The 144,179-nt window shown below is 41.1% G+C and overlaps 2 protein-coding genes across 4 annotated transcripts in view; both read right to left on the reverse strand.

Moving 5' to 3' along the window:
* Nucleotides 1-1,058: 1,058 nt before the first annotated feature.
* Nucleotides 1,059-117,910, reverse strand: RAD18 (RAD18 E3 ubiquitin protein ligase). The gene is made up of 13 exons (XM_024740676.1): nt 117,794-117,910; nt 113,712-113,793; nt 86,425-86,486; nt 85,167-85,237; nt 74,785-75,122; nt 70,646-70,745; nt 65,729-65,913; nt 55,069-55,145; nt 53,699-53,759; nt 40,570-40,707; nt 35,755-35,929; nt 12,566-12,628; nt 1,059-1,988 (listed from the first exon to the last, which is right to left on the reverse strand). The coding sequence occupies exons 1-13, from the start codon at nt 117,842-117,844 to the stop codon at nt 1,886-1,888; spliced, it is 1,506 nt and encodes a 501-aa protein (XP_024596444.1). The 5' UTR covers nt 117,845-117,910; the 3' UTR covers nt 1,059-1,885.
* Nucleotides 117,911-128,754: 10,844 nt separating this feature from the next.
* The window catches only part of SRGAP3 (SLIT-ROBO Rho GTPase activating protein 3), a 262,192-nt gene continuing 246,767 nt past the window's right edge, over nt 128,755-144,179 (reverse strand). Inside the window, exons 19-22 of one of the 3 annotated variants that reach the window (XM_024740673.1) lie at nt 141,419-141,599; nt 140,080-140,229; nt 137,572-137,899; nt 128,755-133,697 (exon numbers count right to left, since the gene is read on the reverse strand). In XM_024740673.1, coding sequence (XP_024596441.1) covers nt 133,284-133,697; nt 137,572-137,899; nt 140,080-140,229; nt 141,419-141,599 — 1,073 coding nt within the window. In that variant the 3' untranslated portion in view covers nt 128,755-133,283. Of the gene's footprint in view, nt 133,698-137,571; nt 137,900-140,037; nt 140,230-141,418; nt 141,600-144,179 lie in introns of all 3 variants that reach the window. The other 2 variants (XM_024740674.1, XM_024740675.1) reach the window with 2 other exon arrangements.

Below are 144,179 nucleotides of genomic sequence, written 5' to 3' on the forward strand. Positions count from 1 at the left end.
TACATGAATCTACATGAAGCCATGGATGAGACCCAGTTGATGTTTCCTCCCCTTTCAACCTCTCCATCCCTCCTGTTCCCTCCATTACAAGTCTCAGAAGCCTAGATATTAGTAACTCACCACCTGAGCCCTCAGGAAGGTAGGTGGCAGCTTCAGATCATCCTCAGCACAGTGCCTCCAAGGAACTTGCTGGCAGGCCCTCACAGAGCAGGAGCCACTTCAGTTCAGCCACAAAGCAGGACTCTCAGAGGCTGGGCAAGGCAATTGCACACTTCTTTCCCACAGGTCAGTGGTCTGGAGGGTGAGCCGTGCTGGCTGCCAAGCCAAGATTACAGGGAAGGACGCCTGCTTCCACCCCACCAAATACAGTGGAGCATGTCTGCCCCAGCCTGACCCATGGCTGACTGGGAGAGGGTGGGAGTGGGACATCACGGGATGGAGGCGGGGGTGGGGTGTTGCCTCCAACATGCTGGGACCAGAGAGGGGAGCCCATGGCGCCTGCAAGAGTTGCAAAGGTGGCACACGAGAGGGGTGGCATTCTAACAACTTCTTGAAGCTAGAGCAGGCTGCCCCACTTACCTGCATGGCTGCCCAGAATCCTTCCCAGGCAAAAGCCTTGCCTCTTCGGTAAGCAAAGAAGAAATCGAGAAATGCCAGGCCATCTGGGAGCCAATGGGAGAGCACCTGCCTGGGTACTCCTTCCGAATTCTAGGTGCTGTTTTACACAGCAGGGTTCCAGCCACCTCCTCCTTCCAGGAGCTCAGAGGGAGCAGGGATGGCTACCCTGAGGTGCTGGGACACTTGGCCCAGGGCAGGATCAGGCCCTCCACCCCCAAACCAACACCAGGGTCTTCCTGGACTCTGGTGAAGTAGCCCTGCTGTAACCAGGACACAGGCAGCCCCAGAGTTGCTGGCACCGGTGGCAGGGGACTGGCTCTGAAATGCCAAACACAGGCATTAGGAACACTGGAAGGAACTGGGAACTGGGGGAAATTTTGCACAGAGAGAACAATTTTTTTTTTTTTTTAAGAGAACAATTTCTGATCAACCCTTTCCAGTGATTTGTAGCTTGTACTCAACCATTCACAGGAGACTGTTTCAAAGACTTTATTTTAAATTGATATAGAGTCTATTCAGTGACAAAATTCATTTATTGCATTCTTTCCATTTAATAGCTGGGATTCAAAGTGTTAAAGATTTGATTTACCCAAGTGAAAAAAAGACGAAGGAATCATTTGTAAGCGCGATTTCTGAAGAATATGCCTAATGTTTCAAAGTTCCTGTTTTGTGCCTTTAGGTTACAGTACTAACATCCTACTCCAAGTAAAGTGTGAGACACAGGTCTAACTAACAACCACATGAAACTCGGGCAACAACCATCCTGAAACAGCTGTAACACGCGTATCAGCCTCCAGGCCTCACGTGCTCACGCTCACGAGGACTTGAGTTAGGACATTCTACCTTTCCAGAAACACAGTGGCTCTGAATGCCTCAACCACTCCTTGTGGTAGAGGGGTTAAAGGATCCTTTTCTGAAGTTGGCTTCTCCATGGAAGAGGAGAATGGCTTAAGGACATTCTGAAATTTAGAAACAAAATCAAACAAAACCCTTTTGCCAAAAAGTCTGTCCTCTGCAAAGCTGGTGAATGTGTGGATGCCAGTATTTTTAGAGAGAGATGTTTTAGGGGCAGGAGGTAACTGACCAAGTGAGGATGCTTTCTAAGGTTTTTTTTTTTTTTCCTAATAAGGCAGAAAAGAATAAAGATCAGTTAAACATAACATTTAGAATGTAACATCTTCCCTTGGGCAATTATGAATATGAAATCACCATGGCAACAAAAGTACCATCTTCTCATGACTGCACTGGGAAAGTCAACAAACCCACACTAATTCCTGTTCCGCTTATTTCTTGGCTCGAGCTCAGCACTTTCAGCTGACCTCATGCGACGATTCTGTCTGGGACTTATTTCTGTGTCTTGAAGATCATATCTGAAAATGGAAGAAACAAAATGGCAGCTTAGAAAATGATGATCACTATTATTCCACAGCAGTTTCTAGTTTACAAGCCCCTTCCCGTGTGTTTTTATGTGATCCTCCAAATAGCCTTCTACTCCACTGACAAGTCTGCTATGATAATTATTATGACTTTTATTATTTCCACTGCACAACTGAGAAAACAGGTGACTTAGCAAAGATCACAGATCATAAGTGACAGAGTTAGGAATTGAACTCCTTTCTTCTGAATCAGAATCGAGCAGCTTTACACTTCTGCTTCAGAGGCAGAAAGCTGCAGAAAGTGTGCTTCCATGCTAACAACAAGACGAAGCCAGAGAGACGAACAAAATCATAACTTACCATGATCCTGTCAGACAGCTGAGGTTGTAAGGGAACCAAGGAAACAAAATCCCCTCCCAAGAGACATGAGCCACACGCATCCTTTCACTTCGGGCAGAGCACTGGGGAAAGGGGCGGCTGCCGCACAAGCAGGTGGGAAGACGGAAGTTGACGTTTTCTGGATTTTGCAGCACAGCCTGGTGCTGCGGGCCCCTGACACTGGAGCCTCGGCAGCGCTCCTTGAGACACTGACAGAGGGCAGGACACTGAAGAGGGCCCACGTGGGGCACAGGGGTAAAGCAGGGGATGGGGAGTGGCAGGGGTCAGGCTCTGCCTGATTTCCCAGGTTTGTCAGTGGAGTAGAAGGCTATTTGGAGGATTAAATGAAAACGCATGGGAAGGCACTTATAAACTAGAAAATGATGTAGAGAATAATAAGAGGTGATTTAAAGTATATGGGAGGGGCTTCCCTGGTGGCGCAGCGGTTAAGAATCTGCCTGCCAATGCAGGGGACACGGGTTTGAGCCCTGGTCTGGGAAGATCCCACATGCCATGGAGCAACTAAGCCCATGTGCCACAACTACTGACCCTGCACTCTAAAGCCCACGAGCCTCAAGTACTGAGCCTGTGTGCCACAACTACTGAAGCCTGCACGCCTAGAGCCCGTGCCCCACGAGAAGAGAAGACACTGCAATGAGAAGCACCGCAACGAAGAGTAGCCCCCACTCACTGCAACCAGAGAAAGCCTGTGCGCAGCAACAAAGACCCAATGCAGCCAAAAATAAATAAATAAATAAAAATTAAAATAAATAAAGTGTACGGGAAGATGTGCATAGGTTAAATGCAAATATTACACCATTTTATATATGGGACTTGAGTATCTATGGATTTTGGTAACTGCAGCAGTGCGGGGCAGGGTCCTGGAACCAACCCTCATGGATTCTGAGGGATAACTGTAATCTCAATATTGAGTCTTCCTTACACCTGCTCAAATTTGTTGTTGAGCCTCTTAGTGAAATTTTCATTTCAGCTATTTTGTTTTTCAACTCCAGAATTTCTATTTTTAAAAAATAATTTCTGGGCTTCCCTGGTGGTGCAGTGGTTGAGAGTCCGCCTGCCGATGAGGGGGACACGGGTTCGTGCCCCAGTCCGGGAGGATCCCACATGCCGCGGAGTGGCTGGGCCCGTGAGCCATGGCCGCTGTGCCTGCGCGTCCGGAGCCTGTGCTCCGCAATGGGAGAGGCCACAGCAGTGAGAGGCCCGCGTACCGCAAAATAAATAATTTCTATTTCTTTACTGGTATCCTCTATTTGGTGAGACACTGTTCTCATACATCCCTTTAGTCCTTTGATCAGAGTCAGAACAGCTGATTTCATTGGTTGCTTCTCCCCCGCCCCGGTGTGTATAGGCCACAGTTTCTTGTTTCTTTGTTTATGTCTAATATTTTGTTGAAAACTGGACACTTTTACCAATATACTGTGGCAACTATGGGAATTAGATTTTCCTCCTTCCTCAGCGTCTGTTCATGTTGGTGTCTGCTGCTGTTTGTTAAGTGACTTTCTGAGCTCCTGTAAATATACATTCTTTGCTGTGTGAGACCACTGACGTGTCTGCTACATGAGCTTAGTGGTCAGCTAATGATTAGACAGAACTTTCCCTAATTGCCTGGAACCAATATAACACAGAAGCCCTTGTCACAATCAGTCTTTGCCAAGGGACTCTGTGTGTTGGGGCATGCATTCAGCACTTGGGGGACAACTCCGCCTTAGCCTCTCCTTTCAGCTTGCATGGAGCCTCATAGTCAGCTCAAGGTGAGAGATTAGGATCCTCTCAGGTCTCTCCTGCGCACACACAGAGCCCTAAGCATGCGTGTGACCTTCCAGAGCCACAGGAATACATAAGAGCTGGTCAAAGCCCCAATGGAAATCTTATTTTCCAGCCTTTCCTTTAAGCTTTTTGCTTAACATATTGTTTGCCCCAACTGTTATCTACCTCACATGGCTATGAAGTTAATCAATTGTCTCTAATTGTTTTAAACAAACACCTCGGGGAAAAAGAGGCTTTTTGTACTGGGTGAGCTCCAAGTCAGGTAGACAGTCTTGCAAGTGGGAGTCCTCCAGGAAACCACCAGACAGATCAAATAATAATTCTCTGGGAATGAGGCTGTGAAGGCGCTCCAACTCCGTTCTGCCCTTTCTGCGGGCTGCCAGGCTGCTGGTCCTCATCACGACAGCACACTACTGGCTCCCAAGGCCGCTGCCGGGCTAGAGAGAGGGGGGTGGGAACAGGGGAAGTCAAATCACCACAAAGCTCACTGTTCTAACTAAAATTCAGATATTTTTCTTGAAGAAATGCTCCTTGGATTGTTGCTTTCTTTGGTTAATTTTCAGTTTTGAAAAAGTTGATTCTGCCAAGTTTTGTCAATTTTGTCATTGCTTTTACGGAGAGAATTTCCAGACGTCCTTATTTCACAACGTCTCCTGAATGTTTTCTCCTTTATCTTTTTAATTCTTTTCCCCCAGCTTTTAACTCATGGTCTTAATATCTCTAAATTTTCACAAGTCAAATTTCTCATCTTTTTTTTCCCTAAATAAATAAATTTATTTATTTACTTATTTTTGCCTGCGTTGGGTCTTCGTTGCTGCGCACGGGCTTTCTCTAGTTGCAGCGAGCAGAGGCTACCCTTCGTTGCGGTACGCGGGCTTCTCATTGCGGTGGCTCCTCTTTGTTGCAGAGCACGGGCTCTAGGCGCGTGGGCTCAGTAGTTGTGGCTCGCGGGCTTAGTTGCTCCGCGGCATGTGGGATCTGCCCGGACCAGGGCTTGAACCCGTGTCCCCTGCATCGGCAAGCGGATTCTTAACCACTGCGCCATCAGGGAAGTCCCAAATTTCTCATCTTAATATTTTATTGCCATTTATTTATTTGGCTTCTGGGTTTTTTTTTTTTTAATGGGATGTTCCCCCTTATATTTAACTTTATAAAATTACTGTTTCTTTGCTCTCTTACCTTGTTTTTAATTTCCTTCTAAAATTTTAAGTAATGTGTTTCTCCCATATTTCCCCTCTTTGATTTGCCTTCACAATAGCTGGCAACAAACATGGTTATAGTGTTAGTGGAAGAAGCAGCCTCTACCATAAGCATGGGCTTGAAGCAGAGTCCCTAGCAAGCAAGGATCTCAAGGTTCTCCAAGAGTAATTCTCTAAAATGCCTCATCCTCAAAGATGCAGGGATCCTAATAGGATAAACCACCTCAAGATTTTTTTCCAAGCATGTAACACACTTATTTACTAGAATGATAACACTTAATAACATAGCCCAAACACAACAGGCTTTTAAATTCTTAGCCTCTGGAAGGTATAATCAATGGATTTTTGAGCAAACTTTGCCAACTGAATGCTGTTAGCCAATTGGGGATACTCCTGTGGCGGACCATGGTGAGAGGCATCAGGAAGCCCTGAATCTACTGAACACAGAAGCCATACCTGGGAGATGTGGCCATCTATGACCAGCCTGCTTCCAGTATACACTATTACCAGGATTTACCTGGGCAGAATAAGGGCCATTTAAAGAGGGAAGAGGTTTCTGATTCTTCTTCTTTTGTTTTTGGTTCTTTTTTTTTGGAGACACTAGATTGGTTGTTTCCCTGCTGTAAGTACTTTCAATTTTTTAAGCACCGTATGGGGCAAAGGGCCCGTCCAGAATACTAGTGCATAAGCTTGAAGAAGGACCCAAAACGGACAAGTATTACATGGAAGGCAAGTTACAGGCCAGTTTCTCAACATAACAACAAAACATCTTAAACAAAATATTGAGAAACCAAGTCTAGCAACATACAAAAGAGTTAATACACCATCAACAAATTAGGTTTATTTCAAGAATGCAATCTTGATTTAACATGCAAAAGATCAATGTAATTCACCACATTAACAAAATAAAGGAGAAAAATCACATACTCTTCTCAATATATTCAATATAAAACATAAAACACTTGAAAATATTCATCATCCATTTATGTTAAAAACTAGGAATATAAGGTAAAAATATTGAATGCTTTCCCACTAAGATTGGGAATAAGAAGAGGATATCCTTATTACCACTTCTAGTTAACATCTAAATAGCAGTCCTAAACTGTTCAATTAAGCATTAACAAAGACTTTAGAAAAGGTATTATATTGAGATGACATGGTTATAGATGTTGAAAAAATACACAACCCTATAGGGTATCAGAATTATTAAGTAAATTTATCAAAACTCGTGAATATTGGGTTAATGTAAAAATTTAATTTGCTTCATATATTAGCAACAAGCAATTAGAAAATAGTAAACAAACAACAAAAGAATACTATTTTTAATAACATAGTTATCAGAGGAATGCAAATTTAAATCACAATGAGACGCCACCAGACCCTATGAAGGAGAATGACTAAAATGAAAAAACTAAGAATGCCCATCATTGATGAGGAAATGGAACTTCTGGACCGCCCACTGTGGATGGGAGTTTAAACTGGCGTGAGCACTTTGGAAAAATGTCTGGGCGAAGCTACTGGATACATGCACATCCTAACACCCAGCTATACCACTCCGCAGTATATACTCAAAAGAAACAAAAGCACATGCACCAAAGGACATTGAACAGTTACGTTCCTGACATCCTTATTCATGACAGCCAAAAACTCGAAAAAATATATCTAGCAAAAGTAGTATGGGTAGAAAAATGGTGACTTATTCATACAGTGGAGTATTACAGAGCAGAGGTTCTCAAACTTTGGCCTGCAGCAGGATCACCTGAGGGCCTCTTAAAACACAGGTTGATGGGCCCCATCCCCAGAGTCTCTCATTCAGAAGGTCTGGTGTGGGGCTCAAGAATTTCCCTTTCTAATATATTCCCAGGTGATACAAATGCTGCTGGTCAGGAAACCACACTTTGAAAGCCACCGCTCTAGACAAAGCAGTGAAAAATAACAAACTACCATGATATGCAACCATGGAAAAATCTCACACCTGTAATGTTGTCTCCAAGAGTGCACACTATACGATTCCATTTATAAGCAATTTAAAACCAGGCAAAATTAACCCATGGTGATGGAAGCCAGAACCGTGCTTACCTCTGGGAGGAGACACGAGTCGGCTCTTAGAATGCCAGGAATGTTCCACATCCACATCTGGGTGGTGACCTTGGTGGCCCCCCATGATCCACACCTCCTGCCTTTGTGCAATCCCCTTCCCTAGCGTCTGGGGCTGGCCTTGTGACTTACTTTAACCAACAGGATGTGGCCGAAGTGATACAGCACAAGTTTCAGGCCTAAGTCTTAAGAAGGCTAAGAGATTTTTGTATTTGCACCTCTTGGGAGCTGTATCAGTCTGGGTCCAATCAGGACCATGATAACTTGAACGGAAAAGTTTAGTATAAAGAATTACTAACTGTAACAGAGGACTGGAGTAACGAGGGGTTGGCTAGTAAGAAGGAAAGAGAATCCTGAAGAATATATTATAGAAAGAGTAGAAATAAGGAACAGCTGCTACTCAGGGTTGAGATGCAGCACCCCAGGAAGAGCCCTCTCCCCAGACAGATCCAGACACCTGCATGGAGAGGGCATGGCTGTGGCTAACTGAGTCAGAGCAATGAGCTGCTGGCCAGGGTACACTGTAGGACCAGGCACTGGGGAAGGCCTGCAACCAAGAGGCAAAATCCCTTCTTCCTGCAATGTCTCTCCAGTGCCCTTACTGATAAAACTTAACATCAGGAGAGCCGGCAAAGGAAAACTATTTAAAGGGCCCAATTCAGTTTTCACAGAGCAGGCAAAAAGGATGAATTTGGAGCTGAGGCAGTAAACTGATAACTGGCACAGGGGCCCTGAGCCTCCACATACAAAATCCCAGCTATCCTGCTGGAAAGACCACATGGAGAGACCACGCGGAGAAACCACATGGAGAAGAACAGGCTCCCAGACTACATGGAAAGACAGAGAAGTCCAGACACCTCAGCGGAACATCACCTCCGGCCGCCCTGCCAGTTGGCTACATGCCACATAAATAACCACCAGCAGCCTGAGGCCAGCCCAGACTGAAGAATCATAAGCAAATGAAGTGGCTGCGGCTTAAGCTCCTAAATTTCCGGGTGACTTGTTACATGGCAATTAAAAACTGAACAGAAACTTTCTGTTCAATTGGTTTTGGTAATCTACTGCTACATTCTCATGAAATAGCACAATCCCTCATTTGGTCATGATTCTAGATCTGGGCAGGGCTCAGAATAGACAGCTTAACTGGGTCTGGAGGATCCACTGTGAGGAAGGCTCACTCGCACGGTGGCAAGTTGGAGCTGGCTGCTGACTGGGAGCTCGGCTGGAGGGAGGGCTGGGCCTCCGTTCTCCTCCAGCTGTCCTCTCTCCATGCCCGGGGTGGGCTTCTCAAAGCAGAGGGGCTGGGTCCAAGAAGCATCGTCCTAAAAGTGAGTGTTTGGAAAGGACAAGCCCCGCTGTGCAAACGCTTACCAAACTTCTTCTCACATCACATGGCCAAACCCAGAATCAACGTGGGCCTCGGGAGTGTGAACACTGGAGGCGCGTGATTCACCGGGGCCACCAAAGTGACCCTAACCTCAGGGGTATTCAGTTGTAAAGATTCATCAAGCTGTACACTTAAGATGTGCATACATTAATAATAGTTATTAATAAGTAGTAGTTAATAAAGTTCACTCCTCCAAAGAAAGAGCCAAACTATTAACAGTCCTCCCTCAGAAAATGCGACGGGCTCATTAGCACACTGCAAACGACTCCTCATGGGGTTAGGATGAAAGGCAGATCATCAAGAGAGAAAATGAGTCTTCCTTTTCTGGTTTTATAATACTAGAAAAAGCTATTTCCTAAAAAAAGATTTTTAAGGCACTAAGAGAGAAAGGATTAAAAAATATCTGTAAGTGGCAATCCTCATCCATTCACAGATTCCTGAAGCCACGTAAGCCGTGTCACTAACAGCTAGAATCCCCCAGGGAGTGTGTTCAGATCCAATGAATACTGACTGACATATTCAATCCCTCATACGCCTACTGAGTGCCCTCCATGGGTCCCCCCAGGCACCATGCGGGACGTGGGGTATAATGAACATCTGCTCTAGGAAGCACGTCGGGTGGTAAGCGCCCACTGTTGCGGAAGCAGGGGAGCAGCCAGGGGCTTCTGGGAAGAGCTGGGAAGGAAGGAATGACAACTGTCGCCCGAAGAAAGGGGAAAAGGCAACTCAGGCGGAAGCAACAGCAGGTACAAGGCAGCATGACTTTGAAGCCAATGTGAGTAGTTCAGCCAGGCTGCAACAAGGCGGGGCGGGGACGGGAGGAAGGACAGTCCAGGAGCCAGCAGGTAGGCTGGGGCCATGGATGGAAGAGCCTTGGATGCTGGTGAGTCCCTGCAGGACTTTACCACAGAGAGAACACAGCATATTTTAGGTCTCATGGGCAGAATGAAGCGTACTGACTAGAGGCAGAGAGGCAGCTGGATGGCTGTGGTAGGAAGCCAGAGAGAAGAGCAAAGGGCCTGCGTGGGCCGTGGCACAGAGGGGCCAACAGAGACAGTTCAGGGGTCGTCCACAGCCCCGCTACTCAACGTGGGGCCCCAGAAGCAGCGTCAGCAACACTGGGGAACATGCTAAAATGTAAACTCCTGAGCCCTAGCCCAAATCTGAATCCTGATCTCAGGACTGAGTGGAGCCCAGTAATCCGTGTTTTAACAAGTCCTCCAAGTGATCTTGATGTAAATTTAAGTCTGAGGACCACTTATCTATAGGACCTCGCAATCGCTGCAGGTGAGAGGTAAGGGACAGTGAGAAGTTGAAGATGATTCTTAGGTTTCTGATGGAACAGTGGGCCAGACGGTGATACCACCATTCACTGAGGGAGGGGACAATGGAAGAGGAGCAGGTCAGGAGAGAAGGGACTCAGACCCTCCGAGGAGACATTCCCCACATTTTATGCATAAGGAAGATGAAATGTGAAAACGTGAAATGATTGACCTGGACCATTTTTCTTCCTATTTTCATTCTGTTCAATGTAAATATATCCTGTAGCTCAAAATGGTAAGAGGAACCAATATTAACAGATATAAGAACCCAAGACCAGTCTGCAGAAAACAGGGTTTTGTATTGGGTTTTGTTTTGGGTTTTTTCGCTGCTTATGAAAATACTGCTTTATATGGGGGCATTGTGTTGCTAATAGAACCTCTCAATCATTTATGGAATTAGGAGAACGTGTTGGGGCTGAAGTAGTATGTTCTAGGACTAATACCTCAAATATGCCACTTGTGGTACCACAAAATGCCTGTAAGCTTAAGATGGGTATTTGTAGAACTATCACATTTTGTTGAAAATAAAGCTGTGCAGCCTTTTCCTGATTCTGCTCCTAAAGCTACACTGTGGCATAAGCTGGTTTAAACTGCTCTACACTTGGCTGAAACCAGGAAGCCTGAATTCTTACCCCAGCACAGGCCAGTAACTAGCTGTGGACCTCAACCTCATCAACTTACCTCTCTGGAGCTCAGCCTCCTTCTCTATAAAATGAAGGGACTGGACTAGATGAGCACTTACATCCTTCCAGCTTTAACATTTATTATCTGTGAGGATCAAGCAATGGGATTTGTTTTCTAAGTGATTTCTTATAATAATGACTTTAAGAGGTCATCATTGCCAAGAATGGGCTTGGACTCAGGAATTTTGGGCTACAGCTTGTCACAGCCATTGACGTCAGGGTTTAGTTTAGCATAAACAGGGGGATTCCTGGTACAAGAGGAAGTAGATAGCTAACGAGTGGCCTCCTCTCCTAGAATTCAAAGTTCAATAATGCTTAGGTGAGACTAATGCAGCCACAATCTCAAACTTTCATAAAACGCTACTGTTTGAGCCGCCAAACATCTCATTGGCCTGAAAAACCTACTCATAATGCTTTCCCTGGATATACCACACTTTTCCATTCTCCCAGTGATTCAGCTACAATACCACAAAATGTCAGCACAGGAAACCTCATTCTTGGGAAAGACAATTTAGCTTTAATGGTCCATAGAGCTGAATTTTGACATAGATTAAAATCTCAGCTCCATCACTTATCACTTATTGCTAAGTGACCTTGGATGGAGATTTACCTCTTTCAGCCTCAGAGAGGCTTTCAGAAAGGTGAAGATGTCAAGAACATCAGATGCTGCTAAGAAGTCAAAGGAGATGAAGTCTAAAAAGTTGTCCTTTGGAGTTAGCCACATAGAGGTCTTCAATGACTTCAATGAAGGCTATTTCAGAAGAAGGATGGGTCTGGCTGAGGATGTTGATGAGTCAGTGGGAGATGAAGAATGGAAACTGCAAGTAGAGGCCACCTACTGAGAAAGGAAGGAGAGACACGAGAGCAGCTTCAGGATGAGACTGAGTGAGGTGGTAGTTAGTCAGTTGGTTTCAAGATGGGAGAGATTCGGGCTTGCTGAAAACCTAACGAGGGAGAGGGAGAGATGCCTAAATGAGAGAAGAGAGAACGCGTAACATTCCTGACAAGAGGGTAGGAATGAGGTAGGAGAAACTAGACTCTATAATAAAGAGGCAGCCCTTTATTATAAAATGAAGAAATTATAAAAGGAGGGATAAAATATGTACAAACACAGGCAGATTTATACATTTGGTGTTGGAAAGATGAGGATTCCCATACAATGGCTTCTATTTTCTCTACAAAGGAAGAGAAAAGGTCTTCAGCTAGGCTGGAGCCACTGAAAAGAATTGAGAAGGGTTCAAGTAATCCTTGTGAAGAACAAAACAAAGAAATAATCACAGAAACAGTAAAAGTGCTAGGCAGTTTTGCGGGCCCACTTGTGGTATGTGAGCTTCATGATATTTTAGTGGAACAAATCTGCCCAGTTGTACTACAGTCTTATGACTGGCAACATTTAGGAAAGGGTTAAAAGTTTTCTAAAGAGTCTAAGCCAGTGTTTAAGGCCTGACTGTTAATTCCTATTAATTGCCCATTGGAACAATTTATCTTTAGAAAAACAACTTCTGACAAGTAACTGGAGCTATTACACTAAGATTCCATTTCTAAGCAGAAATATATAGAAACAAGTAGTGAACTGGAAATCTTTACCTTGATTTTTGTGAATTATTACTTGCTTAAGTCAGTAAGCACAAATATTCTTTGGTTTGAAAATCAACTGTATAGAATTATAATTTATCAGGTCAAAGTACATGCTTATTTCGTGATTATGAGAACTCACTTATGCGATGCTTCCCAGGCTTCCTCTTCTTCTAGAAGATCTCTTATGATGTCCGAACTGGAACTAAAAGGACATGTACATCAATATTACCAGACAATAAAAAGACTGTGGTTCCATTCATATAAAATTCTAGAAAATGCAAGCTAATCTCTAGTGACAGAAAGCAAACCAGCAGACCAGTGGTTACCTGCAGGGGGCAGGGGGTGGGCAAGGAGGGACTACAGAGTGGCTCAAGGAAACTTTGGTGATGGATAGGTGTGATGGATAGGTCGTCACCTTGACTGTGCTGACGACTTCACAGTACACATGTGACAAAAGTCGTCAAATCGTGTGCTTTAAATATCTGCAGTTTATTATACATCAATTTCAATGAAGCTGTAAAAAAAAACTTAATTAATCAGCAATAATAAAGAAAAAAATATCCCTAAAGCTTAAATAAACGCCTCAGTAAAACAAAACCTGGATTCGAATGGAATATAATCGTGAGCCTTTTCAATTTCAATTTATGGCAACCAAAGATCAAATCATGTTTTAAAAACTGCAGTTTAGTAATGAAATTCACAAGAGATATTAAGTTCCTAAGTGTCTGTTAGTCCCTCTGTAACCAAATAAAGTAAAATGTAATTAATTTGAACTGTGCTAATGCTGTAATTTGTTATAATGCAACTTAGCTTAAAGTGCTACGTAATCTTTAGCCTATCTGTGCAGGGCAGGGCGGGAGGCAGGGGAGCAGAGTAAATAAGGATAGAGAGGACAGGTATTACTTCTTTAAAAGAAAAATGTTTTAAGGCTTTTAGCATCTTGTTCTTACCCAACTAAATTCCTTATGTGTGTGTGTGTGTGTGTGTGTGTGTGTGTGTGTGTGTGTATTAGGAAAAAAAGCATTTCTTTAGACATCCAAGACACATAAGACACAGAATGTCATGGGCAGTGTATGGGACAACACAAATAGTCGTCACAACCCCCAGGATAAAGAAGGCTCAAACAAAGGACTAACTCTCTCTCAGGCAAGAGACAACAGGTTTGGAAATGTTAGTGCCAATCTCATTTCTAGTGATATTCTAAGAGATAACAACAGTTTAAAAATTATGAAGACTTAAAGTGTCAGTGAATCATTCTCAAGCACTTCTGAAAAACTACTTTGAAGCAGTGTTTGCCTACAGTGCCTGAACAACAAAAATAAGGGGCAACAGTCAATAAACGTAGTTCTGTACCAAACATTTTACTCAAGGGATGTCCCCAGTTCCCAAGCCCCTCAAGGAGCTACACACGCAGGGCGCCCCTGACTGTATGTAGCTTGTGTGTACAATGGCCTATGTGTAAGCGCTCCATTCGCATTGCAATGTAGTGACCCTCCAGTACAGTGAGCACAATTCAGGATGAGGTTCCTCAAAGGGGAGAAGCAAAACTCCTCGTATTTGTGGATCGAGAAAACATGTAACAACAGTGAAGTATCGTAAATTTAGCAATACTGTTAATTTATATTTTATCCATTAGAGACGCACATAAATACATTTTAAAAAGAGTAGTACATACGCCTGTGAGACACTCTCGATTATGTCCATGGATAATTCTTGATATGCATATGCTTTTGCAGACCAGCTGCAATCATTCTTTCAGGTCCCTGGGACAGGAACCATTGACCTAACCTGTCAGGGTACCTAAGCATCTACTACTCTTACACTGAGGATGGCCCCCTGCTCAAATGCAAGTGTCCCTGAAAATAATAACACGTTAATTTATCATCAGTCGTTTTCACCTTAGTATATACAAGCCTATTCTATGCTTTCCCATTAAACAGCTAGCTAAATATAGTGTTCATTAGGAGAGGAGAGGAAAAAGCAGAAGACCCTCAAGGAGACACAAGGCAGATTTCACCAACTTCATTATTTTCCTAAGAGACAGACCCACCTGGCCACTCGCCGGGGAGGGCTAGCATACACTGCCACCCTTATTCCCATAGAAGAGGTCTAAACCTTTCCGTTCACAAGATCCCAACCTTTGTTAATCCTTACTTTGGTGGTAACTACACCAACTTTATCAAGAAAACTGAAGCTGTTTATGGGAGATTTTCATTTCCTTCTCTCTACGCCAAGTGATACTGATACCATCACCTGCTCTTCCCTACCTGAACAGAGATAGGGCAGTGTCTCTCAACCTTTTTCCATGACTGCCCCCACTCCCCACACCTAAGAAGTCTTTCCAGAGCTTTTTTTTTTCCCTAATTGCCCCTCCATGAAATTTTAATACCACAAACATAATGTATATTTGTTTACATACTATGTGTGTGTATACATGCTTTACACGCAGAGTAAGATTTTCTTTTTAACCATCTAGCCCCCACCCCCGCAATTCCCACCCCTTGGGGGGTGAAATCGCTCCTACTGAGAACCCATGAGCTAGGGGAATGGGAGAAAGGGGCGGTCATATAGCTCTAGGTCCTGGCAGGTATCACATCACTAGAGAAACAGTAAAGTCGGCTTCCTGCTGACACCCTCCAACACACACATACAATTTTTTTTCAACAGGAAGGTTACAAAGCATCCCTACTCTTCCAGCTAAGTAAGCAGGACGGCCAAGCCTGTCAAATAACCTATTAGTCTGTGATCAATTAACCTCCGGGCTTTCAAATCATCAGTACAAATCACCGATTTGTTGAAGGAAAATACTTGCGGAGCATTAAGGACACAAACCTAAGAGGTTTTTGCTACACTACTTCAGTGAAAACAGATGGTACAGGAGGTTTACAAGACACATCTCAGAAGTGGTCTGCAATCTCCTCTTCGTCTGCAACTTCAATACTACCAACTAGCACGACGCACAGTGCCTCGATTTCCTCAGTTCTTATCACCTTTCCCTCTGCTCCAGCTCAGTCACTAACCTGACGATAACCAGATCACTAAACTGAATGACAGAAAGTTTGCGAGGCTTGACGTTTACCTAAAATGAAGTTTCAGCATATTTTGCTATGTCTGCTGCTCCAATTCTAGTCCCCACTAAGAAACTGTGAGTTGATACTGACTAATACAATTAAAATAGCAGACAGAAATGTCCATTCCTTTTTAAGGTAATGTACTTACTATATTCCACTCAAAAGCCACATTCCTGAAATTAAACATACTGTCTCACAAACAGGATTTTACAAAGAGACTACCGGGCAAAACAGGCAGTGTTACTAAAAGTATCACTCTCAGATCTCTTCCTTGTGTGTAGCAGTAATTAGTATTTTTGAAATCTTAATCATTTTAATGTGCCTTGGAGATCAAAAATTCCTTTCACACACTTTCAAGACATCTAAACAATCCTCCACAGGAGAAAATAAATTACTCCCTCCAGTATACCCAGAGTCAGGGCACGCACAAGCCTACACAGCTGTAGCTTTTAATTCTCAGACAAGAAATTTTTTCAGAGTAAACTTCAGGTTCCCTACAATTTGGGTTTGAAACACTCCGGGAGACCATGATTTAAGAAGCCAGATGAGTGGGGAGTCTGGAACTTGAACATTAGAGGTCCCTGTGGGAGGGTGTTCAAATCGTGCTGTCTGATGTCACCATCCAGACCAGGCTAGAATGGATATTATTATACAAATTAAATACATGAGATAAAGGTTTATAGGCAAAAAGAATATGAATCTTTAATTCTATGGAATTCCCAGCCCCTGTACAGGAAGAGTCTAGTAGCTCTATTTGGAACACCCACACTCAATTTTTCATACCATGTAGACTTCATTTTCAGCTCAAACTTTCCGGAGTGTAAGCTCAACTGCTTTCTTCTTTGTTTGCTGGCTGCTGGCTGTTCTTTGTCCTAGTTGATCCTCCTATAATATTTTACTCTTGTCATTCTCTGATCAAAAGTAGTGGCATAACATCTTATCAGGGGAAGGAAAACAGTTTCTTTGCTTATTTCTCTTGCAGCCTTCTATTTCTACCAGTCAAGATTTTACCACCAAAGCTGAAAAGTGACATATACCAAGTTCCTCTGGCAAAGGGATGACTGCTCGTACTACCCAGGGGAAAAAAGTCACAGGTTTCAGTCTTGTTTCGGTCATTTAGTGTACCCTGGGCAAGCTACTTAATCTTTCCAACTCTCAATATCCTCACCTGTAAAGTCAGGATAATAAGACATATAGTTCAAAGGAATATTTTAAAGATTAACCAATATAATACACAGAATGTTTAGCATAGAGCTTGGCACACAGTAAGTGTTCAATAAACGCTGCATCCATTTTCATAAACCAGATTTGGGTCTGAATTACCCAAATAACTGCCTCAGCACCATGCTTCACTTTGCCCTAGGAGACCAGATCACTATGTGCTGTTTTAATCTTTAATCTTTGGTTTCTATGACACCAGGGTGCAAATTCATCAGCACTTTTTATTTATCCAGCATGGCAGGTACACAGGGTACTGTGGGGTAGGTAAAATGCAAACATCTGCTATAAAAATCCTGCGGATTAAAGATTACTTACAAGTGGAATTTTTCTATTATCTACTAGTTACTCTCCACCAATCCCCACCCCACCCCCAAATCTCCCCTCATAATTGTGGCATTAATTTGAGCATGGTTGAGTATATCCAACTTAAAAAAATACCTCTTTAAGGGCTGATCACTGGAAGACTGATGGACAGCATATAAGCCCACTAGACAACGGTACTTAAATAAATGCTACCAGCTCCATGAATCCTTCTTCAGACCCCTGTTTCAAATACTCTGTTCTACAGGGTGAGCAACAACTTATGTGCCAAGTATTTTAGCAGGTGGCTCACAGTAACATTAGAACAATAAACATCCTAAGTTGAAAAAAAAAATCACTCAATGACAAAACAAAAAATTACCATTTTGTTAGCAGTTACTTCTACAAATCACTGTGATGACTAGTTTATATACACTAGCTTTAATTCATATAAGCACCCTAGGTTTTATCCCCAATTGACAGGTAGACAAAAACTCAGAGAAACTAAAGGGAAAAGAGGGATGTTTTCATGCTCTCCACTAGATCTAGAAAAAGATAAAATGAAGAAAGCTCCAGATTCAGATATAAGAAAAATATAATAACAGAACGAACTTATTATCAAGTAATATGTGGAAAATCCTTAATAAGAGCTGAAATGTTCAATTTACAAAGAATTCACAATACATGATCACCTCATTTGCTTTTAGAAGCACCCAGAGAAGTTGGCAGGGCACAGACACTATCATCCTATTTTATCAACGAGGAAACTGAAGCCCAGGGAAATTAATTCAATAATCTACCACGTGCCAGGCACCCTGCTAGAGGCGCAAATCCATGGCTGAGCTGATGAACAAAGATGAACAAAGATGGAAGGCTAGGTACAGGGATCTGATGGACGCATATAAATTTCAAGGACTCGATGTCATAGCATCTTAGGGGAAGATACAATGCCCCATTCATCCAAAGGACTGTAGATCCCAGGTACCACCCAGTTTAAGCTCTTTTGAAAATGCAAAAGATATGGGAACATGACTCCACGTTCCCACATTTTCTCTACAAGCTTTTCAACAATCAAAATTCTCCATCTGAAATAAGATGAACCATTTAGCTTTCAGGGGTATTCTGAAGTCCAGAAATGTTCCCAAAAAAAAAAAAAAAAAAACACAGTCTGTAATAAAATACAAAACAGTAAGGTATATTAGTAGAAAAAGATTTTGTGGCAACTTTAAATTCATTCAATGACACATTCTCAACAGTTAAAAACCAAATGTAATGTGTTAACCTTCCAAAAACAATTAAAAAGATTTTAAAAAATAACAAATCTATCATTGAATTACAGTAAGATACTTACACCTTAGGTTCAGTTACTTTGACAAGGTTTTCTTTAGATACTGTTTTCTCTTAATTTGACCAGAAACATAAACACTTATTCAGCAATTTTCTTAATAATTCCAGTGCCCCTAAATTACAAAACCCCGTTACTATATCTGTCATACCTTACTGCTGCATCACGAACCTTCACGAACCAATTTATATAATATGACACTGACGAAGACGACGACGATTTCCAAAACTTTATTGTAAAGTACCTACTCTATTTTTGGCTAAAGTAAATTCATAATTTTACATGGTTCAAAATCAAAATGACATGAGAAGATGGACACTGAGAGGTCTCACTTCCTCCTCTGTCCGCAGGCAATCCGTTCCCCTCTGACTCCAGCACATAATCGCTTATTAGTTTGTTGTTTATTCTTCTGATGTTTCTTTATGCAAAACCAAACAAATAAAAGTATACTCATTTCCTCCCCTTTTAGAAAAGAAACAGAATGCTATCTATGCTGTTCTGAATTTTGGTCTTTTCACTTGCAAACGTATCCTGGAAATCTCTCCCAGTCAGCATGTAGAGATTTTCCTTTTTGAACAATCACATAGCATCTCATTGTGTGGATGTACCAGAGTTTAATCAACCAGCCCCCAAGGATGAATACGCAAAGTAGTTTCCAACCTTCTGTTATGATAAACAATGACTCGATGAGTAACTCCAAGTATCGTCATTTGTACGGGTGGTGTACCTATAGGACAAATTCATGAGAATACTGGGTAAAAGGCCAAACAGTACTTTTGGTTGGTCTCACCAGCTTCCTCTCCTTAGGGACTGTATTATGTAGCACTCCAACCAGTAATAAATGAGAGTGTGTTTCCTCATACCCTTACTGCAGAGTCTATTAGCAAATGTTAAGATGCTTGCCAACCTAACCGGTGAGAAACAGATGCAATTTGCATTTCTCTCTGGGCAAACCATCTGTTCAGGGCTTTTGCCCATTTTTCTTTTGAGTTTGTGGGTCCTTTCCTTCTCAGTCTCTAGGTGCTCAAAAAGAATATCAAATGTTGAATGTTTTTAAAAAGGTTCTATTAAACCTCTATACATGATAAGAAAATGTATTAGCATGTCTTCTTTCATAGTCAACAACATTTCTAAGTTATATCTGAAAGTTAAACACATTCGAAGTTTTTTCTTAGTGGACGACAAAGAATTCCAAAGCAAGCATCTACCGTATGGGCAATCCTCACTATCAGGTGATCCTACAAAACTTTCCTGGCATGTTCTGTTTCCCATTCTCAAAGGCTCACACCTCAAACTGCCTACCCACCAGCCCACCCCAATCTCAGCTGATGAAACTGCCTTAACTACGTTAAGAAGATAAAAGCAGGGGAGCTCCCTGGTGGCCTAGTGCTTAGGATTCTGGGCTTTCAGTGCCAAGGTCCAGGTTCAACCTCTGGTTGGGGAACTGAGATCCTGCAAGCCACACAGCGCAGTCAAAAATTTAAAAACAAAAAAACCGGCAGGAACTTGCTGCCCCTGCAACTGTGCCTAGGTCCTGCCCTCCTTGCTGCTTCTATAGGTCAGTCAACCCCTCTCCTAACAAAGGCCGACCCTTCCACCTGCTCCCACCTCGCTGCCTCCTCGGGACTTCACTCATGCAGCTGACTCCCCACCCCTCATCAGTGTCCCCTTCTCGACCGCATATTCCCATCAAAGCCCTCCCGCAATCCCGTGTTCCTCCACGTACAGTCCTAACCTCCGCCACCCTTCACAGCAGAAGTTCCTGAGAGCTGGTGGGAGTTGCTCTCTCCTTCGTCCCCTAAGGCTTCCCCTCAGTGCACACCGGTCAGTCTTCCAGGGAACCCCTTCACTCGAAGCCACACCTGCTAAAACCTTCATGTTGCCCAAGTCCACAGTCCCTGCTCCTTAGTCAAACAAGTCTTGTCTCATTTGACTTCTCATCTGTTTTCTTCTGTCAGCTTCCATGGTATCACAATGTCTTAGTTTTCTTCATCCACCACTGGTCTTATTCTTCCTGGATCTCGTTTGCTCTGTCTTTTCTAAATGCTTCTACTTTCTCAATGTTCGAGTGAGAGAGGGTTCAGTCCTAGGTGCCTTTTTCTTCTGCACATCTGCACTATAGGCTCAGAGCCAACACCATGCCTTTAAGTGTATCTCGGGCCCTGATCTCTCTCCTTACTGCCGCCTCCTTGTCTGATATCTCTACTTGGTCATCTCACAGGCCCCAAACAAAACCCCTGATTACCAACACGGCCCACCCCCAACCCTTGGCCAAGCTTTCTACTGCCTCTCTCAGATTTCCCCATCTTACTTAGCAAGTACAACCATGCACCCAGTTGTTAAAGCCAAAATTCAGCCACAGGCTGAGCTTTTCCTGTCCTACCACGTCCAAACCACCTGCACATGCTGTCTATCCTACCTCCAAAATATATCCCCAATCCCACCCATTTCCATCTTTACCATGATGGTCCTAATCTGCTCCACCATGACCCCTCGGACGGACTGGACCAAAGCCTAACTGGTCTCCCTGCTGCCACTCGCTTCACCTCTGACCCCCCGTTCACTCTTCACAGCATCTGGAGTCATCCTTTTAAACCATATAAACCAGACCATACTGTTACCAGATCAACACTGATAAGTCAGCTGGTCCCCAAATTAATCTATAGATTGAATTTAATCTCATCCAAAATTCCAGTAGACCTTTTCTTTCTTTTTTAGCAACTGACAAGTTAATTTTAAATAGAGATGCAAAAGGACCCAGAATAGCCAAAACAATTTTTAAGCCCATGGCAGCACCTCTGGCCTCCAGCATCAATCATCTCTTTGATGGAAGTGTCTGCCACACAAATGCTATCATTTTTTTAGGTGGCAAGGAAAGGGTTAGGAAATATTGTATTCAAGAGAGAATCATACCTTTTAGGTCAATCACTTTAAATTCTTATAAAAAGTGAAGAAAAGTACTGTGTATTTTTTTTCAAGGAAGAGATAAAAGGACATTAGGTTAATTCCGAACACTGGAATCCTCTTGGCCCTCTGGAAAAAACTCAATTTCGAGGTACAATCAAACATCTGTGCTTATGTTTAACTTATAAATTTAAGGGAAAAAAAGAAAAAAAAGAAGACATTAACTCTGAGAGTCTAATGTAAGGGACAAATTTTTTTAATTAGCAAAATTTTCACCACTACAATTAGATACTGAATCAAAATCTCAAGTTAAGTGGGCAGGGGGACAAAATCACAATGCTTCATTTTGTCCTGACTCAACTATTACCAGCATAAATGACCAATACAAAAAAACCCCAATACTAGAAGACAACAAGATCACAGTAACAGGTTACAATATTCAGCCCCGTAAGGAGAAAGGAATTACAAGACAAGCAGCATCTCAAGGTGAAAATTTCCTCTACCGCTGAAGAAGCTTTCATTCGAATACAAGTACCCTTGACAACAAGAGGCAGGGTATGAAGCTCGTGGTGGGAGCAGCATGTCTTCTGCACAGCCAGGCCCACTTCTATATCATCTGCCCAGCTGCCCATGCCGAGGACGCATGTTCAACTGTACAAATGTGGGATGCCTGGCCAATACCAACCACCAAACCACAGAAACCCAGTATCAAGTCAAGGTTCAGGCCATAAAACTCTAGTCTCACAATCTGTTCAAGGAGGAGGAGAATTTTAAAACTGCCTTATACTGCTGGGTTTTAGGCAGTGGACACTGAACCGCCTTGTGACTCAGTTCCCACAAAAATGAGGCCTTAGACCAAATGACCTAGTGTATGAGAATTATCCCTCCAAAACTATATTGACTCCAAATTTTAATGTTGACACATATTTTAAAATTTTTGATCTGTACTATTACCCATACTCCAGTAGCAAGATGCAAAAGGCTCCAACGAAATGTGCTTACTAGGGCAGGGGCGGCGTCGTAAAGCACCTTCCAGGCTTCCCCAAGTGACTTCTGCAGAATTACCCAAAAAATAACAGGCCTCCGCATTTGAGGCCCATCATACTTTAATGCTTGAACCTCTCTAAGATACAAGAACAATGGGTACGACTTACGTGGTAAAATCAATAGGAGTAAGCAAAATCAGCAATTTAAAATGTGCCCATGTTCCGGAACGTGACTATCTGTGTGGGACTAAGAGAACAAAGAAGACGTGAAAATAAACACGGCATGTCCCTCTGACAGGACAACCATATAATCTACCATCTAAACCCAGACACTGGGGAGAGTGATACAGGGTACTACTAATAATGATGCCAAGAGAATAAGTGGGAACCAGCCGATCTCAGAGACACCAGAACATATGGTCATTCTATGTCTAACTGACATTTTAAATAACTCAATTAAAATGCTGTTCTACTCACAAAGGAATCAATGGCACCCAAGATAAAAATTCTGACGCAATTCACGTTATAACGGGGCAAAATCTGGGCTGAGAATTACTGGCTTCAATTCTATTTGGTGAATGATTTGAGAAAAGTCACATCACCTCTCTAGGCCTCCATTTCCTTACCTGTGATATGAAGCTACTACATTCAGTGATTTCTCAAGGTACCTTTGAAATTGAAAATGTTTGTATTCTATCCTAACGTGCCTTCTTCCCAGGTGCTGAAGGTCTCCAAGGAGACCTCAAAACATGTGTTCTTCTGATTTAAAAGCAAAGATAGTATAAATTGAGAGGGCTAGGAAAAAAGCTCTGACTTTAACTTTCAAGTTGACTATAACAAATGATAAACTTGAACAATTCACCGAAAATACAAAATTCCAACAGCATGATGTGCAAGTTACATACCATTTCTAGTTCATCCAATTTCATTCACCAAAACAAGACTAAAGGATTCTGATTCTGACAATTTGTGTTAAACTAGAGAAAGCTCTTAACTGCCTGCCTATGTTTGGGGGTCTGGGAGCGCTGATCCAAAATAACGATTGATCCTCTAACATTTAGAAGGAACTGGTAGTTCCTTCAAGGTCTCATACTTACTCTGCTCCAAGCATTCTGAAAAATACGTTCTCGCCTACTCTTTTTTTTTTTTTTAATGAAGAACTAAACTCTGAACCAGTCAAGATTATATCTGTTTTATGAATCAAGCCAAATATACAAAGAAGCACATCGAAACAAGAATTCCTATATGGTTTACAAAATGTCTGAAAAACTAAAAAGGGAAACACATTTTTAAAAACTTCAAACTTATGCAAATAGCAAGTATTACCGCGTCATGCCAACCCAAACTCTCACAACTACAGTCATCGTACCAAAACCTCTGGTGACAATCAGACACTGCTACAAGCTATGACAATGAAGGTATCATGTGACAAGTGTGGAACCTAGAAGGGACTGCCCATTTCAACAAGCATTTTAGATACACAAGTTAGCAACCACTATGGAATTGTAAAACTCTATCCTGATGCAGAAAATTGAAGGGCGCAAAGTAATTTTACAGAGGGTCTTTATATCATGGCAGTTCATGAATTTGGTGAAAACAAAGAAAAATATCTACCACCTAGGGTTGACTCAGAATGCTGAAAAATCATGAATTTATTATAAAACAAAACCAAAAAAAGCTACTATAAAGAAGCCCATCAGATTACCCAGTGAAAATGCATTAAAAAAAAAATCCCTAAAAGGTGCCAACATGAAGTATGTGAGATTAGAAGAAAACCTCGTTATTTAACAGCAAATACCCTTTGCCGATGAGAACGGGAGAGAAGATACAAACTATCTGTACTTTCACAGTGTTCTGGGAGGATCACTAGGCAAACCACTTTTACAAGTATATATTCACTAATGAAAACACGGTAACTGAAGACGATGAGGCCTATCGTAAACGGTGCATGTTTTCTCTTTTGATGAAACGTAAAGGCCGGGTTAGCTACATCCTCTGAGGTGGAATCAGTCTATAAAGTAAAAACATTAGCACGAGAAAGCAAAACTGATAAAACAAGTAAGACAACCGAGAGGAAAACAGAATTCTTCCTTCACGCTTCATTTATGGATTAAATTTTAACATAGTACAAAATAATGCACTTTATGGAATGTACTACCCAGGGCTTTATTAATTTATATGACTAAATGTAATACGTACTGTTAAATGAAAGAAAAAAAAGAATTCAATAACTAAACTTACTACAACCTAGAAACTGTGCAAGCTACCACTGAAGAAAATGTTTCAATGACTGGCTTTCCAGTATTCAATACATTCTTTGAATACTTTCATGCCACTATGTCTCCTTATTTTGATGTTGTAATGTCCTTAAAAAAAACTTTAATTTTAGAATAGTTTTATATTTACGGAGAAGTTGCAAAGATAGTACAGAAAGTTCCCATATGCCCCACACCCAGTTTCTTCTATTGTTAACATCCTACATTAGGTCTGATACATTAGTTACAACCAATGAAGCAATATTAATACGTTATTATTACTAAGGTTCATACTTGATTTGTATTTCTTTAGTCTTTACTTAATGTCCTTTTTTGGTTCCAGTGTCCCATTCAGGACACCACATTACATTTAGTAGTCATATCTCCTTAGGTGCCTCCAGACAGTGTTGGTTTCTCAGACTTTCCTTGTTTTCGATGACCTTGACAGTTTTGAGGCATGCTGGTCAGGTCATTTTGCAGAATGACCCTCAACTGGAGTTTGTCTGATGTTTTTCACACAGTCTGACTGAGGTTACTGAGTTTGGAGGAGGAAGACCACAGAGGTAATGTGTCATTTCCAGGGCATCACACCAAGAGCACACACGCCATCAACAGAACACTGCTGTTGATGCTGACCTTGATCTCTTGGCTGAGGTATGTCTGTCAGGTTTTTGTTTTCTCTTCTTCTCCCCTTCTTTTCCCTTTCCTTTCCTCTCACCTTCCTCCCCCCCTTTTCTGTCTCTTTCTCTAGCATTTCCCTGCTTCCTGCCCCAGCCCTGGATTCAGCCATTTCTCCAAGAAGCACTGGTTCCTTCTTCTGGAAAATGTTATTAAATACCAAGATCAGGGTACTAGGTGTGCTCCTTGCAGCTGTGCTGCCCTTGCTTCTGGGCCCTGGCAGCTCACAGAAAAAGGAAACACATGTGTAAAATAACTAGCTCACTTACACACACAGATCTATAAATATTTCTGTATGTATCCATCTGACTCTATATTAAGCTAAACATGAGTTCATTTTAAGGTCTCCGATTCTAATCCACTACCACATGGATAGTTTTATCCTTATTTGTCTGTAGTCTCCCCTCCAACAGTCAGAAACCTGACTCCCATTTGCCATCCACTTAAGACAAAGACACACAAGTAACATGAAGAAAAAAAATATTACGCTAAGCTACAGGTGAAAACGCTAAGCTACAGACGAGCAGAATTAGACAAAATCTTCTGAAATAAGTCAGGGAAAAACCCCAGCAAATACATATTAGAGAAATATTTAAGGTTCACACATCAGCGCAAATCAGAGTACAGAGAAGTGTACTTCAAAATACCTTCTAATTCTTAATCATGAAGAAGCAATTCTGTGTAAAAAACAGTTAAAAATAATTGCTATGAAATGTGCCAAACACAAGGTTAGCCTCCTCCCCCGCTTTTTGTCCAAGGAGGATTCAAAGGCACACAATATTGTCACCTTTTAATGAGGTACTTCTAAAGACTTTCCCCAGAAAGACCAGCTGGCTTCTTCTGCCACACCCTGGAGAGTCAGGTCCGAAGCAGAGAGGACATCCACAGACACCACAAGGCCCACTAACAGTGCTCTAACTGCCGCCGAGGAGAAACAAACCAGGATAATGAGGAAATATTCCCGACAATCAAAGAACTCCCACTTCCGTGCTTGTGATTTTTCTGCCTAAGACCCAGAGATTTTTATTTAGTATGTTGGTGAACTTCAGTTTGATAAAAAAAGATTACTTCATACTTCAGTTCATTATCTGTCACACAAGAGGAAAAAGTAAATCGTTTCTCATCAACAAACACATTTTCCTCCAGCAGTTTGTGGACCCATTTTTCTCAGAGCTTTCGAGATTATCTGTCCCTTTCTCTCCCTGGCATCTGCTCGTCTACCACTTATTCAACAGCCCCCAAATACCCTTACGTCTCCCCTTCCTGGCAGCGACGGGCAAGTGAGCTTGGCAAACAGGGGCACAGACAGGCAATGAGCTCTGGGACTCCCCCCACCCCTGCTCCTGCCTTCTCTTGGGCCCGAGATACAGACAGAAGTCTACAGTACTCCATTTGCATTAATAGAGTCTACAGAAAACCAAACCAGTTTCCTGTCTTCAGTTGGAATCACGGCCTGGGCAGATCCCACCGGTGCCCTGCCCCTATCCCCTTGCCCTCATCCCCTGACGTACTTGATCTCCAAACGTAAGCGCCTTTGCCTGACGTGCTAGAGCCAGCTCTGTCGCCAGCATGAAAGGCTAGAAGCGCAGGGAGCAGCCCCCAACCAAACGACATACCTCTGCCCCTTGCCTTGGGTGGGACAACTCAGGTGTGTGTTTTAAACCAGCTCCCAGTTCCCAGGAGGGATAAACCCCCGTCGCTCACAGGGACGTCTGGTTTGATAATATGCCCCTTAAATGCTATCTTCCCTTTCCTGTCGCACTTCCCCACTCCCTACAGTGTGGTTCTTTCACCTTCTAAATTAACCACTTCCACTCAAATCCTTGTCTCGGGGTCTGCTTCTCAGGAAGCCCAAACATTTCAAGCACTGCATGTTTACACTCTTTCAAGAATGTGAAGAGCGAGCCGGCTTGGCCATAAGCATTATCAGTCAGGAAAACTTGGGCTCTGACGTCAACTAGACCTCGGCTCAAGTCCTGGTACTGCCATCTACCATGTGTACAACCCTAAGCTGCTTATGTGACCCCTTAGACCTTTCATTTCCACTTCTCTAAAATGGGCTTGCCTGTGGACTAAGTGATATAACACAGAACACTCCTAGCACTCACATATTGTTGAGTCCAAAAACCTCCTACAAAACCCATCAGCTTTTCAACAGCAAGCATCAAGGGACATACCCCCAAGGACTCTTTGAGCTTCCCTCCTCAGGAATCCTCATCTTGCTGTACTCAGCAGTTCTGAACTATTAGGTTTACCCAATCCTAACCAAGACCCGCACTGAAAGAACCGACTAAACCAAAATCGTAATCTCAACACACAAGTCAGCTCCGCCCCTCTGGCCGAAAGGCCACTTTGATGATAGAGGTACTGTTTCCCATTCCCTTCAACAAGCAATAAACTCAGCGTGGTCTTACCAACAGGCTGAGGGTGCCAGTACTCTACATTCCTCAGATGAGTGTCACAATGGCACTTTTTCTCTTACAATTTCCCCATCATTCTCCAATTGACTCAGAATTTAAGAAAAGCTGAAATTTAACTACTCCTTAAATTTTCGAACAAATTGTAATCAAGATTTCTTCACATATTTTTGTTTTTTGCTCTCTTGCTCTTAAGAAGTCTGGACAGATAGCTCTTGGAAAAATGACTGAAAAGGGAGGAAAAGTTGTACCAAAATATATGAAATGCACGGCCCACAGTTAATACGCCTCTTTGTCAGAGTTTCTGGTGCTCTGTGCCTGTCTGTATTGTAATTCCTACAATGATACTGCTACTGACCTAGCATCAAAAAAGAGGCAATGGTTTTGGCCAGGAAGTGTGAGAAGTTAAAATGCACTCGTTCACACCTCATCTGACCCAGGTTCTTTTATGACCAGCACTTGGCATCTGCAAGAAGGTTCACGCAGGTTACAGGTTACCAAGCAGTGAAGTTAGGTGGTCTCTGTGATACCCTTCATTCCTACTGAAATCAAAGTCCCTGCTTCGTTAGCCCACACTCTCTGACACACCAAAGCTGAGGTAACCATGTTGGGTCAGTCCTGAACAGACTGACTGAAATAAATATGGTTTCAGCGACTGAAAACAATACTCAGCATCCCATGTAGATCCCAGGCTACCACTTTTTTTAGCCAATAAATCGTAACTATAAATCTTTCCTTTAGAAAATCTTCTGGTATAAACAAGCTTCTCTGATTATGGAAAATGACCCTTTCCAAGAATTTTTTTAAATTTTAACAATTTCACACTTACCAAAAAAATGACTCTTAGGCCCTTCACCCAGATTTCCAATTGCTAACATTTTGCCACATTTGCGTTCTCACTCTTTCTTTCTGTGTGTGTACACTCACACACATACACGTTATTTTTTTAAGCACTGAGAGTTTCAGCCATCATGTCCCTTTAACCCTTCAGCGTGCATTTCTTAAGAACAAGTACATTCACTTACACGGCCATAATAAAATTTTTAAAATCAGGAAATTGAATACTGATATAATATTACCTAATCTATGACATTACTCAATATTTTCCAGTTACATAAAAAGTTTCTTTTTAACTTATATTGCCTAGAATTAAAGTGCATAAATACTTTTTTAAAATAATGATCTAAAGGTTCTTCCAAAGAACAGCATGACCACTATTCATCTCTACATGAAGATTAAAGCTTCCTCTCTAGGGTCATAATCAAAAGCATCTTTTCTTATAACTTAGCACTCAATAAAAATGGAGTTTTTTCTGCTTGCCAAAACTCAGGGAACAAAAGCCCTCTCTTCTTAAGAAGAACAATAAGTGAATTTACAGAAATTTGGACAAGTCTCTTGAACTCCCGGAAGTCATCTAGGGGGTGTACAAAAATCTAAAATTATTATCAATTTTTTTATCATCTGTCTTCAAATTGGCAAGAAAGAATCAATATAACATTAGTAATTAAAACTCTAAAAGAGGTACTTATTTACGAGTTAAGAAACAAATTAGCAACAAACAATTTCATCCTAGTAATTATTTGGATTAGATACACCTATTGGATCTTAAAGTAAGATTATTCTTAGTTGTCAATCTGGCATATTACATAAATTTAAATACTGCTCTAACACAAAGAAAACCAACAGTGTAATTCAATAAGATCTATAATCTGTATTACAGCATGACTACATGAATTAAAAAAACAACTCACAATTTATTTTCACTCACATTAGACCTAAAACAGCATGACTTGTCTCTTTAAAAGAGACAAAAAAAGCATAAAAATTTACAAAATAGTATGATGCTTCTGTATTAAAAATGTTCCTCTAAGTATCCACGTACCCATACTGCTGTCTTTAGAAGAATGTACATATGAAAGTGTTAACAGTTCTTTCTGGCTGATAAAATTTTACTGGACTCTTTTTGTTTACCTAAATTTTCTATTTTTCACAATAAGCATGCATAACATCTAAATTAAAAGTTGTTTTGAAAATCTAGGGCTTTACAGTGAAAGCAATAAAACTATCATAAAAAGAAAAAGTGAGAAAATTTTCGTAAAAAATGAACACTTCAATATACAAGGAATAAGCATAATTCTAGTAGGTTGATTCATGGTCTGCAATGGCCAAGCGGTAAAAGAACACAGATAACTTATCGACTATTAACTTGTCAAAAATAACAGGATTACAGAATGTTAGGGTTGGAAAAGATCTGAACAAAGTCACTGAGTGTCACGTCTCATCACCCTTCCATGTGATGTCTGAATTATGGAAAATAAATGTTGGACCAGACAAATAAAGACCACTGATCTCTGAAATGCTTTGATTCCACTAAAGGCATTTGGTTGTGATGGGTCCCTTTTCACTTTGAATTCTTGTCCTGATTTCTAAGGTGTTAATTATCCTAATCAACTGCGTATCTCTCTTGACCATTTAGATTTTAGAGTCACTAAATCGCACTGGCATTAACCAATGGATCACTATACTTTGTGACAGCCTTCTGCCAGGTTACCACCAACTTTATGAGTGTTATGACCAACTTTATTAGTTTCCAACTAGGTGGTAAAATTATGCTTGAAGTGAGTTAGGGACCTTATTCATATTCAGATACTATATTTCAAAAATCTAAGGCAACATTAATGGTAAGAGGAACCATTATTTTTAATGTTTACATATCCAGAGTTCTTTTGAACATATGTAGACAGAGGTTTTTATCTTATACCATTGTTGTACATATATTTTTTAAAAAACTGAAATAAGTTGGTTAAAGTATTCCTAAAATGTATTCAGATTCAGAGCCCTATGCTTCATCGTGGTTTTTTTTTGTTGTTTGTTTGTTTTTGGTGTTTTTTATTGCAGTACACGGGCCTCTCACTGTTGTGGCCTCTCCCATTGCGAAGCACAGGCTCTGGACGCGCAGGCTTAGCGGCCATGGCTCACGGGCCCAGCCGCTCCACGGCACGTGGGATCTTCCCGGACCGGGGCACATACCCGCATCCCCTGTATCGGCAGGCGGACTCTCAACCACTGTGCCACCAGGGAAGCCCTCTTCATCGTGTTTTGACTCAACGTCTACGGTGTCTGTTTCTTCCCTCACAAAGTCATCCTCTGTACCACCAAAAGCACTGGAGATAAAGCATTTCTCCAAATTACCTGACAATTGTCTCCAGGCATTTCATCTAAGGCACTGACACCCATTCTGCAAACTAAACTCATAATTTTGTTTTTCTCAATCACATAACCTGTGACTGGAAGATGAGCAGCTTCTGCTCAAAGACAGCAAGAAATGTCTGACAAATTGATACTTGACACCCAAACAATAGTCTTTGCAACAGATGAATCAGTCAGGCTCACTGTTATTACTTTGAAATTTTTCTCATCTATTCCAAGGGATGTGACCATTTCTCCTGCCTTCAGTAGATCATGTAACAAACAAGCAATCCTTTGCACATAGTTCACTAACAAAACATAACAAGTCTTCAGACACTTGTGGGCATCTTTAGGTCTTGTAAATCATTTGACTGTTTTGCAAGAAAATACAGAAATACAGTCATTCATCCAACAGTGAACACTACCTCACTAACATCAAACTTTCACCCTGCTGTATTTTGTTACTTTCTTCGTACACAACTTTTTTCTCATTATTTTGTTGAAGACATTTTGAATGACAAACCAATGTAATGTTAACAATACATGTAACTCAACTGAAACTCACACACTGGCAAGTATATCACAACTACCACCTGGCTGGCAGCAACTGTAAAACACCATTGATCACTGTACCTATCACAATGTCAGACATTAAAATGTCAAACCGGTCGTGTAGCCCTTAGAATCAAGAAATCCTTCACTTAATAATGGTCGTGTAGTGACCCAAGGCAGGAGATATTTTTTTAAATGAGTGACAGACTCAATTCTTAAGGACTTTGATGAGTAATAATAGGAAAGACAAGGATAGTCAAATAACTATAATACAAGGCAAGATTTGATTTAGACAAACTGCTATGGAATGCAGAGATGCTGCTACAGGAATTCACAGAGGAAGTCAAAATTACTTCCTGCATAGTGGGAAGAATAAGAGAAGAGATCGGAGGAAGGGCCACGAAAAAGGGTCATCTGAGAGCAAACTTAAGACATGAGTGATGGAGCAAAGTCTCAGAGGAGGTGGATGAATTCATCTTAAGAAAGAATATGCCTTTAGAAATGTATTAAGAAATATATCTTTCTCTTACAATCAACAGGAAAGAAGTGGTCAGAAATTACAAGAAACCTTAAAATGGAAAGGAAGATCTGGAGACAGGTCAGATTAGCTGCCTTGGTGAACTGGGAGACAAGGTGTTCATTCAAAGTGAGGAAACAGACACAGGCAACTGGGTAGGAAATGCAATAAGGAGTAAATTAGGTGGTGAGCACCCAGCTGAGGCTGAATTAAATGAATTTTCAATGGAACTAATTAGCCCAGGCTCACAACTTTCTAAAGTTCAGAAAGGAAGTAGGAAAAAAAATAATAAATTGTGGGATTTACTCTATGATATAATAGCTTAAGAATTAGAATGAAGGAATAGAGGACTACAAAAGCATTTATGAAATATCCAGTCCTAGAGACCCAAGTTTTGCAGTATTACTGAAGAAAATTCAATTGATTTGGTCTTTATAAAACGAGAATAATAATCATGTATTTATCAAAGACCCTCACATCTATTATCTCATTTCATCTTCCCAACAGATCTGAGACAGAAGATATTTATACATGCTTTTCATAGCTATGGAAACGGACTTCAAAAGATTGACTCCCAAATCACCCAGCAGATCCTGACCCGAAGCCACTCAAATGTAAGCCTGTACTTTCCTGCTGCACCACGGCTGCTCCCCCTGCACACTTCCTCCTCCACAGTCCACTCGGGAATCGGCTGCCCAGTGGTCCGCCCTGGTATCAAAGCAAATACCACTGTACTCCCACTCTCCCTTTAGCCTGAGTTTCTAGGTCTTATATAAGGAACAGACTCAACATTTTAAATGTAAAAAACCTTAGACTGACAAAATGACAGGGCAAATTAAAAGGAGGGTATAAAAGCATACTTAATTAAATTAAAATTTTAAAGTTTAACATATTTAATGTTTACAATGTGTGTAACACTTCTTTATACTTGAAAAATGAGTACCAGACACTGACCGATTTCTCAAGGCTAGCCACGCAAATCCTCATATTCGGTCTCTAAAGCTAAGCTTCCAAAGTGTGCAAACAAAGTCAATGATTTTTGTCCTTGTTAAAACTACAATTAGAAACAACCCAAACGTCCATCAACTAATAAATGAATAAATAAAATGCATATCCATACAATGGAATATAATTTAGAAAGAAAGAGGAATATAGTACTGAAACATGATACAAAATGGATAAACCTTGCAGACAGTATACTAAGTAAAAGAAGCCAGTTACAAAAGACACATATTGTATGATCCTGTTTATATGAAATATCCAAAACAGGCAAATCAATAGAGACAGAGTAGATCAGTAGTTGCCAGGAGCTAGCAGAGTTGGGAGGAACTGTGGAGTGACTGCTAATGGGGATGAGGTTTCTTTTCGGGGTGATGAAAATGCTCTAAAATTGTGGTGATGGTGGCACAACTTTGGCAACACAGCAAAAACCAATGAATTGTCACTTAAATGAGTGAATTGTATGGTATGTAAATTATATCTCAATAAAGCTGTTAAAAATTTGCAATTAGCAGGTAGTTCCACTGGTCATGGGTGTATCTGTGTGTGTGTGTGTGTGTGTGTGTGTGTGTGTGTAGACATATATACATGCATAACTAATTAAAGTGTGGAAGAATATAAGAGCCTACTTTAAAAGAAATTAAATGGTTTAATAACCCTCTCACAGTTCAGTGATGTCTATAAGTCTGTCTGAGGCGAAGACCTCCAACAAACTCAACCTGTTTCTCACACTCTCACCACAAGATAAAAATACATCTGGCTGCCATGTGCCTCCCCTTTCATTTTCCTCCATTCCACCCTCCACTCCAAATTTATCAAAATGTCCCATTTCATCCTGGCATTCCAGAACATTCGGGCATCTCGTGACTATGCTTAAAAACTCACTCGTATTTCCCTGAACTCTGTTTCTCCTCCGTTTCTACCCTGTACTCTGATAAGTTTTGTGTTTAAAAACACACGCTACCCAATGAACTTACAGGAATGGCCTGTTCCAGAGTAACTGTGCAGCAGAGCCACAGTCTTGCAGAAACTCAGGCTACCGTATGTTCTGCCTTTACCCAACTCGGGATAAAACTGACCCCGATCTGATCTTGAAAATGTTCGGGGCAAAATGAGAAGATTTTCCCTTCCTAATACTTGATTCTGAATAACCTGAAGCTGTTTTCCAAGAACCCTAGGAACGCAGAGGGTCCTTGGGTATATTCTTCTCATAAAAAAATTTCTTCTTAATTTGATATTTTAGACTAGACATTATCATTCTAGAGTACTGTGAACAATTTTTAAATGAACAAATACCAAAGATTAAATAACATGTTGCTGTTAGCATTTAAAATGGTACAATTCATTCAGAAGGCAACAACACCACCTACCAAGGTCAAAATGATGCTAAAGTTAAGGGAGTAATTCGTTAGAAACAAAAGACTTCCTATAGGGAGAGCTCTACCACAGCTTTAGGTGTGTAAGTATAAAAAACACTGGGGAAGATGTAGAAATACAATAGAAATTAAAAAGTTTGGTCAATTATGGTACAGAAACCCAACAGAATGCTGCAGCTACTAAAAAAAAGTTATAAAGATGAGGTAGAAACATGGGTAGCATTTATCATATAAAGTGAATGGCGAGAACACAAAATGGTAACTATAACACAACACTATGTCATCTTTCAAAAACACATCATCTTCTTAAATTGTCTTTTAAAAAATTTGGAAAAATGACTCACCTCCAAATCTCTCATTGTAAAAGGTTCCCCATCCATTCTATTTGCTCAATTAAATTTTTCTTTCTTTTGTCTTTCTGGCCACCTCTACTTTCTAGTATAGCTGTGTTTATCTCCTTCACTCATTCTTTTGATAAAAATTTCACCGCCAGTCAGGCTCTCTTTTCTAACTCTAGGAAAAATATCTATATAAAGGCTACATTTGCAGCAACATGGATGGACCGAGAGATTGTCATACTGAGTGAAGTAAGTCAGACAGAGAAAGACAAATACCGTATGATATTGCTTATATGTGGAATCTAAGAAAAGGGTACAAATGAACTTATCTACAAAAGAGAAACAGAGTTACAGATGCAGAAAATAAACTTATGGTTACCATGGGATAAGGGGGAGGGGGAAGGGATAAAGTTGGAAGACTGGGATTGACATACACACACTACTATATATAAAATAGATAACTAATAAGGACCTACTGTATAGCACAAAGAACTCTACCCAATACTCATAATGGCCTATATGGGAAAAGAATCTAAAAAAAGAGTGCAGATATGTGTAACTGATTCACTTTGCTGTACAGCAGAAACTAACACAACACTGTAAATCAACTATACTCCAGTAAAAATTAAAAATAATTTTTAAAAAAAAGGAAGCCTACAGAGCAGAAGACAAAGTCCCCAGTGACTGCTGCACATATACCCCACATCCTGCCCTGATCCCTCTGTGAACCCTACAAAGCAGCAGGAGACAATGGAAGGAGATGAGGAATGGCACCAGGCCTCAAAGCTATTTTCTGGTTACCTGTGCTGGTCTCTTAGCATGCACAGAAAACAGAAACTTAAAATAATCAACTACTGCAAGTTTCTTACCTATTGCATGAATCTGACTCTGGTGAAGAAAGAGCTTCCTCTTGAATATCAGTACAAGTAAAAATTAAAAATAATTTTTTAAAAAAAGGAAGCCTACAGAGCAGAAGAAGACAAAGTCCCCAGTGACTGCTGCACATACACCCCACATCCTGCCCTGATCCCTCTGTGAACCCTACAAAGCAGCAGGAGACAATGGAAGGAGATGAGGAATGGCACCAGGCCTCAAAGCTATTTTCTGGTTACCTGTGCTGGTCTCTTAGCATGCACAGAAAACAGAAACTTAAAATAATCAACTACTGCAAGTTTCTTACCTATTGCATGAATCTGACTCTGGTGAAGAAAGAGCTTCCTCTTGAATATCAGTACAACTGGAAGAATCATCTGGTCTGTCAGGCTCTAGTTTCCCTGGGGAGTCCAGCTTTGACTGAGGGAAGTGGTTTGTTACTGAGGGTATATCTGAGAATTTCATTTTATTATCTTCCTGTCCTAAAAAGGAAAAAAGAAATGAAAGAAAGAAAGAAAGAAAGAAAGAAAAGAAACATTTAAGAGTACCTTCAAATTTACAACCTCTGTGTATTTATTATTTCCACAACATTTAATATTCCTATTTGGTAAAATAGAAGTTTATGGAACACTGATTCCAAAACTCTAGTGACAGCCAGAGAGTAAGAATTAGCACTACACTGGTGCTATCTGGTTATACTGTCCACCCAATGTATTTCCAGATTAATTAATTCAAAAATAAAATGTTCTTTAAAACCAGGAGCAGGGAGAACTTTATAATTCTAATGAGGCTTTTATTTACAGTATTACTAAAGAATTCCTGAATATTTCACAGATCAGAGAAAAGTGATAAACATAAGAAACATGACAAAAAGGATTAAATTCAATTAATAAGAGAACCACAATATTTGTCACTGACTGCTGAATGGTAGTGAATCCATCTGGACATTTTTCTAAATCTGTTACATAGAATCTAATATTCACTGGGGAAGAGAAAAACTAATCAGACATAACCAATATATCTGTTTGATCCAACACATGTCACATTTCTACACATCCCTTTTCATATTCTCACTTTCCGAGGTCTCTTACTGCAGATAAAGATAAAGGCCCAGGAAAGCTGGGGGGATGCAGACACAGTGTTTGCAGGCAGATGACATGCAGATGTGACCAAACATCTGTGAATATGAGTGCAGAAAATCATCTCTGTGCAGGATTCTTCAGTGTCCAGGCCCGTCCCTCACGATGTGTTTCAGGGCTCTGCTGGGACTTCACTTGTGCTGGCTTTATGATTCAGGGACCGAGTGAGTTCTTGACATGCCTGACACGTGCTACTGGGATAGAGCCCTCTTTCATGGGTTTGCTCACAGAGAAGAAGAGCTTTCACACATCACTCATGCACTTGTGGAGGCAAGTGACCTTTAACAAAGGACACCAACGAGAACTGTCAAGGTTTTGTCATAAAGATAAAGTTTATGGAAAAAGAATAAGACAGATTCTTCAAACAAACAAACAAAAACCTTTCCAACTCCATATGGTCAGGATTTTTCCAGAAACAATTATAAGTTTTTGTTACCCTCGTGAACAGCCTACATCACACAAGAGTACAATTTCTAAAAATAAGCTCCTGATGTTGTCTGGCTTTTGCTAAGCCTGCTCATTACCAAAACAAAACTGTACCCTCTAATGTTTACCTGGGAAAGGGAAACATGCAGTCAACTAAAAGGACCATCCAGGATCTCTAGGATATTCTCTTGTAAACAGACACCTAGGACCAGGTTGAGAGGAATCAATCACGCAGTAAACCTGGTGAACCCAGGCAACTCTATCTCTCAACTGGCTGGGAGAATGCAATCAAGCCGGCAAACCACGGAGCAGGAATTCAACATAAAACTACCTTTTATTTTTGCACCTGATTTATATTCTTCTCTTACTTCTTCCTCTCTTATATAAGCTTCTACAGGATAAATTCCCTCTTGCAGACAAATATCATTCAACAACTGGGGGCAATGGAAGTCAGTTATCCTTCATATCTGCCCGTGGATCTCAGGACGGAACTCCAAATAAAGCCGAAAACATGAGGCCCCGACATTAAACCTCCCTAAAGAAACGTAAAGTAACAAAAACAGATGAAGGTTTTACTTAACAGGACACATACCTTGTTCACTTATATTGGCACTTTAATGAGCAAGTTTACTCTAAAGAGCAAAAGTTACACTGGTTGTATGATGCTATAAAAAGCCCAACCTGGGCTTCCCTGGTGGCGCAATGGTTGAGAGTCTGCCTGCCGATGCAGGGGACACGGGTTCGTGCCCCAGTCCGGGAAGATCCCACATGCCACGGAGCGGCTGGGCCCGTGAGCCATGGCCGCTGAGCCTGCACGTCCGGAGCCTGTGCTCCGCAACGGGAGAGGCCACAACAGAGAGAGGCCCGCGTACCGCAAAAAAATAAAAAGCCCAACCTTTCGGTCTGTGCCAGTCTCTCTGCCTCTCTCTCTCACTCCCCACCCCTCCCAGACACACGCGTTCATGCACAGCTATCTACCAGCAGCACTCATCGCTGAACCCCAGACACAGCAATACTCATGAGCACATACACAAAGAATGCACCACCCGACTACAAGCAATCAATCATTTTCAAAAGAGATTCAGCCAATAAACAAAAATATTCTCTTAATCCGAGATATTAAGCCAGATTTTCTCAGGACCTCAACTACTCTCTGACAATGTCCTTTAACAACTGCATGAACAAATTTAACTTGTTCACAAAGACCATAAAGTATATACTTATACTCAGGCAGCAACCTACTACATGACACCAAAAGAACTGAGGACAAAAATAAAGAATGTAATAGCACTGAAAGAATAAAACACTTAGAAATAAATCTAACCAAGGAGGTGAAAGACTTGCATGCTGAAAACTACAAAACATTGTTGAAAGTAATTTTTAAAAAGACAAAAATGAATGACAGACATCCTGTGTTCATGCAACAGAAGACTTAATATTGTTAAGATGTCAACTAACGAAAGCAACTCATCAATGCAATCCCAATGGCACTTTTTGCAGAAATAGAAAAATCCATTGTAACATTCACATGGACTCTCAAGGGAACCAAATGGCCAAAACAACCTTGAAAAGGAAGAATAAAGTTGGGGGACTCATACCCCAAGAGTTGGAGGACTCCAACTCTTAAATTTGTTACAAAGCTATGGTAATTAAAACAGTATAGCACTGGCGTAAGGATAGACATACAGACCAATTAAATAGAACACAGAGTACAGAAATAAACCCTCACATACATGGTCAACTGATTTTCAACAAGGATGTCAAAAGAATTCAACAGGGAAAGGACAGTCTTTTTAACAAATGGTGCTCAGAAAACTGCATTATCTACATGCAAAAAGATGAAGATGGACCGTTACTTACACCATATACAAAAATTAACTCAAAGTGGACCACAGACCTAAACATAAGAGCTAAAACTATAAAACTCTTCGGAGAAAACACATAGGAAAACCTTCATGACACTGATTTTGCAACAACTTCATGGCTATAACAGCAAAAGCACAAGCAACAAAAGAAAAAAATTGATAAACTGGTTTTCATCAAAATAAAGCACTCTATGCATCAAAAGATACTATCCTGAAAACAAAAAGACAACCCAGAAAAAAGCTGAAAAATATTTGCAAACCATATATATAATGGATTAATATTCAAAACATTTAAAGAACTCTTAAAACTCAACAACAAAAAACCAAACAAGCCAATTTAAAAATGGGCAAAAGACTTGAACAGACATTTCTCCAAAGAAGAAAAACAAATGGCCACTAACCATATAAAAAGATGCTCAACATCATTAGTCATTAGAAAAATACAAATCAAAAAACCACAATGAAGGAAAATAACGAGTGTTGACACACATATAGAGAAATTGGAATCCTCAAGCATTGCTGGTGGGAATGTAAAATGGTGCAGCCACTATGGAAAATAGTTTGGTGGTTTCTGAAAAGGTAAACAAAGAATTACTATGTGAACCAGAAATTCCTTTGCTAGGTACATATCCAAAAGAATGGAAAGCAGAGACTTGAACAGATACATGAACACCAATGCACACAGCAGCATTATTCACAACTACCAAAAGGTGAAAATAACCCATTACAGAAGAATGGATAAACAAAATGTGGTATATAGATACAAAGGAATTCAGCCATAAAAAATAATGAAATTTTTTTTAAAAATTTAAAAAAAAATAATGAAATTTTGATATATGCTACAACATGGGGACCTTGAAAACATTATGCTTAATGAAATAAGCTGACAAAGAAGGACAAATAATATATGATTCCACTTATATGAGGTACCTAGAATAAGCAAATTCATAGACACAGAAAGTAGACCAGAGATTATCAAGAAATGGTGGGGAAAGTGGAAGAGTTATTATTTAATGGGTACAGAGTTTTCACTGGAAATGATGAAAAAGTTTTGGGTGTAATAGTGGTGATGGTGACACAACACCGTGAATGTACTTAATGCCACTGAATTGTACATTTATGAATGGTTAAAATGATAAATATGTTTTGTATATTTTTATCACAATAAAGACAAAATAATAAAGAATTTTCTTGTGCACGTTCCTCCATTATGATTGTTTTTTTGTTCACTGGCCCAAAGTCCTGGCAACATAAATATAATATCAATCTCAAATTTTAAAATGGGTTGAAATTGGAATGTGCTGTGTATTAGCCTTAGATATTTTAGCAGAACATTCCTTCCAAAGTTATTACCAGTGACCTATAATAAAAATAATTTATTCTCTTTGTGGGATACCTAAGGATCTGCAGCAATAAATCCTTTACCTCAAGCTTAAACAACTAAAAAACTTCTGATTTCTCATTAATGGAAAGGAAGACAGATTTTAGAAACTGTGTCTTCAGGACATCTCCACGATCATTCTTCCCAGAGTAATAAACCTAGTTTATATCCAACAACTGCTATATGTCTAAAAACACTTTTGCCCATTTTAAATACCAATTAAGTCCAAAGTAAATTCCTTTGGTTTTTCCCTTTTGATATTAAAAATTATAAAATTCCATATACTTCTGTTTTTAGTTGAAGTCTCTTACCCACGCATACAGATAATAGCTTTTCTGTAGATTCATCTTCTTCTTTTGTCACTTTTTTTTTTGACATTCCAACAGTTTTCTTATATCCTTTTTTGGCTTGATCCACCAGACGCTGAAATTCATTCTGATGTTTTATACCTGAAATTCAAAAGATCTTCTCAGTAAATCAAGGACTATAAAAGTTACATGTCTACAACCGATGGACTGAACACCAAGAATAACACAAGCTTGCCCAAGAACAGCACCCTTTGGACACACTTACAACGGATTTAAAAGGCCTGGGGAGCTGAGGAAGCATCTTTTATATCTTCCCCGTTCCTCAGATACAGACTTGAAACATGATATTCCTAGTTCGCAAATGTAGTTTCTTCCCACATCCCACTCTTTTAAAAAGGCTTTTTTTTTTTTGCCGTACGCGGGCCTCTCACTGTTGTGGCCTCTCCCATTGCGGAGCACAGGCTCCGGACACGCAGGCTCAGCGGCCATGGCTCACGGGCCTAGTCGCTCCGCGGCACGTGGGATCTTCCTGGACCGGGGCAAGAACCCGTGTCCCCTGCATCGGCAGGCAGACTCTCAACCACTGCGCCACCAAGGAAGCCCTAAAAAGGCTTTTTGATAAGAGCATGAAAGATGCTGTTTTCTTAAATATAACCAAAAGACACCATTCTAACTTCCCAGACACAACCGAGTACTAAGAGGAAGAACATTAACTGAGTATAAAAGCAGAAACTTCTAGGAAAGTTGGATAAAAACATAGGATATCTACTTTAATTTCCCCTTTTTCCTTCACATTTCTTGCCTGTTTCCTATCAGAACTCCTTTAATAATCTAAGATCCCCACCACCACCAATCTACCTTATCTTAAGATATTATAATTAACCAATCTTAATTTACTACTACTTTAACACCTCTGAAGATAATTTAAGCCTGACCTCCAGGTCACCATTATTAGTGTACATTAATTTACTCAATAAAGAGTAGCCGTTCGTCATTCGACCATGGACTTGAACACATCTGTTTGTGATTCTGAACCATGGTTCAAACAGCTGAGGCTGTACTTACTTATCTAGCAACCTTAAACACTTAAGTCATGGTCCAAAATGATGTTGTAGATCCTATAAAAATACATTTTAGAAAGATTCATACTGCAAGAAGTTAACACAAAGTTTTGAGACCGTTTTCCTCCAGTAACCATCATATTCCCTGTAGTTATCCCCATGAATAACTGGGTTTAGGGGAAAATTTGTGCTTCGGTTGAAAACTATGCATTTTCTAGAGCCACCCTTCCAGGATTCCAGTCATCCACTGCCCTTGAGCTATGTTACGGTTCTGTAAATTGTAGATAACCGACCACAATGGAAAACAATTCTTGTCTATAGACAAGCAGAATCCTGTCTGGTGAAGGTTCGATTGACTTCCGTCCCCCTCTGGAAAAAGCCAGTTTTCCCTCCATTTGCATATTCATTTCAATATTCCTGATCTATACATGTGACTGTTCTTTGGACATTAGGGACAGAATGCTCCTAATTCCAACATATTTATGTGCACGGTATGTGTATGAAAACTCCCAGCGAAACTAATGTGTTGGGTTAAAATTTACCAAAGTGTCTGGTAAATTTTAAATAAGAGACTGGTTAAAATTTCAGCAAAATATAAGCTGCCCATAAAGATTACTAGAAAAAATTAGCTCTTCAGAAATAGGTGAGATCTCATGTAGAATACAAGCTAGGTGATTTCTTTTAAGTCCTATTTAACTCTATACATTTGAGAACAACTACTTTGTACTTGTTCAGCTCCCCGGAATCAATGGGCTACCACCACTGCCATCCTTATGTAGTTTGTCTTAGGCAAGGGTAACATAGCACTATGGGGTCTACATAATTTAAGCAGATCAGCCTGGGCCATTCTGCTAGTAAGGCTTCTCCTGCTAGTAAGGCTCCTCCGTTGTGTACTTACGGATTGTGGATTTAGAATGACTCAGGAAACTTGCTAAAGTAATCTCATAACAGCTAAGGAGGCTTAATGACTTTATCTTCTAAAGTAATAAAATCCCAGGTTTAGAAGAGATTTTCTTTTTAAATCTAATTACCCCTACAGCTAGGCTGGAAAGCAAAAAGTAAATGGCAACCACAGCTTTGGCTTTGGCCCAAGAAGTCCAATAACCCCTCAAGAAATGAACAATGCCAAGAGATTATCACTAATAAAATTGTTCCCACTCATTTCTCCACCTCATTTTAGGAGTTCTGCCATTTGGCAAGGAGAACTTTAGAGTTTAAAGTCTCTGTTCTGCTGGCTCAATGCCCTGAATTTACCTTTTAAAAGTTTTAAGTGGTTCAGACAGTGGTAGGAGCTGACAAATAAGGCCACATTGAACCAAGTCATACTCTTCAAGGTTTTTAATACTTGAATCATACCACCCTTTCTGCCTCACCAAGTTGAAATACCATAATCTTTTCTAGTGCCAAGTCAAGCCCTTCATGCCCTCACCACCTCACCTGCTCTTTTTTTAGAGCAGCGTTTACAGCCAGACTATCTCTGGGTCTGCCCATGAACCCAGGGGTGCACCAAAACCAGGATCCCAAGAGTGGGACAGCCTCTAGCCTCTAAAGTGATGTCACTGAGATACATACTCATTTACTTTAAATCACAGAGTGAGTCTGAAGTCAGTGTCTCCCAAAGTAAAAGCTCATGTCTTTTTTTCCCCAACTACCTATGACACCCATGCAGCAAACATGGATGAAGAACAGATTAACACTAAAGGCTACCATTCACTCAGGATTCATTCATTTAACCTGAACTGACTAGCCTCACTTTAAATTCATGACCGTAAGTCTCAAACAAGCACTCAGCACTATTGTACAACATTTCTACATTTCTCAAGTAAACTTTGCTTTACAATTCTCCAAAATGTCGACTTCATACTTTCTCCAAACCCCCAACACTCCCTTCTCAGTTGGGCTCACACTACTTTGAAACTACAGAAAACTTCTAACAGGAACTCTGTCGTCTTCCAACTACCACTACTTCATCTGTGCACACATGATCTATCTTCCTGGCAGTTAGCATGAAATGGTGATCCTTGCTGCAATTAAGGGCCAACTGCTAATTTATGCTCTGGATTCCATCACTAAGGCCTTCTCAGTGATACAGTATGTGCAATTATCCTTTACTCTTATCATCTATTTCCCCCTCTCTTGTGAATATTTCCCACTGCATACAAATAAGCCTAGGACGGGACCATGCTTTTGAAACACAGTGTGGGTTGTGAAAACAACTTAGTAGATCCAGACCAGCATTCTTTTCTTAAAACAATAATAAGAATAGATTGGGGTTTCCCTGGTGGTGCAGTGGTTGAGAGTCCGCCTGCCAACGCAGGGGACACGGGTTCGTGCCCCGGTCTGGGAAGATCCCACATGCCACGGAGTGGCTGGGCCCATGAGCCATGGCTGCTGAGCCTGCGCGTCCGGAGCCTGTGTTCCGCAACAGGAGAGGCCACGGCAGTGAAAGGCCCGCGTACTGCAAAAAAAAAGAATAGAATAAAAAGTGCCAGAGTGCATTAAAAATGGAAAGAGGAAACAACCAAGATGTCCTTCGTTAGGTTAATGGATAATAAACTGTGGTACATCCAGAGAGTGGAGTGTCATTCAGCTCTAAAAAGAAGTAAACTATTGGGACTTCCCTAGGGGCTCAGTGGTTAAGAATCTGCCTGCCAGTGCAGGGGTCATGGGTTTGAGCCCTGGTCCGGGAAGATTCCACATGCTGCGGAGCAACTAAGCCCGTGCACCACAACTACTGAGCCCGCGTGCCACAACTACCGAAGCCCATGCGCCTGGAGCCCATGCTCCGCAACGAGAAGCCACCGCAGTGAGAAGCCCACACACTGCAATGAAGAGCAGCCCCCGCTCACCGCAACTAGAGAAAGCCTGCACGCAGCAACAAAGACCCAATGCAGCCAAAAATAAATAAAATAAAATAAATAAATTTATAAAAAAAAATAAATAAAAATCTAGATGTGGACATATGCTTTCACTTCTGCTGGGTAAATATCTAGGAGTAGAATTACTGGTAGGTAGCTTTATGTTTCCATTTATAACAGACTACTAAACTGTTTATCTAAGTGGCTGTATCATATTACATTCTCACCAGCAATGTATAAGAGTTCCATTAGCTCCACATCCTGGCCAGCACTTGGGATTATCCTTTCTTTCTTTCTTTTTTCTTTTTTGCCATTAAAATAACCATATCTTTTCATGTGGTTATTTGGTATTTGAGTATCTCCTTCTCTGAAGATGTTTAAATATCTGCGCTTTTAAAAAATACATCCTAGGACTTACTGAATTTTAATAGTTCTTTATATAATACAGATACTAGCACTTTGTCAAATATAAATTTTACAATATTTTCTCACAATCTGTGACTTGCTTTTTCATTTTCGTCTTTTTTTTTTTTTTTTGCCACACCATGCAGCATGTGGGATCTTAGTTTCCCTACCAGGAATCGAACCCACGCCCCCTGCAGTGGAAACATGGAGTCTTAACAACTGGACCGCCAGGGAAGTCCTTTCATATTTGTCTTCTGAAGTGTAAAAGCTTTTGTTTTAATGAAATATAATTTATCACTTTTTTCTTTTTCTTTTATGATTCATACTACTTGTGAAAGATGATCATGTCAACTGTGAACAAGAAGTCTTATTTCTTCCTTTCAAATCTGAATATTACTTCTCTTTCTTGCCTTATCACACTGGCAAGGACCCACGATACAATGCTGAACAAAAGTGGTAAGAATAGACTTCTCTACCCTGTTCCTAGTCAGAAGAGAAGCATTCAATATTTTACCATTAAATATGATGTTAGTTGTAGGTTTTTCAGATATCCTATACCAGAGCGGTCCCCAACCTTTTTGCACCAGGGACTGATTTCATGGAAGACAAGTTTTCCACCGACCGGGGTTGGGGGATGGTTCAGGCGGTAATGGGAGCAATGGGGAGCAGCAGATGAAGCTTCACTCGCTCGCCCGCCGCTCACCTCCTGCTGTGCGGCCCGGTTCCTAACAGGCCGTGGACTGGTACCGGTCCACAGCCCAGGGGTTGGGGATCCCTGCTATACCAGATTAAAAAAATTCTCATTTAGTGAGAGTTTTTATTACTAATGGGTGTTCAACTTTGACATATACTTATTCTGCATCTACTTATAAAATTATAGTGGTTTTTTTTCCAGTCTGTTAATACACTGATGAATTATATTGATTAATTTTCTAACATTAAATCAATCTTGCATTCTTAGGATAAATTCCACTTGGTTATAATGCATTATCCTTTTTATGTTGTGCTGGATTTGATTTACTAAAATACTGTTAAGAATTTTTGCATCTATGTTCATGAGGAATATTGGTCAGAACTTTTTATTATACTATCCTTGTCTGGTTTTAACTTTCATGGAAACTTTAGCTTCATAAAATGAGGTAGTAAGTATTCCTTCCTTTTCAATTTTTTAGAAAAACTTTTGTAGAATTGGTATTATTTCCTTCCTTATGTGTTTCATAGAATTCACACCAGCGATGCCAACTGGATCTGGAGTTTTCTTCCTGGGGATGCAAATTCAATTCATTTACTAGATATAGGGCTATTCAACCTTATCTATTTCTTCTTGAGTAAGGTTTGGTAATTTGTGTCTTTCAAGAAATTTGTCCGTTTCATGTATGTTTCCATACTGACTGGCATGAAGTTATTCATAATATTCCCTTACTGTTCTTTTAATATCAATAGGATACTTAGTAATTCTCCCTCTTTTATTGCTGATATTGGCAATTTGTGCTTTCTCTCTTTTTGTCCTAATCAGGCTTGCTAGAGGGTTCCCAATTTTGTTGACCTTTACAAACAGCTTGTGGTTTCATAGATTTTCTCTGTTATTTTTCTGTCTTCAATTTCACTGATTTCTGCTCTTCACTGTTACTTTCCATCTGCTTACTTAGGATGGAATTTGCCCTTCTTTTCCTAGTTTCTTAAGATGAAAGCACAGATAACAAATTTAAAACCTCTTCTCTTTTCTAATATAAGCTTTTAATGCTACACATTTCCTTCTAAGCATTGCCTTAGCTGCAACACACATTGCTATGATGTCCTTTCATTCAGTTCAATTTATTCCCTAATCTGCATTTACCTCAGCCAGAATATTTTTCAATTCAAGTATGTATGTCATCTAAGGAATTCCATTTGTTTTTTTTGTTTTTGTTTTCGTTTTTTGGCCACACTGTGCGCCTTCTGGGATCTAGTTCCCCAACCAGGGATCAAACCCGGGTCAGTGAAAGCGAGGACTCCTAACCGCTGGACTGCCAGGGAACTCCCTTTTTGGTCTTTTTTTTAATACTGTCCATTTCTCAACTCAGCATGACCCTTCCTCATTCTTCCTTCTTCTAAAGAACATATTTGTAAATGTTGTTTAAACAGTTTTATCTACTAGTTTCATCGTCTCTGTCATTGCTGGGTCTGGTTCTATTAATTGATTTTTCTCTTTTCTAGGATGTTATTTTTTTTGCTTCTTTGAATTCCTGGTAATTTCAATAGGATATTGTTAATTTGATATTGTTGTACCTATTTAGTGATTATTTTGAGGTTCCCCCACCTGGGACCTTAAAGCTGCCTGCAAGCTGCTGGACCTGTAGAGCTCACCATCTTACTTGTTTTCTTTCTCTCAGGGGAAACAGTCCTGTGCTACCTTTTTCCAATATCTGAAAATCTACTGATTTATATATTTCATCTGGTTTTCTAGCTTTTAAGGGAGAAAAGTAAATACAGTCTGTGATTCCATCTGGGCTAGGAGTAGAAATCTCCATTTACTTTGATTTTTCTGTGCTGGGAAAGTTATCTGTTTACCAAAATATGCCATTTATGATTTATGTTAATATAATGAATTTATTGTTGTTTTTAAATAAGTTAATAAATATTTTTGAAATTTCTCGGTTTTAATTTTTCTTAGACCCATGTGTTATTTGGAAGTGTATTATTTAGTTTCCAAATATTGGTGATCTTCCAGAGGGCTTTGTGAACAGACTTTGTGCACTGAATGAACTCACAAGGTGACCTTCTGCAGATCCCCGGGGTTCTCTCTTCAGTGCAACTTTCTCTTCTCCGCATTCTGTCTTGCAAACTTCAGCTCCTTCAGTTTCTCTGGTCTTTCTTTCCCCTTAACTCAGAGCCCTCCCAGCTCTGCCTAGGATCTCCCTGCCTGACCCGGAGCCTAGAAACTCTATTATAGGGCTCATATAATAAATTTTTCCATCTCTCAGAGATTCCTGTCCTTTGTTACCTAATGTCTAACGTCTTGAAAACTATTTCATATGTTTTGCCCATTTACAGTGGTTGTTTGTTGTTTTTTTGGGGGGGGCGGGGGGGGGTTGTTGTATATCAGGTCCCAATTATTCTGTCTTGGCCAGAAGCAGAAGTCTCCCAAGCTTTAATCTGTAATATGATACATATCAACAACTATAACCCACATAAATGAAAGCTCTTTGGTGCCCTAGACAAATTTTAAGAGTGTACAGAGGCTTAGAGAACTGAGAGTTGTTGCTCTAAAAGTTGGGGTGCCCCAGGGCTTAGCCTTAGGCTCTGTTCCCCACAGAACTCTTCTCCCAGCTAATTGTATCTAAGTATACAATTTTAAAGCACATGTCTTTTTAGTTAGATAGATTCATCCATTCATGCTTAATTCTCTTTTCCACTTGGATATCCACTAAAACCCAAAACTTAACACAGACAAAATAGGAATTTTGATTCCATTTCCCCATCCACAATCCTCACCCTGGTATCCATCTCAGTAAATGGCATCATCACTTCTCCAGGTGCTTGAACCAAAAGTGCAGGGGTCATTCTTGATTCCTCTTTTATTCACCCCCTATATTAAATTCATCAGCAAGTACTACTGGTTCTACTTTGAAAGTTTACCTTGAATTGTGTATTTTACTTCTGCTACCACTCTAGAAATGCCACATCCCTGACCTAATTTACTAAAATGGCCTCACTTCATTCAGGTCTCTTCTCAAACATCACATCACCCTTCTTAAAGGAGCCCTTCTGGTCGAGCAGCTCCATCACTTTCTATCCCTACCTTAAGTCTCTTCATAACATGTATCACTATCTGACACATCTTACTCGTTTGTTTACTGTCTGACTATTCCCAATACAGTGTAAGCTCCATGTGGGCAGAGACTTGGTCTGTTTCTTTAATGTTATATTCCCAATACCTAGAATACTGTCTGGGTGATCCATAAATATTGCCTGAGTGAAGAGCCTTTCGGTTAGTTTTCTTACTATTTCTTGCCACCTTACAATTTATTCTCTATTCAGCAGATGCCATCTTTTTAGACATAAATAAAATCATATTACTTGTCTTTCTAAACTCTCCAATGACTTCCCACTGCAGGAAGAATAAAGCCCAGTACACTCTTACAAGGTCTTTCCTTCCGGGACCTGGCCCTGCCTCCCCGTACACCACTCTTCCGCTTCGCTCACTACACTCTACTTACACCCGCCGACGCTGTGTCTACCTCAGCACCTCTGCCCCTGATGCTCCCTCTGCCTGCAATACTCTTCCTCTGGCTCTGTGAATGGCTGCCATTATTTTCATTTCAATTTTTTTTTTTTTTTTTTGTCTGTGCCTGACCGGGGATCAAACCCAAGCCCCCTGCATTAGGAGCATGGAGTCTTAACCACTGCACCACCAGGGAAGTTCTGCTAGCAATATTGTTCTGTTTTGTTTTGTTTTTTGTAATTTTACGTCATTTTTTATTTATTTAATTTTATTTTTTGGCTGTGTTGGGTCTTCGTTTCTGCACGAGGGCTTTCTCTAGTTACGGCAAGCAGGGGCCACTCTTCATTGCGGTGCGCGGGCCTCTCACTGTCGCGGCCTCTCCTGTTGCAGAGCACAAGCTCCAGATGCGCAGGCTCAGTAGTTGTGGCTCACAGGCCTAGTTGCTCCGTGGCATGTGGGATCTTCCCAGACCAGGGCTCAAACCCGTGTCCCCTGCATTGGCAGGCAGATTCTCAACCACTGTGCCACTAGGGAAGCCCATTTCGATTTTTTTTTTACTTATGACTCATCTCAAATGTCAACTCCTCAAGAAAAACCTTTTCTTGACTACATTATCTAATGTCCCCATAATTTCTATAAATTACTCTGCTTTATTTTCTTTATAGCATCTGCCACCTAAAATTGTTATAATCATCTGCTGATTTACTGTTATCTGTCTGCTATTAGAATATAAGCTCCATGACGAGAAATTTATGTATCTTGCTCACTGCCCTATACTCACTACCTAGAAGAACAGCTAGCACATAGTAGATGCTCAATAAACATTTACTGAATTAGTGAACAACCAAATTAAAAAAACAAAGGAACATATTAAGCTAAAATGCCTTGCCTACTTAACAGGATTAAGCTGGTGCTCTCAGGAAAAGTTACAGGAGGTAATCCCGGAGTGTTCACTGGAGGTTTGTCTTTTTTTTCTTGGCAGCGTATAAAACTATATTTTACCAAGGTGAAGAGCGTGAAGATCCCCAAAATATGTCTGTCATGGCAGTTAGGCAAGTAGAGTAACTTCCTTCAGGCTAAGATTCTGCCTCTTACTGGAGCAATTCAGTCTTAATTAAGAAGACCTACCAAAAGCATTTGCAACCTGAAACCCACAGGTAACTCAATAAACTCATTTGATTCAACTCTGTATCAAATACACTTTCTACAGATCTGCAACTAAGCCTCAAATTGATTTCACTGTTTCTCTCCTCTTCTAAAAGAGGGACTCGTGAAGATAAGTCTATCCAAAAGACTGCTAAAGAAAATAAGAAAGATATATCATCACAAAACCACCAAAGTAACTCATTCATAAAATTAAGCTTTTTTTTAAGCAAGATAACCTGAAACTAAAGCTTAGCGCACCCCCACCCCCACTCAAAAGAAGTTCTCAACATACAAGCTATTCACTCAGATTCAAAGCATGCTACAGTGCAAAGGGCTTCAAATTGAGCATGGGATGAATGTGGGTTTAATTTCCAGTCCTGCTTTTTACTAGCTATGTGGGCAATTTATCTAAGCCAAATAATAAATCAATAGTAAAAGTAATATTTCCAGCTATGTATGGACTCAAAAAGTATTCCTCCATATACCCTTTTTTTCCCCGAGAGACTTGCCTGGAAAAATGTATTCCACCAAAACAAGGAAAAAGAAGAGGCAGATTTGGATCCTGAAATAGGTGAACGAACTGACACAGGAGGGAGGAGAGAATACCCAGAAGGCTGGTGAAAGGAAATTCCAGGGTAGCTATGAAGGAGGCCCAAAGCATGGGGTCACAGTCGCCTGGAAAAGGGCTGGGGGCTGCTTCAGGTAAGTTGCTCTGGAGAAAATAGTGAGTTGATAAATAATCTATGAGTTTCAATGTAAATAGAAAGTCACTGACATTTCTCATGGAAAGTTTACAGATAAATTAATATCACATAAATAGAAAACTAAGCAAATAAAATTACTAATTATAGGGAAAACAGAATGTTTTCCTAAAAGGAATTACAACTGTAAGGGCAGAAAAATAATCTCCCTTCTAACCTTCTTAGTTCTTAGCTGGGGCTTTATAACAAAAGACAAATTTACATGAGAAAAACAAACAGATGTTTTTTAACATGTATACCTCATGTATATATGGAAGATACCCAGAAAAAAATAAGTAACTCTAAGCCACTTGGAGGTGACTTAGAACACTGGCTTAAATACCATCTTCAGCTAGATTAAAAAAAAAAAAAAAAAAAAAAAAAAGAAAGGTGTGCGGGAGGCCAGTTATGGGGAGATGGCCAGGAAAAACACAGTAAACAAGAGTGAAGTCTGCTATGCTGATTTAAGTCAGAGCCTTCTCCGTCAACAGGAAGACTAACTTACTTCTAGGGATAGAGAGGGGAGGAGGGACAGACACCTTTGTAATTGTGTCCTACACTTAGGCAAATGGGGGAAGGCAGAGAGCTTTCCTTTCTGCTGCTTCTCAATTGCCTTCTGCTCAAAGCAACATGTCATGGTGGCATATTCTTGGGTGGTGGCATACTCTGACACACTTCATAACCATAGTATTGTATGTTGCCTGGTTCAAACTGTATACAATGTCTCTAACTAATACTGACCTTATAAAAAATTATGACAATATTCAGAAATTGGGAGGGAGGAGAAGGTAAGAGTCAGGATGTACAAAAGAGCTAAATTTTCATTTTTCAAATTAGGACTTCAATCAATTGTTAACATGGAAAACTGAAACACTTCAAGAAATAGCAGAAAGAATAATCTTTTATAAACATGAAGGTAATTACTAAAACAAAAGCCAAAAGATTTGACAGTTGTTAATTCTAGGAAATGAAGATGGAGACAAGGAGGTGGCGAGGAGTCAGAGTTTTTAATAAGCCTTAGAGAAATGTGCTTAAAAACCACATACATGGGCTTCCCTGGTGGCGCAGTGGTTGAGAATCCGCCTGCCAATGCAGGAGACACGGGTTCGAGCCCTGGTCCGGGAAGATCCCACAAGCCACGGAGCAACTAAGCCCATGCACCATAACTACTGAGCCTGCACTCTAGAGCCCGCGAGCCACAACTACTGACCCCGTGTGCCACAACTACTGAAGCCCACGTGCCTACAGCCCGTGCTCCACAACAAGAGAAGCCACCAAAATGAGAAGGCCGTGCACCGCAACGAAGTGTAGCCCCTGCTCTCCGCAACTAGAGAAAGCCTGCGCGCAGCAACAAAGACCCCGCACAGCCAAAAAGTAAATTAAAAAAATAAAAAACTCACGTACATTAAAACATTAATAAAAAGGTTTAAAAAACAGAAGAACCATCAATGGTATATTTAGATCCTGATACTAAATCAAACTGCAACTACACTATAATGTTAATAATAAGTGCTTGAGCTTTAGGAAGTGCCCAAAAGGTTAAAAAAAAAAAGTATATACCGAGGTTTATTTTAGAGCTAAATGAATTAATTTAATATGTTGACCTATTTAGTAAAATTAAAGTTTTTAAAGATATTTAAATGGTGGGCAATATATATTTGTATATTTTCTTGCCTATATCTAACCCACGTTTTCTTTAGTGTAGCATAATTGTTAGATACCATCCTTTAGTGATTTAAATTATTTTTGTTCCATGCAAATTTTCTGGTTTCCTTGTTGTTACAGGCTTTAGCTTTGCCACTTCAGTGATCATCTGATATTCTCTAGCTCCTGTATCAAGAAAAATTACTTTGGCTTCCCAAAGGTTGATCAAAGAGGATCGATCACATCTGTCTATCTTTAGAGCACCAGCGCTGTAACTTTTGTGGTTCAGCCTCTGGTCCGTGAATCCTCCAGCCTCCTTTCCCTACTCCGAGAAGGCTCGGGCCATCACAACTACATCTAGTGCCTGTGTACTTCATCCTCCCGCCCCACACAGATGACAGCTGTATCTGCCCCTTCAAAGCTTAAGAAGTGAAAAAAGAAAACACAATTCTTTTGGCACAACTAAGGCATATCATGTGTGGAATATTCATTCAGCAAATATTAACTATCTACTGTTTGCCAGGCACTTAAATTTAAATTTAAACTAAAAACCAACCAACCAGCCAAAGAATAAGCAGCTATCTAATTGACAAAACAGTAATGTGCTAGCACTGGGAAAGATACATATAAAGGTCATTTAAGGAAAATGAAGCGATAAAGTTGGGAAGCTGGTAATAATGAATAAAATGAAAACCATCTTCAGCATAAATATGCAAGCTACAGAGTGCTGAAATTCTTCACATAAATACTGTCACTGGCCTGAGGACAGGATGGCAAGTCAGGAATGTTTCCATTTTAATCCCATTTTCTTCTCACAGAGATGCTTTGAGAGCAACTAATTAATATTTGCAAAGTGCTTAGTGATAAGCTCAAAGTAGAATGTTAGTCACAAATCAAAGAGCACACACATAGTTACAAAAAAAGGTCACTGTCTTGAGTAAACACTCAACCAAAATTCAGTCTCTTAAGTAATATTAACAAGAAAGTTTGTATTAAACATTAATATAAAAATACTTAAGATGAAAAACTGTAACCCAAGTTCTTTGTAAACAAAGAAAACATCACATAACTTACGATAGTTACTGTGAATTTCATCTATTTCCTTTTCTGTTTGGTCCTTTGTAAAAACCATTACCTAAAAAATCCAAAAATTCTTAATTAAAAATTACCAAAAATGACAAAAAATAGAAATTAGTACTATAAACTTTAAAATCTCAAATGGGGATGTTTAAAATAGAGGAAAATAATCTCTCATGTCTGTTTTATATAGACTTAGGAAGATTAACTCCGGTTTACTTCTCTTGAATATTGTAATTAACATACATTTTACTCATTACTTTTTTTCATCAGTAGAAAATGCAACACTGATTCCATTAGAATTTATGAAGTATTAAGACAACAATCAATTAAGTTTCCTACTTTCAATATTTAATTTTCCACATTCATTACTACAATAGGTAACATAAAACTACAAGACTAAAGCGACATTTAGCAGATCATTAACAAGGCAGATCTTCTTGTTTGTCTTCTACCTTTTCCAGCCTAACTTTTCCAAGTCTACACAAAGGTATACAGAGAAAATGCAATAATACAAGACTTCACATGTGAAATTTCTAATTCACTTTTTAAAATTTTAGACTTAAAAGATCTGAAATGTACTTACACGATTCATTATAGTCTCCATCTTACAGTTAGCACACAGGTAATAGTAAAGTCAATGAAAATCTCATTTTTTTCTACTATCTGATTATAAACTTACTTCCCTAAGGTTGTTGCTTTCCTTACAAACACATTACCGATGGTCTAGAAAAAAAGTCTACTTGGGAGAGCCCAAAACACTTCCTCCAGTGTCAAAGGACACAATGGCTATTTTCTTCTTTGGTATCCTTTCCTCAAGTTTTGGACCATCAAGCTAGAGGAAGGCAACAGTGAAGAAATTTAGGTCTCTGATTCCCTCAGTAAGCTCAGTAGATGCTCAATCCTCATCAACTCTTAAAATTACTTAATTTCACCATCAGTATAACCATAGAATTGCAGAATGCCAGAGCTAAAAGGGGATCTTAGAGATTATATAGCTAACCCCCTGAGTTTTACAGATGAAGATCTTAAGGGCCACAGAGGTTAAATGTTAAAGAACTTATTAAATGCAACCACCAGAAAAAGGACCAATACCAAGGTTACCTGATGTACGGGCACATGCTTTTTTCCATAAAACTGTAATTCATCAATAAACTCTACTTTGGATTGATCTTGTGCCAGAAGACTTCTAAATATGATAAAAATGCTAAAATGAGCTGCAAGTAAATCATAATACATTAAATGGAAATGTGTTCTAGTACATTTCCCACTGAACAGATTTAACACTGGTTTGCTTTACTTTGTAGGGTATTCGCCTTTTCCTTCCTTCATTTCTACCGAGATACTGAAAAAGACCATCAACATACGCTTTCGTTGAGTTTACTAGCTTCAAGACGCATCCTAGTCTTCTCCATATTCTCAATTTCTTGAACTATTTCAGCAGCTGTTAAAATAAGGGCATATAGCCAATATTAATTACCTGGTGTTGCTCAATGTACCCTGGTTATGTAAACTCTTAACACTGAAGCTGGACGATGGGTATACATGAACTCCCTGTCCTGTCTTTGTAATTTTTCTGGAAGTCTAAAGTCATTTCAAAATAAAAGGGTTAAAAAAAAATAACACAGAGTTAAAACACTTAACTTTTACACATGCAATTACTGTTTAAAATATAACTGGAAGAGTAGAGCAAAGTCATTTTGCTCTTTCCTTTGAGGATACAGGTATAAACAAGAGTTCCAATGGAATATGAAAATTAATGTTAGAGTGAATTCTATTCTTAGGGAATATCCACTGAAACTCCAATGTACAAAATGTTACAACAGTCTACTTTGCAAGGAAAGACAAAGGTCTACGAATACTAGGGGGTAGATGGCCTTGACTCCAGAATTTTTGTCAGTAGGTGTATTTACCAATCACATACATCAAAGAGATCTGAAATACACTCCATCTCATATATAAATACCTTTGAATGCAAATAGCATGAAATTTGCCAATGCTATCCTTCTGCCTACTAGGCCAACATATTAAGACTAAAATACACATATAGTATAGGGGGAAAAAACTACAATCCCTTACACACATTTATACATAAAAAGATACTATATCTAGAATTTGCTTCAAAATAATCCATGAAGGGATATAAATGACAGACAACAGGCGATTAGGCATGAGTTGACAACTGTTTGAGTCAGGTAACAGGTAAATAGGGGAAATTACCATATTCTTCACCGTAAGAATTGAAATTCTATAGAACTTATAAATAATCTCTATTAAAAAGTTTTTTACAAAACTGACAGTCCTCGAGAGGATCATTTAAGAATGCAATTACCTCATTTCAAAGTTTGTTTTTCAAGCACTGAGAGGTACCTCTTGCCTCCCTAATATCATAAGACCAGTAGAAACAATGTAAACAATCTCTCCCTCTGTGAATCACGGTATAACAGGAAAGCAAAGGGACCACTTGCATTCTACCCAATCCACTAACCCAAGTATCACTCAAGTTAGAGAACATCTGGCACACTCTCTTCTAAGGTATTAAGGAAACTGCACTAGGATTAGATGCAATTTAGGGGCTTAAATCTTTCGGGGAGACTTCTGATTCTGTTTGCGATGTAAAGAGCTGGATATAGTGTCATTTTCACCCTAACAATGAGAAAAGGCTGGATAACCTATAAAACTGTAACTTTACTCGAATCCAACAGAACTAACGTCACAGGGAAACCAAAAAGCCTGAAATCTAAGGAAAGTCATGTGCCTTAGAGAAGAGAGGGGTCACGAGTACTGGTTGACATAAGAAAACAAGGATTATCCTACCGCTGGGTAAGAAGATTTCAGATAAACTTTTTTTTTTTGGCCACACAGCAAGGCATGCGAGAACTTAGTTCCCAGACCAGGGATCGAACCCGCGCTCCCTACAGTGGAAGCGCATAGTCTTAACCACTGGACTGCCAGGAAAGTCCCTCAGATAAACTTTTTGATGAATTGCAAAAGGCCAAGGGTGAACCACCATGAAAATATAAAAATCCTGGGAATCTTAGACACAAGGGGACTCACACCTATTCCAAGGTTTTCTATAGACCTTACTGGATACTCTCAAGAACTACTGGGGGAAGGATGAGAAATTAGAAAAAGTATCCCTCCGGATACAGGCTTGGGAAAGAACAGCCCCCAGTGCAGGAAGGACATGAAGCCCCATCAGATCTTTAACCCTAGGAAACAAAAGCATTAAGCCACTGAGGGAAGGTCAGCAAAACTGAAGTCCCCAGAGCACAGGTAAACAGAGAAAAAGTAAACAAACAAAACCCTCTACTCCGGCAGAGGGGTCAGGAAACTGCCCGAGGCCCAGACCACTAGAGGACCCTTGCCACCTGGGGAGGCAAAGGATCACTGAGAGAGACCCACCTGTGAGACCCAGAATCAAGGGCCTGCCTAAGACGGAGGCTAAGCTAGAATAACAGAGAACAACCCTCATGTTCCCTACCACGGAGACAGGACACTCCAAGTGACAGGTAACTGTCATCAGCCACTGGGAGAGAAGTGAGCATGGAAAGACTCCTTAAGGCACAGGTTCACAGGGAAAACCTAAGTGCGAGTGATACAGGTACATTTTAAAAACAAACAAACAAACTTCTGGTAGCTCAGGCACCGACCTAAAAAGCACAAGGGATATGAAAGTGGTGGTCAACCGAGGACAACCACAGCAACAACAAAATCCAAAGCAATCAACCACACACAGTGAAGTCCTAGCAGAAGAGGAGACAAGTCCATTTTTTAGTCATTCATACTATTTACTTCAGCATTTAGAGTCTCACGTATTAAGTCTGGTTTTCAACCAAAATTTACAAGATACACGAACAAGCAGGCAAACAAATAACAAAACCAAACTCAGATATCAGTTGCCCAGATGTTACAACTACCAGACATGGAATTTAAAATAACTACGATTAATATGCTACATCTAGTGGAAAAGATGAACAACATGCAGGAACAGACGGGGCATTTCACGAGAGAGATGAAATCATCAAGAAAAATAAAACAGAAGTGTTAGAAATAAAAAAACATTAGCAGAGATAACTTAACCCAGCTAAGGAAAGAATAGGTGAACTTAAAAATGGGATCGATGGTATTACCCAAACAGAAATAGAGAAAAAGGGGGAACAAAACCACAAAAAAACCAGAATAGAGCAACTAAGAGCTGTGAGACAATACCAAAAGCCCTAACATACACATAATAGAAATCCCAGAAGAAGAAAAAAGGGAGAGAAAATATTTGAAGATCTAATGGCCAGAATTTACTAAATATAATGAAAGATGTCAAACCACAAATGCAAGAAGCTTGAAGAATATCAAGCAGAATAAATAACAAAACAAAAACGCAATAATATACCTGCACATAGACACACAAAGAAAATCTTGAAGCCAGTGAGGAAAAGGGGTATACCACACCAATAAAAGTCATGTATTACATCATACTGCTCATCAAAAACTATTCAATCCAGAAGACAACAGAATGAAGAATTTAAAGTGTTGGGGAAAAAACCTACCAACCCAGAATTCTATATCAAGGGCAATATTTTTCAAAAGTGAAAGAGAAATGAAGACTTTCTGAGACAAACAAAAACTGACAGAATATATTATTAGCAGATCTGTACCAAAAAAAGTGTTAAAGGAATTTCTTCAAGCAAAAGAAATTTAAAACCAGAAATTCATCTCTGTAAGAAGAAACAAAGTGTTAGAAGTGGTAAAAATGAAGGTAAATATGAAATATACTTTTCTTATTTTTAACTACTATAAAAGATAATTGTCTGTTTAAAGGAAAAACAATAGCAATGCATTGTGTTAACAGCATGACAACAACAGCACAAAGAATTAGGGACTGGGAGTAAACTGTTGTATAAGGTTCTTATACTACAAGCAAAGCAGTTTATTATCTGAAGGTAGACTGTGACTAATTAAAGGTGTATACTGTAAACCCTAAGGCAAACACTAAAATTTTGAAAAGAGGTACAATAATAAGTCAATAGTAGAAATGAAATATAATTTTTAAAATACTCAATTAATCCAAGATATTTTAAAAAAAAAAAGGCTAGAAGGAACAAAAAGCAGATGGAACAAACAAAACAACTAGCAAGATGTTAAGTCGAAAGCCAACTACATCAAATGTAAATGGTCTAAAGGCACTAATAAGAGCCAGAGAATGCAGACTGGATTAAAAAAGAAAAACCAAACAATATACTGTCAACAAAGAACCCATTTTAAATAAAAGACATAGATTCAAAATAGGTTCAAAACAAAGAACGGAAAGCGATGTATCCTGTAAATACCAATGAAAAGAAATCTGAAATAGCTATATTAATATGAGGCACAAGAGACTCCAGAGCAATGAATGTTATCAGGGACAAAGAGGGAAATTACAGAAAGCGGTCAAGTCACCAAGAAGACTTAACAATCCTAATGTGTTTGCACCTAAAACAGAAATCAAAAATACATACATGGACAAGCACTTCTGTTTCCAAACAAGATGGCCTAGACTCATGTCTCTTCTCATTTCTCATAATCTTACCTGCAAAGTATAACTACAAACCCTGGATATAACAGACAAGGTTAAGAGAATTCTGAAAAGTGGAAGGAGGAAAATGGACTGGCTAAGGACCTCAGAATTTGAGGAACAACTCTGTGGTACGTTCCCCGGGTTTTCTTTTTATCTTCACAATATCCCAGACTCGTCTCTGGTGAAGCCTGCAGTCCAGAACCACCAACACTCACAGAAGAAAGAAAAAAAAGTCTCAAGAAAAACCTATTTTAAGCAAAGGTCAGTGAAAGGGAGAGATCAGAAACCTTTCTGACAATATCGGACCTACTCCCTACTCCAGCTAAACACTGCTGATGCTCCCAGCCTGCCATACAAACTTCCCCCCACACTTACTTAATTTAAAGATCTGTAAAATTAAAACACAGGTACTATATTTACTGGAAAAAATCTGCATATAATCTGCAGTTCAAACCCATGTTGTTCAAGGGTCAACTGTATCTCTCTTTAAAGCAGTTTAAATGATATATCTGTTATTAATTTCTCATACTTAGAAGAGGAAACTAAATAAAAACAATAAAAATTGGAAACAAAGGGCTTCCCTGGTGGCACCGTGGTTAAGAATCTGCCTGCCAATGCAGGGGACACGGATTCGAGCCCTGGCCCAGGAAGAGCTCATATGCTATGGAGCAACTGAGCCCGCGAGCCACAACTACCGAAGCCCGTGCGCCTAGAGCCCGTGATCTGCAACAAGAGAAGCCACTGCAATGAGAAGCCCGCGCACTGTAACGAAGAGTAGCCCCCGCTCGCCGCAACTAGAGAAAGCCTGCACGCAGCAACGAAAACCCAACACAGCCGAAAATAAAAACAAATAAATAAATTTATTTTTTTTAATTGGAAACAAAGTGAAACAAATGAACTGTCACTGTATTACTTCAAATAACATAACCACAATAAAGGGGAAAAATAACTTATGAGCACAGTAAATGACTATGTACCCTTAGTGCAGGTGATGGGGGAGGGGAGAGGGAAGACTGGGTAGAGAGAACTAAAAAAAATCTGGAATTCTTTCTCTGGTTGCAGAGAGGTGTAGTAGTACAGATGAAGCAATTCTGAAACGATTTTAGATATATTACAGAACTGAACAAATTAGTAAACATGCTGATGCTACTAAGAGGGAAGATTCTCCCTGTCGAAAAAGGGAAATACAAATATGAAATAGAGAAGGGTAAAGAAGACCCCTGTGGGGCTGGATTGAAAGTAAAGGTATTGGTATGTTCTCATGATTTCTAATATGTATAAGTGGATTTACATGCATACATATACATGTAGTATACAGGCATACATGCATGTGTATGTATACACATATCCATGTATGCATATGTGTGTATATATTCCTGAGCTCCACCTGCTGAAAGAGTCTAGAAGCAAAGGTACCAGGTAGCAATGAGCATAGCTGGTAGCCTTATCTTGTTTTCCCCCCAAAAGAACCAAAGCTTCTCAGGGAAATGGCTGATTCCAGGGCTGGGACAGGGAATCACTACCTTATTGTGCTAGAAATAAGGAAATGGTAAAAAATAATAATGATAATAATGAAACTATGGCATGAGGACCAAGGCTCAGCATGGAGAAGCTCCCACTGGCCAAATCTAGAAACATAAACACCAAAATAATTAAGGATGGAAATAAGCTATAAATCTGTGAACCCATATTGATAATAGACAAATTAAATACAAGAAAGGAAGGCTCCTGTTTTCAGAACCATGGCAGGTGTCCACTGGCAAATGTGGAAGGAAGGCTAAAATTAGAAAATCTACATTGTGCAACTACACAGAAAAGACTAGTTCAGGTAAAAATTACCAAAGAATGCTAAATACAGGCGTGAGATTTTAATGAGGTATAGAATATTTAGATCGTATGAAAGTGTCTCTCTACAGATTTCTTACTAGGAATAATGAGGAAACTACACAGTGAAGAAATTGACAAGGCGATCAAACCTGCCATCACAAATGAAGGGCACAAAGATGTCAAATACCTCCAGAGGTGATATTCTGAGAAGGACAAAACATCACTTATATAGTATTCTGGACACGAATATGCACAACCTGAACATAATTATAAGGAAACACAGGACAAAGCCAAAATGAGGAATATTCTATTTGGGGAAAAAAACCAACAACAACAAAGACTGTATTCTTTTAAAATGCCAATGTCAATGTCATAGAAGACAAAGAAAGGCTGAGGAATTGTTCCAGACTGAAAGAGACTGAGAGGATATTACAACTAAATTTAATAATGTGATCCAAAACTGGATCATGTAATGGAGGGAGAAAAAAAATCCATAAAGGCCATTACGGGGTCAACTGCTGAAACTGGAATAGAGATGATAGATTAAAGAACTATTTAACAAAGATGAATTTACTAAAGTTGATAACTGTACTGCAGCAATAAAAGAGAATATCTCTTTTCTTAGAAAATACACAGTAAAGTATTCAGGAGACAAGATTATACGCCTTATTCTCAGATAGTTTAAGAAAAATATATGTGTATATAAAGATGTACACACACACAAACACATATACATTAATAAAGAGAGAGAAACAGTAATTCATAAACCAAATGGGGGAAAATGTTAACAGGTGAATCTGTGTAAAGGGTACATATGTGTTATGATAATGTTTCAACCTTCCCATAAGTTCAAAATTATTTCCAAATAAAGGTTTTTTTTTAAAGAATGCAAAGCTAAGACTTTTTCAGACAAATAAAAGTGGAAAGAACTTGTCTCAACACATGTGCACTACAAGAAACATTAAATGAAGATTTCCAGACCAAAAGAAAATGACATCAGACGGAAACCTGGATCTAAGCAAAGAAATAAGGAATACTATAAATGGTGAATGTGTAGGCACATAGAGACTTTCCTTTTCAATTTTTAAAATTTCTTTAAAGGAAAATTGACAGTTTAAAGCAAAAATGGTAACAAAGTATTATGAGGTTTATAACACATAGAAGAAAAATCTATGACAATAAAACCAAGGATGGAAAGGATAAGGTCCTTATGTTAAACACGTAGTACAATAATATCTGAAGGTAGACTGTGATAAGTTTAAGATGCACGTGGTAAACTCTAGAACAACTGCTAAAAGAAATTAAACAGAGGTACAGCTAATAAGCCAACAGTGGAGATAGAATAGAGAACTAAAATATAATCTAAAAGAAAGCAAGAAAAGAAAAAAAAACAAAGAATGGACAGGACAAAGAGAAAATAAAGAGCAAGATGGCAGACTTAAACCCAACCAAATAGATTAAATGAAAAAGTTTTAAAGTCTACAATTTAATGGTATATCTTGTCAAATTAAGTTTAAAAATCAAATCCAAACCACATACTGCTTACCAAAAAACACAGTTTAAATATGACACAGTATGTTTAAAGAAAAAAGTGAAATAAGATTATTATTTATGGAATATTACCAGAGACTAAAACAAATATGTCATAATAATGAATAGGTTAATTCATCAAGACATAACAATACTAAATGCACATACACCTCATTACTGAGATTCAAAATGCAAAGAAAACAGAGCATACTGAAAGGAAAAATAAAAAATCCACAAATACCCTTGGAGATTTCAATAATCCTCTCAGTACTGACAGAATCAGTAAACATAGCATAAGTAAGGATGTAGAATACTTGAACATACTACCTAGCAACTTTACATAACTAACACTACAGATCATTGAACCAAAAAACCCAAAATTTTCAAGTGCTTAAGGAACACTCACCAAGGAAGACCTAATGCTGAGTTATGAAACAAGTCTCAATAAAGGTAAAAGGTCCGAAATCATACAGAACTGCTTCAATGGAATCAAATTAGAAATGATTTTTAAAAAAGGTATCTGGGAAATACTCAAATATTTGGAAATTGAAAACACTTCCAAATAACCCATGGGTAAAAGAAGAGATCACAACAAAAATTAGAAAATATTTTAACTGAATGAAAAGGAAAATACCAGAGAAATGAAAGCACATGGCTACATAAAAATCTATAAGCCCATGTTTATAGTAGCTTTATCCAGAACAGCCAAAAACTGGAGACAAGCCCAGTTGCCTATTAATAGTCATTTAGTCATCATTTCAGCCAAAATCTAGAACATTTCCTTCACCCCCAGAAATTCTTCTGCCACACTGCAGTAAACTCCCTCCCTCTTACCCTCAGGCCCTGGGACATACTGATCTCTTCTATGTCCCTATAGTTTTGCCTTTTCTAAAATGCTAAATAAATGGAGTTTTAAAATTATACAGTGTGTTGTCTTTTGTATCTGGCTTCTTTCACTTAGCACAATGCTTTTGAGATTTATCCATGTTGTTGCACTTATCAGTAGTTCATTTTTATTGCTAAGCAGCGTTCCACTGTATGGCTGTACCACAATTTGTATACCCATTCACATAAAAATAGACCATCTCAATAAACAACAAAGCTGGAGGAGCTACATTACCAGACGGCAAAAAGATCTATTACAAATTACTCATAAACTAACTAAGACAGTGCACTACTGGCACAAGGATAAATAAGTGACCCAATGGAACAAAACAATGTCCAGACCCACACATATACGGTTAGCTGATTCTCAACCAAGCTGTACCAACAATTCAATGTGTAAAGGATGGTTTTTCAATAAATGGTGTGACATCAATCAGCTATCCATATGGAAACAACAAAAGAATCTCGCCCCTTAACCTCGCAACGTATGCTAAAACCAATTCCAGATAAACTGTAGATTGAAAGGTAGAAGCAAAAAGAATAATGCTCTTAGAAGAAAACATGATCTTGCGGTAGACAAAGACAAAAAAGTACTAACCAATGGGAAAATGCAATGAATTGGATATAAAATTTAAAACATCTACCTCTCAAATGAAGCCATTAAGAGAGGGAAAAGATGAAATTAAAGGAGAAACATATATACACCCAGCAAGATGTGTATCCAGAAAAATTCACGTACCCCCACAAGTAAATCAGGAAACAACAGATCCACAGCACAGAAAAATCAGGCACAAGACTTAATGGGTATTTCACCAAAGAGAATATCCAAGTGGCCAATAACAATATAAAAATATGCTGAACACTACAAGCCATTAGGGAAACAAAAATTAAAACCATAAGGAGATACTACTCTGGACCCACCAGAATGGCCAAAACGGAAAATTGACAATATTGATGTTGTTAAGGATGTGGAAAAACTGGAATCTCGTACCCTCCTGATGAGAGCATACATTGGCACTGAGTTTCTGCCTGTACCCATGAAAGCTGAACATCTGCCAAAACATAATTTGGGGGATAGGTATACGTATCCCCCAAACATGTGTGCCTACGAGCACCAAGAGACCTGCAAAAGGTTACTCATAGCAGCATTATTCTTAAAAGCCAAAGAGTGGAAAAATCCAAATGTCCATCAGCCACTGAATGGACAGTGTAATATATTTATATAATAGAATATGCTACAGCAACAAAAAATTTTTAAAAATCACAACTGTACACAAAAATATGGATAAACCTTATAAACATAATGCAAAAAAAATGAAATCAGACTGAGAAGAATGCATAAGCTACTTATTATTCCATTTATATAAAGATAAAATATAGGCAAAAATAGGCAAATGAATATATGGTTTGAGAAGTCAAGAAGGTGGTCATCTGTGAGAATGAAGGAGTAGTGACTGGGAGGGGGCTTCTGTGATGCTGGTAGTGATCTGAGTAGTGGTTACAAAGGTACCTTCCCTTTGCTTTGTGATAATTCACTGAACAATATATTTACAATTTGTGTAAGTTCCTATTTGCATATTATACTTCAGTTTTTCTTTAATTAGGCAATTCCATCCATATGCTAATAACTGAAAGAACTCCAAAATTTGTGTGTGGTTAAATGGAAAGAACAAACTATTAAGCAGTATGTATGTAAAATTAACATTTTTATAACAATAATGATCAAGGATATATTTTTGTGTATAACAATCTAACAATCTAATGGTAACATTTATTCAATGCTGACTACTTGCTAAGGTACTATGCTAGGACTTTACATGCATTTTATCATTTATTCTGCTCAAAAACACTATGAAGTAGGTAGTATTATAGCTCTTACTTTATGGGTGAGAAAACCGAGGTCAGATATAATAAGTAATTTGCCCATAACCAACCCAGTCATAAAGTTGCAAAACTAGGATTATAGGCCACGCTCTCTAGATCAACCTTCATATTCATGAGAAGCTGGCAGCAGTGGTTACCTCTGAGAAGGGAAGGGGGACGGAGAGACGGGCTGAGAGAAAGGCTGGCTTATCACAGGACACTCTAGGTACCTTCGGAAGGAGTACATTTGCATACCTTACCTATTATCAAAAATGTATTAAAATTTTTTTCTGTGCTTTATAACCACTAAGCCACACAAAACCGCTTTATCCAGAGGATAAACACAACTCATTGTTTAATTACTTTACCTGATTTAGGATGCAAAGCATCACACTGGGCATTGTACATGTGTACAAATTCTTGGTGCCTTTTAATGAGCCGTTGTTTATTTCCTTGAACAGATAATCCATGCTGTTTCAGCTTTTTCTTTAAATCTCTATCTGAGAGCAAGTTATATACAGTTTTAGGCAGTGGCTTCCTCTTGTGAACAGAGCTGAAAAGGGAGAAAAGAGATCACTGAGGTTTACTGTGAATTATCCAATGCTTTTCATGTAAAACAGTAATTTACCTTCTGACTCAATACCAAGGCGACTGGAAGAACAGCAGAACCATTAAGACAAAAACAGGAAAGAGAAGAAGGATTAAATTTACAAATAAAGTTGACAGTATTTTTCTGACAGTGATGCATCTAAAGTGGCAGTGGGACATTCCGATAGAGGGGTCTAGGTGGCAGCCAAAACTTAGACAAAGTTAGTTTAGGTCTCAGACAGAGGCCTGACCTAAAGACGCAGACCTGGGACTCATACAGAAGGCTTGTAGACTAAATGCTATGAGAAATTAGGGTCATTCTTATGTGAACTTATTCACTACCTCTTTAAAGCATGCTTTTCCTAAAATTTGCCCATGGTTTCCACACAAATCTCTATAAAACCAGCTATCTCAGGTGATTAGAGTACAAATGCTATCGCGGGTCAGGCTATGGATTTAAGAATATCATCATATACAGCTTCTTTAAAAAAATTTTTGATGCATAGCCAAAAATGCCCACTTAGGCCCAAGGCAATCATTTTGCAAAAGCACTAGATGAAATAAAAGAAGACTTGTTGGGATGGTTAGCTTTACCCAACTCATTACACCAATGGAAAAAGAATTCAGACAGTTGATGGGTAGGTAGTATTTATGGGATCATCTTCAAAAGAACACAACTGAAAACAACAGCAAGAAACACAGCACTGTTTTCTTTTTCCTCCAACTTCAATTAATTATATTAACAAATATATAAGGCATTAAGAAGTGTACTGGCAAAATCCCCACCTGGCTCTTCACTGTATTGACATAACGAATACAATGATAAGCACCAAGCTACAATTTTAAAAATGACAAAGCTCTATCGAATGACTTTCTTATACTCCCTCTAAACACCAATTAAGAAACATTATTTCTTTAAATAGAATATGTAGAAGTCAAGCTACCTAAGGGTATCAATGACTTGAGACAATTATTTAAACAGGAACCCAGAGTGAATTTTAATCTATTTAATCTGATAATACCTGGTTCTCTAAGTACATCACCTGGCTCAACACTATAGCAATAAGGTGCTTAATAAACATGTATTCAAGGTAGTCACTACAACTGCAATCATTTTTAGATGAAATATCAAAACTTCAGGTAAGAATTAATAGGAACTTGAAAGTAATAGGTTTATCCAGAAAAACAAGATTTTACAGAAGACTTGCATATAACTAGCTGGCACAAGGCCATGCTGCTCAAACTTGAGTGCATCTCAGAACCACCTGGAGAGCTTATTTAAAATGCAGTTCTCAGTCGCATGGCCACACCACCAACCAATTCTGACTCAGCTCTTTAAGTGGAAACCTAAAATCTCTATTAACAAGGTTTCACGTGGAAATCTAATGCAAATGGTCCAGAGACCACACTGAGAGGGAGAGAGTACAGTTGAATACAGACTGAAAACAACCAAACATTTCTCTATTACCCAACAGTACCATTCCCTGGCTAGGTTATTTCTTTTATGCTCTATCAATATGGACTAAAAGCCAGAAATAACTATATAACTGCGGAAAGACCTGTAAACCCTCAACAGATTACATTTTTCTGAAAATTACTCTTCTTATAATGACAGACAGCCTATTGGACTCTACAACACGGATAAGATTATGGCTAAATAAAATCACAGAAGGTAGCAAGAGCTGAAAAACCTTTTGTAGGAGTTTATACAAGAACACTGTGAGGGATAATTCAGTAAGTCTGTACCTAAAACATTTTTTAAATTTTATTAGGATAGATGATAAAACTTACAACCGTGAATTTCTAATGGAAAACTCTACTGTTCACTGGCATTTATAATGAAAAGCACCAGCAGAAATCAACAATTTCTGTCATGAATTTTAAAATACGAAGCCTGATAAATGTTTCCCAAAACATGAAAATGCTACTTTACCTTTCTTCCATGATTTGGTGAAACAGTAATGCATTTAAGGGTCCTAAGAATCTGAGGACCTCAAAAGGAAGAGTATTCTTTGAATCAACTCTGATATGAATCTACACGGAATGGGTTAAGCGCTGTATCCAAATTAAAGAAGTGGCCTGTTGGGGTGTTGTGGAGAAAATTTTTTAAATGTCAGAGATCCTTTTATGTGACCAGACCCCAGGACGAGGATGTAACTAAAGAGAAAGGTGGTTCAATGTCTCCCTAAGTGTACCTTCACAAACACTAGCTTTGCAAGATGAGTTATAAGGACAAAAAGGTTTTAAGATCAAATAAATTTAGGAATTACTGGATTAAACAAAATCCAACAATTATGTTTGACGAAGGAATTCTCAGAGCCTTCAATACACTAACTTACACAGTGACTCTTTCCCTGAGAGAGAGAGAAAGAGGGAGTGAATGCAGTGCTTCTAAATTGTGCTACAGAGTAATCGGCAGGATTATGGTATTCCACAGAGCCTGTTTGGAACCACTACTGGAATTTGAACTTAATTACACACAGAGGACTACATCTTTGGATAAACTGACGGAGCTAAGTGTGTTAGAAGAAATACGATGGATGCATCTAGAGAAAGAGCAGTCCAAGCAAGATTATCAGTGCTGATTCCTTACCCTTCAAGGAGAAAATGCCCAGCTTCTATATTCCCAACTCACTCTTCAGGAAAAAAACATTTCTAAAGAGAAAGGCAGGTCATTAGATTCTCACGGCTTATGAGAAATAATCCTCGTGATGATCCAGCTTTATTCCAAATCTCGACTAACTAGGCAACCTAGAAATCTAAATTTTATTCTCGTCAACAAACGTACCCACTAGGAGTGAGTACTGGGCACGCAGGACCGCACAGGCATCTGTCGCAGGGACCTGTGGAGGGATCTTGGGGCCTCAAGGCCACTGTGGATACGAGGCAGGGACGCAGAGGGAGGTCAGAGAGAGAAGCACAGTCCCCAAGCCCTCCACCTCCACTTTAATGGAACAGGGCCCAATTTTCTCTGTTTTATATGTTACGGTTCACTGTGCGTTTTCACTTGAAGAAAAGGTTCTGCTCGGGGAAAGAAGTTAACTATCAAGCTAAGAACACAACAATAAGAACTGGCAACTGGTGCCCCCTGCTGTAAACTAATAAAGCATCACTGTGCTTTATATGTTAACTTTTGTAAATTATAACAGCCAGAGTTTGTCCCTCGGAACCTGCATTCACTCTAGACTTACTCATAAAATCTAGTGACACCATTTTAGCTTTACTCACAAAAGAACAATAAAATAGTCCTGTCTTATCAGCACGGTTTCTGGCACTCTTCCAAGTTCTTCCAAACAGACCGAACGTAAGAGCCAATCATTCTGTTCATTCCCACCTCCCGGATACGATTAATTTCTTCAATTTCCACTCTCCCCTTTCCAGATCTCAGAATTATCACCTATTCTCTCCCTCTTCCATCCTGTTTCATGTCAAGGATAACTTCATTACTGGACTTTTGATCTCTTGTTCTTTATATCGCCTGCTCTCTCCCTGGAGATAGCAGGAGGCTAAAGGCTTATATAATTTTGCTATTTTAAAAAATAAAATCTTCCCTCATCTCGCTCCTTAATCCTTCCCCAAACTACCATCTCATCTCTCCTCTTCCCTTTATCACCAGACTCATCTAATTTGCGGCTTCTGCTTCCTTATTATCTTCATTATCACTGATTCTTTAACACCCTTCAGGTTCACTTTGACTACAATTTGATTCCTAACTTACAACTTACATGTGTAACAACAGTGGCCTAGTTTAATAAACTATTAATAAACTATTGTGATTTTGATGTATAAGGCGAGGCAGAATAGTGTGAGTTTAGGTGCAGATACTGGGTCGACAACTGAGTTATCTCACCTGGGTAGCTGGCCGGGACACACACACACACACACACACACACACACACACACACACTCTACATTTCAAACACACCCTTTTGAGTCGGCCCCACAGACAAACTATACAACTGCAAGCTTCTACATATGCAATAACAGAGAAAACCACTGCCTTCAAAATGCAAGCCTACTGGTTGCATCCTTCCAGAACAAAAGGGTGTTAAGAGCAGAGAATCTGACTTTCATTCACCAGTGATTCACCAATGCTTTGTAGAATGCCTGGTGCACGGTTATGTGCTTAACTATTTGTTGAATGAATAAGTGACGCCATATTTTCTAAAAAACAAAAAAAAGGCAAAAAAAATACCCTTTTGGACCTTTTTTCTTTTTAATTTTTACTGGAGTACAGTTGATTTACAATGTTGTGTTACTTTCAGGGGTCGTTTGTACCTTTTACTGTCATGTGTATATAGTATGTCATGTGTATATAGTAATTAACTATTCAGAATTTTTGAAAAAGCTAGATTTTACAAATTTAAACTTCTGAGCTTCCTAAGAACCAAAAACAGATTTGATGTGTTCTATATTCAGAGTCTAACCTTGCTTTCTTGGGCCAAGGGCTTTATGGTAGTTCTAAATTTCTAAGAGAAGAAAACAAGTTTAAAAAGAACTGAATTCTAAATCACTAGTTTCTTGTTAAGTCAAATTTTATTAGCATATAATAAAGTTACTTATATGTGGCAAGGTGGGAGTTGAGGAAAGAACAAGGAGAGAGTGGACAAGGAGGGCCAGTGGAGTTGGCTCACATTTTATAAACCACAGGAGGCAACAAGCTAAAGTAGCTCAACGGTCATGCTTAACTTTCTTACCTTCTGAGGCTTTCTTTCTTCTCTTCACGTGCTAAACAGCTGTCTAAGTGCTTGTTAATGTGATTTTCTGGAATATGAACCCCACAAACAGGACAATCCACTGTATTTTTCAAAAAGAGAAAGAGATTTTATTATTTGTGGAAAGAGCAAAAATAATATAACCCAACACCTTTCAGCAACTAAGATAAAAAAAGGAATCCAACCTTAACATGCACTTGGAAAAGCAGAAGAGAAAAAGGACACCTCAGGGCAGCAGGAGTAGAATAGACTGCTTACTGGGTAAGGGCTACATTGTGGAAAGTCACATAATTAGAATCCTGGGCCTAGAGGAAGAGACTGCGAAGAAGTTTGGAAATCTGTTTTTTAGAAAATGCTTTAGTTAAATCTTTTCTAACAAGGCGTGACAAAGCTATAAAACTAATATTAAGTTTTCTCGTCTTAGGATCCATTCATGTTTAGCACCGAAGCAATCTTAACCACCTGAGTAAGATATACCTGCCACAGGAGGAAGGTGAGGTGAGGGTATGTACAGCTAGGGGCATGTGGGATCTTAGTTCCCTGACCAGGGATTGAACCCAGACCCTCGGCAGTGAGAGCACGGAGTCCTAACCACTGGACCACCAGGGAAGTCCCAGCATTTTTTTTTAACTGAAGTAGAGTTGATTCGCAATGTTGTGTTAGTTTCTTGTGTACAACAAAGTGATTCACTTATACATATATATAGATACACATATCTATTCTTTTTCATATTCTTCATTATGGTTTATTACAGGATATTGAATATAGTTCCCCGTGCTATATAGTAGGACCTTGTCGTTTATCTATTTTATATACAGCAGCTTGTATCTGCTAATCCCACACTCTAATCTATCCCCCTCCCACTCCCTTTCCCCTTTGGTAAACATAAGTTTATTTTCTAAGTCTGTGAGTCTGTTTCTGTTTCGTAGATATGTTCGTGTCGTATTTTAGATCTCATGTAAGTGATATCATATGGTATTTGTCTTTCTCCTTCTGACTTGCTTTGCTTAGTATGATCATCTCTAGGTCTATGCCTGTTGCTGCAAATGGCATTCTTTCATTCTTTTTTATTGCGGAGTAATATTCCGTTGTATATATGCGCCACATCTTCTTTATCCATTCATCTGTCAATGAACATTTAGGCTGTTTCAATGTCTTGGCTATTGTAAATAGTGCTGCTATGAACATAGGGGTGCATGTATCTTTTCGAATTACAGTTTTGTCTGGATATATGCCCAGGAGTGGGATTGTTGGATCATATGGTAACCCTATTTTGAGTTATTAAAGGAACCTCCATACTGTTTTCCTCAGTGGCTGCACCAATTTACATTTCTACCCACAATGTAGCAGTGTTCCCTCTTCTCCACACCCTCTCCAGCATTTGTTATTTGTAGCCTTTTTGATGGCCGTCTGACCAGTGTGAGGTGGTACCTCATTGTAGTTTGGATTTGCATTTCACTACTAATTAGCAATGTTGAGCATCTTTTTATGTGCCTGTTGGCCATCTGTATGTCTTCTTTGGAGAAATGTCTGTTTAGGTCTTCTGTCCATTTTTTGATTGGGTTTTGTTTTTTTATTATTGAGCTGCATGAGCTGTTCGTATACTTTGAAATTAAGCCCTTGTCAGTCACATCATTTGCAAAAATTTTCTCCCATTCCATAGGTTGTCTTTTTGCTTTGTTTATGGTTTCCTTTGCTGTACAAAAGCTTTTAGGTTTGATTAGGCCCCATTTGTTTATTTTTGCTTTCATTTTATTCTATTTTGGGCCGCACCAGGCAGCTTGTGGGATCTTAGCTCCCCGACCAGGGATTGAACCCAGGCCCTCAGCAGTGGAAGCTCTGTGTCCTAACAATTGGACTGCCAGGAAATTCCCCTATGTTTGCTTTTATTTTTATTGCCTTGGGAGACTAACCTAAGAAAACACTGGTATGATTTATGTCAGAGAATGTTTTGCCTGTGTTCTCTTCTAAAAGTTTCATGGTGTCATGTCTTATATTTAAATCTTTAAGCCATTTTGAATTTATTTTTGTGTATGGTGTGAGGGTGTGTTCTAACTTCATTAATTTACATGCAGCTGTCTAGCTTTCCCAACACCACTTGCTGAAGACACTGTCTTTTCTCCATTTTATATTCCTGCTTCCTTTGTTGACGATTAATTGAGACTGTCAGCATTTTTAAGCAATAAACTGTTTTTTTTTTTTTTGCGGTATGCAGTCCTCTCACTGTTGTGGCCTCTCCTGTTGCGGAGCACAGGCTCCGGATGCACAGGCCCAGCAGCCATGGCCCACGGGCCCAGCAACTCCGTGGCATGTGGGATCTTCCCGGACCGAGGCACGAACCCGTGTCCCCTGCATCGGCAGGCAGACTCTCAACCACTGCGCCACCAGGGAAGCCCCAATAAACCATTTTTTAATCAAGGTGTGTATATTGTTTTTGTAGACATAATGCTATGGCACACTTAACAGACTACAGTATAGTATAAATATAACTTTTATATGCACTGGGAAACAAAAAAATTCATGACTCACTTTATTGTGATTATTTGCTTTACTGCAATGGTTTGGAACCAAACCCGCAATTTCTTTGAGGTATGCCTATACAAGTGCAGCATTAAAAAGTGGAAACACAATCATTCTGAAACTGTTTGATGGAGTTAAGGGACCTGTGGAGGTATCTCAGGGCCTAGAGGCCACCATGGCTAACAGGCAGGGATGCAGGGGGAGCTCACGTGGAGAGCACAATCCCCAGACCCTCCAAATCCACTTTAATGGAGCAAGGCCAACTTTATCCACTTTGTATGCTATGGTTCACTGCAAGATTTCGCTTGGAAAAAAGGTTCTGCTACAGGGAAAATGTTATCAACTTAAAAACATATAGTAAGAAGTGGCAATTAATAAAAAAAAAATTGAAAAAGATAAGCTATCCTAGGAAATGTAAGTAAAAAGTTCACATAGCCATATGAAATTTAAACACTTGAGTACTAATAAACTAATTTCAACCTAAGTTTAGTAACCACTAACAGCCCTGCACTGTGTGTGGCATGGGCGTACCAAAAATATCTAAGACAGAGTTTCTACCTAAAAGGTGCTCTGAACTCCACTGGCAAGAAGACATGGAAACAAGAGAATAAACAAGCTGACCTAGTCATCAAAAAGTTAAGCCAACTATACACAAAACAGTCCAGAAAACAAGTGCTGTAGTACTTTAGTAATGTGAGAAATCAATACTATGTAACATAACCAAAGAATGGTTAGACCTGGATAGAGTCTGGAAAGGTGGAACAGGGTTGGCAGACATTTTGAGCAAAGGGGCAGGTAGTAAAGATTTTAGGCTTTGGGGGCCAGATGGTCTCTGTCACAGCCAATAAACCATGGCAGGTAGCATGAAAGCAGCCATACACAACAGGTAAACAAATGGACGTGGCTGTGTTCCAGTGAAGCCTTGTTTACAAAAACGGGTGACAAGCCAAATCTGGCCTGCACGTTGTACTTTTCCAATGCCCGAGTGTTTTCAAGGAATAGTGGGGAGATCAGCTTGGCTATGGCAGAAGGATTTTGAGAGGGAGAGGTGAGAAATAAGGTCAGACAGCTAAAGGAGCGGTCAAACTGTCTAAGGCCCGAGTGTTTTCAAGGAATAGTGGGGAGATCAGCTTGGCTATGGCAGAAGGATTTTGAGAGGGAGAGGTGAGAAATAAGGTCAGACAGCTAAAGGAGTGGTCAAACTGTCTAAGGCTATAAATGCCACTCAGAACAGCCTGGAAGTGTTCAAGTGCTGATATCTTAAGATAAAATGAGCTCTTTAAGGTTAAACTGGAACTGATATAAAGGACGAGGGGGGAATGAAAAGCTGAAAAACAGAAAGGTACGTCATACGTGAAGTACGAACTAATTAAAATGGCTTCACTTTTCCAGCCGTCAGCCTGAATTTCTATTCTATGAGGCAGAAAGAGAACACATCTGGAAGCACTGCCTACATCTATCTCTGAGGCTGTTACAAGATGAAAGCAGGTCTGCCCTTTCCCATTCCTTCCCCCTCAAAAATGCTGCTTATATATTATGTCATGTGGGATGAGAAGATTTCTCTTAAGTAAGAAAACAAACATGTGAAAATAATTTCCTACCTTTAGTAACTTCTTTCAAGGCCGATGTAGAGGGTGTCTCAGGAACACTAGCCTCTGAGAAACCTGGAGCTGACTTTTCTACAGAAGGTGTCCCTCTGGTCTTTGCAGAAGAGCTCAGCTCTTTTTGAGGGCTGAATTTGCTTTCATTCTCTTTTATCAGCAACTCTGACACAGAACCACCAGCTTCTCTAATCAAGAAGTTCTCCATTAGCCTGCTTCCTTGCTTTAATGAATGTCTGAAGGCTACAGAAGTGTGCACTTTGGCAGCAAGGTTCTTTGAAGAGGAGGAAGCAGAAGAGATGGGTGGTGACTCTAAGGTAAACTGCAACAGATGATTCCTTTAAGCAAAGAAAACATACAGTTAATTAAGACCTCAATTTCTGTATACATAATAACCTAACTGACATAAGCTGTGCTCTCAACACTTGTTTCTACGAAATATAGAACTTACTCTACAATGACAACAAAACCAGTGTTTCTTCTAGACTAAACTACAAAGCAATAAATCTGATTTTAAAAGCAGTTCATCTGTCTATAAAAGAATATGGGAGGACTTCAGATTCTGGTCACAAAGAATAGCTCATATGAGACTTACTCTCCAACCATAAATAATTTTAAATCTAAACAAAACATAGAAAACTGTCTGTAAGCATGGACTATAGTCAACACGGTGGAAGGAACAGAGATTAGAGCTCTGGGCAAAGATCACTAGGACTGGAGGGACAGGATGCTGGGCAGGGAGGAGCCACAGAATACCCTAAAAGTCTGCTGAAAAATGCTCATCAATTCCTGATCATCTCCAGGGCTGGAGAAGCATAAGACGAAGCCATAGGAGGCCCGGCAGGAAGCAGATGCCAGGAAGCTGAGATTCTAAAGATCAATGCTGGAAAGCTGTTAGAGTTTGAGCCCAGCCAAAGCTGAGAGATTTTGGTAAAGACCCTAGACGTCCAGCTGAAACCCCACAAAGGCCAGGGAAGGACCACACTCTAGAAATAGAAACAAAAGTGAAATAGACCAAATCTAACAAAAAACTAATCCAAACCTTGACAGAATGAAAGTGAAGAGCTAGTAATTTAACTGCATGTCAGAACAAAATTCAACATTTTTCAAAGGAAGGTAATTCACAGCCTCTATAACATTACATCCACGTTCAACAAACATTTAGAAATTACTAGACATGAAGAGAAATTAGCCACTAATCAAGAGATAAAATAGTCATTAGAAGCAGATCCAGGTGATCCGAGTGGCATTAGAAGAACTTCAAAAGAACTATGATGAATATGTTAACGAAAAAAGAAGAAAATAATAGACAAATGAATTTTAAAAATTGTATGCTGTAAGAGGGAATTAAAACCCATCCCAAAAAAGGATAAAACAAAGAAAATGAAACCTAGGCACATGGTAATAAAACTGCTGAAAAATGAAAGAATAAAGAGAAAATCTTGTAAACAACCAGAGAAAAATAAGACACACTACCTCTAAGGCACAGTTCCCCAACCTTGGCACTATTGACACTGTGAGTCAAATAATTTTTTGCTGTAAGAGACTGTTCTGTGCCTTGTAGGAATATCAATAGCATAACACCCCTGCCCCAGGTTGGGACAACCACAACATAAACAGATATCACCAAATGTTCCCTGGGGGAAGAGGTAAAGAGAAAGCAAAACCACTCTCAGTTAAGAACCATGGCTCTAAGGAAATAACAGTAAGAAATATCATTGACTTGTCAACAAAATCTATGGAAGCAAGAAGATAACAGAATGACATCTTAAAAGTACAGGAGGGCTTCCCTGGTGGCACAGTGGTTAAGAATCTGCCTGCCAATGCAGAGGACACGGGTTCGAACTCTGGTCGGGGAAGGTTCCACATGCTGCACAGCAACTAAGCCTGTGCGCCACAACTACTGAGCCTGCGCTCTAGAGCCCTCAATCCACAACTAGTGACCCCGCATGCCACAACTACTGAAGCCTGTGCGCCTAGAGCCTGTGCTCCTAAACAAGAGAAGCCACCGCAATGAGAAGCCTGCACACCACAACAAAGAGTAGCCCCCGCTCGCCACAACCAGAGAAAGCCCGCGTGCAGCAACGAAGACCCAATGCCGCCAAAAATAAATAAATAATTTATTTTAAAAGTTAGTTTTAAAAAAGTACAGGAAAAAAAACACAGATGAATTCTATTCCCATTGAAAATATTCTTCCAAAATGAAAGCAAAATACATTCTCAAGCAAACAAATGCTAAGAGAATTCCTCACCAAGAGACAAGAATTACTACAAGAACTGTTCTTCAGCTTAAGGAAAATAATCACAGATGTAAGCACAAAAAAATGTCAGTGAGGCTCGAGAAAAGGTAAATATGTGGTTAAATTCAAGAGTATTGACTTTTAAAAAGCACTAGCAATGGCTTGTGGAATTCATAACATACATGGAAGTAAAATAACTCTAACATAGCAAAACAGAGGCATTAAGATAATGCAAAAATATTATAAAATTCTTGCATTGTTCAGGACATGATAAAAGTACTAATTTATGGTTAGTACTATAATATGTTAAGGATGTATTTTGTAATTTGTTCAGTAAAGACTAAAAAGAGCAACACTAAGAAATATAATGCTAAAACTTGAGATAAAATAATAAAAATAGTCAAAAAAAGGACAGGAAAGGAATAATTTTTTTAAAAAGAACAAATGGACAAAGAGAAAACAGAGAGCAAGTAATCAATTAAATGTAATGGATACAGACTTCAGTTAAAACACAAAGCTTATCAGACTGGATTAAAAAATAAGATGCAACTATATACTGTTTAAAAGAAAACACTTTAAATATAAAGACCCAGGAAGACTGGGGAAAAAACGGTGGGAAAAGATGTACCATGCAAACACTAATCAAAAGAAAACTGATGTGGTAATATAGTGAGTCTTTTTAATAAATGGGGCTGGAGCAAATGAATATCTGCTGAGAAAAAAATGAATCCTGACACTTACCTCCATCATACCTAAAAATTAACTTGAATAGGTTCATAGGCCTACCTATAAAAGCTAAAACCACAATTCTAAGAAAACATATGAAAAAATCTTTATGACCTGAGGTAGGCAAAGATTTCTTAGGCAGGATTAAAAAAAAGTTATAATCATTTTATAAAAAAGAGAAGGAGACACAGAAAGAGAGAAAGAAAGAAAAAGAGAGAGACAATAGACTGGACTTCAAAATTAGAATGTCTGTTCATCAAATGACACCCTTAGAAAATGAAAAGGCAAGCTACAGACAGGAAGGAAAATATATTTGACCAAAATACATAAAGAACCACTAATCAATAAGAAAAAGACAAACAATGCAATTTTTTTTAATTGGCTAAGAAACCAGGACACTTCACCAAAGATAAAAAGAAGAGTCAATAAGCACATGAAAAGGTACACTAGTCATCAGGAAATGTAAATTAAACCACAAAGAGTTACCATTTCACACCCTAATAGAATGCTTACAAATAAAAGGACTAACAGTACCAAATATTAACCAGGATGTGGAGCAACTGAAATTCACTGAGGTCCAATGCAACCGGAAAACTGTTTGCCAGTTCCTTATAAAGTTCAATATACATCTGCCCTATAAGCCTGCAATTCCATTCCTGGATATATACCCAAAAGAATGAAAATAGACGCCTACACAAAGACTGCACACAAATGTTCACAGGAGCTTTTACAATACTAGCCATAAATTGGAAACAATTCAAATTCATCAATAGAGGTATAGATAAGCACATTGTGCGTATTCATACAGTGGATACTATTCAGCAGTAAAAAAGAAAATACCGACACAAGCAATAACATAGGCAAATAACAGAAACAGTATGTGAAGCAAAAGAAAAGAATAAACGTATACTGTATGATTCCACTTACATGAAGTTTAAGAACAATCTATGATGATAGAAACCCAAATGGTCTATGGGGGTGGGACTGACTAGAAGCAGAATAAAGAAGTCATGGTATGGAAATGTTCCGTATCTTGACTATGATGGTAATGACACAGATGTATGATTATCAAAATTCAGACTTTATGTATTTCATTATATGTAAATTTTACCACAGTGTTAAAAAGTCAAGAAATAGTAAAAATAAAAACAGTAACAATAATTTTTTTAAATCTCACTGATATACTAATGAGAAAGGCTACAACTAGAAAGACCAGGAATAGCAACTGTTGGTGAGGCTATGGAGCAACTGGAACTCTCATACTTCACGGTCGAAATGTAATTGTTTTAACCATTTGGAAACTAGCTTTAAAGATACCAGCAAATAAATGAATGCCTAGTGTCTGACCTAGCAACTACACTTCTAGATATATGCCAAAAGAAATACATGCCAAAAGATATGTACCAGAATGTTCACAGCAGTAGTATTCATAATAGACAAAAACCAGAAACAGCCCAAATGTCTATCAATATGGAAACAGGGAAAAAATAATCCATATACTATCATTTGAATTCAAAAGATTCAGAAAAAGACCAAATGCTTACCACAACGACATATTTTTTTACGGAATTTCCCTTTCTCTGTTGGCCTGAAGTCAATAAAACTACTCTATTAACACTCATACCACCTCGGGGTTAGTTACTTCACTGGGCAGGAAATAATACAAAAAGAAAAAAGCAGTCCATATCTTATTCTGCTTTACAGTTTTACAGAAACCCACAAAAACTCTATTTACAACAAGATATCCTGCTTTATATCATATTTAATTGCCAGTCATAATCTGAATGCTTTGATCGTTTTAAATATGTCCTTAGACTAATAGGCATATCTACTATTTTCAACATTACTATTAAATATTTTTAAATGAATAATCAGGGTTGAAAGAGGGTGAGTAGATGTGTAGAAGATCAAGGACGTCCATAAGCTGATAAATGTTTAAGGAAGGTGATGTGTACCTGAGGGTCATTACACCATGTTCTCTATTTTTATATATATTTGAACTTTTCCACAATAAAAAGTTTGAAAGTGAATAAATAAAAGCTACAGTGGGAGGTTAAAAAAAAAAATTCAGGATCTTCGTCTTTGCGAGGAAAGAGAAATAAAGTAAAAGTAGAGAACCACAATCATTAAGTCTCTTTTTCTTCTAGGATGTGGATTTGGTACAAAGAAGGTTCTAAGAAAAGCTTTCATCTCATTATGACAAAGTAAAAGACACACTCTCCAACTAACGGATAAAACTATCACTGATAAATCACTTCCATGCTGCTACACAAGTATACCTTTTCAGCTAAGTGTCTACCCTAGAGATAACTCCTTTTTGCTTTTACTCACAATTGAGACAAATTTTAGTCTTCCAATTTGATCTCTTACTTCAACACATACCAATAAAGAACGTGGCAGACAGCTGCACCACTGCAATAATAAAATTATGCCCCATGCTAAAATTAAAATTCATTAACTTCTTCAGGTGCCTGCTAATCTCAGCAGTGGAAATACAATAGAAAACAAAATAGTTTCTGTCCTCATGAAGTTTACACTATAGTAAGGGAAGAGAGAATAGACACCCACAACATATGTGAAAATTACTATGAAAAAAAGGAAGCCGATGAAGCCATGAATTCGGAGAGGATAAGCTTGATACTCTTTACAGGATGGTCACAGAAGACTTCACTGAGAAGATGCCTATGAAAAACACAGCCCAAGAAAGTAGAGGATTAAACTGTGTGGACATCTAGGGAAACACTTTCACTCAGAAATAACAGTAAGCAGAGTCTCTAAGGTCAGAGTGTGATTAACATGTTTGAGAAACAGGGAGAAGGCCAGTGTGACTGGAGCTAATTGACCTGGCGGAGAGAAGCAGGCAAGGAAGTCAGGGAGCCTACTCTGCAGGGCCCAGAGGACTGCCATCGAGACGACTTGGGGTTCTGCTCCAAATGAGATAGGAAACCACATCTGAGGGACATGCAGTATGACCTACTTTTTATTTTCAAGGATCGGTTTGGTTGCTGCCCTCAGAAGGACTGTAAGAGGACAAAAGCAGAGGTAAGACCACTAAGAAGTAATCACCGTATCTGGGCTGACGCTGGCTTGAACAGGATTGGCATGGTGAGGGAAAGTTGCCAGATTCTGGAAGGAGAGCAGAGATAGAACCAATGGGACTTACTGATGGAATGACAGACTAAGTGTGAAAGAGCGGGGTCAAGGATGACCCCAAGGTTTTTTGGCCTTGAGGGAGAGAGGCGGGAGCTGCCATTTACTGAGATGAGCGAGACTGTGGGAGCAGCAGATTGGGAGTGGGGCCTGGGGGGCAGCAGAGGGAATCAGTTTAGTTCTGGTTTTAAGGGGTCCAAGCAGAGGTGTGAGATAAGCAGTTGGATATGTGACGATGATGTCCTGGAGACAGATCTAGCTGATATATAAATCTGGAAGCCATGAACGTACAACTGGTATTTAAAACCATGAGACTGTTTACGGCAATTCACATACCTTAAAAATGAGCTGTGTGAAAATATTAATTCCAAAATTGATACTCAGACTGAATTGCTAATTTTTCCTTCACTTTCCATCACTCCTGTATATTAAAGTGAGTTGGCATTATAACGCCTAACAGCATTCCTCACAGACGTTCAAATTGGATGAATTATGGACTTTCAGAATAACTGTGACAATAAAATACAGGAAAATCTTCCCCATTTGTTAACTATACAATAACTTTACCTCTTCAGAATGTGGCTAAGAATCAAAAGTGAAAACAGGCCTCTGGGTAGACATGGGCAGTCATAAAATCCATGCAATCAAGTCCATGGACTTTGGCAACTAGTAAATGTCCCTGAAAATATCTGTTCTAATCTGGAACATGCAAACGGCAGTCTAGGACCATTTGGTCAAACAGGCAGAGGCCCACCAAAGCACAAGGTCTCATTAGCTCCTCAGGGCACGCACATATGTATAACAGGGCACCACAATATAAACAGATAAAATACATAGATAGTAATGATAGGAATCTTTTCTTAGGTTCCTTTGTTCCAGATACAGCACTATGCTATATATCTTTTAATATACCTCTTCATTTCTAATCCTTACAATTCCTCAAAGTGTCAACAATATTATTCCCATTGTTCAGATGTGGAACAGAAGCCAAAAAGGATTAATATCTTGATCACACTCATATCAAAACTAGTAGGGTCAAGACTAGAACCTAAATCTGCCTGAACCCAAACCCAGTATGCTTTAAACTATACCATAAGGAAAGGTGAAATTATACTCTACATACTCTTGTGAGATGCTAAGGGAATTATCCATTGTCATCTGCTTAAATTTATTTATTTATTTATTCATTCATTCATTCATTTATTGGCTGCATTGGGTCTTCATTGCTGCACGCGAGCTTTCTCTAGTTGCGGCGAGAGGGGGCTACTCTTCATTGTGGTGCATGGGCTTCTCATTTCAGTGGCTCCTCCTGTTGTGGAACACGGACTCCAGGCACATGGGCTTCAGTAGTTGTGGCACATGGGCTCAGTAGTTGTGGCACACGGGCTTAGTTGCTCCGTGGCATGTGGGATCTTCCCGGACCAGGGCTCAAACCCGTGTCCCCTGCACTGGCAGGCGGATTCTTAACCACTGTGCCACCAGGGATGTCCCTGTTTAAATTTTTAAACTTGGATAAAGTACCTGGAGAAAAATTCATACCTTGATGGTGGATAAACCAAAGCAATAAATAATGCTCTATACTCTCAATTTCTAAAAAAATATAATATACATGCAAAGCAATAAATAACGCTCTGTACTCTCAATTTGTAAAAACATATAATATACATGTAGACTGGCTGCTATGCAAAAATACAAAAACAACATTTTCTTGCTTAGGTCAAGAATGATATTCCAGGGACTTCCTTGGTGGCGCAGTGGTCAAGAATCTGCCTGCCAACGCAGGGACACGGGTTCGAGCCCTGGTCGGGGAAGATCCCACATGCCACGGAGCAACTAAGTCCGTGCGCCACAACTACCGAGACTGTGCTCTAGAGCCCACACCGCGCGCCTAGAGCCCATGCTCTGCAACAAGAGAAGCCACCACAGTAAGAAGCCCGCGCACCGTAACGAAGAGTAGCCCCTGCTCACCACAAGTAGAGAAAGCCCGCGCACAGCAACAAAGACCCAACGCAGCCAAAAATAAATAAATAAATCCATTTAAAATAAAAAAAGAATGATGTTCCACTTGGAACATTCTAAATAAATTTTGATGTTCCACTTGGAACAATATTCTAAATAAATTTTGTTCAATACAACAGTTTCTTAAGAACATTATTTTAAATAAAAATGAGTCAAGGGGGGCTTCCCTGGTAGCGCAGTGGTTGAGAGTCCGCCTGCCGATGCAGGGGACGCGGGTGCGTGCCCTGGTTCGGGAGGGTCCCACATGCCGCGGAGCGGCTGCGCCCGTGGGCCGTGGCCGCTGGGCCTGCGCATCCGGAGCCTGTTGCTCTGTGGCGGGAGAGGCCACAGCAGTGAGAGGCCCGCGTAACCCGCAAAAAAAAAAGTCAAGGGAAAAAAGAACACAAAACACTTGTTTCCTGAAAATAAAGGCCAAAAGTTAGAAGAAAATGTAAGATCCACATGTCAGCCTTGTGCCTGAAAACCTCTGGAATTATTTCCAAAACTCTTTTGTTATTCAGTTTAGAATATTAAATTTTTAAAAATCATAATATCATAAAATGGCAATGACAGATGGGAAGCACAGGAAGAAATAAAATCAATAAACAATATAAATAACTTACATTTTACTCATAAAATTAAACTTCCTCCCTCACTGATCTAAACCAAATTTCAAACAAGTAATGAAACCGATTACGTTGAATTTCAACCCTACTAATTTTGCAAATGAAGTACCAACAGCACTCTAGATATGACGAATGTCCAAGAAATGTTCCCCATAAAGCAATTCCAAGAAGGCAAACAGAGGGAGAAACAAATGATAAAATCTGTCCCAAATCTACAAAGAATGCTTCCTACCCCGCCACACCCACTACAAAGAATATTTAAATAGCCTATTTCTTTGGGGAGGGAGGAGAGAAGGAGAGAGCGCAATCATTCCAAGGCCTCCCTTTAAGTTATCAAAGGGTCTATGAACTCAAAGATGCTGATCATTTATCTTCAACAAACAGATGCAGTTCTTCCTAACACTCCCTTTTTCCTAGCAGGGAGGCTGTTATGCTTTCAATACCAGCTGAGGAAAAAATAAGCTATGAGATACAATTTTGCTGCCTCAGAGAAAAGCAAACAGCCGATCAATTCCTTTTTAAATACATGTCTCCATCTTTTCCTACCAACTTCAATATCTAACTGGTGAAGGACTTTAAAATAAGAAAAGCAATCACTTTAATTATGAGCACCAGAGAATCTCAGAGTGTCTTAATCTAGGAAAGTACACCACCTTCTTATGACTCTGCCTAGGGAAATAACCAACCAGCTGATTTCTAAAATGCCTTACTAGGCGAGTTCAGAGTACTAAATCTGATCGTTTTTAGTATGCAAACCAATGAAAAAATGTGCAATTCTACTGGAAGAAATCTCTTTACATTTTTAGAAGTAATGTGATGAACCTCCAAGAATGTCCCAACAAGCTTGGAATTCATGTACTTAAGTATGTGGGCACCTAACCATTAACTAAACACAATATGTTCCTAATAAAAACTCCAAAAACTCCTGCTTGGCTTGCATGATTAAAACTAAAAATAATTCAAGATATTGTCTGATAATACATGCCTTTTTAAATCCCTCTTGGTGAGCAATGACTATCACCACCATACATTTGACAGTAAAGAAGTAAAGCTACACTTTATAAAGCACCAGCGATTACACATTTCATGTTACACATCATTTTATACATGCTGAGCAAATTGGATTAAGAATTAATGGATTAATATATGACACAGAAACTATTATACATATATGTGTGTACACATACACATGCATATGCTACCCAGCTCTGTCCACTGAGAGGGTTTAGAAGCAATGACACCCCAGTTAACAATGAGCATACCCAGCTCCAGATCCTGATTTCTAAATGCCATTCTCCAATAAAAGGACCCAGGGCTCCTTGGGAAAATGGTTGATTCTAATGCTGGGGCAGGGAAAATAAAAGATAAAGCTGAAGTATTTCTGAAATACTCAAAAGTAAGTGCCCAAATCTACATTTTAACTCTTGTTTTTCATAACAGGAGACTTTCTGTTTGGTAAAGGAAGAAAATCCTATTATGATTAGATTGTCCGTATGTGATTAATGACTGTTGTTGCATCCCTTCTTTTACCCCCAAATATGCAGCCCTGCATTCCCTAATCCCGAAAAGTGCACAGAGTAAAGGGACGGACACATATAAAAGGCAAAAGCAGTTAGGGATTAGTCACAAAAGAAAATCATACCGTGCAAAATTCAAGCTTTTTACCAGTTCATCTAATACGCGGTTATTTTTCAGGTCCGGCTCTGTGACTGTCTGGAAAAGAAAAACAACAGATAGAAAAAGGTCAGAAACAATAATTAACTTGTCATAATCTTGTTTTTGAAAACGTATGTCTCATCCTCCTGAGATTCCCCATCCCACTAAGTCTTCCAGGAAAACCTCAAAATAAAGTTCATTCATCTCATACTAACACGGAATTTTAAAACAGTGAATCACTATCTGCTGACTGGAAGTCTGTTTAAAAACTCTCCAAAGCATCTGGTAAAAACATATGTACTCTGTACTAAGATAAAACCTAGTATGAGCAAGAATCCTTCTTCAAAATGCCAGCACTCAGCTTTCCCAAAAATGTCTCCTGAAAAGCAGAACAGAGATGCTCTTTTAAAGTAATAACACAGGAGCCTTAGGTGATCAAAGAGACTTTAAAAACAAGATTGGTGTTCAAGACTGCAAGAGGAAAACGATAAACCCAGTAGCTATCTAGCGTAAACGGCATACACTTTATCTCTGTGATGATACCATCTTGATGACAGCAGCATCCCTAGTTGGAAAGAGCTTAGACTTGGGAGCCAAACAAGTTCAGTGACATCCTGACACGATGCACCTACCAGAGGCACGGAACTAGAACCCAAACCCTTTAATTAGCCCCAGTGTCCTTTCTATCAGACCTTACTATCTCTTTTCCTTCTTTCTTTATTCCTACTTATGTTTACCTTCCCTTTTTACATACCTTTTCACCTATTTCCACTACATAAAATGCTTCAGAAACTTTTAACAAGTTTCTTGGTGTTTTCCCTGAAGGCCTGGTTTGGGAAAAAGGTTAAGGGGCCAGTTAAGCTGAATCTTTGCCTTCTGCACAAATACTTAAACATCAATCCTTTGCAAATAAATGATCCTACCATCAGATTTTCTACCCAAGTTGAGAAATTATAAAAAGTGAGGAGCCATAAAAACACAGTTCATAAGAATTAAAAGTGTGCTATGTCCTGATCTTAAAATTAGTTTTTTCTTCCTAAAATACATGTAGGTTATCAGAAATCTTTATGAAAAGTTGGACAAAGCCCAGTTCTCCATATATGTATTTTATAAGTCCTTTCTGAAACTGTCTTTGATATAGCTTAATTCAATAATTATACATCTTCCCTGGGCTTTTGTGTATACATGAAGCAGAAATATCTGCACCACTTAGTTTAAAGAAAAAAAAGAAAAGAAAAACTCACCACACAGCAAGTTGGACATTGTGTTTTATAGGACAGAAATTTTCTTATACAAAGAGAACAGTCTGCAAAAACACAAATGCAACATAATAAATTACTTAAGCTGTATAAGACTACTGGATTCTGACTTCTAACAAAACCTGACTTAAACCCTAGAATATTTCCATCATCTAAGGTATATCATTATAATCTCAAAATTCCAGTACCTCTACTCTATCTCTACACATTTGCAAATATGATTAAATAGCATTTTTAGAAAAGGGAAACATATCAAATAATAATAATTGAGTCCCTAGCATATCACAACTCTATAAGCAACATGTATCACTCTCTGTATCTTCCATCTGTAAAATGAAGGAAACATACACGTAAGACCTAGGATGAATTTGTATAAACATGTCAGATATCTCCACTGCCTAACATTCTAAAATATAAATTTTGAAATAAGATCTATACATGTGTTAAGAAATAATATATACCTGGATTATCAAATTAGGGATTTCTACATCCTAACTCTGTAAATGATACCCTTCATCCCACACTTTACAAATACTTTTGTGGCAGACACTAAGGAAAGAGGGAAGATTCTTGACCTCAAGGAGTTAAAAAAGCGTGAGGTAATTACAGTACAATTCAGTGTATTAAGGACAATGAATTAAGTCTTAACAATTTAAGTGGAAATTGGCATGAACTAATTCTTCACACCCAAAGCAGCATAAAATGATCTCCCCAAATGTGACTAATACAATGGTACCTTACTGGTACCATTTGCTATTGGCACAAATTCACCTTAGTGAAGGGGCCTCATTAAAGGATTCAGTTTAGTTAAGGAGAAGGAGGCAGTAGGATTTCGGGTACAGACATCCTGGAAGTGAACAAGTCATGCCAGCCTCAGTAAGAGCACCCAGGAACAATGAAACACATTATGAAAAAGAAACATCAGGCAACAAGTAAAGTTCTTTGGGGAAGCAAAGAAAAATAAACGAGGACTTCCAGTTTGGCACGTAAGGAGCTTGGAAGTCATCACTCCCTCTAATAACCCGTAAAAAGCTGAACAAACTAAAAAATCAATAATCCTCCCGAGATCCATCAGAGAAGTGACCTTATGAGGTAAACTGCTGCCTCCAAAACTGAAGAGACAGACAGGATGGATACAAAGAAATACAACGTACCAGAGCAGAAACTTCCATGGGAACCAGAGAAAGAGGTTCTGCTGGAACCACTGTTGGCATAGGAAAATCTGAACTGTAATTGACCAATTGCTGGAGGCTCAGTGTGGACAAGTCTGAGAGTTAAAAACTCAATGGGGACCCAGACATTGGGGAGGGGAGGCCTGACAGTTATGTGAGTTTTTGCTCCAAGGGTTCTACCAGGTTCTCACAGTGACTATAAGAAAAAAATTCCCTAGTTCTTCTGCAGGGAGAGGAGGAAAAGTAAATCACTTTGAAATACACAAGAGCACTCTGTTCTTCTTAACAAGGCCTAACTTCAAGAGAAAAGGTTTTACTGGAGCCTATTCTATTGGGCTATTACCAGAGCCCAGCTAACCTGGGGGATGGGAAATAACCAACTTCAGCTACCTCTAGCCATCCTGTCCCACCTAAGGGGGTAAAAAATTGAGAACCACTTGTGAAGTTCACAGTCCAGGGCACAGGCTCACTAAGAGACAGACCTAATTGTAGGAATATAGAACACTACCCAGCCCCCACCAATCTCATGACACATTAGTACAGGCCTATTTACTACACTTGCTTTTACCCAGTACATCATGTCCCACTATTAGGAAAAAATTATAAGGCATACTAAAAGGCAAAAAACACAGTTTGAAGAAACTGCAGGCATCATTAGCATAGTTAGATATGGCAGGAATGTTGGAATTATCAGACCAGAAACTTAAAACAACTATGATTAAGATGCTAAGGGCTCTACTGGACAAAGTAGACAACATGCAAGAAGAAATGGGTAATGTATACAGAGAGGTGAAAATTCTAAGGAAGAATCAAAAAAAGAAATGCTAAGATGAGAAACTGTAGAAGAAATGAAAAATGTCTTTCATGTTCTCATTAGTAGACAGGACACAGCTGAGGGAAAAAAAAAATCACTGCACTTGAGGATATCTCAATAAAATCTTCCAAAGCTATAAAGCAAAAAGAAAAAAGATTGGAAAAAAAAAACCCCACAGAACAATATTCAAGAACATTTTTTAGCAGGACAACCATAAAAGGTGTAACATACACGTAATAACAATACCAGAAACAGAAGAAAAAGAGAAAGAAAGCAAGAAATATTTGAAGCATTAATGACTGAGAATTTCCCTCAGATTGTCAGACACCAAACCACAGATCCAAGCAGCTAAAAGAACACCAAGAAGGAAAAATGCCAAAAACCCCACAACTTGGTATATCACATTCAAACTGTGGAAAATCAAAAATAAAGAAAAAATCTTGGAAAAAGCCAGAGGGGAAAAAACACCTTACTTACAGATGAGCAAAGGTAAGAATTAAATCTGATTTCTCAGAAACCATGCAAGCAAGAGAGAAAAAATCCACCAACCTAGAATTTTATATTCTGCAAAATGATCCCTCAAAAGTGAAAGAGAAATAAAAGACTTTCTCAGACAAACAATAATTAAGGAAATGTGCTCCCAGTAGACTGACATTGCCAGAAACGTTAAAAAAAGAAGTTCTTCAGAGAAAAGAAAAATAATATAAGCCAGACACTTGGATCCACATACAGAAAAGAAGAGCAATTCCAGAAGGAATAAGTACAGGTAAAATTAAAACCTTTTTTTCTTATTCTTAATTGATGTAACAGACAATAGTTTGTTCAAAATAATAATAGCAGCAAATTAGATTATTTATGCTTATGTAAATATACATATGCTTACATGTAAGTAAAATGAATGACAGCAGTGATACAAAGGACTGGAGGGAGGAATTAGGTGTCTTACTCTGCCTGCCGTAAAAAATACCACAGACTGGTTGCTTAAACAACAGGAATTTCTTTTCTCACAGTTCTGGAAGCTAGAAGTTCAAGATCAAGGTGCCAGTATCACAGGTTTGTGGTGAGGACTCTCTTCCTGGCTTATAAACAGCTGCCTACTCACTGTGTCCTGTTATGGCCAGAGAAGAAAGAACAAGCTTTCTACAGCTCTTCTTTTTTTAAATTTTTCTATATCTCTTCTTATAAGGGCACTAATCCCACTATCAGGGGCATCTCCCAAAGGCACCACCTCCAAATACCATCAAACTGGGGCTGAGGGCTTATGAATTCTGGGGTGGGGGGGAACACACTTCAGTCCATAGCATTTCACCCCTTACCCCCAAAATCCATGTCCTTCTCACGTGCAAAACACATTCTCCCCATCCCACCAATCCCAAAAGTCGTAATTCATCCCAACATCAACTCTAAAGTCTGAAGTCCAAACTCTCATCTAAATATCACCTAAACCAGATGCGGATGAGACCTGAAATATGATTCATCCTGAGGCAAAATTCCTCTCTAGACTCATTCTCTTGACTATCAATGTTATTCTCTCCACAGTATATAAACTCTCCTGAGTGATACTGTAAGTCAAGAATTCCCAAACCTGGCTGCTCATCTGAGTCACCTGCAGAGATTATTGTTGGCTTTAGTTTAGTTGCCAGGCTCTATCCCCAGTCTTCAAGAGAAATCCAACGGATTTTGATCAGTAAATCACATCCATGATATGTGATTCTGATTGAACAACAATTACTTTTTTAATTAATATGCTTTTGTACTAGCTTGAACCATATGAAACTTTTGGTAAGTCAAGAAAGGACAAATATTGGCAATTTCATTCGATTTAACATAACACTGAGTACTTACTGTGCTCTGTTTTAAGCATGTTAGCCGTATTAACACTTTCAATCCGTACAGCAACCCTGAGGTCGGTACTATCAGTCCCATTTTACAAGAAGGAAAATGCAGCATACAGCTTAACCAACTTGCCCAAGATTATGGAATTAATAGGTGGCAAAGGCATGTATCGGAGCCCGAGCTTTTAACATATTTCTAATTAATTATTTAAAATATTTATGATTTGCTTCTAAGAAGCACTTATTATATATACCTATGTAATACCAATATGTACTTAATTAATAGGATCACCTGTATCAGAGTATGTAAAATGAGGCTACTGCTTTCTCTTCTGCATAATCTTATACGTGTTTTCTGTCCAAACATGGAGAACCAGACACTAGTCCAAAGTGGATCAAGCCCTTGGCTTAATTTCAACTTACCAGTCTACTACCAAATATGTACTGGTGAACTGCAGACCAGCATAATTTATTCTCTAGTGAGCAACCATGATATTTCAATCAAAGTAGAGCAGTTGAACAACTTTGAACCGTGTGTTCCTAGCTGGCTTTATTTAAATCACCTGTGAAGTTTGTTTTTCCACCCAAAAGCCCAACAATGAGCCATGTGTATAGGGTGGGGGAGGGAAGAATAAAACAATGAAATAAAGGGTAGTTTCAAAGAGGCAAGCAAGCCTGGGGAAGGAGGTATTTCTAATCTCAAACAGGATGCAGCCATCTGCTGGCTTTCATATATCAGAAGAGCATAGCATCCTGACAGTAAAAAGCAAGTTTCTAAAACTTAAACCAATCCATTTTGCATGTGATCTTAAGGATTTTATGAGAAAATGAACCATGTCAAAAATAATTCTAAAGTGTCCAATTAAAAAAAGAAAATCCAGGGCTTCCCTGGTGGCGAAGTGGTTGAGAGTCCGCCTGCCGATGCAGGGCACGTGGGTTCGTGCCGCGGTCCGGGAAGATCCCACATGCCGCTGAGCGGCTGGGCCCGTGAGCCATGGCCACTGAGCCTGCGTGTCTGGAGCCTGTGCTCCGCAACGGGAGAGGCCACAACAGTGACAGGCCCGCGTACCACAAAAAAAAAGAAAATCCAGTTCCAAGTTTGAAAGGTATAGGAGATGCTTTCGAAGGATCCTTTCAAAGCTGAGAAAGCTGACCTCTGCCTCTAAGTCCAGTGTTAAGTGACCAGTTAGCTGATAAGAGAATAACATCCCTCCAACAAACAACCAGCACTCCAGCATCTCCATAAGGGCAGTCCTGCATAACTGTATGTCCCTTCTGTATGTGTAACTATCTCTTTTCTCCCGTCTTGCTTCACAGTGCTGCCTCATAAGAATGATAAAGAAGAAGAATACTGACTATTTGCCTAAAAGCATCTTACATTGCCTCTTAATTTAGAAAAAGTCAGTAAACAGAACATTTCACTTTTTTTTTTAGTAAAATTAAATTGCTTTTTTATGGCTGTGTTGGGTCTTCGTTGCTGTGCATGGGCTTTCTCTAGTTGTGGGGAGCGGGGTCTACTCTTCATTGCGGTGCATGGGCTTCTCATTGCGGTGGCTTCTCTAGTTGTGGAGCACAGGCTCTAGGCACGTAGGCTCAGTAGTTGGGGCACACGGGCTTAGCTGCTCCACAGCATGTGGGATCTTCCCAGACCAGGGCTCGAACCCATGTCCCCTGCATTGGCAGGTGGATTCTTAACCACTGTGCTACCAGGGAAGCCCTAAATTGCTTTTTATTACAACACAAGCCTCAAATAATTTTGTGAGTCAAAAATCCACAAAAGAAAAAGAAAAATGACTGCTGGTCCAACTTTAAAATCGTGGTAATTTAACAGTGCCTAAAAGCCAATGATTTCACCTAGCAGTAAATATTTTGAGCATCTTCAATTATCAAGTCAGAAAAACTTCAAGTGCAAAGTAAATTGGCACTTAAGCAGATGGATCTATTAGTGAGAACATTCTCACTTAATGGTGTTTTATGGATTGGAGTTAAGTCCAGGCCCTCTCCCCCAAAATGTACTCTTTAATAGCATGAATTTGGATCAATTTAACTGTCCTGCATTCTGCCACTACACCCCACTCAAACCTTAAGAGCAGCAGATATGCAAATGCAGTCATTACCTACACCCAAAAAGCTAACATAGGAAAACCGAATAAAGAATTTTAAATGACAAGTCCTGAAATGTTTAAGGAAAGGAACAGCAAAGTGGCTAGGATTCTGGGTCACCAATTCTAGTCAATCCAGGATGATAGCAGAACACGATAGCTAAGTCTGGCTTCTACTAAGCTCTGGGGGCTTTTGTGTCATTAAAACAATTACAGACCCAGAGCAGCTTTTAGTCTTGAGGGAACCTGTGACAACTGATGATTAGTAGAAAATGCCTATTGAATCATGACAGGTAGAGTATGAAAAATAAGTGCTCATAAAATGAATTATCATTATTGGAAGTATTCTCCACTGAATTCCTCTTAGATAAAGAATGACATCAGTGACAACTGTATGTGACAAAGAAACATGAAAAAAAAAAAGAATGGAAGTAAAGGTTAATTTTTCAGCTGAGTTCACTGATTTCATAAAAAGTCAAGTCTTTCTTCCCTAAAATGACATAATTAAAATATATAGAGTAGACTTCCATCTCTGTCCATGAGAAAGTAACCAATATCCAGAATTACCCTCCTTCTGTAAACAACTAAAATACCAGGGGAAAATATAGAACAACTCTTTCTAAATTTTCAGACTTTGCACCACAGTGCAGGGAGGAAAGCCAAAAGCCCAACAGTCTTGCTAGTTGAAGAAACAAAGATCAGGGGTGGGATAGGGAGAGTGGGAGGGAGGGAGACGCAAGAGGGAAGACATATGGGAACATATGTATATGTATAACTGATTCACTTTGTTATAAAGCAGAAACTAACACACCATTGTAAAGCAATTATACCCCAATAAAGATGTTTAAAAAAAAAAAAAAAAAGAAAGAAACAAAGATCAGAGTTCAGGGCAATCCAGGTAGCTAGAATTTGTAGGGCAGAGTACCAGAAAGAAAGATGCTACATACAGAAAGACCTCCAGAAATATGAATACAAATCCATTCGATTCTGACTGAAGGCAAATCTGCACATACACGGGCGTGAAAATCCATAAGGCCAAACAAAGATCAACTTCCAGGGAAAGAACAATAACTGGAGAGGTAACAAAGCGCCAAGAGTTCATGAAATTCCTAGCAGGCAGGTTGGAGGAACCTCACTAAATGCATGGGCATTGAGTAGACACCCCAGAACGTCATACCTTAGTATATGAATAAATTAGCCATAGAGAGTGGGGTGATGTCAGCAAGATGGCAGAACAGGAAGCCAGACCCTAACTTTTCCCATGGAAACACAAATCAACAACAATACATAAACCAATTCCCTTTGTGAGAAATCCAGGTACTAGTTAAGATGCTCCTATACCCCAAGGCAAGCACAAAACCAGCCACATCAAAGCCAGTAGAAAACTTGTGGCCCTCACTTGCCAGAGTTCCTACCCCTGGCTCAGCACCACATAATCAGAAAGACACTCCGTACTCCGGGGGAGGGAGCAAGAGAAGACTGAAACACATATGAAATGTTCAGCCTTTTCATGCGGCTGCCCCAGGGACTGGTTTCCATCTTGCCTGAATCTAATCACTGACAAGAAAGGGGACCAGGTTGGAGTGGCTGAGAACAAAGGTGACGGTTTGCACGAGTAGTCACTCATTCACCATTACCCCTCCCCTGGGAGCGAGCAGGAGAAATTCCCACCTCTCAGCTTCTCTTGGGGAAGAACGTGCATCCAACGTTCCAGCTTTTCAGGGGGCTGCCCAAGGGACTTGTGTCTATCTCACCCAATTCACAGTACTGAAGAGACCTGTCATACTCTAAATGCCTGGAGACTAATGAGAACAGAAAAGAGCTGGGGCACTGCTCCAGAGGACCCACAATACAGATGCAGGCCGATATAACTCAGTGGCTTCTCATTTGGAGAGAAAGAGAAGACAGAAGGATGCAACCAGTATTTCAGCTTTCCAAGGGGCTGCCCCAGGGACTGCTTCTACCTTGCCTGACTTGGAGTTCTGATGGGACCTGGCATACTCTAGTGCCTGGGGGCTGCTAGGAACAAAAAAGAGCTGGGCAGTTTGCTGCAATTCCAAATACTCTGAAGTACCACAGATACAAGAAGCAGCAAAAGATTACACAGTAATGAAAAAAGAAACCAGCAAAACATCTCTAACTATACTCATAAGTCTAGAGAAGATCCATCCACAGAAAAGGTTTAAGAGGTCCCCAGAATCTCTAGCTGGGCTGGCTGGTGAGTTAGTGCAGGAACATCTGGCTTTCCCTATATGAAGCTTGTCTGTAAATCCTGTACAAGGTGACTGTTTTTTCAAATGCATGGATCCCAACAGAGTAACAAGGCATACAAAGAAACAGGAAAACATGGCCCATCTCCAGAAACTAATCCTAAAAAAACAGATGTGTATGAATTACCTGACAAAAAATTTTAAATAACCATCATAAAGATGCTCAACGAACTAAGGAAAATGATGCATGAACAAAACGAAAGTATCAGCACAGACATAAAACACAAAAGAGAACCAAACAGAAATTCTGGAGATGAAGAATATAATACAGGTTTCCCCCACCATCTGAAAGTTGACTGGTCCTGTGAAAACTTTCATAAGCCAAAATGGCATAAAGTGAAAAAGTGAAGATGCACAAAATAAAGCAAGATGAAACACAGATACTCACAGACACAGTTCAAAGCCATGGCGGCTTGATGCCGTGATGCTGAGTGTAGTTGCCAGGGGTGCCACTCGCGCTGTTCAGGGTGCACACCACTTCAATTACAGTTCATTCAAAAAAATACTGAAGGCTATTTTCACCTTTTGCCTTTTTTTTGTAAAAGTGAAAATCCTCTTCAGATTTCTTTTGGTTAATGGAAATTGGTCCTAATGTAGGTCTTTCATAAAAGGGAAGTGTTATAAAGCAAACTTTTGAAAAGCAGGGGATACTTGAAACTGAAATGAAAAATTTACCTGAAGAGCTCAGCAGTGGACTTGATCAAGCAGAAGAATCAATGCACTTAGAGACAAGTCGTTTGAAATTATTCATTCATAGGCACAAAAAGGAAAAAGAAAGAAGAAGCCTAAGGGACTTATAGGACACCATAAAAGAGCACCCAAACACACAAAGCAAACACCAACAGAACTAGAGAAACACATAGCAAAACAATAATAGTAGAAGGTTTCAATGCCTCAACTTTCAATGATGGATAGGACAGAAGATCAATAAGGAAACAGAGAATTTAAACAATACAATAGACCAAAGGCATCTAACAGACATATACAGAACATCAGCAGAGCACACATTCTTTTCAAGTGCACACAGACCACTGTCCAGGAGAGATTACATGTTGAGTCAGAAAATAATCACATCAAGTATCTTTTCTGACCATAACAGAATGAAACTAGAAATCAACAGCAGAAGAAAAAAATGGAAAATTCACAAATATGTGGAAATTAACACACTCCCGAACAGGCAATAGGTCAAAGAAGAAATGAAAAGGGAAATCAGAAAATGTTTTAAAAAGTGAAATCACAACACACCAAAACTTAAGGGATGCTGCAAAAGCACCACTGAGAGGGAGGTTTATAGAAGTAAATGGCTACACTAAGAACAAGAAAAAAAAATCTCAAATAAAAACCTAACTTTACATACCAAGGAACTAGAGAAAGAACTAACTAAGCCCAAAGTTACTGAAAGAAAGGAAATAGTAAAGATTAGAGCAGAAATAAACAAAAGAGAATAGGAAAAAAAAAAAATCAATGGAATTAAGAGTTGGTTCCTGAAAAGACTGACAAAGCTGACAAACCCTTAACCAGACTAAGAAAAAATGAAGACTCAAGTAAATAAAATCAGAAATGATAGAGGAGACATTAAAACTGATGCCACAGAAATAAAAAGAGTTAAAAGAGACTAGTGTGAACAATATATACCAACAAGTTGAACGTACCAAGACTGATTCATGAAGAAATAGAAAATACGAACTGACTTGAAACTAGTGCATAGACTGAACCAGTAATCAAAAATCTCCCAACAAAGAAAAGCCTACAACCAGATGGCTTCACCGCAGAATTCTACCAAACATTAAAAGAATTAACACCAATCTTTCTCAAACATTTCATAAAAATTGAGAAGGAAACACTTCCAAACTTATTTTATGAGGCAAGCATTATTCTGATACCAAAGACATTACAAGAAAACTACAGACCAAAATCCCTGATGAAAAATCATCAATAAATATTAGCAAACTGAATTCAACCACACATTAAAAAGCATCATCACCATGACCCAGTGGGATTCATTCCTGGTATGCAAGGATAGGTTGACATACAAAAATCAATGTGCTACACCACTAACAGAACAAGGATAAAAATCATATGATCATCTCACAATAGATGCAGAAAAAGCATCTGACAAAATTCAACCCCCTTACATGATAAAAAAAAAAACTCAACAAAATTAGAAGGAAATTACCTCAACATAATAAAAGCCATTATGAAAAGCACACAGCTAATATCATACCCAAAGATTTCCATTAAGATCAGAAGCATGGCAACAATGCCCACTCTTGCCACTTCTATTCAAAATAGTACTTGAAGTGCTACCTAGAGCAATTAAACGTTAAAAAGAAATAGAGAACATCCAAATCAGAAAGGAAGAAGTAAAATTATCTCAGTTCACAGATGACATAATCTTATATGTAGAAAATTCTAAAGATACCACAAGAAAAATTGCTAGAACTAATAAATGAATTCAGCGAAGTTGATGGATACGAGATCAAAATGCACAAGTCAGTTTCACTTCTAAAACTAGCAATCCAGAAAAGATATTAAGAAAACAATCACATTTACAATAGCATCACAAAGAATAACATAATTAGGAACAAAGTTAACCAAGGCGGCAAAAGACAAGTACACTGAAAACTATAAAACACTGCTGAGAGAAACTGCAGAAGACACTTCCATGTTCACTGACTGGATAACTTAACATTGTTAAAATGCTCATACTAACAAAAGCAATCCACAGATTCAATGCAATCCTTATCAAAATACCAATGGTATTTTTTGCAGAAACAGGTAAGTCAATTCTAAACTTTATATGGAACCACAAAGGACCTTGAATAGCCAAAATAATGTGAAAGGCAAAGCTAGAGGTCTCACATTTCCAGACTTCAAAACATATTACAAATCTACAGTAATCAAAATAATATGGTATTAGCATAAAGACAGGAATGTACACCAATGGAATAGAGAACCCAGAAATAAACCCACACATAGGCAGTCAAATGGTCCTTGAAAAGGGTGCCAGTAGTACACAATGGGGAAAGGACAGTCTCTTCAACAAATAGTGCTGGGAAAACTGGATTTCCACTGCAAGAGAATAAAGACTTGAAACTATAAAGCTGCCTGGAGAAAATAAAGGGAAAAAGCCTTATAACAGTCTTAGGAATGATTTCCTGGATATGATACCAAAAGCACAGGCAATAAAAGCAAAAATGGACAAGTGGGACTTCATCAAACTAAAAAGCTTCTGCAATCAACAGAATAAAAGAACAACTTATGAAACATAAGAAAATATTTGCTAACCATATACCTGATGAGTTAGTATCCAAAAATATCAAAATATACAACAAACGCCTGTAACTCAATAACAAAAAAACATGTAACCTGATTAAAAATGGGCAAAGAACTTGAAAAGGCATTTCTCCAAAGACATACAAATGGCAAACAGGTATATGAAAAGATCGTCGCCATCACTAATCATCCTGGAAATGCAAATCAAAACCATAATGACATCATCTGTTAGGATAGCCACTATCAAAAAAAAGAAAAAGAAGAAAAGAAAATAACAAGCGTTGGTGATGGCATGGAGAAATCAGAACCCTTGTGCACTGTTGATGGGAATGTAAAATGGTGCAGTCACTATGGAAAAAAGTATGGAGGCATTTCAAAAAATTAAAAATACAGTTACCATATGATCCAACAACCCACTTCTGGGTATTGATCAAAAAGAAGTGAAAACAGAATTTCAAAGAGATATTTGCACTCCTGTGTTCATAGCAGCATTATTCACAAGAGCCAAAAGGAGGGAGCAACCCAAGTGTCCACCAGTGGATGAACAGATTAAAAAAATATATGCTCTCTATAGACATAAAATGGAATATTATTCAGCCTTAAAAAAGAAGGAAATTCTGTCATATGCCACAACATGGATGAACCTCGAGGATATTAAGCTAGGTGAAATAAGCCATTCACAGAAGGAAAAATACTGCATGATTATATTTATATGTGGTATCTAAATGAACTCATACGAGCAGAAAATAGAATGGTTGTTGCCAGGGCCAGGGGGAGGGAGAAAAGGGTAGCTGCTGTGCAATGGGTACAGAATTCTGGTCATACAAGATGAAAAAGTTCTAAAGACATGCTGTACAACAATGCACATATAGTTAACTATAGTATACTATACACTTACCAACTTGTTAATGGAGAAGGTTTTATGTTATGTGTTTCTCACCCTTCCCCCACTATAGTCCTATAAAAAAGGTTACTCTAGATTCATCATGACAAAGCTTAGAAACAAAACTTGACAGAACCAATCTGATCCTTCCACAACAAAAAAAGAATCCTTCCACAACAAAACCCAACACTCCAATAAAGTATACAACAAAATCTAAACACTCAAAAATGTGAAAACTACAATGGAAAGCATCCAATCAAAAATTACCAGAAATGCAAAGAAGCAAAAAAAAAAAAAAATGTGCTCTATAACCAGAAGTGTGTGTGTTGGGGGGGGAGGGATGGAATCAATCAATAGATAGTTTTAGAAACAACAGAGATAATGAACTAGCAGACAGTGAGGTTAAACTAGCTATTAGAATATGTTCAATATATTCAAGGATTAAAATAGACACACACACGAACCTAATAAGGAAAGAAATGGAAGATACTAAAAAAGTAAAATTTCTAGAGGAACAATACAATATCTAAAATGAAAATTTCACTGAATGAGACTAACAGTTGATGAGACAGTGCAGAATAAAAGATCAATAAACTTGAAATCATAACAATATAAATTATCCAAAATTAAGCACAAAAAGGATGGGGGTGGGGGGAGATTACCAAAAAGGAAAAGAAAAAAAAAACAGAGCCTCAATGTCTATAGATTAACATAAAGTAGTGGAATAAAGTTAATAAAGGTCTAACAAAGTGTAATCTGAATTGGAGCTCGGGTGTGGAGGTGGGTGTGTAAACAGAAAAATACTCAAAGAAAAAGTGTTAAATTTTTTCCAAATATAAACCCATAAACTGAAGCAGTTCAATGGACCACAAGCAGTACAAACACAAAGTAAATCACACTAAAGCACATTACAAATTTCTAAAATCTGGTAATAAAGAGAAAATCTGAAAAGTAGTCAGAAGAAAAAAGGCACATCATATACAGAAACCTATAAAAAAAGAACCTAACACACCTGGTTTCATGTGAAACTAGTCAAGCCATAAAATTGTAGAATGACATTCAGAAAGGAGAAAAATTTTAATTTGAACTGCATACCCACTGAAAACACCTTTCAAAAAGCAATGAAATAATTTTTTCAGGGAACCAAAAGCTGAGAGAATTCTTTAGCAGCATGCTGGTGCTACAAGAAATGCAACAGAGAAAATATAAATGACATAAGAAGAAAACGTTGATGTATACAAAGGAGAGTATAAGAAATGATAAATGTGCCTAAATAGAAAAGACTACTTTTCCATTTTTAAATTTGTCTTAAAAGATAATGAGCTGTCTGAGGCAAATACAGGGACTTCCCTGCTGGTGCAGTGGTTAAGAATCCGCCTGCCAATGCAGGAGACACAGGTTTGAGCCCTGATCCGGGAAGATTCCACATGCCGCGGAGCAACTAAGCCCATGCGCCACAACTACTGAGCCTGAGCTCTACAGCCCACAAGCCACAACTACTGGGCCCATGTGCCACAACTACTGAAGGCTGCGCACCTAGAGTCTGTGTTCTGCAACAAAGAGAAGCCACCGCAATGAGAAGCCCGCACACCGCAATGAAGAGTAGCCCCCACTCGCTGCAACTAGAGAAAGCCCGTGCTCAGCAACGAAGATCCAACGCAGCCAAAAGTAAATAAATAAATAAATGTATAGAAAGTAAATAAATAAAGCAAATATAATAACAATGTGTTGTGTCTGTAGTATATGTGCACATCATAAAAGGAAAGACAACAACAGGATGACAGAAGGGGGGGAACAGAAGCACACAGTTGTATACCCATGGCATTTTCACAGAAATAGAACGAACAATCCTAAAATTTATATGGAATCATAAAAGACCCCAAGTAGCCTAAGCAGTCTTAAGAAAAATGACCAAAGCTGGATGTATCATGCTACCTGACCTTGGAGTATACTACAATGCTACAGTAATCAAAACAGCATGGTACTGGCACAAAAAGAGACACATAGATCAGTGGAACAGAAAAGAGAGACCAGAAATAAACCCATACACTTATCATCAATTAATCTATGATAAAGAAGGCAAAAATATATAATGGGGAAAATACATTATCTTCAAAAAAAGTGGTGCTGGAAAAACTGGATAGTTACATGTAAAAGAATGAAATTAGAAGGCAGAGTCAAGGTGGTGGTGTGGGAAGACGTGGAGTTAGCATCTCCCCACAACTAGGGCACCCACCAGCCACTGGTGGGGGACTCTGACGCCCAAGGAGATGGGAGGAACCCCAAAGTGAACCGGTAGGACATAGGGGGACTGAGGGAGGAGGAGAAGCGAAGGCCAGACAGGATCAGCACCCCTGAGGCAGGAAAGATCAGGAGAGGCAGGCAGAAAGGGCCCTCCAGGAGGAGCGGGAGAGGAGCAGAGGGCGACTGCCCCACCCACTCAGACCCAGGGAGCCTGTTGAGCTCCCAGGCCAATCCCCTGCCCTCCAAACCCCGCTCCGGGCCATGTGGGTCCTTGGGGGCATAGGAGGGAGACCGGGGAGATCAGGAGAGGCAGGTGGGAGGGGCCCTCACAGACCAGAGGAACAGGAGAGGAAAGGAGAGGAGGGCATTTGCCCTGCCCACTTGAGCCCAGGAAGCCTGCTGGGCTCCCAGGTGAGGTCCCCTGCCCTCCGAGACCAGGGGTGGGGGACACACCTGGGCCCCTTCTGTTCCTTGAGCCTAAGCCCCAGCCCCCAAAGCCCCCAGGGCCTTTTCCAGCCCTGTGGGACCTGAGCATTGGCCCCATCCATCGCCCAAAGCTCACCCTTGCTTAGACCCCGCCCTCCACAGCCAAGGCCTCCCCCGCACCCTTTTTTCCCCCTCCTCCTCTTTTTCACTGTTATGGTACTATTGTGCATTCTTGTTGTTGATTCATCTAAATTTTTATTTTTATATTCTTCCTAACAGATACATTAGTTTCCTAGTCTAATTTTATTTTTTACTTTGTTATCATTGTTTTTGTTTGTTTGTTTGTTTTGCGCCCCAGGCAGCTTGCAGGATCTTGGTTCACAAGTCCGGGGTCGGGCCGAAGCTCCTGCAGTGGGAGCTCCGAGTCCGAACTACTGGACTAACAGAGAACCTCAGACTGAGGGAATATTCATCGGAGTGACGTTTCACAGAGTTCCTCCTCTCAGCACCAAGACCCAGCTCTACCCAACAGCCTACAAACCCCAGTGTTAGAAGCCTCAGGCCAAACAACCAGTAAAACAGGAACACAATCCCACTCATTAAAGAAAAACAAATGAGACGGCAAAAAAAATACGTCACAGATGAAGGAGCAAGGTAAAAATCTACAAGACCAAATAAATGAAGAGGAAACAGGCAATGTGCCTGAAAAAGAATTTAGAGTAATGATAGTAAGGATGATCCAGAATCTTGGAAATAGAATGGAGGCATGGATCGAGAAAATACAAGAAATGTTTAAGAAAGATCTAGAAGAACTAAAGAACAGAGATGAACAACCCAATAACTGAAATGAAACATACACTAAAAGGAATCAATAACAGAATAACAGAGGCAGAAGAACAAATAAGTGAGCTAGAAGACAAAATGGTGGAAATAACTGCCAAGAAGCAGAATAAAGAAAAAATGAATGAAAAGAACTGAAGACAATCTCAGAGACCTGTGGGACAACACTAAACGCACCAACATTCGAATTATAGAGATCCCAGAAGAAGATAAAAAGAAACGGTCTGAGAAAATATCTGAAAAGATTATAGTTGAAAACTTCCCTAACATAGCAAAGTCCAAGAAGCACAGAGAGTCCCATACAGGATAAACCCTAGGAAAAACACACCAAGACAAATATTAATCAAACTAACAAAAATTAAATTCAAAGACAAAAATATTAACAGCAGCACGGGAACAACAAAAAATAACAGACAAAAGAATCCCCATAAGGTTATCAACTGATTTTTCAGTGGAAACTCTTCAGGTCAGAAGGGAATGGCAGGATATACTTAAAGTGATGAAAGAGAAAAACCTACAACCAAGATTACTCTACCCAGCAAGGATCTCATTCAGATTTGATGGAGAAGTCAAAAACTTTTCAGACAAGCAAAAGCTAAGAGAATTCAGCACCACCAAACCAGCTTTACAACGAATGCTAAAGAAACTTCTCTAAGAGGGAAACACAAGAAAAGAACCAACAAAAACAAACCCAAAACAATTAAGAAAATGGTAATAGGAACATAAATATCAATAATATCCTTGAATGTAAATCGATTAGATGTCCCAACCAAAAGACAGACTGGCTGAATGGATACAAAAACAAGACCCGTATATATGCTGTCTACAAGAGACCTACTTCAGACCTAACAACACATACAGACTGAAAGTGAAGGGATGGAAAAAGATATTCCATGCAAATGGAAATCAAATGAAAGCTGGAGTAGCAATACTCGTATCAGATAAAATATACTTTAAAATAAAGACTGTTATAAAAGATAAGGAGGGATACTACATAATGATCAAAGGATCAATCCAAAAAGAAAATATAACAATTAGACATGTTTATGCACCCAACATAGGAGCACCTGAATACATAAGGCAAATGCTAACAACCATGAAAGGAGAAATCAAGAGTAACACAATAATAGTAGGGGACTTTAACACCCCACTTACAACAATGGACAGATCATCCAAACAGAAAATAAGTAAGGAAATACAACCTTTAATGACACAACAGGCCAGATAGATCTAATTGATAATTATAGAACATTACACCTGAAAGTGGCAGAATACACTTTCTTCTCAAGTGCACATGGAACATTCTCCAGAATAGATCACATCCTGGGTCACAAATCAAGCCTCGGACAATTTAAGAAAATTGAAACTGTATCAAGTATCTTTTCTGACCACAACGTGATAAGACTGGTTATCAATTACAGAAAAAAAACTGTAAAAACACAAGTACATGGAGGCTAAACAGTGAGCTACCAGATAACCAAGAGATCACTGAAGAAATCAAAGAAGAAATTAAAAAATACACAGAAACAAATGATAACGAGAACACGACGACCCAAAACCCACGGGACGCAGCAAAAGCAGTTCTAAGAGGGAAGTTTATAGCAATACAATCTCACTTCAAGAAACAAGAAAAATCTCAAATAAACAATCTAATCCTACACTTAAAACAACTAGAGAAAGAAGAACAAAGATATCCCAAAGTCAGTAGAAGGAAAGAAATCATAAAGATCAGAGCAGAAATAAATGAAACAGAAATGAAGAAAATGATAACAAAGATCAATAAAACTAAAAGCTGGCTCTTTGAGAAGAAAAACAAAATTGATAAACCCTTAGCCAGACTCATCAAGAAAAAAAGGGAGAGGACACAAATCAATAAAATTAGAAATGAAAAAGGAGGAATCATAACTGACACTGCAGAAATACAAAGGATTATAAGAAACTACTACAAGCAACTCTATGCCAATAAAACAGACAACCACAAAGAAACGGACAAATTATCAGAAAGGCACAATTTTCCAAGACTGAACCAGGAAGAATTAGAAAATATAAACAGACCTATCATAAGTAATGAAATTGAAACCATAATTAAAAATCTTCCAACAAACACAAGTCCAGGACCAGATGGCTTCACAGGCGAATTCTATCAAACATTCAGAAGAGAGCTAACATCGATCCTTCTCAAACTCTTCCAAAAAATTGCAGAGGAAGAAACACTCCCTAATTCATTCTATGAGGCCACCATCACCCTGATACCAAAACCAGAAAAAGATATCACAAATAAAGAAAATTATAGACCAATATCACTGATGAACACAGATACAAAAATCCTCAACAAAATACTAGCAAACAGAATACAACAGCACATTAAAAGGATCATACACCATGATCAAGTGGGATTTATCCCAGGGATGCAAGGATTCTTCAATATACGCAAATCAATCCATGTGATACACCACCTCAACAAATTAAGGAATAAAAACCACATGATCATCTCAATAGATGCAGAAAAAGCTTTTGACAAAATTCAACACCCATTTAAGAAAAAAACTCTCCAGAAAATGGGCATAGAGGGAACCTACCTCAACATGATAAAGGCCATATATGACAAACCCACAGCAAACATCACACTCAATGTGAAAAAGTGAAAGCATTTCCACTAAGATCTGGAACAAGAAAAGGATGTCCACTCCCGCCACTCTTATTCAACATAGTTTTGGAAGTCCTAGCCACAGCAATCAGAGAAGAAGAAGAAATAAAAGGAATAAAAATAGGAAAGGAAGAAGTAAAACTGTCACTGTTTGCAGATGACATGATACTATACATAGAAAATCCTAAAGATGCCACCAGACAACTATTAGAACTAATCAATGAATTTGGTAAGGCTGCAGGATACAAAATTAATGCACAGAAATCTCTGGCACTTCTACACACCAACAATGAAAAATCAGAAAGAGAAATTAAGGAAACACTCCCATTTACCATTACAACAAAAAGAATAAAATACAAGGAATAAACCTGAATAAGGAGGTGAAAGACTTGTACTCAGAAAACTATAAAACACTGATGAAAGAAATCAAAGATGACATAAACAGATGGAGAAATATACCATGTTCTTGGATTGGAAGAATCAATATTGTGAAAATGACCATACTACCCAAAGCAATCTACAGATTCAATGCAATCCCTATCAAACCACCAACGGCATTTCTTCACAGAATTAGAACAAAAAATTTTACAATTCATATGGAAACACAAAAGACCCCGAATAGCCAAAGCAACCTTGAGAAAGAAAAAGAGTTGGAGGAATCAGGCTCCCCCACTTCAAACTATACCACAAAGCTACAAGTAATCAAGACAGTATAGTACTAGCACAAAAACAGAAATACAGATCAATGGTACAGGATAGAATGCCCAAAGATATACCCATGCACATACAGACACCTAATTTATGACAAAGGAGGCAAGAACATACAATGGAGAAAAGACAGCCTCTTCAGTAAGTGGTGCTGGGAAAACTGGACAGCTACATGTAAAAGAACAAAATTAGAACACTCCCTAACACCATACACAAAAATAAACTCCGAATGGATTAAAGACTTAAATGTAAGACCAGACACTATATAACTCTTAGAGGAAAACATAGGAAAAACACTCTTTGACATAAACCACAGCAAGATCTTTTTTGACCCACCTCCTAGAGTAATGGAAATAAAAACAAAAATAAACAAATGGGACTTAATTAAACTAAAAAGCTTTTGCACAGCAAAGGAAACCATAAACAAGACAAAAAGACAACCCTCAGAATGGGAGAAAATATTTGCAAATGAAACAGACAAAAAGATTAACCTCCAAAATATACAAACAGCTCATCAAACTCAATATCAAAAAAACAAACAATCCAGTTAAAAAATGGGCAGAAGACCTAAACAGACATTTCACCAAGGTAGACATACAGATGGCCAAGAGGCACATGAAAAGATGCCCAACATCACTAATTATTAGAGAAATACAAATCAAAACTACAATGAGGTATCACCTCACGCCGGTAAGAATGGCCATCATCAAAAATCTACAAACAATAAATGCTGGAGAGGATGTGATGAAAAGAGAACCCTGCTGCACTTCTGGTGGGAATGTAAATTGATACAACCACTATGGAGAACAGTATGGAGGTTCCTTAAAAAACTAAAAATAGAACTACCATATGACCCAGGAATCCCACTACTGGGCATATACCCTGAGAAAACCATAATTCAAAAAGAGACATGCACCACAATGTTCACTGCAGCACTATTTACAATAGCCAGGACATGGAACCAACCTAACTGTCCATCGACAGATGAATGGATAAAGAAGACATGGCACATATATACAATGGAATATTACTCAGCCATAAAAGGAAACAAAATTGAGTTATTTGTAGTGAGGTGGATGGACCTAGAATCTGTCATACAGAGTGAAGTAAGTCAGAAAGAGAAAAACAACCAATAAGAACCTGCTGTATAAATAAATAAATTAAATTAAATTTTAAAAAAAAAGAATGGATGAAGACATGGAAAGACAAAAAAAAAAAAGAAAGAGAAAAACAAATACCGTATGCTAACACATAAATATATGGAATCTAAAAAAAATGGTACTGATGAACCTAGTTGCAAGGCAGGAATAAAGAGGTAGACATAGAAAACGTACTTGAGGACATGGGGTGGGAGGGCGAAGCTGGGGCGAAGTGAGAGTAGCATCAACATATACACACTACCAAATGTAAAATAGTTGGCTGGTGGGAAGCAGCACCATAGCCCAGGGAGATCAGCTCGCTTTGCGATGACCTAGAGGGGTGGGATAGGGAGGATGGGAGGGAGGCTCAAGAGGGAAGGGATATGGGGACGTGTGTATGCATATGGCTGATTTGCTTTGTTGTGCAACAGAAACACAGTATTGTGAAGCAATTATACTCCAATAAACATCTATTAAAAAATAAAAATGAATAAAGGCCGTTAGTGAAAAAGAATGAAATGAGAACATCTTCACACGATATACAAAAAGAAAATCAAAAGATCTAAATATAAGACTGAAACCATAAACCTCCTGAAAGAAAACACAGGCAGAACACTCTTTGACATAAATCATAGCAATAGTTTTTTGGATCTGTCTTCTGTGAAAAAGGAAGTAAAAGCAAAAATAAACAAATGAAACCTAATTAAACATAAAAGCTTTTGCACAGCAAAAGAAACCATCAACAAAACAAAAAGACAACCTACTGAATGGGAGAAATATTTGCAAATGATATGACCAAATAGGAGTTAATATTCAAAATATATAAACAGCTCATACAATTCAGTGTCAAAAAAAAAAAACCCAGTTAAAAAATGGGCAGAGGACCTGAATAGACATTTTTCCAAAGAAGACATATAGATGGCCAACAGCCACGTGAAAAGATGCTCAACATCACTCACCATCAGAGAAATGCAAATCAAAACCACAATGAGAGCTCATCTCACACCTGTCAGTATGACTGGAAACACAAAGACCACAAATTTCAAATGCTGGTGAAGATGTTGAGAAAAGGGAAGCCTAGTACACTGCTGGGGAATGTAAGTTGGTGCAACCTCTATGGAAGACAGTGGAGGTTCCTCAAAAAACTAAAAACAGAACTACCATATGATCCAGGAATTCCACTCTTGGGTATATACCTCAAAAAAACCAAAAACACTAATTTGAAAAGATACATGCATCCCAATGTTCACAGGAGCATTATTTAACAACAGTCAAGATATGGAAGCAACTTAGTGTCTATCACTTAAAGATGATGAATGGATATAGAACAGGTGGTACATATACAATGGAATATTACTCAGCCACAATAAAGAATGAAATTTTGCCATTTGCAGCAACATGGATGTACCTGGAGGTTATTATGCTTAGTGAAATAAGTCAGAGAAAGACAAATACTATATGCTATCTCTCATATGTGGAAACTAAAAAATGAAACAAATGAATACAACAAAATAGAAACAGACTCACAGATAGAGAGAACTAGTGGGGAAAGGAAATGGGGGAGGGGAAAGGAAATGAGGGAGGGTCAAGATAGGGGTAGAGGATTGAGAAGTACAAACTACTATGTATTTATAAAATAAGTAAGCTACAAGGATATATTGTACAGCAGGGGTGCCGAAGCAAGGGAACCAGGCTGCAGAGCAGGAGGTGAGCAGCGGGCAAGCAAGCAAAGCTTCATCTGCTGCTCCCCATCACCCCGCATCGTTCACATTGCCACCTGAACCATCCCCCACCCCCCGCATCCATGGAAAAATTGTCTTCCACAAAACCAGTCCCTGGTGCCAAAAAGGTTGGGGACCACTGTTGTACAGCACAGAGAAGATAGCCAATATTTGATAATAACTTTAAATGTAGTACAATCTATAAAAATATTGAATCACTATGTTGTACACCTGAAACTAATATAATATTGTAAATCAACTATATTTCAATTTAAAAAAGGAAGAAGTGCACAGTTGTAACAGTTTTACACTAGTCAAGCGGTATAATATCGTTCAAAGGGAGACTGTAATAACTTAAAGATGCCTATTTTAAACAGCCGCTAAAATAATAAAACAAAGAAGTAGCACTAATAAGTCAACTGTGGAAAAGATTTAATATTTTTTAAATGTTCAATTTTTTTTAAAAGGCTGGAAGAGAAGAAAAAATAGATGAGTAAATAAAAAACAGAAAGTGAGGTAGTATATCTAGATGCAGCCTTACCAATAATTAACTTTCTGCAATGATGGAAATGTTCTATATCTGCACTATCCAAGACAGCAGCCACTAGCCACATGTGCTATTCAACACTTGAAATGAGGCTAGTGGAACTGGGAATCTAAAGTTTTAATTTTATTTAAGTTTAATCAATTTTAACTGAAATATAAATAGCCACATGAGGCTAGCAGCTACTATATTATACAGTGTATGTCTACATATTCCAAGTAAAAATAGATATTTTCAGACTAGATTGAATGGGAAGACCCAAAATACATACTGTCTAAAAAAGTCCAATATAGATATCAAGACACAGGTAGATGAGAAGTAAAAGGATGGAAAAAGACAAACCATGAAAACGCTAATCTTAAAGAAGTGGGAGTGACTATATTAATATCAGAAAAAAGAAGACTTTAGAACAAAGAACATTACCAGGGATAAAGAGGGCCATTTCACAATCACAAAACAGCCAGTTCATCAGGAAGACAAAATAATCATAAATGTGTATGTGCCTAATAAAAATGCTTCAAAAATACATAAAGCACAAAATTACATTAGTAAAAAGAAAAATCAGACAAATCCACAATTATATTTGGAGATTTCGACACTCCTCTCTCAGTATTGATAAAATAATACACAGAGAACCAGCAGAGATACAGAAGATTTAAAAAGTAGTATCAACCAACTTGATCCAATTGACATTCACAGAACACTCCGCCCAACTAGAATAGACATTCTTTTAAAGTATACGTGAAACATTAACCAAGAATGACCACATTGTGGGCCATAAAACAAGTCTCAGTTTGATTTAAAAACTGAAATCGGACATAATTGTTTGAGTTTTGAAAAGAACATAATTAAATTAGACATTAATAACAGGAAGATAGCAGGAAAACTCCCAAATTTTTAGAAATTAAACTAAAGACTTCTAAATAACTCATGGGTCAAAAAATAAATCAAAAAGGACATTAGCATACACTTCAAACTAAACAAAAATGAAAACTCACATATCAAAATTTGTGGGATGTAGCTAAAGCAAGGCTTAAAGGAAAATTTATAGCTTTAAACATTTATATTAGAAAAGAAGTTCTAATATCGATCTCATCTTCTACCTTAGAAAGCTAGAAATATAAGAGCAAATTAAACTTATATAAGTAAAAGAAAGGAAATAATAAAGATTTTGAAAGCGTAAATCAATAAAATAGAAAAAAGATAAAATACAGAAAACAATGAACCAAAAGTTGGTTCTTTGAAAACAGCAATAAAACTGATAAACCTTTAGCTAGATTACTCAAGGAAAAAAAAAGAAAACACACCTTTCTAGCATATGGATAAAAGGGAATATCACTACATATCCTCCAGACAAGAGAAGGACAGTAGGGAATAGGTTGTTTTGTTTTGTTTTGTTTTGTTTTTTTCTGGGCCGTTGCAGCACCACATGTGGGAACTTCTTTTCCTGACCAGGGATCAAACCCGCACCCCCTGCAGTGTAAGGGAAGAGTCTTAACCACTGGACTGCCAGGGAAGTCCCTAGGGAGTAGCATTTTTCAAACTCTATGCTGATAAACTCAACAGCTTAGATTAAATGGACAAATTTATTGAAAGGAATTCAAGGTTGTCGTAACATTTAAAAACAAATCAGTGTAATTAATCATATTCTAAAATAAAGGAATTAAATCATATGAGCACCTCTATACATGCAAAAAAACCAAACTTGACAAAATTCAGTAACCATTCATGATTAAAAAAAAAAACTCTCAGCTAATTCAGAGCATAGACGAATTGCCTCAACCTGATAAATTTATGAAAATGTATTAAGAATACGATAAAACTTACAGCTAACATTTTGCCCGAAAGACTGAAAGCTTTCCCCATAAAACTGGGAATAAAGAAAGGATATTCACCTACACCACTTCTTTTTAACATTCTACTAGAGGCACTTAGCCTAACAACCAGAAATGTGAGGCATGCAGATTAAGGAAGGAAGAAGTAAAACTGCTTTTATTCACAGATGACATGATTGTGTATATAAAAATTCCTAAGGAATCAACAAAAAAGGTGCTGGAATTAAAAAGTGAATTTAGCAAGATCACAGGATAAAAAGTCAATACAAAAAACTTATTTCTATGTGCAAGGCCTGTGCACTGAAAACTAACAGCACTGTGGAGAGAAATTAAAGAAGAGCTAAAGAATGGAGGAACACACCGTGTTCATATAAAAATAAAATCCCCTAAGGAAAAGTAAAAATAAGAGGAATCCCTGTGTAAGGAACTTAGAAAATGGGCCCAGTGTGGCTAACAGGGACTCAAAATAAAACGGAGCCAGGCAGTCATGACAGACCGGATTCAGTCACTTACTCTATGTTCTCATTAAAACCAAGAACAGAAAACTATGACTTCTGATTCTGCTAAAGGTCCTACCTGGAAATGTCCCCAACTAGAAGCTCTGATGACCAAGCCAATCATCAAAAACTATAGTCAAGCTTCAAGGACTTGTGGTCAGGCTGCAGGGGCCAGCCAATCCTCTTTGCAAGTCTCCCAACTGTGACTTCTACAGTTTGTTTTTAAAAATCCCTCTCTCTTTACCCCCTACACCCAAAGGCACTTTAGGTTACAGCCAAAGGCTGCATATCCCCTGTTTGCAAACCTTGCAAGCAATAAAGCTGCCCTTTTGCTTTAAGATAATCCTGACTATTTTCTGGGATTTATTTCTAATTTAGGACAACATTTTTACATTGAAGACAACACTGTTAAGATGTCATAGGGACTTCACTTGTGGTACAGTGGTAAAGAATCTGCCTTACAATGCAGGGGACGCAAGTTCAATCCCTAGTCAGGGAACGAAGATCCCACATGCCACAGGGTAACTAAGCCCGAGTGCCACAACTACTGAGCTTGCGCGCCTCAACTAGAGCCTGAGTGCCACACACTACAGAGCCCATGCGTCCTGGAACCTGCACCCCACAACTACAGAGCCCATGCGCCCTGAAGCCTGTGCGCCACAACTAGAGAGAGAAAACCCGCACACCACAACTAGAAAGAAGCCCACACGCTGCAACGAAAGATCCCGCATGCCTCAACAAAGATCCCACATGCTGCAACTAAAACCTGACGCAGCCAAAATTAAATAAAAAATAAGTAAATCTCAAAAAAAAAAGTCATATATCCTCAGATGGATCTCTAGATTTAGTGCAAAACCAAGGAACATCCCAGCAGGCTTTTCTTGGTAGAAACTGACAACCTGATTCTAAAATTTATACTGAAATGCATATAAAATGCAAAGATCCTAAAAGAACCAAAACAATCTTGATAAAGAAAAACAACGTTGGAGTAGTTACAATACTGGACTTGAAGACTTACTAGAAGGCTACTGTAATTAAGACAGTGTAGTACTGGCACAAGGATAGACATAAAAATCAATGAAATAGAAGAGAATCCAGAAACAGACCCACATATAATTCCCTGGGGCCATACTGACTGATAATGGGGAGAACTCTATCAAGTGATAGAAATGTTTAATATTTTAATTGTAGTCATTACCTGGTATAAACATTTGTTGAAACTCGTTGACACTTGTACATTTTACTGCACACTTAAAATGGATGCCTTTTACTACATATAAATCATACCTAAATAAAGGTGATTTCAACACATATTTAGAAACAATCCCCAAAACTTATCTTGGTTCCTAATATGAATCTAGCCTAGAAGGAAACTAAGATTTATTAAGGCCCTATAACGTGCTAGACACTGGACTCTGTACATTTAATTCTCACAACCATCTCCTAAGGCAGAAACTACTCACCAGGGTTTCACACCTGAAGAAATGTTGAGCGTTTGCAGTCTCACCCATCTAACAAGTGGAGAGCTAAGAGTCAAGCCTAAGTTTATCTCTAATGCCCATGTTGCTACCACCACCATCCTCTTATTATGTCTTCCCTATGGAAACTTTTTCACCAAAGCTACTACTATCCACTAAAACCATTTTTTAAGCCTAACTTTTTTTTTAACTTTCCAAGGCAAATCAACTCGAACGTAGAGAATAAGAATGATCATAAGCCTAGATAATCCATAAACTGATGGCTAAATCCAGAACAATGACAAGTGCGCCCCATGCACTAAATACGTCAAACTACAGTGTAAAAAATATGTACATACTAGACTCACGAAGAGAAGTACAAGCACATTTCAATATATGAGTCTTCCCACCATCACACAGCGAGTTAAGTGATAAAACTGCCTGCAATACTCTTCAGTTGTAGATTTCTCCCAGTGGAATTTTTAAACTTTAAAATTCTATGCCTAGGACTACTTGGTTGAACCACCTATCTCCTATCCTGCTAAAAATGAAAAATCTGAAATTTAACATCTAAAAGTGCCAGGCAAATAACAATATACAGTGATCAAAATCTTTATGCCTGTGAATGTTACAAAAGGCATAAAAGTATCCAGGAGGGAGGTGGTAGAAAATATAGGAGCCTTGTAAAAAATATTCAATATTTAAGAGGGAGGTCATGGAAAAGACCATGCTAAAACTTCAAGATAGAGGAGCTAAAAGTGAGAAATAAATAATAAATGTGTACTTATCTTTGGTGCTAAAATAATACTACATTATATGAAAAACCACATTTTTGTAACTCAGAGAAACAACACATACTTACAGTTATGTGAACACTGAGGAATCATCATTGCAATGTTGAAATATTCAAAGCAAATTCCACAGCGCAGCAAATCATCTATTGTCTGAAATGCATAAATACATACACACCTATCAGAAAGCCACCAAGACTGGAACATCTGCCACAGAACTCCTCCATCCCCTAAAACAATAATTTAATAATACTTCTTTGTCAAATATTCAAACTCAAAAGTTAAGTCCACATAAACTGCAGGGGAGAGAAAACCTCCCCCATATGACTTATTCAAATCTTAGGTTATAGAGAACACTTCAGAAAGATAAAGCTGACACTGTACAGAATCCCACTCCATGTTGCCAGCCCGTCACAAAAGGGCTACTCTATTTCTCTTCTACTTGCCATGTATTTCCAGTTCCTCCTCCAAGCCTCCTCCTCTTCAGACCCCATTCCCTGGCCCACTGTCACTGCGGGGGTGAAAGGTACCAGCAGCCATTCACCACACAGGGTAAGAACCAGATCAGAGAACACTAAAGAGAAACACTAGAAATTATCTAGTTAAAACCCTTACTTCACAAATGAGTAAACTTGTATCCAGAGCAGGCTCACAGCACATGAGTCAAGCCAGGACAAAACTTCCTGTCTACCGGCCGTCAGTCCAGTGCTTTCTGCTCAGTACTGTACAGTACTACAGGGTGGAGCCAGATGAGGAAGCCCTGGAAAGAGCTGGCGCCAGTGACAGCAGAAGGAGGGGAAGAGGCAGGCAATCTGCAAAGTCAGATAGATGTGCGTCCATCTGGAATGAAATCCAAACAGGAAAGGATCTCTCTCGCAACCTAAAATCTTCTAAATCATTTAAAATGTTCTTTTCTTTTTATAAATTTATTTATTTAATTTATTTATTATTTTTGGCTGCATTGGGTCTTCGTTGCTGCACGCAGGCTTTCTCTAGTTGTGGCGAGCAGGGGCTACTCTTCGTTGCAGTGTGCGGGCTTCTCGTTGTGGTGGCCTCTCCTGTTGCAGAGCACAGGCTCTAGGCGCGCAGTCTTCAGTAGCTGTGGCTCGCGGGCTCTAGAGTGCAGCCTCAGTAGTTATGGCGCATGGGCCTAGTTGCTCCGCAGCGTGTGGGATCTTCCCCGACCAGGTCCCAAACCCGTGTCCCCTGCATTGGCAGGCAGACTCTTAACCACTGCGCCACCAGAGAAGCCCTAAAATGTTATTTCATTCAAAAGAATACTGAGCAGATATTTAAGAGGAAGAAGAGAGAGAGAGAGAGAGAGAGAGAGAGCGCGCGTGCTCTCTTATGTACTGGTATGGAAAGACTGCCAAGAAAAGTGAAAAAAGGAAGTAAGGTACAGGCAGTACACACTGTCTGTGACCTTTTGTTAAAAAGGGAGGAGAGAATAAGAATATAAATCTGAATGCAAATCCGAACACAAGAACGTAACAAATAATGGTCAAAGGGGTCAGGAAACTAGACAGATGAGGGACAAGTTTGGAGGAAGACTTTTACTTTTGATTTCACGTACTTTCTGAACCATGTGTATGACCTAAATTTTAAAAATGCAAACAAAAAGACTAATGTTCTAATAGTTCACATATGAAATATTGTTGCCATTAAAGGAAACAAGCTTTCAAAGAATAATTAATGCATGGAAAAATGTTCATGTTTTAATGCAAACAAAAAAAAATCAGAGAACAAACCTACAACAATAACACATAACAACAGAACTATGTAGTTTAATCTCCTTAACAATCTTAGGAGGTCTATAGCATCTATATGCCAATTTTTTAGATGAAGCCTATAGAGCTTATAAGGCGATGGATCAAATCCGAGAGGTTGACTCCAAGGTGATCCCAAATTTTAAATGCATATACACATTGTGGGTACGTGCATGATCACACATGAGAAAAACTGAAGAACAATAAGAGAAAATGTTAAACAGTGGTCCTCTCTAGATGGTAGGATGCTAGGTAACTTTCATTTCCTCCTTTATCTTACTGTAAATTTTAATTTTTTTCTACTATATACACATTCTACATTTATAATCTGTCAAAAACAAATTTTTGTTACAGTAAAACCAGGGAAATAAACATTCAAATGCCCAAATCTTCCATTACTTTGGATGGTAAGCTACCACTGACACAAAAAGCTAGAGGATTGTGTTGAAAATCAGTCAAGAGCAGAGGCAAGACCAGAAGCCAAAGCCCTGACACCTGGTCTATTTGCTTTCTTCTCTATCACCGTCCTCTCCTGGAGGAGTGGTTCTGACAGATGTGCTGAGCAGGATCTGTGGAAGTGATACCGCATCCGATGAGCTATAACATTCTTGCACAGATGTTCAGTCCAGTGGATGCCCTGGGATTTCCTCAACTTAGAGAAAGTGAAAGGGGGAAGCTTTCACTTCCCTTATCCAATTCATAATCTTCATGACAACAAATAAAAAGCAGGAGGAGAAATACTTAACACATGTTAAGCATTAATAATAATAATAAAGATATATTGATTTAATGCTTACTACCTTCTAGATACCTTCAATCAATTAGCAAATAATTTTTGAGCACCCACTACGTGCCAGGCATTGTGTTAGGCACAGTGAATAAGCCAGACAGGATCCCTATCCACATACATCAACTCATTTAACCAACCTTATAAACTATTTCTGTCTCCAGTTTATAGTTGAGGCAACCCAGGCTCAGAGAGGTTAAGTAACTGAATCAAGGTCACACAGTTAAATAGAAGGCAGAGACTAAATTTAAGCCAGAACCATTGGAACTCAAATCTATGCTCTTCTCCACTGCTCACTGGAGCCAAAGCCACCACAACTGCAAAACCACGGCTTTCCCAGATCCTTCCACAATGTCAGCTCTGCAACATGGGGAGATCTTCAGTCACCAAGCCCTGTAGATGACACTGATGATGGCAGGTAGAACAATAAGTAAGGCCTTATACTTACTTTAACCTCTCCCAAGTCCCTTCACTTAATTCTCAAAGTCACCTTATGAGTCTGTGGGGCAGATACCATAATCCGTAGTTTACAAAACTGAGCAACAGAAGGAGAACATGATTTTGCTCAGTCACAAATGGAAATAATCACAGAACAAGGAGAAAAACCAAGCAACTGATTTTAGCTAGTACAGAATGGTGTGTTTGCTCTTGACCAAACATAGTAGGAATCCAGGACTCACCACTACCGTCCATGGAAACAGGAATGCATTGCCAAAAACAAAGTAGCCACAAAAATCAATGTTATTTGAGTGAAAGACTTCAATAAAATGAAAGGCTAGGGCTTCCCTGGTGGGGCAGTGGTTGAGAGTCCGCCTGTCGATGCAGGGGACACGAGTTCGTGCCCCGCCCCGGTCCAGGAAGATCCCACATGCCGCGGACCGGCTGGGCCCGTGAGCCATGGCCGCTGAGCCTGCGCGTCCGGAGCCTGTGCTCCGCAACGGGAGAGGCCACAACAGTGAGAGGCCCGCGCGCCGAAAAAAAAAAGAAAGGCTAGTGCTAAACGTGAGTCCTGATTTCTTTGTTTAAAAGAGAAGATGCACAACCATCAAGAGTTAAGACACGTTAGGGAGGAATTAGGGCAAAGTAGCACTAGGCTTCTTGAGGGTAATTAGAAGAAATGAATGAGAATGTAAAGGAGACTGCCCGCTTTGCTAGGTGATTAAATAAGTGTTTTCTGATGCAAGCTCCACTCCAAACCGTGTCCGGTGTCACTGTGGGAGACTCTTCACTAAAGTACTGGGAGAGTTTACATAATGCTTGGCACGCAGTAAGCTCTAAGAAAGGATTAGGTATCACTGTCGTTTCCACCGTTTAGAGTTAAGTGTTTCTTTCCACATCATTGTGATTGTTGTGACTGAACGGCAGAATACCCCGTCCCATATGACAGCCAACCTAGGCTCACCATAAGGGACCAAGGCCTGTCCCCGGTACTTCCCAGGAGAGGAAGAAGCTGAGGCCCAGATCCACGCGGTGGCAAATGGCAACGCAGAGCCGGGTATCCTGGCCCAATTCGGCGCTGGCGCCTCGTCCTTTCTCCTCCTCAAGGCGGGGCTGGCCTTCCGCGGACGTCGTACGCCCCCGACCTCCCCGAAGCACTCACCTTCATGACTGCCAGGCCCGGAGGCCACCGGGGCTCTACTAGGGAGTCCATGGCCTCCCCTAAAGAAGGTGGAGGGTCCGCGACCCACTGGGCTCCAGCGCTCCACTGCCACTCGAAATTCCCCGCGCTACAGAGCTACGTCAGCAGTCGGCGACGCGCCCGACGCGTGTGCGGAGCATGCTGGGAGTTGTAGGACGTGGCCGAAGCGCAACCGAAGGTGCTCTCTTTGCGCACGCGCCAGGCTTCCGCTACGCCTCCTTGCGCAGATGTGTGGTTAAAAAACCCACTTGCGGGTTTTGTACTGTACCATTAATAAGTGAATACCTGTTGAATGTTAGGAAGAGACAGCCTAAAATCAAACCAAATCCAGGCCTTGCCAAACCTTTCAAGGTCTGGGCTCCTGCCTCTTCCTTCCGGTCGCCCTCCCTGATTGCTATAATGAGCTGTCTCTGCTCAGAGCCGGGGTTTTCACATCCATTATTTCATCTCACCCCATCACAATACTGAGAGGTAAATATCATTATTCGTTTACACAAGAGAAAGCTTTGGCTCAAAAAAGTGAATAGAGTTTCTCTGAGTCACGCAATTTCTTTGACCAGACTACACACATAGGGCCTCTGGCCTTAAAATAGGAGCTCTTTTATCAAATAGGATGGTGAATTTAATTTAATCATCTTAACTTTGGCGTGTAGCCTTCCAGGTATTTCCTGTACAGATACATAGATACAGGTTTTTTTGCCCACAAATGTTGATATATTAAATGCATACCTCTGTCAACTTGAGGTTTTCTGTGGGTTTATTTACATACATCCTGAGACCTCTCCATGTTAATACATATAGATTTACTTCATTCTTTTTAATGGCTACATAGTCCATAATACAGATATACCACAATTTACTTATGTACACCCATACTGAGGACCATTTAGGTTGTTTCCAGTTTTTCATTACTGCAAACAGTTGCAATGAACACACTATCTATATAAATCTTGGCACACTTGAACCAGAATATTTGGGGGATGATTTCCTATAAATGGAACTGCTAGGTGAATTTGTATGCTCTTTAAACATTGTGATAGCTAGCACTATGTGATTTTCCAAAAAGGGCTGTACCGATACATTTATACTCTCACCAAGTGAGTACGAGTGCCCTTTACCCAGATGTGAAGCGTTGACCATCGCACCACTCAGTCTGTCTGCTCAACTCAGCATTCATCGATAGGCTGCCTGATGTGGGCCTCCTTCACATCAGGTCTCGTGGGCAGCACGTCAGCATACAGCAAGTCAGTTACTCAGGGAAGACCCCTGCAGCTTGCCACTGCTTCCCCCTGTGGTCCATGTATTCATTCCTTCGTAATTTTTTTTTTAAGTGCTCACCATTGGCCAGTCAGAGCTTCCCTGTGAAGTAGGCAGAAGTGAGGCTGCTATTGCCATTTTACAGATGAAGACAAGGAGGCTCAGAGAGGTTAAGGCTTCACTCTTTTGGGCTCTCTTCATAAGGAACTCTGGCCCCTGAGTCAGAGATATATTAAATTGATTTTTCCCAGCCTGTGCCCAAAGACTCATTGGGCAATAATGATATTAACAGCATTTGGACAAAGGACTTTAATATCCATCACAACAATAGCTGAAATTTATTAGGCACTTTGTATGCAAAGCACTGTTCTAGATGTTTTTACGTATGTTGACTTATTTCAGACTCACTCCAACCAAATGAGGAAAGAGAAATAAATAGATAACTGGCATAGTGCGTTCTGCTAGTAAGTGGAAGAGGAAGGATTTGACTTGGGCAGTCTGGCTTGCGTCCATATTAAGCCCTACAGAATATTCTTATAAGGACCCCATCATGAGAATTATTCCCATTTTATAGATGTAGGAACTGAGTCTCAGAGAGGCAAAAGGACTCATTCAAGATCACACAGCTTGTCAGTGGCAAAGTCCGACATTGAATCTAGATCTTTTAACCCCAAACCAGAAGGGATCACCCACTGCCATTTTATGGAGAAATAACTGAGTAGACAAGGCCGCAGGGCAGAGGTCTGAGGATCCCAGGATGCTAGACCTAGTGGGGCTCCAACAGGAAGGTGGGGAGTGGCAGGTTAGGGGAGGCAGTGGGTTTCTATCAGCCAATTAGAAAGGGGCATGTAAATGAACTCCAGGCTGCGCTGGATGTATTGGATCCAGGCTGTGCTGGATGCATTGCCTAGTCCTGGATGCAGGGAGATGGGGTAGGCTTGGGAAGACAAAGGAAATGAGACCAAGACCAGATCCCAAGCCTGAGTGCACCAGTAATTGTTCTTTTATGGTACCAGCTGGCTACAAGGTTTAAGGTGGCAAAGCTCTGGGGAGGTGAGAAAAGGATAGAGAGGAGATGAGAAAAGAGAAAAGGAATGGGGAAGGAAGGGGAGAGAGAGACAAGACAGGGAAAGAAATGCACACTTCCTATTCAACTATGAAGACAGGTTTGGAAGCAGGCATCACTCGTTGGCCTTGGGGTCCAAACCCATCTCCCCGTCTCTGGAGAGCCTCCAGGGCAGCACCCGGTACCATTCGTCTCTGACTTCCTGCCACCAGCTGCTTGGTGGGACTGAATGAATGAGTGAATCTCTGGAATAAGCCCACATACCCATAAATCTCCTCCCTGGCCAAGCAGTTCCCTTCCTGCCCTCTTCAATAGCACCCACTCAAGCCCACCTCTGAGCCAGGGAAGGAAAGTCCACACAAGGGCACAGGCAGGTTCTGAAAGCCACTTTGAGCTCAGGACAAAGCATCTGCCTTGCCCTCCCCACAGTATTTATCCACCCGCAGGAGCCAGTCTCCTCTAACAAGCTGCTGGTTCCACAGACATTCTCCTCCTGTTAGATCAATAAAGAGATTGCACTTCCTTATTCAGGAGTAAAAACAAAACGTTCCGTACAGAAAAAGCCAGTGCTCAGTAGAATCTCTTGTTGCACTAGCGCAAAGAGAGGATCCGGGATAGGGTGGCCAGATAAAATACAGGATGTCCAGCAAATTTGAATTTCAGATCAACAGCAAACAGTTTTTTAATATGCGTATATCCTAAATATTGCACATGACATACTTAAACTAAAGATTTATTCACTGTGTATCTGAAATTCAAATTTAACTGAGCATCTTGTATTTTATTTGCCAAATCTGACAACCCTAATCAGGAGAACATTCTCCCAGCTGAGTGTGGGGCCTGGTCTGGCTGTACCTTGAGGGGTCCCAGGCCCCTGAGTTCCTTGCCGGGGTCTCTCGTAATCACACTCCTCTTTGTCCTCCATTCTTCCTCCAGGACCCAGCCTCATTCTAGGCATGGGAGGGGAATATTGAAGGAGGCTTTATCCCTTCTTTCTTCCCTCTCTTCCTCCCTCTTTTCCTCCCTCAATTCTAACAAATGTTTATTGAGCCGGTACCCACCTCTTCCAGGTGCTGGAATTCAGAGGTGAACAAGAGTCGTGGTCCCTGCTCTCAGGAGCTGACACCTTGGCAGAGGATGGGGCCAGGACAGAAACAAGGGAGAATGTAAGAAAAGGAGTAGATAAGCTCATTTAATAAAATGGGAAGTGATGTGAAAACAAGAGAGGATGGTGTGGTAGAGAGTGCGGAGACGCTATAAACTGGCTGATCTGGGAAGCTCTCTCTGAGAAGATGACATCTGATAAGCTAGAGGCAGCCATGTAAAGACCGGGGCTGTGGAGAGTTCCAGGCCTTGAGAAAAGAGTTTGGGTTTTAATCCATGTTAACTTGGACAAATTATTTAACCTCTCTGTGCCTCGGTTTTCTCATCTGTAAAATGGGGTGATAATAGTAGTATTTGCTTTATAGGGATGTTGTGAGAATTAAATAAGTTATTGTAATTTAAGTGCCTAGAGTAGCACCTAGCACCTAATAAGCAAGTGCCGTGTGAGTGTCAGATGCCAGGGTTATGATGTTTCCATAACCCCCATGGGGAGCTCTTGGAGGGTTTTAGGCAGGGAAGTGACATGATCTGATTTACATTTTCAAAAGATTTACATTTTTAAAAGATTTAGAATCATTCACACTTTCATCTACATTTCATTTCTAGCTGCTGGGTGATGAAAGGATTTTAGTGGGAAAAGCGTAGATGTACCCGTCAGGGGCTGTGACGGGGCTGGACCAGGTGGCAGCAGTTTGAGGAGGTGAAGGTGCTTTGGGCTCTGTGCTTACTGGGGACTCTATCCCTATGACAAGGCCACCCTCTAACTCCTCCTAGCTGTAGACCTTGCCTTGTTCTCACCAGCCACTCCCACCCTGGAGACCCAGCCCCAGGGCCGGCATGTGAACAAACCCTAAGAATCCTCCTGCATGTTGAGGGACAGTGGCCAAGTCATCATGGAGTCACCTGCCAGACATGTGGGTGAGGCCATCCCAGACCATCCAACCCCAGGCAAGCTACCTGCTTACCGCAAAGAGCAGCCCAGCCAGCCCTGCCCATAAAACTGCTCAATATATCCACAGGATCGTGGTAAATAAAAAATGTCTATTGTCTTAAGCCACTAAGTTTGGGGGTGTGTTTGTTACACAGCAATGGCTAACTGCTATAGTGAGCAAAACCAAAGTGACGCTCCCTGGGAGTCTTTTGCCTGCCTGGAGCCTAGTTTGGGAGACCCCAGGTACAGCCCCAGTCCTACTGGTCCCTCCTCTTTCCAGAGCCATCTCCTGCTCTCTTTGATCCCGATACTTATCTGTACTCTGCTTCCAATCTGGTGCTGGATTTTACAGGTGCCAGAGCAAGACAATTCTTCTATGCAACAATTCCTGTCTCCACAGGCTCCAAGCCATTCCTCCTATAAGGAGGCAGCCCTATACCTGGAACTAATTCAGGGGTGTGTAGCTGAGTCCTGCGCCAGAAAAATCTCCACCATCTGTCATGATGACTGGAAACACGCACCCCCCCCGCAATTCAAGCTCCAATTCTTTGATTCTTAAAGGCTGTTTAGATTCCCAGAGCCCCCTTGGGAGCGTTGAGTGCCCTCTGGGGGTGCTAAAGCAGGTTGCCCCTCTCATGTTATAGCACAAATACACCACATGGCAACTACTTCATCTCCCCGACTAGACCAGCTGTGCCCCAGCCCCAGCTGTGAGTGCAGGGGGCGCCCAACAAATGCTCCCTGGGTGGATCACCTGGCCCAGGGGCTCTGGGGCCCTGGGATACAGGGAGTGCCTGGGGCTAAGGGAGAAAAGCGGGGGACCACTGAAAGGAGGCAGGGTGGGAATCACGCAGGACAGAAGTCTCTTTGGTGACTAGGGGAACAAGATTTAGAGTCACACAGACTTCAGTTTGCATCTATGCTCTTCCGCTGACCTGGTGACCTTGGATGAGTCACTCACCTTTCAGAGCCTCAGTTTCCTCTTTTCTAGGATAAGAGTAACAATGCCTATCTCAGAGGGTTGTTAGAATAACTTTGTTTTTTAAATCTTGGGAAGCACCTACCAAGGTATCTGACACGTAGTGAGTGGCCAGTTATAGCAGTAGGAGTAACAGTTATAATTATTACTAACACCTGTTGTTAACCAGCGGTCAGAGAGGTTAACAGCACCAGCTCTGAAGTCAGACTGCCTGAGTTCAAATCTCAGCCCCACCACTTACTAGTGCACAGATTGGGGTCCCTAAATACTGTCCCCATGAAGAGAAATCAGGGCTCCTTGGAGACATGGCTGATTTTAGGTCTGGGGCAGAGTAGGTGGAAGAGGAGCCTGGAAAATCGTATTGTGCCCAAATGAGGGAGTTGCCCAAAACTAATGGAGCCATCCTGAAGCTGCCCCTGCAGACTTAAGCCACAGAAAGAACGTGGATTGCAACAGATTGGAATGCAATGAATATTTGAAAATCCAGGAATTTATAATGAGTCTCAGCAGAAGAAAAGCAAGCCCTCATTTGCTACCATTGGAGGTTGAGATTGTATTGGCTTCTTACTCTGAAGGTTGATAGATAAGGAGGAAGAATTAAGCATTTATTCTTCTCCTCCAGAATGAACTGTATTTTAAGGAAATACTAGCCCCTGTTGACGAGAATTTTAGCTGATAAATATAGAAGAAATGAAATTAGAAAATCATTGTAAGACCATTGGGTGGGAGGTTCTTGAGGGACAGGATACTTAGGTTCCAAATGATCAGGCCATGGTGGGAGGCGGAGGGTGAACCCACCTGAACCCACTAACCCATCTCATCAATCCTGAAAGGGGGCACCAAACAGCACACAGTCCCTGATGCGCCATGATGTGGAGTACTCACCCTCCAGGAAGCATTCCTGCCTGAAATGGTGAAACTGAACCTAATCAAACATTTAGATCCAGTTCCCAGGTTACGAGACTGAATCAGATAAACTCAGTTCTTCTGTGTAGGGAACGCTCCCTAATGCGTCTCTCTTCCCGTGAGTCTCCATCGCTAGCCACATGTGACACTCGGCACACTTCTGGTCCCCAAATGCATGGTGTTTCCCCACAACAAGCAATTCTCTGCGACCCAGCTGGCTGTCCTACAACTGAACTCAGTTCTGACACTGTCCACCCAGAGATGGTGTCAGACCCCGCAGGTCAAGGCAAGGGCTCAGTCTCACAGGCCTGCCTCCCCGACCCCGTTCAAATGCCAATCAGAAACTCATGTTATTGCCTGGCTTCTGAGCAACAGCTGTAGATCAGAGGTTCTAACGACCCCTCCTTGAGTTCGATTAATTTGCTAAAGTGGCTCACAGAACTCAGGGAAACACACTTACCAGTTCATTAAAGGCTATGACAAAGGACTCAGATGAACCATCAGATGAAGAGACACACAGGGTGAGGTCTGGGAGCATGCCGGGCACAGGAGCTTCTGTCCCGGTGGAGTTGGGGTGCATCACCCTCCCAGTGTGGGTGTGTTTGTCCCCCTGGAAGATCTCTGAACCCCCTACTTTGGGAGTTTATGGAGGCTCCCTCAAGTAGGCATGATCAATTATGAACCTCATTTTCAGCCCCTCTCCCCTCTCTGGAGTAGGCTGGGGCGGGCTGAAAATTCCAAGCTTCTAATGATAGCTTGACTTTTCTGGTGACCAGACCGCATCCTGGAGTCATCCAGGAGCCCACCAGAGTCCTCTCGTTAGAACAAAAGGTGCCCCTAGTGATCTTATCACTTAGGAAATTACGAGGGCTTTAGGGGCTCTGTGCCAGGAACTGGGGCAGAGAGCAGTGCACATACTTTCTATTACCTCACAAACATACATGGAGGGCAGCCACAGGGAACTGACAGCTCATGGAAGCAATCAAAGAAATCCAGACCATGGGGCATTCTACCAGAAAGCAAGCCAGAGTTCTTCCCAAGTCATGCCCAGAGGTTAGTTTTGTTTTAAAATAAAAAAGACTTGAGATGTAACCCCACTATGCCCTTGTTGGGCTCCTGATTTGAGCAAACCAAACTTTAAAAGACGTTTTGGGGAACAATCGTTAAAACTTGAGTATGAATTAGGTATTAAATTATACTGAGACATTATTGTTAATTTGATTAGCTGTAAACATGCGACTGTCATTAGGTAGAAAAATGTCATGTTTAGAGATGATGCTGATGTATCTCAGGGTAAAATATGATGGTGATTTCTTTGAAATTTTAAAAATATAAAGAAAACTTGGAAAAATTTAAATAATTGTTAAATCTAAATGATAGACATTATAGTTTACACTATCCTCTGTATTCTCGAAGTTTGAAATTTCTCACAGTAAAAATTGGAGACCACAGATCCCACCTGCCATTTTACAAACAGCCACATGATGGCAGTAGAGTATCGGGCTGGACGTGAGCCCAAGCTTTGAGGAAGAAATGCAGAAGAGCAATCACCCCACGCATTCCTTATGCATTTTTTTTTTTGAATCTCATCCTTGCATTTAATCGACCTTTCACTAAAGTGCCTGCGTTGGGCCTATAGGGGACAAAGAGTCAAATTCAGCCCTACCCCTGCCCTCCTGCAGCCACTTTGTCTAAGTAGCGTCTGTATATCTGGGGGCCAGGAAGGAGCTGTCACCAGGAGTCTTGGTGGGTCTGAGCAGTCACGGGTGTCTATATGTTTGCCATCAGTGGAATGGAGATCTAGGCCGGGCACGTGGAAAACAAAGAAATTAATATGAGGGCAGGGATGGGGGGCAGGGGGGAAGTCAGCCACCTATGTTTTGAGTTGACCTCTTCCACAGGTATTCAAGTTTACCACTTATCAACTGTGTGATCTTCAGAAAGTTACTTTACTTCTCTGAACCTGATGGAGCTCAGTAATGGTTCACACGTTATAGTCTCTCTGTTGGAAGAGAATGAGATAGTCCATGTAAGTCGCTTAGAACAGTGCCTGGCACACAGTAGATGCTCAATACAGATGTATTTATATACCTATATGTTCCCATTTGGGGTTCTGGGACAGAGGCAGGCGGTGAGCTAGCTGATTTACACAAAGGCCCCAAGGCCCATTGGGGAAAACAACAAATCTGGCTTTGGGACTGGGGCACTGGAATTAGGGCTCTCCAGAAGGCAAGATCATCATTATAGCAGCTACATTTATTGAGGGTTTTCTCTGCACCAGGCACGGTCCCAAGCATGTTCTACGTACTAACTTATCTACTTCTCACGACAAGCCTCTGAGGCAGGTACCATTACTGTCCCTGCTTTAGAGGTGACAAAACTGAGGGGCAGAACTGTAGAGAATTTTCCTGAGCCTTCTCTGCTGGTAAGGAGCGGGGACCAGGGTTCAAACCCAGGCAGTCTGGCCTTGCAGTCATTCACATCCACGAGGGTGGCTGTACTCCTCTTAGGCAATGGGTGCTGTGGGAAGACAAAGCACTTACCTAGAGATGGGGGCAGGGGTCATAGGAGGGGACCAGAGCAGGTATGGAATCCTGGGCTTAAAGCCCCTGCACATCACCTTCCTCATGTGTCAGGTAGGGATGCTAACAGAATTTGCCCCGTGGATGGTCTTAAGGTTTCAGTGAGGTGAAGTATGTGAAGTACTCTGCATTGTGTTCTTGGAAGAACACCCAGCATGTGCTTGATGAATATTAGTTTTATTATTGTTAAGTTAACCTGGAGTCCAGGGATAAGTGCAAAGCTGGAGTATATCTGCATGAGCATTTTTCTGGCCTATCAGTTAGCTATTGCTTCGTAACTAACCACTCTACAACTCAGTGACCATTTAGTGTTTATCATGGTCTACAGCACAAGGACAGCCCCCAAGATCTCCTTTGCGCAACTATTCATTCCTGAGAGAAGGTGTGGGTGGGGTTGACACCACCCTTGACACCAGGGGTTGTTTAGACCCTCTGGCTGCTTCAGGGATGACCTGCAGCGTAATTCTGACCAAGGTGAATCAAACTTAAGACTTTCCTTGTGTTGAAGCTGAGGAGGTGCAGGCAGGGGGAGCTTCCGCAGCCATCGGGCAATGGCAAGATATCGGAGAGCCCTGTGAGCATAAAGTTAACAGGCAGAGCTGAGTAGAGCCAGCCTGAGAAGAGGGGACTGCGGCCGGAGACCACGCCACTCTCAGACCATCTATGCTTGGAGCCCGTCCTCGCCTGGAGTTCCCAGCTATGTGAGCAAGTAAATTCTCTTTCCTTAAGGCTCTGTGGGTTGGATAGCTCATCCCTCGCAGAGTCCTAAACAGATATGCCCAGAAGTGGGCAGTCCAGCAATGGACTGCTTTGGGGCTGGCAAAGCCGTCAGGCAGCTAAAATGTGTCCTTTCTTTGTGCCTCTGTGGGTCGGAGATGCTGTCCTTTGCATCGTTAATGAGTCAAAGTTGATTTCAGGATTCTGGAGGGATCGTCTTGTGCAATTAGACTGCAAGCAACTTGCGGGTAGGAACTGGGTCTCGTCCATCTGTCTCCCCAGCCGCCAACTTGGGGCAAGGCTCACACCAAGGTGCTTACCACACACTTGTTGAATGACAGCCTTCTTTTTCAGGGTTCTCAAGCAAGCACGGTTGCTTTGAGCCAGATAACAGATTATGGAATGCACCCAAAATCTAGACCCTCAGCAGGCTACACCGCATTGGAGCCTGGAATTAGCGAAAGGCCGCCACTGAGTGGTGAGTGGCTATGTGGGGACTCATGGATTCCCTGAGGCTGGCAGAAGACCTGGTTCTCTTCTGCAAAGGCCCCTGTGTGAAGGTCCACCAGAGGGCTCACTGGAAAGGAAAGGCCCGGAGTATTCCTTGACTACGGGCCGCAGGGAGCTACCTTCATCACGGGATCCTGCCGCCAATCCCACTATGATGAGCTTGCTTGAGGGCAGGCAAGACAATGAATGTGTAAACAGCACGGCTGCGGGGTCAGATGGGCTGAATTCAGGTCCGGGCTCCTTTACTTCCTAGCCTGAGCTCGGACAAGTTGCTGAGCCTCTCAGAGCCTCCATTTCATCTTCTGCAGAATGGGGTTTAAGAAGGGTACTTACCTTCAGTAGCTGTTTTGAGAATTTGATGAGACATGCATACTTAATCTAGTGTCTGGGACAGAAATAAGTGATCAACAAACACTTCACACGTGCACACACACACAATCCCAAGGGGCTGTGTCACACGTGTGTAGACAACAGGTGCTAAAACGCTGCACGTGCAGTCACACTGGCAGTAGTATCCAGTGGCCTCCGCTGATCTGATGCGTCATAAGCTCAGGAAGGCCTCTCCTCAGATGACGGCTCCCCCTCCCCCTTGCCTTTGCTCTGACCGTCCTGGTTCTCGCTTTCCCAGCAGGCACCCCACACTTACCTCCTTCAGCTAGCTCTGCAGCGGACGCAGTCCTCTTTGGAAACTTGGCCTTCACAATGTTCGACCTGAGCTAAAGGACATTTCAGGGATGCTTCCCGGGGGAAGCACACTGACCGTGGACTGGAGGGTAGGAACACCCCCCTGGGGCCTCCCCATCCCCAGCGGGCGACCTCACCCTTCCAAAAAGCCACCGGAGCACGTTTGAGAAAAGTTAAGCTGTTTTATTTCACAGGATAGCTCCACGTCAAACCAGCAGGCACCATCAGAATACGCGACAGAGGATCCAGTCAGACACTCTACAGCACGGGCGCTGGGTTGTAAGGTAGAGAAATGATGTCCGGGAGAGGGGGCAACACTTATCGCCACACGGGGACAGGCAACCAGCAATCTCCTAGGGTGATTTCGGTTTGATTTTCCTGACAGTTTGGGGAGGAAGGAAACCAAAGGAAACGAAATAGACCAGCCACTCTGAAGCAATCAGAACCAAACCTATTGCCAAACCGAGTAAACAGTCACACTGCCGGGGACTAGAGCCTGAGCAGAAACTCTGGCCAGAAGCTACTTCCGTTCGAGGGAAGCAAAACGCACTCTGGCTGCTCTGGTTCAAGGTTGTCGTTTGCCTGTCATTTGTCCTTTCACACAGAAAGGAGGTGTCGGCAAGGGGCAGTCCCAGGGGATGAGACGGCGGGACCCTGGCAGATCAACCTCAGAGAGGCAAGGAGGACGCAGACCTGGCAGCAAAGCCCCTGCCCTCAGCTCCCCCAGCAGCCTTAGGTATGTGCGGAATTCTCCACACGGCTGCTCAGAGGAGCAGGGACCCCAGAGAACCGGGGAAGTTGCCATGAAACATCACCATTAGCTCTGCACAGCAGAAAATCATCTTAGCAACACCTCGGCTCACCCACTTCCTGCCTGTTCCTCCAGGCCTCCCTCCCTGAACCCAGCAGCCCCTAACCCCCATGGTTGTGAGCCAGCCGTCCTTCTTTCTGGGTTTCTCAGGAGGATGAGGCATTTGCTCTAGTACGAAAAGTTAGGGACAGAGAGACTGAGAGGAAGAACCATTCCATCAGGCCTCATGGTTTGCCATCAGCTGTGTACGTGTGCTGAGCGCCAGGTAATGACCAGGTCCCAGGAAGTCCTCTGCATCCGTGCCTCCTGAATGAGAAAGAAATCCCCCTGACAAGGCACTCCGAGGGCCTCCAACAGGGAAGCAAGCCCCACACCAGGCCCTTCCCTGTGTTGGCCCCCTGGGGGTACCACCAGCCAGTTCTGGAGTGTTTGTTTATAAGGCAGATCGCTGAGCTGCGAGTTCCGCCGGCAGCCGAGGGATGACTCCACTTCCCTGCATCTCTTCCCACTTGGATTTCTTCATGGAATAGGAACCTTTCGACCCTCGGGAATCCGTTTCTCTCCTGCCCCTGGGCCCAGCGACCTCAGAGAAAAAGACTCCCAAGTCTAATTCCCAAGCTGACAATTCCCTCCAGTTGTGCGCTCTGTCTGGGGTTCAAAAGGCGCTTCAAGGTGAGAAATCGTTAGCACTGAAAACAAGGAAAGGCAAGAATTTTTCACAGAATCCCACAGCTCAGAGCAGCTCTTTAAGAGGAGAGGGGACTAAAGGGAGAGAGTGAGAGAGGGGTAGGAAGCACGGCTCATTCTCCGTTTTATCCAAGAAAGGTCCTTAGTGGCCGGAGGCTGGGCCCCAGGCCCAGGAAACTAGACCAGGAATGAATTGTCTTTGGTCAGTTTTAAATGAACATCTTGCTGGTTCATTCCTAAAAGAGACTGAACACCAGTAACACATAAAGACAAAAGGCTTGACCTCAGGGTAAGTTGAAGGTTAAGAAACTGTTCTGTGAAGAAAAAAAAAAAAAAATTGCCCGTTATCAATGAACTGACCAGTACAGCTTTCGGTAATCGTGATGGACAAGCAGGTAAACACCACTTCCCCTTGTACAACTGGTTATACTGAGGACTACTAACTAGGTTACTACGTTTCCCCCCCACGCTCACTGTACAGTTAGGTTTCTGGTACTTGTTTTTTACACTGATCTATCTACTAGGTGCAAAGATTTGGTGAGTGGCATTGGCTGTGATTTCACTGTAGCCTTTTAAAAAATTACAGTTTCACATTTTAACAGTTACTTTCCAGCATTTAAGCAAATACAGCAATATATAGTGGACTAACACAGGCAGGAGTCAGGACGAGAATGCCAATGCTCGTGACAGTGGGCGGGCCTGGATGCGCGTGGAGGGGGCCTGAGACATGCAGGGCGCCAGATGGGTGGGGCAGGGGGAAGTACTTTTCCACGTGGTTCTGCGTCAAGGCTCAGATTTGGAGCTGGATGAGTGGGGTGTGAGCTTCCCTAAATGTGAAGTCACCAGCCATTTCCCAATGGAAGAATGGGTGCCTAAAGAAAACGGCAAAGGCTCTGCCCTCAGGTAATTCAGTGAAAGGCAGGCCTGTTTTCAATGAGGAAAGATGAAGTTAGTCATTTCAGAGGAAAATCCACATGATCTGACTGGTGTTATGTATTTCAGGCAACAGATCTGTCAACTCAGATTTTCCCTTTTCGTCTGGTAGTCACGGCAGAGAACGTGGCATTTTGCACAGAAGGCCACTGCATGTAAGGTCTGCGAGTCTCTCTGGGGTGGACATGAGAGGTCTCTTATCCCGCTGAACAGCACAGCAGCCTTGCAAATAAATGACTTTAGGAGCTGGACCCAGCCCCACTCTCAGCCATCTATTAAATCTTGGACAAGTCACAGCCATCCTAAGGCCTTGCTTCCTCCCCTAACCTGTAATATGGGGGTATGTTTATGTGCTAAAAAGACAGAGGGCTCCTAGCTCATTCTGAGGCTCTTTCATTTCCTGGAGTTATAGGCAAAACAAGGAAGGTCAAGTTTGTCACTGGCCTCTCCCTGGCATTCTCTTTTTGTGCCCTTTCTTATTCTTTCCTCCACTGTGTGCTCTCAAGGCCAGTGCTTCAGGCAAGGCAGCATGGCTCACCACCCCTATACACCTAGGTAACGTGGCTTCATAGGTCCCCCCGTCTGGGGACCAGAGGAGAGGGCGAAACTTAATCCAATGGGCTGAAATGGTAATGATGGAATGTCAAGAGGTGATGTACCTGCAGGACCGGGCTTCATGGCTCTTATGAAGCTGGCAGGAAAATTCCACTGCCCACTTCTCAAATGCCATTAGGAGGTTTCAAAAGGATGGCGCTGGATGGTTTTCACCTTAGTGATGACCGTGAAGAGAGCAATCGTGTTGGCACAATGCTTTCTAGGTTGCATGGCTTGCTCGCTTACATTTTTATGGAGCAGGAGACAGAGGTTCAGTGAGGTGAGTGACACGCCCCCCCAAACCTAACCCCATATTTTCAATTGAGTTAAATGTGCTGGAGGAGGTGGGCAAAGGGGAAGGGAAAGGGGAGAGGGAAGCTTATTTCATTGCATAAATTCCACCGAAGCGTTCTCTAGGACGGCAAGTGCCAAGGACTCCCTCCCTGGCCCTGGTCTGAGGTGGGCACTTACGGTCCCGTGTGGTTCATGCAAGAGGCCACCAGCCAGAGCGTGTCACGGCCTGATTTCAAATTAAAATGATGGGACTCAAAGTCTCCTTGCCTGTTTAGTTCCAGATTTTGACACAGTATAATTAGTAGAAAGAGGAAAAGACAAAATTAAATATTTTGAAAATGGTATAAGTTAAACCTCTATAGTTACCACAGATTTATTCCTACAGCGTTTCTAGGTTTTGAAGTGTTCCACACCACTGTTTGGGTTTTCTTTTTCCTTTTTCCCAACCACACATAATACTGCGCTACGATGGGGCTCAGGCTCTCACCATCCCCTCTTCTACGGTCGAACACAGGCCGCTGCAGTCAGGGCTCTTCTCGCCAACGTCCTCCAGGCCTTTGGGGTGCAGTTGGTCTTGGCCTCCGTGTGGAAAGGCAGGGTCTCTGGGGTGGACGGGGGGGGGGGCTCTGTGAAGCCTTCCCCACCTCTGGGAGCAGCCTGCCCGGGGTACCGCCTGCCCCACCCTTCCTTTAGGGGCAGACTGTTCTGGAAGGCCACAACTTCTGGAGACAGGGGGAGACTGGTTTTGTTTTTCTGCAGGTTAGTGCTATATTGCTTCATTCGCAGTTACTGTGGGCCTTAAATTCTCCCAGAAAAGTCCCTGCAAATCCCACCAAATAACTCAGCGGGAGATGTTTGGTGGCATGGGTCTGAGGTAAATCTAAGTTTTGTAAAAAGAAAAAGGAGATCCTATATACATTTCATATGTGTGTCCAGATCTAGTATATGTATATAGATGCATAAATATATATATATACACACACACACTCCTACAGACACATACGTACATATATACGTGTACATATGCACATACACATACATACACACGTATGGATGCATGTAGAGAGAATGTCGAGAGAATAACTTTCCAGTGACGATACGCGGGTGAAGCCATTTAACATTTGCCATGACCTTGGGAAAGGCTCCGGCTGGGGCGGCTGCTCCTCTCCGCTTGGCCGTCTGTGTGCATACGGGAGGGAGGCCTGTGGATTCACGTGGCTGAAGGCGAGCTGTGGCTCGGGCCTGGGCCTCAGCTCCACACAGACCCGCTCCCAGGCTGACCTTCCGGGCCCTGCCCGACAAGGCCAGGAGCACCGGGAGGACGTGGGAGTCACGGAGGCCACCCTCGGCCACGGCGGGCCACAGCGGGCCGGGGCGGTGCCCGCCACCCCGCAGGTCACATGGTGCCCGACTTGTCGGCCGAGCTGTTGGGGAACATCTTCTCGGTGGGCGTCACGGCCGGGCTGCCCACGCCCGAGCTGCTGCTGCTGCTGGACCGATGCTGGACCACGGGCCGCACCGGCCGCATGGGGGGCGGGCGCAGCTGGGCGCCGGCCAGGCGGGCGGACAGGGCTGGCTTGAAGGTGGTCATCATCTCGGTGGAGGAACTGCTGCTGCGACGCATGGCGGCGTCGGGGTCGCGGATGACGATGGTGTGCAGGGGGCTGGCCGGCTCTGAGCTGATGGGGCCTGGCGGGTTCTTCAGGGGCTCCAGGGTGTCCAGCACCACATCTGGCGCCTGCTTGACTGTGTTCTGCCTCTCCAGTTCCCGCAGCTCGTGCAGAGCTGTGCTCATGGTCTTCTCGATGTCCTGGGGACAGGGAGAGCGCTCGTCAGCACAGAGTCTGGAGGGCTGGGATCTAACCCTTCTGGGGCTGCTACCCAGCTTGTAGGCTTCTTAGGGAGGCTTCCCCACAAATCTCATGGAAGGGATGGAGATTGGATCCCAGGGACTCTTATAACCATAAGGAAAATCAGTGTGAGTATCGCAGACCTAGTGGTGGCAGGCTCTGCAGTCAGACAGACCTGGGTTCAAATCCTATTTCTGTGACTTCCCTGCTGTGTGACTGTGGGCAAGCCACCTTACCTCTCTGAGTCACAGAATCCTCATTTGTAGATTACAGACACGTATAATACTGACCTCAAGGGGTTGATGAGCGTATTTAATGATATGGTCCCTGCGAAGAGCATGGCATGGCACCTGGTACCTAGTGAGTATTTCCAAATAATGACAATAACAATGACAATAACAGCTAAAACCGAGCACCAATTCAAGCCCCTTCCCCTAACAATTCATTTAAGCCTCTCACTTATCTGGTAGGAACTACCATTACGCTCACGTCACACATGAGGAAATGGAAGCTCAGACTGGTTAAGTAACTTGTCCAAGGTCACACAGCTACTTAGCAGCATAGTAGTTCTGGCTCCAGCGCTCATGCCCCTAACTATTATTATTAAAAATATATCTCTCCTTTGTCCATAGGAAATTTGTGTGGAGGTTGTATATCAGAATGTTTGCAATGCTCACCCCAGGATGATAGGACTGTTACTTTCTTCTCTGTATTATAATCAGAACAATTTTTTTAAAAATGGAAAATTTAAAAAGCAACAAAAATCTTCATCTGCCGACACAATTCCCAGGGATGTTGTGATATTTAAGAGCTCATCAGCATGAGAGCACTTTGAATGACACAAAGAGAGATTCTGGCAGCCCAGAGGGCCGACCTGGGGCTCAGCATTCCAGGAGTGAGCACTGGAGCTGGATGACAGCATTTAACCCAGGAGCCCTGGGCCTGGATGCTGAGCCCAGGTTTGGGAGGGAAAAAGGTTCCTCTGCTACCGCTGCTGGGCAACCTGGGGCAAGTCTCAGTGGCTCCGCACCACACTCGGTCCAGGTGCTGAAAGCCCCCTGCTGGCCGTGAAGATGGGATGAGACAGTGGACGTGATGACACTTTGTGAACTGGTGGATGGTGGTTTTCACACTCCCTTCAGCCAGAGTCCTCGGCTCCCGTGGGGTTTCCCAGGGATGCCTCCACACAGAGGCAGGGGGAGCTGCTCAGGCTGAGCTGGGCCACCGAGAGGCCAAGGAGGGACAGAACCGCTGCTGGAAGGTGCTGACCCACCTCAGGCTCCGGGATGACTATTGAGACACACTAGCTTTTCTGCCCTGGGGCAGCTCTGGGAAAACTGAAAGTCTGGTCAGACTGATGGGGCTGGTGCCCACAGGTGTCCTGCCGGCCCCTTCCCCGTCCACGTCTTCTTTCACCTCCTCTCCTCCCCTGTCCTCAGGCGGCTCCTGCCCGCTGGGCCTCCACGACAGGCTCCAATCTGGCCTCCATCAGGGTCCCAGCCTATCATCTTGTTTGGTGAAGAGACTACTGATGATTAGCTAATGGCTAATATTAGCATTTATGCTTCCCCAGGACATTTTATCCTTTGCCCTTAACACTGTCTACTTTAAAGAAGATGCTATTTGTGCCTTTACCTACAAGGAATAACTGTGGGGCTGTGACGGGGGTCCCGCCTGACAGGAGAGAAGGCAGTCCTGTCCCAACCTTTGCTACATCCCAACCCTGCAGTGATCAAGCCCGCCTTCTGCGTCCCAGTCTGCTTAAAGTCCCCCACTGACATCACTACTCTGTCTGCTCTACTCCAGCAGGAGCCAAAAGGCAAAACTAATCAATAAAATATAATTATCGCCCCTCCACCACCATCCCCACCACCACCCCTCCACCCTCGCAGAGTGTGAGCCAGGAAGACAGCGAGTCCAGAGAAAGATCAGCTGGGGGGTTTAGGCGTGAGCCTTGCGTTAGTCTGAGAGGTGATGCCGTGATCTCAGAGTGGAGCTGCAGAGAGGCGCTGGGGAGCACGGACAGCGGGGGAAAACGATCCCTTTTCACCTCCTCCCGAATGAGACCTTCCCACCTTGGATGGCGGTGCTGCCAGATCCCCAAACTGCCTCTTTAACTGGGCTCCAATCTAAATCCTAAGAGACATTTTGAGACCAGAGGATTTCAGGTAACTCCACCTACTACTACATAGCTGCCCTCTGCAGCCTGCAATGTCAAGGGCTCATCAGAGCCAATGCTGAGCAGGCTGGAGGCCATCCAGGGTGCCCTTGGCTATTTACATACCGTTTCCCATGCTCTGCTATCGAATGGCAGCTATCAAATTAGCGTGTGTAGATATGTCTGCAGACGGAAAATGCGAGCGGCATGCCCCACGTGTATTCTTTAGGCCGCTCTTGCAAAATGCTCTGGGACTAAAGGTCAAAGAAGTCTGGGAGATGGGTGTGCCCTGCTCTCTTTCTTGAAGATTCACAAGGCACATCAACATATTTAATAATGCTTGTTGTAGACAACCCATTCAAATTTGCAAGACCAGCATTCCCCAAACTTTCTTGACCATAGAACACCTTTTTCCCCTCCACTAATACCCCATGGAACCAGTCTGCTGTGGGACCTACTTTGGAAACAGTGGCGTAGACTTCATTTGATTCTCCGTGTAAAGGGCTCTGGGCCAGGCCTCAGGTGGCCTGACCTTCCAGGTGACGGCGGATGCTAGGGCAATGCTTCCCAAGAGAATGGCCTCCAACAATAGAGGAACCAGCAGGCTGCCCGGCTGCTCTGCTGGACCCATGCCAAGATGCTGATACCTTGGGAGTGGGCATTGGGACCTGGGGCCCAACTAGATCCTGCGAGGTGTTTCACTTGCTGTGTTGATATCCCTGCTAACCTTTCCTGGCCTCCTCTCGAACACAGCCCCCAAGCTCTCAGATTTCCACTTCCCCTTGTGAACAGGGATTCAAGGCCACTCTTCACAATACAATCCTAACCGACCCGAAGGTTCTAACTGTCTCTCTTTTCTAAACTGGGAGAAAACACTGGGAAGGGGATACATAATGGGCACCCTGCCAAGTTCCAGAGGGAAAAATGGAAACTTCTGAACTATGATAAAACTATCAAAAACACAGGAAAGTAGCTATGCAAATTATTAAACAACCTAAACAAACTGTCTCATAACAATTTCTTAAATGGATTTGTTTGGTTTGCTTGGCAAGTGTAAAAATCACACAGGTTTCTCATCCAGATTTTTTTAAAGTTATTTTAAAAAACACAAAACTCTAAAAGCACTCTTGAAACGCAGAGTCCCCTCCTTCAAGACTCCTGACCCAGCTGCCATTTCACAGCTGTGTGTGTTACTGGTTGGCATCTCTCTCTTCTCTAAACCATAAGCTCCATGTGGGCAGGGCCTGCATCCATTTTAGGTCAGTTATACTCTCAGTGCCAGCCAGTGATTGCCACACAACAGATGCGCAATCAGTTATTTGTCAATAAATGAATGAATGAACAAATGAATGCATGAATGACAAGATGAACGAATGAAAACATGAAGAGCACAATCTTGCCATGTTATGGAGACGTCTGCCATTACCACATCCCCACATCCGGGAATCCCACCTCTGGCCCTGGAGACTGGGCCCTTGGGTCTTCACGGGAGCCCCAGCCAGCAGTTGCACCCATCCAGCTTCCGCTCCCACAGGGGGGCCAGCTCATTATCTACCTCACGTCTGGCTTAGCCTGAGCCTGGCCTGAAGGGCGAAGGGGCTCCCCCGTCTGCAGGTGCCCACCCCCTGCCCCTCTGGGTGTCGGCTGGCGCAGCCTGCCTTCCCGCCGGCCCTTACTTCTGCCAGGGCCTCGGCCTCCAGGGACTTGTGGTCCCCCAGGCTGCTGTGCCTGGTGGAGCCGCACGTCGACCGGATGCAGTGCCCTTCGGAGAGCGCCTTCTTGTCGGGGTAGTTGATGCTGCCGGCGCTCCCGAACGTCGCCATCCTCCGCTTCTCGGGGCTCTCGATCCGCCCCCGGGAGAGGGGGATTTTGTGGGGACTGCTGGGGCAGGCGGCGGCCCGGGGTGGCGTGTCTATGCTGGGGCCCAGGCCCCGGGGCGGGCTGTGTGTGTCTCCCCCGCTTCGGCGCCTGGGGATGGCTGCTCCATCAGATCGTAACCGCACTCTGCAAAGGAGCCAGGGGGCGGGGGCGTGGGGCAGAGGTCAACCCTGGCCAGTGTCACACGGGTCAGCCAACCCCCAGGCCACACGCTACACACTAGTCTAGGGAGTGGGTATAGTAAAGCCTCGTTCAGCCAGACTCTGCGGTTCTGCAGGGAAGGCACTGTCTGAGCACGTGACTCAGGCCCGCGGGTTTCATCTGCGCACACGAAGCAGTCGGGGGCGTTCCAAGCTCCAGCCGGGGGTGGTGCCAATTACATAGTGAATCTCGTCTACACGTTAGGTCAGGGCCAGGAGGATTTCAACCTGGGAACACTTCGCTCCCGGTTAGGTGGGCTCATGATATGTTCTTAAGCGGTTTAGAGGTCTCCATGATTCCAAAGGGCCTCCGACGGGTCTGAGGCATTGAGGCTTGACTATACCAAAGAGTTACCAGCTCCCTGCAAGCTCCCTGAAAGATGGCCCTGGTTTCCGTGGGGCAGCACAGACAACAAGCCTGGTGAAAACAGCGTGGGCTGGGGCTCAGGACACTGGGTTCTAGGCTCAGGAGGCGCCCCTGGGAACTGGCCACAGCCCAGTGTTGTCACCAAAGGCTGTTCCTATGAGGCTTTTCCGGACCTTGGACAACTAGTCACTAAGAGTAAAATGTGCATCACTGGAACGCCTTTCGTGCACTTGGATACCTTTCGCCCCTCAGGGAGGCTGTGGTGGAGTGAAGAGGGGACTGGAGTGTCTATCAGGAAGGCGAATTCTTGTCCTGTCTCTGTCACAGACTTTCCAGTGACCTCTTTCAGACCCACTTTATTAATCTGTTAAATGGGTATAATATTCCTTGCCCACCTTCTGAGGGAGGCTCAGTGGGTGGGAAAGCACTTTGAAGAGGTTCTACCCACAGGAGATTTTGCTGTGTCCCATGGAGGGCACTGAAGACTCAAAGGCACTGGTGAGGGGAGGGAAGGCTGGAAGTGGCAAGGGGGCGGGGAAGAGGGGCAGAGTGCGGGAATGGATTGTGACGGGGACCAAGCTCAGTGTGGTCAGCAGCGCTTTAGACCCTGTGCCACCAGCCAAGCTAAGCACCGCCTGTGGGCACCCCAACAGCACCAAAACATTGGTGTTCGAGAGGAAGAGTACTGGGAAAGAAAGAACGAGAAGAAGGTAGGTGAGAGAGGACAGAGGGAGAGGGAAATTGAGGCAGGAGAAGATACGGCCCCCCTGGAAGTCAAGGGACCATGACTCTGTCATCTACCTACCCCAACCGTCCATCTCCCCTGATTCTATCACTTATCAGCACCCTGAACCGAACAGAATACACTGAAAAGAGGCACTGGGACTTTTGCTGAAATAACTTCATAAACATATGTTCCTATTGTGGTTGATTTCTCTGGCTTTATCTGCAAGTGCCCCATGTGTGGGTTGATCCCATGACCTCTCCACCAGAAAAACAAAGAATATGACATTTTGAGAATTTGATTAAGAAAGCAGTGACACACTGCCAGCTTTCCTTTCCAGCGTCACATCTTGTGGGGAAGAAGGGGCCACGACAGCCTCCCTCTCTCCCTCCTTCTCTTTTCCTTATTGTATTTTTTTCTTTAAACAACCACGTGCTTTGGACTATACCTGTAGAGGGAGTGAGGAACCCAGCTCCATACCTGGCGGAAAGATCATGTGACAGCCCCGCCCACACGCAGGAGTGAAGAAACTGGCAAATCTGCTCCCACCAAATATGTGCGTGGAGCCGAGTGGCAATTTGCCCCCACGAAGTGGGAGTGAGGCTTCTGTTTCTGCAGTGCACTTCAGGGACTAAGTGAGCTTTACATTTTTAAATATAACAACTTAGGTCTTCAACAGAAAGTGGGGAGGAGGTGTAAGAACTGGAGACAGAGAGGAAAAATACTTGCCAACTTGCAACTCTCTCTTTCCCGTTTATTATTATTTTAAATAAAAAGCATTGGTTGCCAATATGTCTTTCCTCCTCTTTCTCCACCTCTGCCCCAAGCTGGATCACTTTCTACCTGACATTCTAGGCCAGTTCCAGCCAGCCCACCAGGTGTGCCCCATGTCATATCTCGTGGGGAAGAAGGGGCCACAACAGCCTCCCCCTTTCCCTCCTGTGCCCTTGCTTCTCCCCAGTCAGACACAAACCGGCACTGTACTAGCCGCAAAGAATGAATCCGCGTTTCCTACCGGCCCATCACCCCCCCAAAGCCGTAATCCGAGATGTGCTCCGTGGGGGACTGGAGGTCGTTTTTGGAGGAGGCCTTGTCGTCCAGCAGTGGCCCACTGCTGGCCTCGCTGTCGGCCTTTTGGCTCAGGCTGTCCGAGAAGGCATCGTCCCTGGGGAGAAGGACAGACGTGAATTGGGAGGGATTCGCTCCAGAGAACGGACATGTGCTGAGACCCAAGGGGCTGTATCCACACACACCTCGTGGTTGAGCCACTGCTGCTTCTCCAGCAGGAGGCCCTCTGTGGCACCGCCCGTGCCTACCTTCTCCTCCCCTCATCTAGGCTCTTCTCTCCCAGCTGCTCGAGACTGGGATAAGCTAAAGGGGAGGGTGTGCTGGAGAAATGGGGGAGGGGGCCTGCAAGCTGAGCCCTGGGCGATGAGCAGCAGTTTGGGGGTCCAGCGAGGGAGAAGGAAGGCATCTCCATCCCTCTCCGCACCCGGGGCTTTGAACAGGTGTGAGGGGCCTGGAGCTTGTTGGGGTGCCCTGCCCGCCTCCCCCCCATGCCCTCTCCCTGCCCTCAGAGGCCTGGGGACGTCAGAGAGCTGCTTTGGATCGTCTTGTTGTTTGCCGAGCTCTGGACTTTTCTCTGTCTCCAGACCGTCCCCTCTGCCATCAAGACGTATGCCTTTGGCCACCTCCCCTTGAGGCCCAGCTTGGTGGCTGCTTCCTTGGTAAATCAGTTCCACCTGAGGCAGACTGGAGCTCGGAGGGAGTGTGTGCAGGAACCTTCAAAGGCTTTCAAAGAATGGAAGGTGTAGACTTTCTGGGCATTATGGTGGGGCTAGGTATTTGGGGTGTAGGGCTTTTTTTTAATGCCTAAAATTCTTTTCTAAAAAATAGTACCCTCTTAGCTGGAAATGAGGGGATGATTGTTTCTGCCCATCTCCTGAGACAGCCACCTCAGGGTAGAGAATGGTGGGCTATTAAGAGGGGAGTGGGATGGCCACTGGCTACAGGGAAGGCCCAGGAGGGTGGAGGTATATGGCAAGATCCACTGGACACTGAGAACCATAGTGGGTGATAAACGCCCTGGAGGCTGTCAGGTGGGCTGGGATGGTGAGCCAAGGGCACCAAACATTGTCCCTGTGGACTCTGAAGGGTGAGCAATTTGCTTATTTGTTAAGTGGGTCACCATTCAAAGGGAGGTTAGACATAATCCATTCTTACGGAAGACCAAGTGTGTCATACCAGGGAGAGCAAAGTGCTGTCATACAATCCATACTCCCATTCCTGTGCCCATTCCAGACATCACTAATCACTCATGGCATTCTTCACAGAAGATCCCAATTCCCACTCACATGTCCTGTACAACTATGTACTGATGTGGGATGAGCCCATCCACGCCGTTGTGACGACCCTCCCACCAGTCCTCGGAGGCGCGGTGGTACAGTAGCAGTGAGGCTCCCTTCTTGAAGGACAGCTCACGCGGGGACCGCCCCACATAGTCAAACTTGGCGATGGCCTCGATCTGCTCCACTTCTAGAAGGAAAACAAGGGGAAGAGCATCTATGAGGTCAGCAGAAGAGCAGCCCAGGAGCCTCACTCAGATGGTCCTGGCTTCTGTGGGGCAGCACAGACAACAAGCCTGGTGAAAACAGCGTGGGCTGGGGCTCAGGATACTGGGTTCTAGGCTCAGATCCACTCTCCATGCTGTGATCTCAGGCAGGCCATCTAACTTCCCCAAATGGAAAATGGGGCTGAAATACTACATCCTTACCTTCCACTGCCCCTCTTGTTCTCCACTTTTTAACACTTATTAAAACAATATTATAAGAAATTTCTTTTTCTTCTATCCCTTAATGCCAGCTCTGTTTCCATTTTTCCATGAACTCCTTCCCTCTTTGTTCACTTATAATACCACCAGTGGTTCTTACCTTTTGGGAAGTCAAACAGATGTTATATATGGATTCCCTTCCATGCAAAATATTGTACACAATTTTTAAGGGTTCCCAGAAGCTTCTCTTCAGAGCTCATTGTTATGGACCGAATTCTGTCTTCCCTCAAATCCAAATGTTGCAGCCCTCACTTCCAATGTAATGGTATTTGGAGATGAGGTGTTTAGGAAGTAATTAAGCTTAAGTGAGGTCATAAGGGTGGGGCCCTAATCTGATAGAACTGGTGTCACTCTGAGAAGAGGAAGAGACACCGGAGATCTCTCTTTCTGTCTCTTCATGTGCACAGTGGAAAGGCCTTGTGAGGACACAGTGAGAAGGCAGCTGTCTACAAGCCCGGAAGAGAGACAACAGCAGAACCCAACCCTAATGGCACCTTGATCTTGGACTTCTAGCTTCCTGAACTGTGAGGAAATATATTTCTGTTGTTTAAGCCCCTCAGTCTGTGGTATTCTATTATGGCAGCCTGAGCTGACTAACACACTCATCCATGAACTTAATTTGGGGAGCGGGAGAATTCTTGTGGGGGCTATAGATCAAGCATATCTCTTTGCACACGCACATTTACCCGTCAAAGCTTTATTCTTCTCTGGTCAGTGACAGGCCCTGCATGAGTTAAGCAATGAGAACATAGCTCTTGCCCTTGAGACACTTCTACTGCCCAGCTCTGTCACCTCTTGTTTGTGTGACCACAGGCAGGTTACATAATTTCTGTACATTTCAGTTGCCTTTAGGAGGCTTAAACGATAATCCATGAAAGAAGACAAAAAGATGGCCAACAGGTGCATGAAAAGATGCTCAACATCATTAATCATCAGGAAAATGCAAATCAAAAATCAAAACCATGAGATATCACCTCATACCTGTTAGAATGGCTATTATGAGAAAGACAAGAAACGACAAGAGTTGGCCAGGATGTGGAGAAAAGGAAACCCTTATACACTGCTGGTGGGAAATAAATTGGTGCAGCCCCTACAGAAAACAGTATGGAGTTTCCTCCAAAAACTAAAAATAGAACTACCATGTGATCCAGCAAATCCACTTCTGGGTATTTATCTACAGGAAATGAAAACACTTAACTTGAAAGGATACCTGCACCCCCAAGTTCATTGCAGCACTATCTACAATAGCCAAGACATGGAAGCAACCAAAATGTCCATCGACAGATGAATGGATAAAGAAGATTGGTGTATATAAACAATGGAAAATTATTCAGCCATAAAAAAGGAAGGAAATCCTGCCATTTGCAACAACATGAATGGACCTTGAGGGCGTTATGCTAAGTAAGATAAGTCAGACAGAAGAAGACAAATAGTGTATGATCTCACTTGTATGTGGAATCTGAAATCAAAAACAAACCAAACTCACTGATACAGAGAACAGACTGGTGGTTGCCAGAGGTGGGGGTGGACGAAATGGGTGAAGGGAGTCAAAAGGTCAAAACTCCCAGTGATAAGATCAGTAAATCATAGGATGTAATATACAGCACAGTGACTATAAATTGTGCTATATATTTGAAACTTACTAAGAGAGTAGGTCTTAAAAGTTCTCATCATAAGAAAAAAAAAAGTAACTATGTGTGGTGATGAATGTTAAACCTGACTTATTGTGGTAATCATTTCATAATATATACATATATCGAATCATCATGCTATACACCCGATACTAATAAACTGTTATATATCAATTATGTCTAAAAGAAGAAAGACACGAGACTTCAATACATTAAAAAAAAGAGAGAGATACGGAAAGTGCTCAGCATAGCACAGACATACAATACATTAGGTATTCAGCTGATAGTGGCTCTTGTCATTATGATTATAATTACTAATGGCTTTAGCTTATGGGGTGGGTCTACACAAAGAAATCTGAGGTGCAGAGAATTTAAGTGTTTTGCTCAAGACCATGCAGCTAGTGATCTTTGGGTAGGAGACTTTTGGGGGAGCAGGACAGTTAAGCCTATGATTTATTTAACCTGTGTTGTAGCTTGTACCCTGAGAAGTGAAAATGGGTAATGTATAAGTGTCAAGGTATTTGTATTTTAAAGCAAGCACAAAGATGTTTAATATTATAAAGAGAATACATATATATATATATATATATATATATATATATATACACCTATATAGACAGACAGATCTTATTAAATTCTATTAAACAAAAGAGT

Source organism: Neophocaena asiaeorientalis, unplaced genomic scaffold (assembly GCF_003031525.2).
Source record: "Neophocaena asiaeorientalis asiaeorientalis breed wild unplaced genomic scaffold, Neophocaena_asiaeorientalis_V1.1 scaffold325, whole genome shotgun sequence".
In the NCBI taxonomy this organism is placed as follows: Eukaryota; Metazoa; Chordata; class Mammalia; order Artiodactyla; family Phocoenidae; genus Neophocaena; species Neophocaena asiaeorientalis.

Coding starts and splice junctions, on each gene's coding strand:
- RAD18 (XM_024740676.1), bottom strand. CDS start 117,844: ATGGACTCCCTAGTAGAGCCCCGGTGGCCTCCGGGCCTGGCAGTCATG. Junction 85,238..86,424: donor AATGTCCAACTTGCTGTGTG/GTGAGTTTTTCT, acceptor TTTCTTTTCCAG/ACAGTCACAGAGCCGGACCT. Junction 12,629..35,754: donor GAGTCAGATTCATGCAATAG/GTAAGAAACTTG, acceptor ATGTCCTTTTAG/TTCCAGTTCGGACATCATAA.